The sequence below is a fragment of the Gambusia affinis genome, linkage group LG11 (genome assembly GCF_019740435.1).
Source record: "Gambusia affinis linkage group LG11, SWU_Gaff_1.0, whole genome shotgun sequence".
Taxonomy (NCBI): Eukaryota; Metazoa; Chordata; class Actinopteri; order Cyprinodontiformes; family Poeciliidae; genus Gambusia; species Gambusia affinis.
Genome location: NC_057878.1, coordinates 10,303,426 through 10,404,390, shown reverse-complemented (window position 1 = coordinate 10,404,390; position 100,965 = coordinate 10,303,426). Strand labels below are relative to the sequence as shown.

The window sequence follows — 100,965 nt, the reverse complement described above, 5'->3', positions numbered from 1 at the left end:
TGGCCCAGTCAAAGTCCAGACAGAGCTTTTAACTTTTTGGTGTTCGTAGATGTTCTCCATCTCCAAATCTGCCAAAACCTCAGGGACATTTTCCAATTAATCGACTGAGTGATGCTAAATACCTATCCACAACAAACCTTTCAGATTTTTGTTTGTAAAAATTTCTCTTAAGCATTTAGTGTCTTCATTATACTTCACAGATTTTCTCCACTTTGTGTTGGATGTCCGTCTCTAACATCTCTCTGAAATACCCTGATATTTGTAATTGTAGTGTGAAAAAGTTCAAGAGGTATGAATATCTTTGCAAAGCACTTTAGTCTTGACTGATTGCCTATTTCTTGGAAAATATAAAGCAGCAAAAAGCTGCACTGTTCTGAAGAGTAAAAGCAACAGTCTGTTGTCTCAAATTTTCACCCCTCCAGTTGATTTATTTGCCTTTTTTATATATATTTTTATAGGTAATAATAAACTTTACCTGAGTGAAGTTGGTCCCAAACATTTGTGCTAGTTTGTGGTGCTCTCATTTTAAAGATGCTAATAAATGTTTCCAGAGGTCAATGAAGGTCAACCAGGCTGACCACAGTTAAAAAAAATCAAATGAAATCTGGTGTCAATCAGCAGTACTAAAGTTGTGCCGTTTTGAGCAGGAAAAAATGTTTTGTTTCTTGACGTCCTCGGAGATCAACCTACCCACCTCCCTGCATTAACAAAATCAAACGAAACTGGTATAAATTAGTTGTGTTATGTTTGTGCTGGTTTGTGTTGTTAACATCTTCTTAGCGCAGTTGTTGGACACCAAACCTGCTTGACTTTGTAAATGTGGTTGACGTTTGATCGTCTCTGGAAACATTTATTAGAATCTATAAAATGATAGCAGCACAAACCACCATTTTTACTGCACAAACCTTTGACACCAATTTAGTTTGACTTGAAGAAGGTGTGGGGGGAGCAGCTTCACTCAGGTATAAACATTTGGGTCTCCAAATGCCTAACACGGCAGGTAAAATGTATTTAGATGGAAGTCATGAAGGCATTCAGCCCCGGGATTTGAATCCTGCTTTCAGTTTCACATTGAGTTGATTGAGAGTCCTGGCATGAACAAACAACAGATACTCTCAGTAAAGATATACATAGAAACTTCTGTACTGCTTTCTTTTCAATCTGAAACTTTCTAGATGACCAATCCCAGTGTTTCCTATGGTATTCATGCACATCCTCTGGATTTGTTATCCTTGACCCCACTCCTTCATGGTGTGGCCCTTCACATCTGCACCTGGTTATGTTCTGCTTGTGTACGCTGTCAGAAAGCATGAGCGTCGGTTTTCTCTGGAGGTCACGGCTACACACACAGATCGTGCTTCAGATTTTTGTTAGGAATAAATTGTTCTGTTAGTTATCTACCCGAGTGAAAAAAAATAAAATAAAAAAAAATACATTTTTGGAGCAGACCCCTGTGTCACTGTCATGCCTTTTGCAATCTGTCAGTTCAGTTTTATTGTCTTGTTTTTGTGCATGTATCGAGTTATTATCACTATCCTTCAGTATCTGCCACTTGGTTAAATGGCCAGAAGTCAAACACAGTGCTCATTCATGTAAATAACTCTGTCACTGCAACATAGGGTGTTAATCTTGTAAGTCTCCTGTGTCTCTTTGTTTTATATTGATGACTGTAACCAGTGCTATCATCTTGTGCAGCTGTAATGGGTAAAAAAAAAAAAAAAAAAAAAAAATTAAACGCTTTATATAAACTCCTGAATCTGGTACTGTGATTGGGATATTTTTTTACCACAACATAACGCAGCTAAAGAAAAAAAAAAAACACACAAGTTTAATGTTGTGGCACTTTGAGTAAGGACAGTTTGGCTTAAATAATCACTTTTTAAAAAAAGAAGTAAAGCTAAAATAATCACCTTCTTGCATTGCTCAATGCCACAGTTTTCCTTTTCCACTGGAATCGTGAGAGCACACTTTGTCCTTTCACTGTGAGCCATAATGTTGGAGACGATTATCCCCTCTCCGGATAATCCGAAGATGAGATTAGCCTCAGAAAGTATGGATTACAGGTTCATCTGCAGCCACAACGGTTTCCAAAAGAGTGCACACCAGTAATCAGCCTGCACATGCAGTATGATCTCATGCGCCAGGGTTTGTCTCACCGTGCATACGAGCAAGACCTTGTGTAAACAAAGCATTGACCTTTGGAAACAGTGTTTCTTTGTACTGTATGAGGGAAATATTGGATCCAGGTGCTGCTTGTCGTGCCTCGACGTTGACGATAGGTGCAGCTGGAAACGTGATTTTTGGGTTATTCAGCCAGGAAATTTTTGAGGTGCAATTTCTCAAAAACATCATAACACTAATTATTTTGATATTTAGTACAAGGCATTACCCTGAATAAATAAAATCTTGGGGAATAGTAGCTCACGATACCAAACTACCATTCAGCTCAGACCGCAGCTGAAAGCTCTGAGTGGTGATGTTGTGTATGGATCACCAAACTCAGGCCATTAAATCAAAACGAAGCGTCCGCTACAAGCAGAAAGTTGGAATAACCTAATTTCCTACTCAAATTTAAATCACGGGAAGGTTCATGTGCTTGTTTATCCATTGATGAGAACAAAGTTGAGGCAAATTCTGCCTAGGAGCGGTATCTTGGAGATCTAATAAACTGGCACCCAATCCAGAGATTTAAAGGTTCTTGACTTAGTCCACAATGAACCTATTGTTATGAAAACTGTAATTCAAAAAGCAATAAATTTAACATCAGTCAGATAGATGCAAGTTTTGTTCTCAACAAATTTTTTACCCTGATGCTCAACAATTGAATGATCAAAATTAATCACCTTATATTAGATTATAACTGCATCTCAAAACATAATCATCCTGTATGAAGTTTGCATGTTTCCTCTCTGAATGCAGGCACCTGAAAAACTAGTTATTACATCTTCTGATACTCAAATCAAACCACTAAATTTATTAACTAGGTCATCAAACTTTCAGTATGTTTGTCTGCACACTTTTAGAGGGAGCTGCAAATATTTGACATAAACCACATTATCAACAGGGACTATCACAATTTAGAGGATACGTCCTAAATTTTACTTACCAGTTCAGTAAATTGCTTCACATGAAAATAAACCAGAGTTTTGTTGAAGCTTCTGGAAGTATGCCTCAAGTAAAGTACACCTTTAGAAACACAAACTGTTCTGCAAAACCTACTGTTACTGTGTCACTGTAAAAACAAAAATAAAACTGACATTGAAGAAATAGTGAGCTAAGTGGGACACCATCACAATACTAATTTAGATTATAACACAGACAAAAGGCAATACGTTCTGTGCTTGTAGGACAAAAACAAATGAGTTTTCAACCAAACATGGGATTGATTTTTTGTGAAGTATTAGACTGAGACTCAGTATTACCAAATGCCTATTCCTGCATGATCCCAGTTGAACAAACATTTCTTTGTATGTCTATATTCAGATATATGTGTCAGATTTGTTGACAACTGTTTGACCTGGAACCGTTATCTAGAGGAGCTCCAACCGTCAACTTGGTTCAAAAGACCTCTCATGTCTCGTATAGCACGACATCCGACCCTGACAACTTCAAGCTATGCAGACCTCTGGAGATGCATTCAACATAACGTGGTGTTGATTTCAACCTGCTGCAGGATTCTTCATTTTTATAGCCAACTTCTGCTTCTCATCCACAAATCCATCTCTGAGCATAATTTCAGTGATTCTGGCAATCAAAAGTAATGTGTTGCCGTTTGTCACTGTTAAGTTCGATGTTCTTGCTCAGGCGTCTCATTTTTCACTCATCCTGAGACCTGCTGACTTTGAGTTCTCTTCTTCGAGTGTGATTTATTTCACACAGATGTTTTACAATGAATAATTATGTCTGTGGTGTCAGTACTGTATATATATATATATATATATTTTTTTATGTGGAGATTTTTTATTTTTTTTTCCCTGAGTCTGTTGTTTAAAAATAACTCCCATTTTCATAGTTTGGGCATTAGATGAAGTGTATGGTGATGATACTATCACTGGATGCCTTTTTAGTTTTTCAGTGAGAGCTCATGCATGTGTCATGCTTTTTTTTTTTTTTATCAGTTCAGTGTTTGCAAAATTTTGCAGCTCCTGTCACTTTACAGGTGTCAACAGTTCCTTATTGAACTTATGAAAGCAAGAGGTTTTATGTTACTATAAATGCCATCTTCCTTTTATTGGGGCAGCGTCTGATTATGTTCCTTAGCAACGAGTCAATACCATTTGTGAATTTTCACTCTTTTGTTTTGACCCTATTGCTTTGGTGACTGTCGTTGTGCTGTACTAACAAGCAATGAAAAGACGCTGTGAAATCCTGTCTCAAAATACCCATTTTGATTTGATGAGGCATTTGTTCCCAATTAAAAAAAAGAGAGATTTTCCTACACTCAGTGACTTTATTTATGGCTGCACTGGAAACAATAAATCAGGAGTGTGAAAAAAATGATTTTGCCTGTCTTTTTGCAGACTTTCTGTCAGCAGTGGCTACAGTTTGGACGGATGAAGGCAAACAGTCTTCTAATGCAAAGGTGCATTTATGATTTCTCTGGTTCCAGTAAGAATTGGCCAAACAAACTGTGTCCACGAGTTATATTTTATAAGACCAGTGTAAAAACACACAGGGCATTAGTACTGATATGTTGCTGGTGGTCCATTTTCATCATCTTTCTTGCTTTGCGTTCAGTCCGGTAATTTTTTCTTTGCTGGTTCTGTTGCACAATAAATATAATATCAACTTCACGTGAGCAGAGGCTCGTGTGATCACGTGCATCAAGGATGCACCGAAGGCATCAAGGATGCACCGAAGGCATCAAGGATGCACCGAAGGCATCAAGGATGCACCGAAGGCATCAAGGATGCACCGAAGGCATCAAGGATGCACCGAAGGCATCAAGGATGCACCGAAGGCATCAAGGCTCTTCGCACTTTGATTCATCATCTACTGAACAAACGAAATCTTCACAAAACAAAAACCTTTAATGGCTTAAGTGTAAATCTTTGTATCCTAGTCTTTTTTTTTTTTTTTTAAAAAGTCTAAAATCAGTTCTGATAAATAAAAACAGCTCATGCTTTCGCCATGTGTTCCGTATTTCTAGCATGTGGTAGGTTTTTCTTTAAGCCGAAGCCTAAGTTAAATTAACTGAATGTGGGAAAACAAATAATGATAAAAAAGGAGTAAAACCAAATAAAAGCCACAATGATTCTGTCTGAGATCAAAAACTTCTTCCTTCAGATGAAAGAGAAGTGCTTTCTTTGCCTTTGTTTCCTGATTGCTTACCACGTTTTATTAATTTTTTTGGTTGCTTCCTCCTGAAAAAATGAACAAACACTTCCAAATGTATTTATTCTTAGTCCTAATGTGACCCTAAAAGAAGTGTAAGCAACATTTTATACATCTCTTGAACTAATGTTTGGCTTTGAGGTACATTCTTATGTGCAAATTTTCTAAAGATTTGGTTGATATTTATGCTCATTATTATTTCTGACGCTCTTAACCATCACCACGTTTTGGGGATTTGACAATTTAACAACTTTCCAAAACACAGACATTTGTTTTAAATATTTAGAATTTTGTTTATCCATCATTTTAAACAGAAACCCCTGTGTTGTACTCAAGCTGCAAAAAAAGGAGAAAAGAATCCATATTGAGTGTACTGTTATGCTAAATGTAAGCCTCTGACCTTTCACCTCATTCCCTTGTGCTCTCTATCTTCCTACGTTGCACACCTGATTCACAAAGTAAATATAACAGTAGCTCTTAAGTCGACCATTTGCAAGTATTTCCCCCCCTGCTTTTATTTAGTTCGATCACGGTTGCGCTTCGCTTTGCAATATAAACCTGACTTTTCCTGTGGCATTTTCCAGAATAAAAAAGGGAAACTATGTACTTTACCGTAATTCCGTTATGTTCTTCTAACATAATGAGGTAAAAGAATTGACCTCGGTTGCTGCATCCTCTCCCTGCAGCATCATGTCTTTCCTTTCTGTCACTGCAACACCCAGTTAAATGTTCATCGTGTCCGGCCACCGTTTATCGCTGAGAACAATTCCTGTTAATGGATTAAACTTATTTGAGTGAAGCAATCCCCAATCGTACGCTATATATGAGACTGTTACTGCTTCTGTACCAGCTTCTAGGGGGTGGTAAATATTTCTCTCTGACTTGTTATGATCGGCACTCGGAATTCAGAATCACACACTTTTTATGATTTTGCATAAACCTAATATTCTTATGAACACAAGCATAATGGCTCATCTGAGACGTGGCAACGGATAAATATTTTGCTGGGCAGCAAAATTTGAGGGGAAAAACAATTCTTGCAAAGATTTGTTGAGGTTGACGGATTTCCAAAAATATGTATTGCACAAGGTGTTTTTTTTTTTTATTTGAAAAATATTATTGCCTCAGTAATTGCCATCACTGTAAAAGCTAGTACAAAACTAATATTAATTTCAGAACATCAGGTAAAACTACAAATGAAAATATTTTCTGTAATTTTGAGAAAAGGTAAAACAAATGCACACACAAACATTGTAGTAGCTCTGAAAGAATTGGTACTCTAAACTCCCTGCATTCAGGATTCGTATTGTTTTAGCAAGAGTAGATTAGGAAAGCTCAACCAAGTTAACTGAAGTAAGAGCAAATAGTGTGGTAGCTGTGAGATGTACATTTTTTTCATGTACATTTTTATAGAATTTTATATAGTTCATGATTTATTTTTAAGTGCCATGCACCTCTGAGTTTATATATATATAAAATCAAACAAAACAAGATGGCCACGTCCAGGTTACATGCTCCACATAAATATTACATTCTTACTCAACCAGAATCCAGCACTCATTTTCTTTTTCATGTTTTACAAACAAAAGCAACAAATGTAAAAAAAAAAAAAAAAAAAAAAATTCTACCATCCATCCAATTTAAAATGTTATCCTCAGATTAGTAAAATAAACGTTTATTTGTAAATAAAATCAGAATACAGAGGACAATAAAGAACAAAGTGGTCCTCATCTTCCACCATATGAAAGTCACAACAAACACAGACTGGTTCAGGTTGAGTTCGTGTGAATCCAACCCAGTCATGTAGGCAGATTCAAGTCAAGTTACACACAGTCCAGTTCATCTTCAACGCTATGAGAGCCGATCATCCAGCCTCGCTTTATCTCTGCATATTTGACCAGGATGTAATGCCTGAAAACTAAAGCCCACTTTTGTACAATCTTATTGTAAATTACAAGCGTAGAGCAATTACCTATGAGTCTTGAAAGAACAGACACTGAGCTGTCCTCTATGTTCAATTTGGTTTAACAAGGGCAATAAAACCATCCAATAAAACCCTGCCTTAAACAGATGAAAACAACTTCCAGCAAAATATACTGCAGACCTGAGTCATTACAGACTTTTGTCAACCTTTGACTTCTGTCAGCAAGCGAAGAACATGTTTTAACCAAATGAGTGCATCAAATTGTTGAGCATGAAGTGTTTACTGTGGATATATAGGAAACAGTTTCAGCTGCGATGCCATTAAATAATAAATATAATAGAAGATACATAACTTAAAATTACAGAGCTTTTTTGTCATGACTGCAGTGGTTCACATAATATTTATTAAGCTTTTTTGTTGTTGTTACGACTGGCTCAAGGTCATAACAAAAACGGGAGACCATGCAGTGGTTAAAGTGCTTAACAAAGAATATTTATTAACAAAAACAACAATGGATTGTGAATGTCGGTATCAGTGGTGTAATGCAAATGCTTGGATGTGGTGTATGAGTGCATATGGAAGTGTTGAAGTGCAAAAACAAAGACAAACTCAAATGTGCAGAAGGAGGGGAGCTGAGGCCTGGCACCAAAACACAACAAGCGTCAAGTGGCAGAGTGGACGCCGAAGGCGACCCAGAAGGTGGAGACTGCCAGGTTTAAATGATCTGTGCTCCAAATGAACAAATCAGCAGCACCTGTAAAGGGGAGGAGCACAAAGACAGACAACAAGGCACCTGCAACTCAGCCCATAAGGCCCAGGGCCGTAACAGTTGTTCTGTTTTTAGTTTTTTTGTGTTTTTTTTTTATGTACCTACTTAATCATTTCATAATTCAGTTTTTTATTCTGTCCTCCATCTTTGATGAAAAGTATTTCAACCTCTAAGCTCGCTTTGTCAGAGTAACAACTGACTGACTGACGGAAACTGTTGCGTACATAAACACATGAAGCGGCATGTATAAATGAAACATTGTCTCACTAAGACAATGTTTCACTTGTCTTAGTGAGGGTGTGTGAATTATTTGGGCTTTTAAATATAACCACAGGGAAACAAACAAAAAATGCCTCCTCCGTTACTCTCTGCTCTGTGACTTAATTGCAATGTGACAGCGCTGCTGTTGTTACAGGTTTGGAATGCAGCATTTAATGAAATGCATGTCTGAAACTACGCTTTGTGTTCAATGAAAAGTCTGTTTCTGTTTGGTTTATGAGAGAGTCTCCATGTTCTGTTTAGACATGTAGAGGCCTTTTGACCGATTGTTGATGTTAATATTGCCAAACTAGATGAAGTTGTCATGCTAATTTCACACTATAACCGGAGAGTTTAATCAAAAGATTAAAATTAGTGCAGCTGATTTGCATTGCATTGAGGCATTGAGGAGGGAGAGAGAAAAACACGTGTCGGCGTCGCCGTGCCAGCACACTACTGGTGGATGAAGCATTAAGAAAAACTAATTTCATGTGGACGATAGTTGAATAACATGTTCAACATCCAGCCGTTGGCTTAACGCCAAACAGTATTGGGACAATCAATCTTCTTATTTAAAACAACAGCAGAATGGACTTCCAACAAAATTAAAAATAAGTCAGGAAAATACTTTGTATGCAAAACGTTTTAAACAAACTGATATGTCAGCATTAATTTGAATATTTGGGATGAATAAATCAGGAAACAAAAGGTCACATTTTTGCGACAATTGTTGAGTTATAGAAATAGGAGGGTATGACAATGTTTTTGGTACTTCTGTCGGTTTTACATTTTCTCTTTTCAGTTGAAATCTTAGGCAATATTCTCCTCCATCACTGTACCTGCATATCTACTCAGTATCTTTTTTTTAAAACATTTTCTTGTGTAATATCTGTTTTGGATGTCAGTGGCTGCATGTGGAAATGAGCTTTTGGAGCTTTAATCTGGTATAAGGCAAGTTTCCCTTTTAGATTAATGCACCATATGTATGGTCCCCATGTAATAAACTAAAAAAAAACCCAAACAAATAAAACAACAGTCCAGTTCTCAATAATGTAATAGAAATTGTATGTTTTTATTTATTCTGTCACTAATGTACTATGCCTGTTGTGTAAAATATTCCTCAGGAATAATAACTTACAAAGTCTCTAATGAATTATAATCGTCTTTCTAATCGCATGCCACCATTATGTTTGACGTAATCTTAAATTTTACCCAAATAATTTTCTTACAGGAAACATTATTGCTTTAGAAAGAGTGTGGAGCGGACTAAGGATTTGGGTGATTGCAAAATCAAACTTCTTCACTGAATTGAAAATGTTTTAAATATAAATCTAACAAGAGTGTGACTAATTTTGGTCCAAACGGTGGAAGAGAACATGTTAGATGCTGAGAGATTGAGGTTGGGGTTCACTAATGATTAAAACAATAACCTCCAACGCAGTAAATGGTTTAGAAAAGCAGATTCATGTGTACGACTGGCCCAGTCAGAGTCCACATAGAGAGTGAACACATTTTCATAACTACAGATTTGTCTTCAAGAAAGACTAGAGCAGCTATTTCAGATAATACACTTGTTCAGTTATCCATCTGAAATAAACGTGTACAGTCACTCAGTTAATGATTGTAAAGCTTACAAATAAACAATAAAGATTACAAAGGCAACTTTGTCAAATAGACAAGTTCTGTTAAAGAAAAAAAACCTATTCACAAAGCTCTACCTCTTTATAAATCGAAAGAAATGAGATAAATAAGAAAATATTTGAAAAAAAACCCCCCAACAATCATACGTTTTATGGCTAAGACAATATACACACAGCACATTCCCATCAGTGTAAAAATTATGGATCAGATCAGATCAGATGGAAATGTTTTTTTTTTGTGGTTTTTTTCCCCTTTTTAAATACTTCCCCAGACACACACAACTTAGATTCCAGATGGCTTTTTGAAGAACTATTCGTCCTAGTTACTAAAGGAGATCAGTGGAAGAATGAAGGTTAAACATCACTTCAGTTTGACTTGGGTTAGGATTCAGTGTAACCCGGCACATTGCATTTGTCTGAACTAGGACGCAAGGCAAAAAGCACGCTCTCCAACGACGAGAGTAGCCGCGACTAATTGCACTAAACACAGAGCTTTTGCAGTCGTGTGTTTGCTTTTAGATTAATAAAATGGGTACAATGAAACTTAATGTGGCTGAAAAGTACAAAATTGTTTGGAAAACTAAACATTAGAAGCACAGCCCCTGCAGCTCCAAAAGCCATTACCTGAGGCTGGCCGAGTGTTTTCAGCAGCTGGAAACTATTTTAATGGGAAACACAGGGATGAGCAATAATAATAATATTAAAAAAAAAAGTTAAGAGCTACAACTTCCCTCCTCTCCAAGTCCAATTAGGTGGTGGCCTGTTTCTGTCTTTCAGCAAGTTCCCACTGATTCATGGTTTATCAGCAATACCAACTCTCCACTAAGCAGAGGAACCTCATCAAGTCAGTCATCAGGAGCTGACACTTGTGTTTGATGCGACATGCCAGCTCGTGGTGAGCCGAGGCATTATGGTTTAACTGCTTCTGGTAAATTGCAGAATAATGTGCTCGTTTGTAGCTAATGAAACGCGGCGAAGCATTAAGTTGGAGACGTGGCTCTAACTTGACTGCAGCTGCGCGTGCAATGTGTCCACCGTTGTTTTGAGGACGCTTCTGGGCTCGTGCAGGTGGAAGATTCTCGGATGTGTATCACTTGTGTTTATTTCCTCCTGACAATAATTCCCGGGAGACGAGGATGTCTGATTGCATCCATAGGAACAAGGCCTGACAGAGGAACGCTGGCGATAAACACTGGTAACTGCGAAACAGATGTGCGAACGAACTTGTCTGTCTTTTAATTTACTGCGTGTGTGTGAGTCATGCAGCTACTGCATTAAAGGATCAATCCCTTTTCTGGGGCTTAGTTTGACTACCTTCGCACCAGGAGCACCTGTTTCTCCAGCTGTGGTTTTCCCCTATTTTTTTTTTTTTTTTTTTTAAGTCGGATGTCAGGATCTGGGTTGAAATAGATTTAAGGGCTGGCCTATTTATGGAACTTCTCCAGGTAAAAGGTTGTTTTTGATTGAAAGCGTCACACAGAAATGTGTTCTGTTTTATAATCTCACTGGAATCCAAGGTGGCTTAGAAATTAGAATAGTTTCCGTAAATATGCTTTAAAAAAAAAAATCTCAGCTGTGGGACCTCCTCTGTCAAATGGCTTGTGGTAAATTACCAAGAGGATTTCTCATGGCTTTCTTCAAATAATGACTTTTCTTTCACAGGTTTGTGGAGTGCTCAAAAAAAAAAAAAAATAGTTGTACTGTCAACAGATTCTCCCACCCAAGCTGCTCTGCTCTCCCAGACTTTAAGTTTAGGTACATCCTCATGTCTTTATAGATTGATATTGTGCCATGTTCTTTCCTTTTTTCCCATGATGGGTTGAACAGCGAGATGTTTCAAAGCTTGCCATATGACATGCAAACCTTGTTTCAAACAAGGTAATTAAATGGCGACATGTACACTGTTAAAACTGCACAAACGTGGAGCTTTCGTCATTAGAGCTTCTTGGAAGTCTTGAGCATGACTAACTATTTCCACAGACATTCATTTGCATTTTTGAAGTATTCCTGCAAGTACTTGATGGTTCTCATTAATCATAATTTTGAACATTTTTCAGTTTCAGTTGTTTTGCAGAACAGTTTTTTTTTGTGTGTGTGTGTGTAAGTCTCTCCAGCTGAGCAGAGTTTCCTTCTCACTGTGAATGACTCAGTGATGCTCAGCTCAGAATGGATGGGAAACATGGTAAACAACTGCTGGCTGATCCATCCTGAGTCATCCCGGCTCAGCTTGGGGACGTCCTTGATCCAAAAGTACTCCGACGTGTCCTGGACTCTGGCTGAGCGTCGTTTGAGGACGAGAGTTTGACGGTAAAAACAAGACACCTCTTTGAAGACGTGCGTTTCATGACGACTGTGAACAAACACTGTTGTTAGAACTAGAGATGTTTACAGCAGAAATAGCTGAGATATGCACATTACCAGATCTGGGATCACTGAGCCACTTAAATACAAATCTGAGTCACTAAACAAGCATCAGATTTTCACCAACTTGGACCTCATAAATTTCAGTTTCAAGTGAACATTAAATTGCTTCAATGTAGTCAGCATCATATTTGCGTCAGACAGACATTAATAATGTCACTGCATGTGGTTAAACAAAGAACACAGCGTTCTTCGCACAGCTCTGTGTTCAAACACCTAAACAAATATCTTTTGAATCGGTCTGAATATCTGAATGATTTATTCTTTTATTGTACGAGTTGTGAGTAGTTTCTACGTCAGACGATTCCTCATATCTCTCTTTATTTCTCCGCAGGACCCACATGTAATTTGAAATCTTGCAATCATAAAGTTCCCTAAATGCCCGCCAAAACACTATTACAAGCTTGTATTGCAGTTTTATGGCGTTTAACAGTTATGGACTTGAAGTAAATGATGCTCCGGCAGCATCACTTTTCTGCACGTCTGTAGCACCAGTGGGTTTATTTCCAGCTAAGCGTGTTGGACGTGTTGAAAATCCTGTGGCGTGTTGGAGCATTGAGACACTGAAAGTAAGCATTGTTTGCTTAAATAATGGCAGATGTTGAAGAAATGACTTGACAACAACAAGACTTTGTCTCATGTTATGACATACAGATGTTCTGTCTGCGCTAATGAAGATGTACTTACCTTCAAACCACTGAATCATGAAAAAATAACTTTTTTAAAATTCTGATTAAACAGAATAAAGTTTATTTGGAGCCCATAAACCTTAGAAGAAGAAATCCTTGTAAAAAAAAATAAAAATTGATTGACTTATATTACATAGAATCATTTTTTATTATGAAATTAGAGAAACCGTAATAGATTGTAAAACTCTATCTTCTTATCTGCATACATAAAATAGTCATAACATCTGATTAATTCTGTTGTGAAAATAAAATAATATACATGTTAAAAAGTAAAACAAAATACTGTTGTCTTTGTCTACGTATTTCCACTAACATTTTAGTTGATAACATATTATGTAAAAATCAACATTTTTAGAGTTTTTATAATATTACATTATTATCACATCAAACGTATATCTGGAGTGCTTCTCTGTTTTCTTCATTCATGTCTGAGAAATCCTTCAGGGTCATTTACAAAGCACAACCTAAAGCTTCTCCTAGTAGAGCATGTTTGTTTTTATTATGTTTCGTAAAGAGACGCTGGCAAATTTGAAGGTGTCTAATTGCAAAGTGAAATTTCTCAAGTCATCTTTGATATGCACAGCATTTTCATAACCACTGAAGGTAACATAGTTACTTGATTGTGCTATAAAATGGCACTGAGTACCTGGAAAACACATAATACCGCCCCTTTAAGAGCCTCTGTGGACAGAGTAAATAGCCACAGGTGGCTCTCTCAAAAGCAACACTCATATGTAAAAATGTATTTTTGAGCTTCATTTCTTTATGTTCAGACTCAGATTATTTGGTGGGCTGTGTTCATTATAATAAATGTTATTCCACAATAACCTACAAATTTCATTCGGATTGTGCAAGGCTGTATTTATGCTTGTAGTCCCTTTAAAAGTCATATTTTTTATAGTTTTGTTATACTTTCCCATGATTAATGTATAAATAGTCCCTGCTCCTGCAGCGGCCTTCCATCTACAGATGAAAAGACAGACAGATGAACCTCTTCAGACACCTGGTTAGAGTTAGATTCATAAATATATCTCTTACGAGGTGAAACAAGGACTGCTCACAAAGCTGAAACAGCTTACAGTCTTTTTGTCATCTATCACATACTGATTTACTCTGGATGCTGTCCATGGAAATTCTCCATTGTTCCAGTTTGACTTCACCTTCAAGCTTGCAAAGGACCGAAACGAAAAGCAGAGTCGATACAGTATATTATAATTAAACTTTACGATCAGGGATGAACTGCATTAAAAGTGTCAAAATCTTTGCATTTTCTTTGCATTTTTATCTAAAACCGTTCATTTTTTTCTGTTCAATCCAAGTTGTATTTTCAGTCATACAATAAATAGCATACGTTTCTGTAACAACACAGGGTGAGATGGTAATTTTTGCATCATCTCCAAACATTAAAGTATATCCAACTCACACAAATGACCATAATTAATAAAATACTGACATACTCTGTGCACAAAGACATCAAAACAATTTGTGTTTCTACTGTGTTCCTCCTGATCTACTCTACAGGACCTGATGCTCCATTATAAGCCTTTATTTCCGTGTGCATCCACAAAATCTGTTTTTCTCAAGTTGAATAGTTTCCAACATGCCGGAGTACAAAAAATGATTCTAGTGCAATGATTTGTGATTCTAGGAGTACATGTGTTATGTAAAACATTCCTGTTTTAACCACTGGTAAAGCTGTAGCTTCCTCTGCACCTTGTACTCGAATATGCTGTGTTTTAAATTCAGATAGTTAATAGGCTTTTGGAACCGTGGAGAATCCAGCAAATAATGTAAAATGTGGATGGTTAATAAAACACCTCGCTGGCTCTCAGTCTATGTTTGCTTTAGCTTACTGTTCCTTGCAAAAGTACTCATACCACTTGAACCTTTCACATTTTGTCACACATTCAGTGTAATTTATTGGGTTCTATGTGGCAGAACAACACAGTCGTTCACAATTGTAAAACAGAAGGAAAATGATACATGGTAGTCACTTTTCACTGTAATTACAGCTGCAACTATAGACTGATTTTCACATTCTTCATTGCATTTATAAACATCTTTTTTAAGCCTTATCAAAAACTTTCTGTTTGATTTTCTGTTTGGACTTTAACTGGACCATTGTAGCACCTAATTATGCTCTGTTCTAACCTATTTCAGACTACAGCCACATTGCCAATACTTAAAGAAAAAAAGTTTATGATGTGTATCTTTTGAATGTTTATCCTATAGAAAACCCAGAATACTAATGGAGGCTGTTTTTAGAGTTATTTATATTTACCTAAAGAAAGTGGTGATTCACTGTTTGATCAGTGAGTCCTTTAGGTAATACAATATATAAACTAGCAATTTCTTGATCACTAATCTTCAGCTTTTGCTCTTTTTTTGTCAGTTGTTGAAAATATAGTTTAGGTGAAATGCAAAGCAAATTGTGTAAAAAGTGACAATTATGCGAAGCTGAAATATGTGTTATGTATTCCTGTGAAATTTCCAGATCATTACTTTAATTCTGGGGATTTGTTTGGGATCCTTTAAGCTGTCAGCTTTAGGCTGCTGGCTTCATCCTCCCTTTTAATGTGGTAATTTATCTCTCTGAACACTCCGATGTCAAAAATATGTGAACTCTTGCACAGAAAGCATGCGCACTTCTACCGTCAGGCACAAAAATGAGAACCACATTGGAGATTCGGCATCTCTGTCATGCCCTCTGAGACAGATTTAAAATGGGTGATGTACGATTCCTGCTCTTTTCCTGTCCTGTTGTCTTTCTAAATGTCCTTGCTTTATCACTTCATCCCCCACTGCCTTCCAGAAAATGACTGCTCATTACCACATGGAGGCTGGCAAAAACGCTCTTTTTTGCGGGGTGCGTTGGGGATCTTGACGGTAGGGTTGAGGGTTTTGTGTTTTTAAAGGATTTGTGGTTAACACTTTGACCTCATGACAAGACAGCTTTTGATTTTGGCTGTGTGGACTTTTTGGTGTGCAGTCTGAATACATTCTGTCATTTGTCGAGGGAATATTAGGTCAACTTGTGATTCCAAACGTGATTTTTTTCCGCTGCGTTATCTCATGTCTCTTATGTTATGATGGACACTGATGCTTTCTCCCTGCAGCAGCTAGTACCCCGTGCAAGTTAATTTTGCTTGAAAAATAGAATATGTGGTGGAAAACTAACAGTGTGCTTGTCCTTAAAGACGCCATCTTGACAACAATATGTGACGGTGGCATCGTCGTTGTGTGGGAATGTTTTTCTTTAGCAAGCAAAGTGATGCTAGTCAGAGTTAATGGGAAGTTGGATAGAGCTAAACTTGAGGCAACATTGGAGCAAAACCTCAAAGAAGCCAAAAGGGACTTAACACTGAGGATGGAGGTACACCTTTCAGCTGGACAATGTCCAGAAACATGCAGCCAGAGCTGCAACTGAACTACTAAGAGCCATGTGATATGTGATACTAGTTATTCCTTTTGGCACTGAGCCTCAAAACTCCACCTAGATATTTTTGCTTATTTATTTATAAAAATTTCTTTAAATATCCTGTGAGTAAATAATTTTTTCCATTTCTCCATAACAAGAGGAACTTTCAATATCTAGCAGCTATTTACAATTTACAGTCTATTGCAGCCTGAAACCAATTGTAGACAAATTGTACGAATGATTTCCAATTGAGAATTTGCAACAAGTCTTGAACAAATCTGTTCAGTGATACTACTTATTCCACCTGAGCTAATTCACTAAGGAAATTATCAAAAACGTGTGGTTCTGTAAACCTAGTTGGGACTAATGACAAACAGGCATGATGCTGTGGTTGCAGAGAAAGATAAACCTACAAAGTAGTGATTCAAGGAAAATGAACAGAAATTCATTCCAAACATCTAAATTATTTTCTTTAAATCAGAAAATCTTTCCCCCCAATTATTAATTTTTTTCCCCTCATGCATCCTCTATTTCGCCACTGCTGCTGAAGAGCACTGGTACCAGGCAATGATTTCACAATTTTAATTTAAAACAAAAAGCACCCTCTTCTGAGTCATCATTACCAGCAGTTTTTACATTGCTTTGGTGCGGAGAGCCTCAAATAGTTCCTTCAGCTGCTCACGTTTTGCCCTGGGACTTAACAAAAAGCAATGAAACAAAACACCTGGGTCGTCTGAATAAGACCGTTAAACATCTGTGAACAATTGTGTGATTTCATCTGATTGGAAAATCTGTCCAGCTTGATATAAACATGAACCGTTACGCCAATCGAGTATCCTTGAATTAGAACGTATTTGGAGCATTCGTCCATGTAGAATGTGCAGAACTGAGAACCTAGATACTGTACTTTAATGAGATCTCATAGGGTCTAACCTGAAAACAAACAAAAAACAAACACAGTTAAAAGGTCAATCATTTGCATCAAAAGTTGCTAATAACCAAACACAGTGTGACAACAGGAAAGTGGTTGCCATGGTGTGGCATGATATTGGAAAAAAAAAAAAAAAAAAAAAAAAATGAACATCCATATTTTAAAGTCTAAAGCAGTTTTCTCTTCAGCTGGTATGGAAACCTGAATCTTACCAAGACATTCAGTTAATGATCTCATTGTTTTGAAAAGTAAAAAAATACTCTCCGTATTCAAAGTTACTGTCTGTCTAAATGAAGAATCAAAACTGAGCAGGGAGTAACCTGCTGCTCTTGGCTTCAACCAGACACGTTTTTCCGTCTTCCTGCACAGAATGAATGCAAACGTTAAAGAGAAAAAGTTATGATCCTACAGTTTTACTATGTCTGCTATATAATGGGAGTTGATCGGAGAGGTCCCCTTTGACAGATTTTTTCCATTTTAAGATTGTAGATTGGGATTTTTGGATAAGCCAAAGTCATCCCCTTCATTATTCTCAAACCAAATGCAAAAACATTTGAGTTTGTGGGACTACTGCTTTTTTCCTCATTTCTGATACAGTGTTTTGGCTGACTGGTCTACATGTTGGCAGGTTCTCATGAGTGTGTGTCAAAAATGTATCCCATGGAGAAAAGAGAGAGCAGATCAGTGATGAGAAAAGCAGAAAGAGAATAACTTCCCTGGTCCATTCCCCTAAAGCCTAAGTCACACCTGACTGTCCATGGATGGAAGTAGAAGAACAAATAAATTCATTATCAGGCCCTTATTTTAATTGCACATCACTTATTACATACACAGTTTAATGAAATGCCAGAGAAAACATCAACCAAATTGAAACCAGACATCAGGATTTCGATTTTCTCTATGGTGGGAAAGCTCATGAGAAAATTCCCACAAAGTGGGAGAACTAGTGACTTTCTATCTTTTCTTCTTCACGTGTACTCAGACGTATCGCTCATGATGATATTTATTTCCATGACTGAACTTGAGGAATGCATAAAAGAAAAGATCAATGAAATCTGACATAAGTGCATAACACTATTAGTACTTTTACTCAAGGTAAAAGTACTAATAGGAAAATCACACACTCACACTACACTTCATAAGGTGAAGAGCTACATGCTGATTTGTCCAGTGAGGATGAGGAAGAGAAGTGTTACCATAGAGCTCTAAGTTGACTAATCTAGATTATCTGTAGTTCACCGAAGTGCTGAAGAACCACTTGTGACAAAAATTAAAATGGTGAAAACTAAAATTGTGGTAATTTCCCTAGATGTTGTAAATATTCTTTGCACCACTACTCTAACGTGTCAGCATTCTCATTTTTCCCACATAAACGTTTCAGTAGGGAGCCAAGCAGAGATTGTGTGAAATATGACAACAATAAATGGAAGCAGCTGAAAGTCTCATTTTCCAACACATGAGGAGATATTTTATACGAGGCAATATTTTACGTTATGTTTTTATGAAGTCACAGTCCATCTGTCAGCTTTCATACAACAGGTTGTTTGTTCCAAAATAAAGCTACACAGTAGGCAGTAGGGAGGAGTAGAAATATGGATGTGACTGCAGTCAAAGACTCATTCATTTGGCTCATACACTGAGCAAAAACAAATTGTAGTTACTGCTAAATATACTGAGAGAAATCCATCCATCCTCTTTCTAACACCAATTCATCCCTGGGTGTCATTGGATGCCTCCACACATTCCCATCGTGACAGAAAAGTTTGTTTTAAAGCAACCTGCATCGAAAACAGTGAAGTAGCTGATTGTGTTTTGTTTAAAAGCTGACAACATTTTGAGGTTTTCTAACACCAAAATGAGACGAAATAAGCCTCTTAGGGTGACTCGGTTCATAATTATGAATTATGCATGTGTTTGTGAATGCTGATGTTTTTTGAGTCATGTTATCCTAGACACCAACTATTCATAAATCACCATTTCCACGCCTGTCAAAGCGATTTTTTCATAACGTGTGTTTTGGGGCAAGAAAGCTGAGCAGTGGTCTGGGCATGATTCCAACAGGACATCATCTAAAGATTAAATGTTTACCAAAATGTCATGAAATCTTTTCGCTAATGAGAGATGAAATGATGACTACAATAAACAAAAAAGGATGTAAAAAAAAGAGAAGAGGAATTACATCAGTGGAAACACAACAGTGATTTAGAAGGAGACCTGAAAGAAAAATACTATGAAATATGGAAGAAACAAGTTATAGATTGGAAAATAAGTTAATAAAATTACAATGTCAAGAGGTTTCTGGTAATAAAATAAATGTTTTAAAGTACATGCTTTAGTTTGATTATTTTTCAAATAGCCTTTGATTGATTTGTACAAAAAGCATTCTTTTAATATTTTTTTTAGAGTAAAACAAAAAGTCAAATGAGTTTGAGACTCGAAGTGAGACTGTCAAAAAGTTTCAATATTTGAACAAAGCTTATACATGGAAAGGCAGTACAAAACAAAACAAAACAAAACAAAACAAAACAAAACAGAACAGCCCAAAAATTAATGAAAAGAAAAATAAAACTGAACAAGAGACTTTCTAAAATGTCCAAGTTCTCCGAAACTTTAAAAAAACCTAAATAAATGTCAGAAAAAATAGACATAACCTATATCCATCTAAAAGATTATTTTTAAATCTGGCACAGCAATAAATATGTGCTTGTAAACTCAGTAAGCTTAAGTCACATATGCCCTTCACTATTATGTCTCGCTATGAAACATTTAAAAAACTGCGGTGCATTCATAAGATTTGCTCTCAAAATACAAAACTGTACACTCAACTTCCAAAACGTTTGAGCTCACCGACTATTTTCTTCTCCAAAGTCTCTGGGATCATCATGATGCTTTTTTGGGAAATGTGAGACGAGTCGTGGTGGTCCATTTCCCCCAGCCTCTGTCATATTGTTGAATCATGACACGAAACACTAATTTTAACAGAGGCAAGTGAGTTCTGCAGAGCTTCAGATGTTATCCTTGGCACTTTGTAAATCTACTGGGTTGTCATTGATGCACTTTGGTAGTAATTTTGACAGGCTGGCTTCTCCTGGGAAGGTTCACCACCTTTGTGGATAATGGCTCTCACTGTGGTTGAAAGGAATCCCAAAGCATTAGAAATGTTAAATATTTTTTTACTCTTTCCGGACTCATTGGTTTAAATACCTTTATACATTATATTTTTTTTTTATATTACAGGTTTTGTAGCAAACAAAGAAAGTGAATAAAAATGAGAAGAGGTTTAGTGAGGTCACTTGTTATACAAGCTTCCATAGAATATAAAGCAATTGCTTTTTGTATTTATGCAGGTGAACTTTGGCTCATTTGTTTAATAATCGAAAGCATTTTTAGGTTGAAAATTCAAAAACTCTTGAAATCAACAAGGGGCAAATACTTTTGTAGTGCACTATATTTCATTGAAGTTCAGCTTCAGAAAATACATAGAACTGTTTTGCTGCTTCATAAACTCAGCACTTTCCTGTGAACATTAGAAACTGTGATATATATATATATATATATATATATATATATATATATATATATATATATATATATATATATATATATATATATGTTTTTCCTTGTCATATAAACTGGTATAAAATGCAGCCTTGCACAGCTTCCTGGTTAACACTCTGGGTGTTAAACTATATACAAAACAACAACAGGGATCAGTGTAGTGGGTTTAGTCAGGCACTTTCATCCCAGATATCTAAAATTCTTTGTCCCAAAAATTGGATAAGGAGATCTAAAATTAAACTTTGTTGTCTTGGTTTTAGAATTGTGCTTCATATAAACTGAACAGATATTTTTACCTATTTGTGCCTGCTACTTAGTGTCACAGTTGGAGCAACAAGCAAACTTCTCAGGGTTTTCAAGACTTCTGGTCAGCTGTAGTACCTGTATTAAACTGCTGCCAGTAAAACAAAAGAAAAAAAGAAAACAGTATTTGCACAAGTGACAAACCAGGTTTGGAAAATAACATTTAGCTAAATTAATAAATGTTCTCAACCAATGTGACACGTTTACTCCAATAGCATGCTTTGCAAATATAAATAAAGTTATGGCACAAAAGACAAGGAGGTAATTCTGCAGAAATAACACTGCTTGTGGGTTAGTTTTGGAGGAATTTCCAAACTGAAACTTTATTTTATCAGGAACTAATTTGTCTGCATGAAGTAATGCAGTCTTTCATCGGTGGAGAAAACATCTGCCATGTTTCCCCTCATCTCAAACAAAACCCAATCAGCAGAGCAGTCATTGCTTGTCACAAGTGAAACTCTTCATTGTTCTGCTTGTGTACAGTCTATGATTCATCTGTAACAATAGACTCTGGCATGATGGAGGTTGGAATACAAACACTCCGTTCAGGGACTTCCCTGGGAAACACACCTCCTTTAACATCATTTCTTGTCTCGTGTGATAACATGTGAAACACGGCATGGAAGGGTGGAGATTTGAAGCCTCCGATGAAACACATATGCAAGCGGACGTGTGTGTCCTTCAGACCTCGCTCAGGGAGACATTTTTGGCAGACAATAATTAAGAAAACAATAACACGTCGTATACACACAAACGTGAGCGGCTGTTAAAGGGGATGCATATTAACACCTGGATGCAGGGCTGTCATGAGACTGCAAGGCACCTAGTGATGTTTGGTGCAAAAAGTACTTATTTTTAAGTAATGCAATGCATGTGATGTTAATGTGATTATCATTACCTTTTACTTACTGAATGGACGATGAAAAGTAGGCTTCACAGTGTTGCACAGAAAGAAGGTGTTGGGTCTAAATCTCATCAGTGTCTTTCCAGTGTGACGTTTGTATGAATTTCTCCGTGCAAATACTGTTCTTGTTTGGGTCCTCCAGCTTCGTCCGATGTCAGTCCTTTCTGGAAGAATGACTAGCCAGTGTTCAAAGAATGCCATGAGAGTTTCGTTCAACTCTTATGGAACTTGCTTTACCACGAGCCAAAACAGAAAACAGCAAATAGAAGTTGCTCTGTTCAGATGAATAATAATAAAAAAAAGGTCTTGATTTTCGTCTTATGAAATTAATCTTTGTCTGATGAAAAACTAACAAAAACCTTTAAAACATCATTTGGTGAAACATGAAGGTGTTAACATCATGCTGAGGTAATCCTCTCAGGCTAAATACATCCACACACAACAATTTCTAGATTTTCATCCATAGACGTTTTGAAAACCATCTACAGTTTTCTTCCATATCAAGATCATGTTGGCCTTTCAGAATGAAGTTTGAGTTTGTAGTGTGACAAAATGAGAAAAAACGTATTCAGGGGTGAAAACTTTTGCCAGGCTCTGTGGACATTGTTGGAAGCAGGTTGTGAGAAGTTGCTCAGTTTATAGAAACGGAGCTGGCAAACTCGTACTGGGACAACTTTGTCAGGATTATGCTTTATTAATGCACAAATGTGACATGGCTATTGATGTACTGAGCAACACGTAGAATGATAAACCAGCTTTCTCAACTTCCAATTGTCATACTCAGGAATTAACAAACTGTAACCATAGATGGCACATGATGTGTGACAAGGAATGAAATTAAAAAGAGAAGAGGGAGAAAATAGGAGCTAGGAGTGTGAGGGCAGTGGGTGTGTCTTGTTTTGCACGTTCCCTCCCTCCATCACAGAGTTATAGATGTAGCAGAAGCAGCCTGCAGCATCCACACCTCCTGGTCCTGAGAGCACCACTCGTACTGAGAGCATCCAAAGAAGTCCGGCTGCTCAGAAAAGCCACCTGGATTCCTGTGGCTGAAGCGTAAACTTCTCACAGCGTCTGTCTTTTGGAGTCAACCCCTGATCTCATTCACATCACCGCAGGCCGCTTCCACCAGAGACTGATAAAGATGCCGCAGCAGCACTCACACTGCTTTCTGCTCCTTTTCCTCACGGCTTTCCTCATCGGGATGGCTCTGTCTCTTCCATCAACTTCTCACAGGCGCAGGGGTGAGTGAGAGCCGCACTGGTTTCATCATGTGACTCATCTGCATCGGGGGACACACGTGATGTGATTAAGTTGATGTATTTATCTTGGCTCTCCTGAACTTCTTGAGCAATAAATGTCCATCTGCTGCCTCAGATGAATGCATAAGAAATCTGCTTTTCTCATAAGCGGGTTGGCAACATATCTGTACCACTTAAGAGGATTTGATTCAGTTTTTTGATTCTCTTAAATGTTGCCAAACTCAATTTCCGAAGGAGAAACTTTGTTCAAAGTATGTAATTAAACCACTTTGATGAAAGTCTTATTACAGGATATTTGGGACAGTTGAAACTAATTTATCCACTTTTTTATGTATTGAAATCAGAGTGAAATAGTTTCCATATTAGTGGTGAATTGACATGTGAAACGAACTAGTTTGATTGCTTTTATTGGAACAAATATTCCCCGTGTTTGTGTTTTAGGTTTGTTTTGTTTCGTAATCATTTTGAAAACTGTAATCTTTATTGTGGGCGGATATTTCCTACAATGAGAAAAACCTGACAGGAAGAAACAAATAGTTTTAACAAAGTAAAACTAACCACAATGGAGGCATTTTTAACATACACATTTGAAGTTGATCAAAGTGTGCATGGACTTCTACTAAATTTCCAAGGATTACAAATGAAAGGCATCATGGCTGCTTTTTCAAAATGAGAAAGACAACAGAACATGCAATACACATAAAGTTTGCTGATCTTCATAAAATCAAGACATTTTTATAAAAATGTACCTGCTTGACTGAACTCCCGGACTCACAGCGCCAATTAAAAAGCTTAGAACAACCAAATGATTTCGAGCAGTTGAATGAGTAAGATTAAATTTTATGCCAACAAATACTGCAGTCGGGTCTGGCAAGTAACAAAGGATAAAAATGGCTACTGCTTCACATGGTGGATGGTCTGTAGTGCTGCAGGTTTGTTTCTTTGCTAAAGGTTATGCAATGCTACACAGAGTGGTTTGAAACTTTGAAATATCATGAGATTTTTAAACAGAAATCTTGTGTCCTCTTCTAGAAAACAGGTTAACGACCCTAAATGTAAAAATAGTCAGATCAAAACAGAAGATCACCAGACACACACCCTGTCTCACTGCCATCAGTCCCAGAGCTAAATGTTGGAGAGTCGAGGCGAGTGGAAGAGAGGAGAGCATAAAACAGGATGAGGAGTCTGGATGATTTAGCAAGATTGTGCAAAGAGGAATAATCAAACATCCTCCTCTCTGTGCACTCCCACCTCGACAAACATTACAGAGGACGGCTGAGTGCTAGCTGTCCTGTTGGGAAGAAAGAACCATAGAAGATATGGGTCCTAATAATTCACACTTGTAAATAAATGTGCCCAAACTACTGGCTGATCTCAGAGGTCTTAGTATTTTTGGAAGACAACAACATAGCTGTGGGTAAATATGATTAAACTTTCAGTCTGTGTTTGACAACTAAAGGGTTTCTCAGCTTTTATAGTCTATTTTTTTGTACTCTATTTTACACGCTAGTAATTTAAGTAAGTTAAAAGGGTTGTTTGTTTTTTTGTGCAGTAGTTGGAAAAGGAACCCAAGCATGAAACATAAGAACATCAAAAGTGCCTTACAGCGTATTAAACCCTCTCACCCTGATTAGGATTCTTGCTACATTCTTGGAAAAGAGATGAAGTTTCCACAAATGTTTTCCATATTGTCTCATTGTCCTCTTACTGTAGTTTTTCAGTTCTCACATGTGAATTCTTGCGATAATGATTTCCATTTCCAACACTGTTCTCTGCAGCCCTTTAAAGGCATTATTGGCAGTAAGAGTTGTTCTAGCTGAGGTGGTCCAAAGCAGTCAGAACAGCTGACTAAGGTTTGCTGGTGTTATTTTTTATGGCTGCTGCACTCAAGAAGCTTTTTTGTGTTGCTGCTCTCTGACCAGAGTCAAATGTCTTTGCTTTTGACAGTAAGAAAAGAACATTATTGTTAAAGTATTCTGAATTTTGGGTTGAACTTGCAGCAAGGCGGTCCTGGGTTTGAATGTCAGCCTGCTGTCTTTCTACATGGAGATTGAAAGTCCTCTCTGTGCATGCATCGGTTCTCTCTGGGTACTCCGGCTTCCTCCCACAGTCCAAAAACATGTTAGGTTGACTGGCTTCTCTAGCTTTTCCCTCTAATCTACATTTACATGCCAGTTCCAGTACTCAGAATAATAAATACATTTTTTAAAATAGTAAAACAAAGTTTGAAGGAGAAACATAGACTTTAAATCTCACTTTCCCGCAACACAAACCCTTCAAAACCAGCACTTAGCTGCAGCTGGATGCAAAAGGTTTGTCTGAAAGTTGTGGGTTCAGTTCCAGATTCCTGCTGCCACATGTCGATGTGCCATTGAGCTAAGTATTTGTCAGTGCATATCAGTGTACAAATGTATTTGTGAGTGCAAATGGGTGAATACATGATGCACTGAGTGGCCACCTGGAGAAGCACTATAAATCTGGTCCCTTTATATGTTAGGACAGAGCAAAGTAACAATATCTACTGTTCACAATTAAACTTGTTTACGAAACAGTCTCTGCGGACATTGAACATTATTGGTGAAAATGTCTTTGTTCTTCAGTAATCTTAGAAATTGTATTAAAATATGAGTAGGATAAATCAAAAGCAATATTTCTCAAGTAGAATTAAAAAGAACAGAGCTATGAAACTGCTCCGTGCCGTAATTATTTTTCAAAAAGTTACTCAAGAAAATGCAAACAGTTACTACACACCTCCGACTATCACTATTGCAAGCTTCACTGTGATTTCCAGGGCTTGATTTAATTAGTTTAAACACATATCTGTATCTTAATGAGTTTCTTCACCTGGAAAAAATGAAATGGAAACCTCAACATTCTTGCACCTTGAACTTTTTTACATTTTGTCAAGACGCGACAAAACATCAGTCTAGTTTATCAAAATTGTGGATAATTGTGCAGGTGGGAATTTGTGTCCGTGCCCCTTTACTTTAAGACCCCGAAGTCAAATCAAATTGGCACCACCTACTTAGTAACAGCAGTGCACTTTTTAAGTAATTTAGTCCAAGCATAAATAGATCTGCTATAACACTGCACATCACTTTAAACACACCATGCCTCCAGTGAAACATGGTGGTGGCTGCATCATGCTGTGGGGTGTTTTTCATAGTGGACTCTCCCTGTCCATTATGATTGAGCTGTTACATAAGGAAATATGGCTAAATTGTATCTAAATTTCCTTAAGCTTGCCCTCCACGTCTATGTAAATGAAATCTCAACAAAATATATTTAAGGTTGTGGTTTTATGCGGAAAGAATGCCAAAAAAATGTTCGGCAGGTTTTTGCAGAGTATGACTGACACAGTTTAGCTCAAAATACAGTCCACAAACTATAGAGTCATGCCAGACAAAGCAGAATCTCTTGTCATCACTAGACTAATAAAGTGGTGAGTCTGGCATGAGAGACGAAAGCCTGAGATTCATTATTTGGAAAGTTGAGGCGAGATCGGGTTAAAGGTACGATGCGGATGACACATGTAGGGCAGCAGAGATGAAGTGAAGAAGGCGAAGGATAAAGCAGCCATATGAGAAAAAGAAGAAACAGCTGCTGCTCATAGCTGAGTCTGACACTGAGGTGGTGATGTAGTGTGAGAGAGGAGAGACCCACATGGGAGCAGCATGACTGTTTGCGGTAAAATATGAAAATCACAGGCACAACTTTCTGCAGCCAGGCAGGATTTAAGGTGATGCCCCGGATTCAGGCCCAGATATGTGACTATTGACGGATGTGGCCAGAGAGACGTGTGCCGAGTTACAGGAGATATTCTTAGTACTGAATTTTCCTGGTCTCCAGTTATTCCCATTAGAGCTTATGTAGGTCAGGTCCCGTGTCGTTAAATCACCAGCTAAATTATTTCAAAACCTCCTCCGTCTGACTGACGTGAGGTTCTGAGGGATCTTTCCTCTTCATTTCCTTAACTGGAAGGAACTGCTACACCAAACAACACAGTCAAACATCTGTCTTTATCTTCACAGTGAAGCGATCCAAGTTTTCCTTCACCTCCTCACTTCCAACACAGAGACCCGAGACGCTGCAGTGCTGAGGCGCATCTCTCCCTGACTAAACCCTGCAGTTAAATAAAGGCTGGGTGCAAATTTGTATCTACAAAATGTATCAGCTTTTTCAGATTTTTTTCCACATGTCAACCGCAAACATTAGCATATTAAATTGGATTTTTTTTGTAAAGTAGAAAAAATGCTGCCGCCATCATGATTCAGCATAAAGATAGTTTTTTTGTTTTTTTTTTCAGAGTGCAAAGTGTTTTTTTCATCACAAATGACATTTAGCATTTTCATTATTTAGCACAGCTGAGTCAACACAACCCTTTTCTGCAGTTCACAGCTGTAGGTTTTGTTGAATGTGCCAACGACACATCAGACTAAAACTTTTAGGGTTTCATCCCCTGACCATAACCAATAAAGGTCCAGTTTGTAGCTTAGGCTCTATTTATTGGTAAGCCTAGAAATATATTAGGCTCAGTCAGATTGGGTAGATAACATCCTTTAATGTTAACTTTCAAATCTTGCCATAGACTCATGTTTGGACTTTGACTGGGCCATTGAAACACATGAATTTTCTTTGCCAGATCTAACCTTGCTAGAAAATGAACCTCAGCTCCATTTTCCTTAATTTATCACCTCCGATCAGGTCTGATGAATTTCCTTATCTAATCTCAAAATAAGCATTTCTACATCATGACCCTGCCAACACCATTTATTATGGTGAGATAATTGTTAGTGAACTAATGTTCTCCAGTAAACCTCTGAGATTTTCAATACATCATTTTTCCTGCTACCTCTCAGTCACGCCCCATTTTGTGTAGCTCTATTCTTTGAAATATGAGCAAAATTAGAAAAATAGGCACACGTGGTAATCCTCCTTCAACAATTGCTACAACAGCTGCAGATTGAGCGACACAACACATTTTAAGTGATCTTGATAATTACTTGCATTTGTTCTTATTTCTATGTATGTTTGTTGCATTTTTAACTTGACACGATTGTTTTATTCCCTGTTCAATTGGATTTTGTGTCAGTTTGTGGAAAGATCGACTTTCTAAAGAAAACAGTTCAGCTTTTGTCCAACCAGTGAAAACCAAAGAAACGTCAATCAGTTTCATGGCAACAAACCGGTTACATGAGGTTACATCTCTTATACCCATCGGCAAATCTTTGAATTCTCTTCTTAATTTTTAACACACACTATAATCTTGTTGTCCATCCATCCATCCATTCACCCTTGTCCCTAATGGGGTCGGGAGGGTTGCTGGTGCCTATCCCCAGCTAACGTTCCGGGCGAGAGGCGGGTTCACTCTGGACAGGTTGATAATCTTGTTGTTTCTTTGTTTATTGTTATTTACAACACAACGGTCATCTTCATATTTTATTTCTTTCCAGGACTCGGCATTCATTTAAAAAAAATTATTAAATGTAGTTTTGAAGGCGTGCTGTGGTGGCGTAGGGGATAGCGTGACCCACATTTGGAGGCCTTTAGTCCTCGACGTGGCCGTCGCGGGTTCGATTCCCGGACCCGACCGACATTTGCCGCATGTCTTCCCCCCTCTATTTCCCCCTTTCCTGTCAGCCTATTGTCATATAAGGGACACTAGAGCCCACAAAAAGACCCCATGGAGGGAAAAAAAAAAAGTAGTTTTGAAGCCCCCATATGACAAAATAGACCCTAAATGCTATGTTGTTCCAAAAGACGAAGCGTTCGACAGGTTGTCTTTGGACAGATCCAGTGTGTGTTTCTTCTGGATGTCAGAATTAGTTTAGAATTAGCTGGCAGTCATTTCTCAGTGTGTCAAATGTTTTGAGTCTCTCAACCTAAGAGACAGTCCCTTTTGGGTTTCAATGGGAAAAAAAAAAAAAAAAAAAAGAAAAGATGGGTGGGGGATCGAAATTGATGCAGTGTCGATAGGAAACAAACCATGATGGTACTTTTCAAATTCAGGGCTTCCCCCTCTCTCGCTGTCAGTGCCTGAGCTGGCGCCCTGCAGCGTCTGGCACCGCCGCTAACCCAAAGTTCCACTATTTCATTCAGAGCTGCAGCCTGAGCCAAGGACACGAGCTGAGGAGAGCACAGTGCAGGTCCTCACCCAGGCAAACACCCCATTGTTTAAAGAGTGGACGTTTTAAGCAGGCACTTGGGATTTCCACCGCAAAATAATAATAAAACAAGATCAAAATAAATAGAAACAGAAGTGATGGAAATACAATCAACACAATACCTTTAAATATAAAACTCACCATTTCACATCCAAGCCTTCCTGCGTGGTCATTGTTTTCCATGTGCTGCAGCCAGCTCTGGGTTATAACTCTCACCCCTTGTCAAATCCAGTTTGTCTCAGTGCTTGGGCTTTCAGCAGCACATCTGGTATGAAATGACAGTTTTTCTATCGCATTCTATGGCAAAGGAGGCTTACTTTTTCTCATTTTGTGCCAGTAACGATGGGGGATTCAGGTCAATTTAATGTCCATACTGATTGAAGGTGCACAGTAAAAAAAAAAATACAATAAAAATAGTTTGCTAAGTTGTTGTTGTTGTTAGAAATAACAGTCTGCTACTTGATATTTCTGAATCAGAGTTTGTATATTAACAAACATGAACCTGTACATGATGTTTTCAGTAAGGGCTCATTTCACGCTCAGTCAAAACTTTATCAGCTGGAAACATTCAACCTATTAGTGTTCCTGTGTCTCCAGAATGTTACCAAAAGCAACGTTTTGTCCCTTGGAGGACGGTAGAGACATTATTGTCCTGCTGCAGTGGGAGTTGGGAGAGGCTGTTCTAGTATAGATTATCAATTGGGAGTTCCCAGACTTCATGTTCAAAGGTTCAAATCTGATTTGTAGATGGGATTGAAGGAAAAAAATAACAACATCCAATTATGAGCAAATCTTTCTGTCTTGATTCAAAACTTTCCTGCAAATAGCCACTAGCTTGCATTCTCTGCTTGATAATCTAGCTCATAATTGTTTTGGCATTGGTCCCTGGTCTCTCCTGAGCCACTGGGCCCAAGCTGACTGGCCATTCAGTCAAGATTTGTCTTCCAGACTTTGGGAATCTCCGATGCGCTGTGTAGTGTCTCCTGACTCTGCTTCTTCTGGCACATCTCACCTTCACGTGATAGGAAAACATGTGTGGAACATCAGACAGATTCAGTGGCTTCGCCTGGTTTTGTTGCTTCCTCTTGCAGTCCAAAAACATTCATGTTAAAGTAATTGTTCTCCCTAAATTCATGTGTTCATGGTTATCTGTCATGTTTACTGTATGTCTCTGTTGTTGTACATCATTACATAAGTTTACAGATTTCTTCTGTTATTTTACTTATTTGCCACACGCAAAATCAATCTAATTTCAATAACGGACAAAGATTATCCAAGTGAACATAAAAAGCAGTGGAAAATTGCTGATTCGATTTAGCCAACAGGGCACTTTGTGAAAATGTAATACGCCCCCCTGTCATTATTTTTCAACGTTTATTCTCACTAGTCAAACCCAGTCTTGATTTCTGCCAGACATTTAATACCAAGAAATTACTTATAAAGAACTTGTCTGGCAAGTGTGAGGGGGAAGCTCATACATACCAAAGAGGTCTGTCTCATTTTTCCCAAATAACATCTTGGTGATCCCTGAGATATTTGCGAAAATGTTTTATGTACTGATGAGGAACCATAAATAGAACTTTTTGAAAGGTGTGTATCCTGTTTCATCTGGACTAAAGCTATTATTTTTCAAAGATAACATCATACAGAGGCAGATTCTGCTTTCCTGGACAGCTGTTTTTAACTTATGTAACCATCCATTCTGCTCCCTAAGGTACTTATTTTTTAATTGTCTTGACAAAGTGAACAAAAAGTAAAACTGTAAGACTTTTAGGTTTCCGTCCAGCTTCAATCCATTCTCTAGTTCTTGTCATCATCTGACATCTGTTAGCATATTCTTCTTATTTGTACTTTTTTTCTGAATAAGTAATTTTCAGCAGAAATGTGGTGTAATTCTGTTTCTGTCACCTCATGATATTTTCATCCAGCTGTACATGAGAGTATTGCTTCCACTCTCACCTCATATTTTAATAGCAAGTATTTATTTGACTTTATTTCACCTTAAAGAAGATTTCATCACACCTGTTTTACTCCCAAACTCATCATCTGTATGTCTCGGGTTGTGAGGGTGAAATCGGGATGATTTGATTTTGAAGTGAATATTCTTCTTCATCTCTACACTCAGTATGAATGATTGTCTTACCCTCTGAGGAATCTGACAAAATGAGCTCTTATTTCTCATATACTTGCAGCTGCTTTGACTGCATGCACTCTAATACTGCATAGGAACTTGATAAAATGCAGAACTTAAGTTTTAAGAATATAGCTTTAAAACAGTTTCCTTCTCCTACATTATCACAGTTATAGTTTATTGTTCTTGATATTTATGTGCTCAGATTAGTTGTGTGTTTTGTGATTTTGGAAAGTACCCTGCCAGTTTGTGGAACAATATACGCCATTAAAGTTAGCTTGTGATACAGTTTCTTGAAAGTTAATGGAAAATTCCAGAAAAGGTCCAGGGAAGTGATGAAAAGTGCCTGGTAAGTTCTTACAAATACATATTACTGAAAAGCAATTGGCAAGTTCTGAAAGTTATTTGTGACTTCAGGGAAGTACCTGGTAAGAAAAAATTGGGAGGGTACTTGACAAATTCTGTAAAGTTTTTGACTCAGTCAGAGAAAGTATCTGTTAACCTCTGAAAAGTATCTGGTAAATTTCTGAAATCTGTAAATTCAAGAAATGCACAGGGAGTGTCCTTCTGCCATGATACGTTGTTTTTATTGCTCATTCAATAGTTTTCAGTATATAAAAAAAGTTTGTTTTAAATTGTTTATTGCTGATCTGATCAATGGTTCCCCTCCTGCTGTCAACAGTGAGACGTCAGAATATGAAAGTCCGCATCAGCGCCTCAGGAGACACCATCGTGATGAAGTTCCTGCATCCTAACACCGACACCAAGCTTGAGGGCTACATCCTGGGATACGGCAGCAGCATGTTCTCCAAACAGTTCATCCAGCTGCCTGAGAACGGACAGCCGTACGAGACTGAGTTTGGTAAGATTGGAGGGGTGTTTGTCCACAATCAAGTAATCTGCCTGGATTGATTGAGTCTAAGCTAAAAGAGTGAATTATATCTGCGGAGCCTAAGAGCACATTCACACCCAACCTCACATTTCCCTTGTGGTTAGATGCCGAACCAAAGTACCTTGTAGCTGTCCAGCCAATCCCAGCCAATGAGGTGAAAAAGCAGTGCAAAGGTTTGTTTTTAAAAAAAGAAACTACACAGCAAGATTTATTTCCCAGCTATATCTGAGTGATTCAAGTATAAAAGTAAAATCCTACTTTGTTTTTTCAGGTAAAGTGGAACTGCAAAAGCCTCTACATTTGGTCATCGGGTCTGTGACGCCCACCTCTGTCCTTCTCTCCTGGGGGATGCTGCTGAAAACACCCTTTGAAGGGAATGTCATGAATGACTGCTTAGAAGATGGGTGAGTGTAGATAAAGTTTATTTTCTAAAACGCACCATGACACGCAGACGCCCGTTCATAAACAGACGCAGCACACAACACATAAATCCAACCTGGATGCTTTTGTCATGATTAACAAAATTGGTCTTTTATTTAATTTTTTTTTTTATATAAACATAATGTGTCAGTCACAAATAAAAAAATGATTTCTACAAAACAGTGACAAATAAATAAAAATATTTAACATAAAATAAGTGGCTGCTCATGTATTCACCTCCTTTTTCTTTTGTAAAATTTTGTCAAGGAGTGAATACTTTTTATGAGCACAGTAAACGGTTTGAGATGGACACTGTGTGGCTTTTAGAAAACCGGGCAGATAACTCTTAAATTGCTTTCCTCATGTGAGACTTGTCCATTTTTCCCAGGAAGAGGGAAAATAAACATCTGCATATCTTTTACATCTTGACTTTCTCTTGGAATACGTTACCTGAACTTTATAAGTAATTCGGATTTGTTTGAGTGAAAACAATCCATGGTAAGTGTGATGCAGATGTCCTGGCCAGTTACAGTAAGAGACTCCCTGAAGCCTCTTGGGTTACCTAGCATTGGATCCAGTGCAGCTGGGTGTTTGAGAGAGGAGTCCTCCCACACGACATGCAGCATGTGTAAAATATTTAGTCTATAATTGGAAAAAGAAAACTGTACTTGTGTCATTGTTCTAGTAATATTTTCACATTCAACAGAGAAAAGAATTAAAGAAAAGTCTCTGCTGCACAGTCAAAGAGTAGCATGTCATTGCTAAGCAGCACAGAAAAGAATCTGTTCAAAAATGTTAGCTTTTGTTTGTTCTTCAGCAATTCAAACTTCTTATTCCATACATTTACGGGTTCTGCTCTGTTCTTTACTCAGACACTATACGGTTCGTTACCGTGAGAAGAACAGGAAGTGGAACTACCAGACCTGCCCGACGAGTGACACGGTCATTGACAATCTGAAGCCCCATGCCGTCTACGAGTTTGGAGTCCAGCCTAATTCTAAAGATGGCGCCGGAGCCTGGAGCAAACCCGTGCTTCACAACATCAGCACTGCAGGCCTCCAGGGTCTGTAGGATTTCTTTGTGTTGTTGAAATACTTCAAAGTTAATCAGTGTTCAATAATCATTCAATTCTTTTTTTTCAGTCCAGAAATAAAGACTCACCTGTGAGTCTTATAGGCATATAGAGGATCCTGAATTTAATGGATGAATCAATGTTGTGTTGACTAGTTTTACATTTACCTTAGGTATTTAGTTAGTCTGTTACAATAACCATTGTTGATCCTTGTGATTTGTTTGCATTTCTTAAAGTTAATGACTCTAGTGTTTGACTATGTAGGATGGTGTCTTCTAGCAACATGCAGATTAGCAGTAAAAAATGACATAATGTGGACTGAGTGACTGTCATCTGGGAAGCACAAAGCACTGCTCTGACTCATTACTTTGAGTTTTTGTAAAGTAGCATGAGAACTGTTCTGATTCAAATCTTTTTGTCAAAGTTAGCATTTTTATCTCTACTTGTCAGTCTCACATCCCAAAATGTATAAAGTGCTTCAAGTGTCGTGAGTTCACCAGGAGCACGTATAAGAAAAAAATATCAGGATCATCGTGATCACCAAACATAAACAAGCATGACCAAAAAGCTGTCTTTGGATTGACGGACAGATGGATGGATGGGTTGATGTAATGACTGACTGAGTCAGGGACTCCGCTACAAATAGTTTTTTTTAAATATCTTAAGATGGGACACTGGTCCCATAACATAGAGAGGATCCCAACATTTCTATCTGTCACAGTTTTAAAATTTTTTTTTTTTAGGTTCTTCTTTTTTTTTTTTTATTAGCTGGTGGGTTGATGAGGAGATCGCAAAAATACTTGGTGTAGCCTTGGTAGTTATAGGTGCAAATGGGTTACGTGCAAACTCATTTTATAAGTTCAAATATTACTGAAAAGGCCATTTATTTCAGGAACTTTTTCAATAAGTGAAACACATTATATAGATTAATTACACACAGGTGGTTGTTTGAAAGCCTTTAATTCTGTTAATTATGATGATTTTTCACTTACAGGCAATGAAAATATGACATTTAAATTAGAATATTACATCAGCATCAGACCAGTGAAGAACATATTTAATACAGACATGTGGGATTAATTAAAAGTATGTTTAATACCTTGCCTACTAAAGGTTATTTTCAAAAAGTGCTTTTAATCTGACAAATGGATATTCAAATGCACTGGAGATGACTGCTAATTATTAGATTAAACAAAGTAATTTTGCTTCATGAAGTTGCAGCGTTATTACTGAATTGACTTCTTTTCTTTTTTGTGATTTTAGATAAGGTCATCAGAAGAATCGTAAAGTATCCCATCAGCCCTGTGGTATGTAATGAAAATGTTTTATACTCCCCCAAAAAAGAAATATTTTAGTATTTTATTTTTAATATAGCCTTTACTGGTCCAGTGTGTGGCTATTCTGAACTGAATCCAAATGTAGAAAAAAAAAAAAAAAGGAAACAAATGGAGTTTGAAATCAGGTTCACCTTTTCTTCTGCAAATATTAAACAAATAAATGACATTTAAAAACTGGGGTGTGTATGTTGAGCAGATGTTCTCGCTGTGGAGTCCGTGTTATAAACTTTAGTGAGCCCATGCTATTCTTGGGCTTGTTGGCTTGTTGATTTTCCATGGAACTGCTAAATGGAAATGACATCAGTGCAGCCAGGACTAGCCAAGCCACAGAGCATGGTCTGTATCTCACTCTGCAGTACAAAGAGAGGAAATCAGTAGATAGGTCTAAGAGGAAATTTAAAAGGAGAGACCACATATTGGGACCAAGCTCAGTGAGAAACCTTTGAACACCCTGCTTCTCTCCAGGGACTCAGAGTCTTGATAAGCTATGCACTGCAGACAAACAGACAGTTGACCATAAATACTCACACACTGGAGTCCTTAAAAACAAATAGCCTCTTCTATCTGTTCTTTTTTTTTTTTTTTTTTCAGAAAACCTTCACTCCTGCTCCTCCGTCCTTCCAGTTTCCTCTTCAGCACGGTAAGCCAAGAGAAAAGTGGTGTTCTTACACTCTAAAGCACTGAATGTTTAATCCATTGACGGTGTATCTTCTTTTATACATTTCTGTTCCGGGCCTTCTCCACTTCCCTTCGTTTTTAGGCTGAGCTCTAATATGTGATTTGTTGTGCTGCAGAACAGATCATTTCCTCCTGAATTACTTTTTCATGTGTGGTCTTTGCAGCAGATGGCTGCTGGATATTCCAAAGCCTCATTAGGATGTTGACACATCTCTGTGGATTTTGGATGCTTTTAAGGTTTAGTGTCTCATCAGGCAATCTCAAACCAATTAAATGACTCAAGTTCAATGACTTGGGAGAGCCGGACCATCTGTTGCAAGTTGCAGAATAACGTTGGCGAGTGATCATTTATCTGTAAAATATAAATATACAATTAAAGAATAAACTCAACTCTTTTGACATGGCTTGTTTGCTTCAGTTAATCAGTCACGTTTAACATTGTTTTAGAGCAGCCTTAATTAGCACTTCTTCATCTAGAAACGTTTTAAGACAGAGTGGGCTTGAGCTGCTCTGAGGTTCTCATTGCAACATTTTGTTATAGTAAAATAAAATAAAAGTCTGGCATGATGTAATTGCTTTCCTTTGAAAATGGAAAAGCAGCATTTATTCCTTCTGCTGCAAGAAATGACATAACATATTGAAGGATTACTTATGAGAAAACTATATGGATGTTTTGATTTTGATGCACAGGTTTATGCACAAATGCACAATGAACACCCACTACACTGAGCAGTAGTCTTCAAGTGCTTATTGCAGAAAATATGACGATGATGTACAGTACAGACCAAAAGTTTGGATACACCTTCATATTTAATACAGACATGTGGGCTTGAATTCAATTAGAGTCCAAACTTATGGTCTGTACTGTACAAAATAGTGTATATCTTTTTCTAATTTTTGAACATTTTCATCTTGACTAATTGCTTTCATAAAAGTTATAATGGCTCTCCTTTAGTTTCTGCAAAAAGGCGTTGTTTTTTTGTTTTTTTGCAAGTGTAAACCCATCTGATCTGGTCTTTCTTGACTGTTAACGAGTCAGCTGACTGGCAGTGTGCAGCACTGGGGAGGAGAAGAGTCCTGTGCTGCTTTTTTCTTCAAAAAGCTAGAGAAAAGTCTCCATGCGGCAAGAGAAAAGGACTTTTTAGCATCTCATCAAAAGGATTTTAAATCTGAGAAATGCTATGACGATAAAACATTGGGGTTTTTGAAATCCTAACTTTTTAAAACCTTCACATACCTTGAGGCTGACAACCAGGCCTTTCTTCATGGACATAACTGATTGTTGGCACTTGTATATGTGTTTGCATGGAAAGGTACAAACATTTGGGCCAAAATTTGTAAAATTTGGCACAATTGAAGCAAAAGGTGAGGCATATCATCCAGATACCTGCATACCAGCTACACTGTAGCTGGATAAAGGTTGCTGATTTTGTTTGAGGACCTAAAACATCCTACTTCAAACCTAAGCAGCTGATCGCCAGTGTCTTGATAGGAAAAGCTGAACATGATTTAGTGACTTAAAATATTTTCCAGGTACTTTAGCATATGATGATTCAAGCAGAAGTTTGAGGTCACCAAGCCTGGCAGCATTTTGGTTGCAGTGTTTGAATTTTGTAGCATTAAACATTTTTGAAAATATATTTGTCAGAATGTGCGTTACTATTCTATAGTTTATGCAAAGTAACTATGATGCAGTATTTTGCTGTTTTGGACTAGTTGAATGTCGCATGGCTCCTTAACATACTACATTATTTTCTCCTCCTGATTCTGTGCTGTTTCTTTTGTCCCTGTCAGCCTCTAAAAACAGGAGCCGGACCAGAGTGTTCACCTCCAGAATCAAAACCCCACAAACAACTCCCGGTAAAGACTTTTCTGGACCAATTCAGTGGTCAGGAACAACCTTGAACATTTGAACCGACAATTTTACTTGAATTCTGCATATTTTCTTGCAGGAAATCCTAACTCATTGTTTGCTCTTTGTGCAGGGCATAATAAGTATGTTTTTTACACAGGTCTACTAATGTTCACTGTATTTCTCAGTTCCTACAACAGCTGCTAAACAGAAAATTCCTGGACCAAAACTACCTGTGATCAACAAGCAGCCTATCGGTAAAAAGCTCCTGTTGTTTTTTAAAAAAAAGTATTTAATTCTCACTGTTGTTATGGGCAGTCACAAGAATGATGACAGGCAAGATATTGGAGGCTTGTAGATGCTTTTGTTTTTGAAACAGTTGCTTGAACAAGTACAACTTTCTCTGAATGGCTAAAGAACGTCAACTGTCCTGTGGATCCGATCTGATTCTAGTGTGACTGTGTGACAAAACAAAAAGTACAGTATGAGCAAACTTTTGGTGTTGCTCTCAAAGTTTTACTTTTTATGCTGATTTATATAACTTAAATAAATAAAAGCCACAATCTAAGCCTGCAAACCAGGTTTTTAACAAAAACTGACAAAGAATGGCAGCTGCTTTCCTTCTGCATTTCCTGTATTCTTTTTGTTCTATCCTAACTCATATTTTAATGTTTCCTGTCCATTTTTTAGGATCTACAGTTTAATGTGTGCAAGTGATTTGTTTTCCTTTAGTAATTTGCAAGCAGTGGCTGTTTAATTTATGCACAGTCAAAAAAAAAACATTTGCCGCTGTACTTCCAGTGGAATAATCCTCCATTTCTTCTGCCTCTGACCAAACAAACAGATGTTTTTCTTATCTCATCAAAGGGATATTTTTGGACATCAGAGACTGATTTTTGAATAGCCACTATTACTTGGTGAAATAAGCATGCACTAAAAGCAACAACAATTGTGCAGATTTTGCCCTGGGCTGAGACAATTGATAACTGTGGGCACATGGTGAAAAAGTAAAATAAAACTTGAACATTTATTCAGCTGAGCTATTCTTCATCTATAAACCAACCAAAGTGGGTCTCTATGTCATTGTTTTTAAAAGTTTCTCAATATTTATTCTGCCTAAATAGGCCGCAAACAATTTTTAAAACAAAACTTTGGAAAAGTCAGAAAAATTTCTTTTTACAGTCTTTCTTTAAGATCTACTTTGTGTTTCTCTATACCCTCCATTCTTTCTATAAGGCCTACATCTCACCACATGGAGGAACCAAGAAGTGATCAGTTAGAAATTATTACTACCTCATATGTCACAGCATTTCAGGGGCATAGCTAATGGATTTCAATGGCGATCACTCATCAGCAACCAGGCCTCTTACTGAATATATGTGTAATAGCATGGCTCTTAAACTTCAGATACCTTCAAATGGTTTGTGTACTCTTGAAACCGGACCAGTCAAGTTTTTGTGTTTCTGTCCTCTGTGTGACATGTCAGGCCAAAAGGTTGACACTCGAGCTTAATTAATTGCAACTACCTTTATTGTTATTTTTTATTTTTCTTACTAGGCCGTCTCTGCCAGTGATCTTGTCTTACATGTTTCAGCATTTTAGCTTCATGGCTACATTTTCTCTCTCAGTTACACACAAACCAGGAAGAGAAGAACTATCCAGACCTGTCTTTACTCCTTTCCCAGAGGTTCCTATGGCTCCAAAGGGCCACCCTGAAGGATTAGGTGAAGTAGCCATAGCATCTGTGCCAGGATACCATGAAGACTATCCAAAAGAAATCCCCCATCTTGAACTTAAAACACAGACTGAACCAAATTCAAAGCACCTGCAGCACCCACCCCAGCCAACAAACGAACTTCTCCAGATTACACTGAAACCACTTGATGAAAGTATATCACAGCCACACACAACATCCCCAAGTGACTTCCAAACCAAACTAGAACCTCAAGTTACAATTCAGCCGGTGCAACAGACTGACTTAATTTCACAATCTAATAAAGAACAAAATTTCCAATCAGTTCCTTGGACAACACCAACGATTCACTCTGAACCAAAGCTACAACCATCACTCAAGTCCAAACCACAGGATGAGTTGCTAATCCAACTGCAACCAAAGACCCAGACCAAACTGCAAGCGCGTCTTCAAACAACCACTCTTCCCCTCCCGGTGACGCATCAGCACCTGCTAACGCAGTCAGCACCTCTGTACGTACAGTATGAAGAACCGGCACCAACAGAGGTCCGTCCTGAACGTCCACTTCACACAGATACTAATTTGTTTAAAAATCCACAAACCCCATCACCACATTCACCAACAACACCTCAAACACAACTTCAGTTAATCCAACCAACACAGAAACCAGAGACAATACTTCACCAATCCAAGTCCACCCCACAACTTCAGCCCAAGAATCTGGGAAAAAAACATCAAAAACCTACAAAAACGCCCAGAATTAAGAACCAACGTGGTGTGGCAAACCTTCAATCACACCCTCAGACAGAGTTTCCAAAAAAGGATCCATTTCGACCCAAAGGTCTACCTAAGGAGCACCAGCCAGGATTTCAGACTCAGCCTCAGACCAGGACCAAGACTGATCTTTCCAAGGGTTCGTCAAGGAAGACAATTCATAGGGGTAAAGACCCATTGACAGCACTCCTCTATTAAACACAAATACTTTGTTAAAAAAATAACACATCAAAGGGGGCATGCCAATCTGTATTTGTTTTTGGTTTCTGATTACTATTAATAATTAGAATTGTATTAACATCTCCAACTCATATGGAGAAGACGAGATGAGATTTAAACTATTCTAGATTAATACTTTTTTAACAACTCGAAGATGTAGCTTTTAGGTTAGGAAGAGCTGCTGCAAACCAAGTCAGCAGCTAACTATTAGCTAGTCAGAGCATTCTTGATGTGCTAACAAATTCTTTGTAGATCATTCATCACTCTGTGTACCAAGTGTCAAAAAATGCTGCAACATTTGCTAAATGCAGCAACATAAACACGTGCTGTTAGCCAGCCTGACAAGCAGTCTTTGCAGGGTGTTTGCAATAGCATATCAGATAACTTCTTTTCTGGAGGACATACAGACAAGAGCAGTAACCAGACACTCCTACTTGTGAGGTTTTAGAACATCTTCAACAGTGCTTAGGCTAGATCCATCAGACCAGAATCTGAGTCTGTAGAACTGGGCTTCTACTTTCCAAAAATATTTTCTTAGTCAATTTACATAAATTTGCAAAGGAAAACTCTAAGCCAGGGGTTTTTAAATTTGGGCTCTGAATAGCTTGGACCAGGGATACATCTAAACATTGAAGACCGCAGGTTCGGTGTTTCCCTAACCTGGTCCTCAAGGAACACTGACCTGCATGTTTTAGATGTTTTCCCTGCTTCAACACACATCATTCAAATGACTGCAGTTCAGCGAAAGCCTGTTAAGCAGCCGTCAATTGAAATAATTTGTGCTGAAGCAGGGAAATCCCTGAAGCAGGCAGGGCATTGTGCTTTGAGGACTGGGGATTAAAAACATTGGTCTAGACTGTCAGTTTTTGTACATTAGTTAGCCTAGGTAGATTTTGAAATCAGGTTTATTGCACTTGAAGATTGAAGATTTAATACAGAATTGAAGATTTTTTAAATTAAAAGCTGGTGGATATTAGTATTTGTCAATAAAAAAAAGAAAACTTATTTCGCCGGTAACAACAGCTTTGTTTTCCTTCATGTAGTCTACAGACACATTTCTTGCCAAACGGTAAACCGGTCACATGCTTCATTGACAACAGCAAGTAGTTGCCCATACCAAACATTTCATGTACCATAATTACTCCTATTTCAGACTGTATTTACTGGTTGGCGTCTAGTATGGATCCAGTCCATGTAAAAGTTGAAAATGTCTCCTAAAAACCACCTATTCTTCTTTTGAGATGTGTTTAACTATATTACTTTATTACTGTGATGTGTGTTCCCATGTTTAGGCTTGCTCTTTGTCTTCTAAATCTTCTCATTATAAACACCCAGTTTGGTCACTATGTCACTAGAACAAGCCAAATCAAGTATCCACATCTCGTTACACACTATGAAACTAACCGTTTGTTTAGGGCATGCCCCCTTTAGAATGTGTTGCGATACATAACAATGTCATCCAAGATAAATTAGTACGTTTTCTTTCATACAGCTCCTAGTCATCCAGAAGAGGGCAAACCTCTATCGAGACCCGGCCTGGCCACAGAGAAGGCTGGTAGTTACAATCTTGGTAAAGTGCCATGCCAAGTTCATGTCTCATCACCATTTCAGCTTTTTGTGTCACGTCATGGAGCACTGTTTCCCTGCCTCCATCTCCATCCTGCCAGCCCACACACCCCACCCCATTATTGTGAATGTTTTCATGTTTGTGTCCATTTGCAGCTAGGTTGTTTCACACTTGACCTCTCTTAACCGCACCAGTCTGGCAAGCTTTGGATCTTATTTTATTTTTTTGCCTTCCTGTCATTTCCTCCACTGTCCACGGGGCCATAACTGATTTTCACTTTAGCGATTTGAATATTTGTTGAAGTTTTCATGCTTTAAGGTAGATCCCCTGTAATTTTCTCTCTGATCCTCTAGGTTCTGGCTCCACCGGATCATCCACTGCTGAAGTTCCCCATTCTCCCATTAGCTCATCGGTTCCCACAGGAAGGAGAAACGCCACGGTGACTCGCAACCGTGCTCCTTCTCATTCCAGTAATCCTGGTGTCAGATCATTGTCTCCATCCAAGACAGCCACCTCCTCTCACACTTCCAACAAACCTGGCGGTAATGCTTGTTCCCCTTTTCCCCCCAAGCAGCTTCTTCATCTACAGCTGAGCATACAGAGGAAAAACAATCTCTTTTCTATTTATTTAGCCACACAAACTGCTTTGAACAACTCTCTTCTTGTCTCAATCTCTTCTGCTTCACCTTTTCTCAAAAATACAAATGCTCTCTACACTCAACATGTGATTGCTATGCCTTTCTGAGCTTCTCTAGAACTGTCAAAGAGCTTGTGGTCATTAACATGATTTATGGTTTCTTTTTGTTCAAGTTGGAAGTCTGGCCACCACAACTGGCCTGGCCGCACCACATCTTACAGTCACTATGCCAAGTCCAACACTGTGCAGACATTACAGTTGCCACAGCTCTTACACCCATCTATTCTTGTGCTCTTTCTCTTTGCAAGTTGTGGGCAATTGAGCAAAGAATGTAAAATTACAAAAACTTCAAGCTTTGACACTTTGGCTTTTCCATTTGTACATCCAGTAAAAAGAGACTGAAAGCACAAATCTATCAAGTTTTTTTCAATTTGCCTTTTAACACCAGTAGAACACAAAGTATTTTCTCCTTTTTTTTTTGATTTTCTTTTTATGTGTTTTGTCATAACCAATATTTCTCTCCCTTCAACAGCCAATGGGGCACATCATAGGGGCAATGCTCTTCCTAAACCTGTCGCATGGTCAAGAGAAAAACCTGGTAAAGATACACCTTAAAAATTACCAAAAGAGACAACTATATTTTGTCAGAGGGCAACGCTGATCTGTGCTTTTGCACCAGCTGTCTCGTGCTTTGCTCTTTCTGTGTTTGAATCACCATCTATGTTTGTGTAATTGCTGCAATTTAGACTTGACTGGGACTGAAGCCATTTATAATTTTGACCGGAACCCACTATTTACATACAAAATGTGAAAAGACTCAAACTTTCTTTTGTTATTATGTCAGAGTACGCTTTTTCGTTTTAGTTTAATAACAATTGTGTAAGATTTCTTTTCACCTATTTGAAATTCAGAAGTTTACATACATTGATTACTATATCTCTAAACAGTTTGTGAAAGAACAGGCCGGGCTCTCTGTAAGCTTCTTATAGGTTAATTCACAACATCTGAGTTAAGTGGAGGGACATCTGGAGTAACTATTTTAATACAACACTACAAATGCACTGCTGTCTTGTGCCACAGAAAAACAAATAACAAAAAGAAATTAACCAAGATATTAGGAAAAGAATTGTGGACCTCCACAAGTCTGCCGACAATGTCCAGATGCCCAAAGATTAATCAAGTATAATCAAGTATATACAGTATGCAATCATACGAGAGTATGCTGGGGAATCAAGCAGATTGGTTCTGTGTCTGTGTTTTAGTCCTAATATAAAGATAAATAATGTTGTGAAATTGCTTAAGCTGGTAATAAAGTGTTATTATCTAACAGTGGAATGAGTTCCTCACCAGCATGTAGGTAGCAAGAAGCCATTGCAGTTGAAAAGGCTCTCAGAAACAAATATCTTAATATTTGCAGAGATGTCCTGTGCTTCGTACTTTAATTCCCATATTTGATCATAGTGATCCTTATTACATTTAGAGGAAAAAGAAAGAAGCCTTTTACCTTAAATTAAATCTTGGACACAAATCACTCACCCTAAGCCTAAAAGCAGAACTGGTTTTGGAGTGGCCGTCACAGATACCTGAACTTAATCCCCTAATTTGTGAGCACATCTGAGAGGGATGTGTGGGATTCAAACCTGACTCAGCAGCACCGTTCTGTCGGGGGGAATTGGACAAAACTGAATAAATATTTTGAGAAACTCAGAAGCTTAGAAAAAGAAGAAAAAACTTCAACATTCAACCCAAGTTACACTGAAATGTATGTAAAATTCTGACTGTGAAGAAAATTTAAACACATTTGCTAAAGAAAATCTACTTAGCAAATGAAAATTATCTAATTTCTAACTAGCCTGAAAGAGAAAATGAATGCTTGCTTTTAACTCTGCTGTGGCCATTTTAGTGTCTCGTCCACCTTTTATGATTATCCTGAAAATATTTGAAGATGTTTTAAAAAATAACCCTTTATTTGGTCAATCACATAGTTTCCATTCTGCCAGACAGGCTCTGATAATCAGTCTTACTGAATTTAGCACGTCAATACAAATTGTGTTAATGGTTACGCCTTACCATGAACACAATTTGGATCTGCAGAGAGAGATTGTGCTTCAGTCCTGGATCGACTCACAGCTGGTGTGTGTTATTGCTGGAAACTTGGACAGTTTCAGAGGTCTTCAAGGAGTCGAAAGGCTCACTGGAAGCAGTTCTACAGAAAGAAAGGGTTTTTTTTTTTCTTCTTTTTTTTCTTGCAAGTCCTGCACATGCAAGTGACTGTTTACGCACTAAAAGTCTGGGCATCCAAACTTCTCTAATACTGAAAGCAAACGTGTTCATCTTTTCAACTGAAGAGTTAAGGATTTCTAATCCTCACTAAGACTTGCTTTTAAAAACTCATGCTTTGGGAAGTTAGTAGCTTGCTTTAGATTCTTTAGGTTTGGCTTTGGTTTATTTATTTCAGTTTTGTTTGTTTTGTTTTTTTTTTACATTTTTGAGTCCTTTTGGATCTACTGTGCCTCAGTACTCTGTTCATTTTCAGTCCTGGCAGCATCCTGTTGGGGAAATTCATTTTGGTGTTGAAGCTATTATCATTTAATCCAGAACTTAATTTTTTCTGATAGTTGCTACACAATGATACTTAATCTGTCCAAATAAAATAACATGTTAATATTTTTTTTATGGCAAAGACAATTGATAATATGTACAACTACCCCAAAAATATTATTGTCCATATGAAACAATTTTAAAGGGGACATCACTTGAAATTTATTCAAAACTCTCTCCTTATTTTTGTGTATTGGTGTGTTTCACAGCCAGAAGAATACACCAAAAATCTCTGTGTTTGGACCGAATATGTATTTTAGAGCATAAATTGAGTAGATCTTCTGAGAGAAACCAGTGCTCCCATCATCATTATTGCTGTTTTCACTCTGAACCTAAAGTCTTTGATGCTTCACATGTCCAGTCCACTCATTCTGAGGTACTGCAAACCAAATACCATTTGCTGCAGAGACTATATACCAGTTGCTGCCACGTACTATGGAGCTGTGTCACATTTTCTGCACCACCGAGGCTACATTTTATCAGATTGATCATGACATCACACACCGAGAGGCTTTTGACCAGGCTGGTTTTGTTTATTTCTGGGCTGGAATTTAAATCGCTGCATGACTATACGACTGGACTTCATATGCAAGCAGATGGTTGCCATCAGCTGAGAGCTGGCAGCTGTTGCTCAGTTTTCATCGACGTTATCAAACCTTTTGTCCTGGCAGTCGGCTGCAGAGAAGATAAAACAGATCCAAGAAAAATATGCAGAGGCCTCACTACATATTTTTGTATCACATTCGTGTGACATTTAGTGAATCTCTAAGATATGAAATGATAAAGTATGAAAAGGGAGCATGCTCTCGAAGCAAATGTAAACTCTGCTCTCTTTGACTAATTTAGAACATGTAACATGTCAAGCACCCTTGTGGCTTTATGCCTCTTATGGGGTTCTGCACTTATTTGGTATAATTTTGCTCTTTTAAAAAAGCAAAACAACGACTCACTGCCTTTAATGAGGCCAACATTTTTATTGTACGTTTTTTGTGAAACTGGGGCTATTCTTAATTTCTTGTTTATTCTTCTGAGTCATGTTGAAAATGTGTTTACATTCTGTTTTATGGTTTTATAGCTTAAGGTAATTTTAATGAGTCAAAGGTTACAGAGGTGCTTTGTCATTATTTCATGCAAAGTAGCTTTTAACATATGTTGTGCCTGGTTGCTTCCTGTGTGTGTTATGCACTTGTTTTTTCAGCTCAGAGTATTTCTGAAGACTTCTGCCTGTCTACATGCCCTCCTCTTTCCCTTCCTTCATCATTATTACACTCTTTAGACTTTAACAACACTTCTTTTCAGATTCTCTGTATTGACCATCTGTTACTCTGCTTCCTTTGTGAGTTTAGCCTCAAACAAGTTCTTGTTTCCCACAATTTCCTGCAGTTCAGAGACCCCCTGTTCCTGGCAACAAGAGACCAAATCTGGTGGGGAAAACAAGTGATCATGGTGAGGACTTTTTAAAAAAAAAAAAAAGTTTTTTTCATTTAGTTTTGTTCAAGCTCAAACCCCAATGCATCGGGTTCCGAAAGGGTTCCCTTACTGACTCTGTCCACAGTTCCTGTGATTTAACAACATGCAAAAATGACAAAGAGTTCTTAACAATTCACTCAGTTGTGTTTGATAATGTGTTGGACTTATGTTGCAGTAATATAAAAATTCCCTGCCTACTGGAAGGAAAGTTGCAGACGTGTAAGGGGTAGTTGCATAAGCACCATGGCTTTAAAGAGTGTCTTTTAAAATCATGTATATTACTTGAATGTTTCCACATTTTTTACTTTTCAGCTACTGACTTTGAAGTTAGTAGCTGAATTTGGTGTATCAGGATTTCACCAACATACAGTATCCTATAGCTGTAAAGTGGAAGTTATTTATTTATTTTTTACCACTAAAAAATGTAAAAGTTTACGTTTGCCAACCTGAAGCCGTAGTTTGTAGAACTTTTTCTTGCAATGAAAACAGTTACAGGTTTGCACATCTAGAGACTCAAATGGTTGCACTTTACATACCTTCTTGGCTTAACATCTAGAGATCAATAAGAATAGATTAGGAGTGTCTGACAACACTAATTGCTGGTCATTCTCTGTAGGGTAGGGTCATTCAAACCCTACCCTAACCCAGACTTTGATTGAGCCGTTTAAACATGCTTTGATCTAAACCATTCCCTTGTAGCTCAGGCTATATGATTAGGGACACTGTCCTGCAGAAAGGTCAACAACTGCCTCTAACAAGTTTTATTTAAATTTGCCCTGTATTTTCCTCCATTTATCTTCCCTTCAACTGTGATCAACTTCTTTTCCCCAGGTAAAAGAAAGAAAATCATCTTCACAGCATGATGTTGTCACCTCCATAACACAGACACTGAAAGTCTTTAATTTACATTGAAGTCAACTTCAGTATGCTGTGAGAAATACATGTCTGGTTCCTCTTCGGTCTTTGAGATGTTGACCTTTAAGGAATGCTGAGCAAACATTGGGATCAGATTATTAACAGGCTGCTGGTAAGGGGTCAGAACATCACGACCTTTAAGGTGTGCAACCAGAGCGATGTAGTGTGTGTTGTTGAAAAGTGCCATACTTGAGCAGGTTTGAAAATGTATTAGTGTCAGCAGAAAAGAGAAAGAAGTTACTGTAAAACAAAACCCTGGAAGAGAACTGTATTTAAAACAAGAGGTGGGTAGAATAGTCCAAATTTGAACTCAAGTAAGAGTAGCATTACTTCCCCATATTTTTATTCTAGTAAAGGTAAAAAGTAGTCATGCAAGACGTCATTTCAGTAAAAAAAAAAAAAAAAAAGAAATTGTAAAAAGGCTACTTAGATACTAAGTGATCAAAACACCAATCATTTAATATTTAAAAGTTACATCATCAGTATTGGTATTTTAAAGATCAAAATGAAGCACATTCATATAAATAATCAACCTCAGATAGTAATGCTAGTTATTCCCACTGACATTCACTCTTTAATTGACCCAAAGTTCAGATTTTTACCAGAGTCTAAACCACAGTATCTCTCCACAAGCTGCACAGTTTGAAGCTACCCTCTCTTGAAGTAGTTTTCAAATTACTACTAAGTGTTAGCTGATGGAAACAAGGCATTTATCTTCACATCCCAGTTCCTGTTGGCCATTTTGCTATGCCTATGGGCAACAAAGCAAGTGCAACTGGGTTTGCATTAATTGATCTACGCATGCTTTGTTTCAGAAGGAAATTTCAACCAGGTATCTTCCTCAAGGCATCCAAGGGGCCATGACTCAACTCTTTATCTTTTCATCCCAGGAATGGGCCACTGATTGGCTCACTGAGGACGGCCAGAGCAGATGGATCACAACTGTGCTTGGCTGCGAGTCACATGACGTGGGAGAAAAACTGATCTGTTTTCCTCTTCCTGGACTTTGTCCTCAGATAAACCTATAGATCTGAAGCAAGGAGGCAAGGAGTCCACCTTAAAGTCATTCCTGCCAGTCACACCGAAGCCAAAGCACCAACACCAGCAGCAGACAACCACAGTGCTCCCCATAGTTAACAGTAGGTGCTACGTAGCTTTTAAATGATTCGCATGAACCGTAGCATGTACAAAACACAACACAGAGAGTTTCATGTTTGCCCAATTAAACATAGCCATGAGCGACAGAAAAAAAGAAACACATTTGAATTTTGAAGATCTGGGTGTAGACCATAGCAGGTGTTGTGCTGGGTGGTTGTAGACAAAGGCCAAGGTTGTAAAATAGGAGGACACAAAGAGCTGCCAGAGACTGCTGGCTGACCCCAACTAACCCCACCTCCCATCTGTTGTTGCCTTTCTAGGCAGTCGTTTTGATCTAAATGAAAACTCCTCCATATTCAGCTCCTTGCCTGCGTCAGACGTAGACATCATGGGGAAGAAGCGCTTTATAGGTAAAGCTTTATCAGGACTGTTTTACAGCTTTATCGGCCTGGAAAAGGAAACCCAATACTCTTCCTGTTCCTATTCACAGCTCCTCATGTCATCTACAAGACGGACAAGAAGCCAGATGAGCCGTGCTCCATCACCTCCTCCATGGCTTATTTCCCTGATGAGGAAGGAAACGATCTGAACGTCACTGGTCCTCCTCGCACACCGCCGTCCAACCTCACTGTGGTTACTGTGGAGGGCTGCCCATCCTTTGTCATTCTGGACTGGGAGAAATCTGATAACGAAACCAGAGGTACGCGGAAGGAACTGTCTTGGATATTGAGCAATTGACATATGGAAGGTAACAGCGCAAAAGGACAGGCAAAGTATTCAGCCCTGCTGAGCGAATACATTTCTAGAACCATCAGTCAAAGCTCCAAGTTGTGATACGTCTATACCAGCCTTGCAAAAATAGAGACTGAAAAAGGTCCTAATTATTCTTTCGAAAATAGCCCAGGAACAGTAGAGGGGGACTCTGTGAACATTAATCTTTGTTGTGAAAGATAATTAATTGGATTTACTTCTGGACTTTGACTTGGCCATTCTAATACATGCTTCAATTCCGTTGTAACTCTGGCTCTACTTTTAGAGTTGTTGACCCATCAACTTTAGGTAGCCTTACTTCCCTTGCTGAAGAAATGTAACCTATAGAATGATGCTGCCATTACCTTGTTATACTCTACAGATGGGGTGAGATGTTCAGTGTCACTTTATGTCCATGCAGTATTTCATATTGTCACAATTCAACAACATGGTTCTGTTCTGGAGACGACTATGGAGCCACTCGGGACAATATAGGAAAGAAAAATTTCACATAAAATCAAAAAAATTATGGCCAACCTTGACTATCCTCTTCACCAGACTGAAAAACTTCACCTTCAGTCAGAGTCTTCTTCATATTTGCCTCCAATCTCCCAAAATCATCACACTATCTACAATAATTCTTCGAAAAATTTTGAGTTACAACATTTCATTTCCCTTTGGGATCAATGAAGTATTTTTGAATGGAATTGAATTTGAATGTAGGCCAGGATGTTCTGTTCCTCTCGTCTGGCTAAAGTGTGTATTTCCACGTGTTTACTTCATCCTCAGCGTGGGTGGTAGGCAGGCTGTAAATTTGACTTATTTCTTTCTCATAATTAGTCTTTGTTATATTTAGACAAAACAGGAACCTAGAATTTTGTATTCGAGAAAGGATGAGGAAATCAACTTGTTGAGAAAAACGTTGAATCAGTGAACACAGTAGTTTGAGTTTGAGTCATTCAAGGTTACCAAAACATCCCACTACAAGTCACTTGCAACTATTTCTAACTGGTTAAAAGTGATTTCTGTCTTACTTGAATACACATTTTGACATGTAAGGAAAATGTAATAATAAAAACATATGAACCACTTCATCAAGTGAAGGAAATGTTTGTACGCTTGTGAGAAATTCATTTATTTGATTCGGACCCTCACACCATTTTCTATCCTCCTTCAAATACTTTGTTGAAAATGACAACATCTGACATGTTAAAACTGTTTCTTTGACTTGTTTTTCAGAGTATGAAGTGGTATCAACAACCACCGGGCCGAATGGACAGGAAGTGTCCATCCTGACGACCAATCAGACTCACACAGCCGTTGAGAATCTCACGCCTGACAGCAGGTATGCCGCAGACACTTCATGCATCATCCATCCTACGTCTGGTCAGTTTTAGATACAGTCGAGAATTACACTGACGATTGTAACTCAAAGAGAAATCCAAATGCTTTGTTTGCATTGAACCATGTTAGGGCTGGACACAGACCAAATATTTTCTGAGTCACACCAAACACGTGGCGATAAAGTGGGTCGCTGAGTTTTAAACTAAATCCTAGCATCTCTGGATGCTCACCAGAACCCGTCTGGGTTGGGTTAGTTTGGCAGGTCGTTGCCAAAACATCTGAATGCAGCAAGTGGAATAACCACCACGAGTGTGTGTGTGTGTGGGCGTGTGTGTGTGTGTGCGTGTGCGGGTGTGTGCTGGTTAAAGAGTAAGCCCATACTCATCTGTCGAAGACATTAAAACATGCTACCTCCCAGCTTAGGAGACGGTTGGTTTCAGATGAGAGAAGACTCACAGTTTAGATTAGGCTGTTTCATTATTTTTATCTGTGTAAATGTCTGATTTATTTCATTTTTCACATTTATTTTTGCTCCATTTCAGCTACGAATTTAAAGTTACACCAAAAAATGAGCTTGGAGTTGGACCATCTAGTGATCCTGTCACTTTTAACACAGAATCAGGTAGGTTCTAATAAAACATCTGATTTTATTGTCACTTAAAAGGAAGAACAATTTCTTATAAATTTGAGCTGTTGTATTGTAGTTTTGTGATGCTGAATGCTTTTTTTTTTTTGTAGTCAACAAGGTTTACTAACCAGTTGCTACGCTGTTAATTTTACCCCTCCTTTGGGTTTCAGTCATTAACACTCAAGTCTTTGTAAACTCAGTGGCTATTAAGAGACTGCTTTCCAAATGTCTGGAGTTCAGCAGCACATTTTATTACCGTACTTTGATTTGCACTCCGTTTTGTTTGCAGCCGATCCACGCGTAAGCGAGCAGGCATCAGGTGAATGTTTTGTTCCTTTTTTCAGAGTATTTCGGTTCTCTTCGTACGGTGTGTTAAAGTCTTGCATCTTGTCACAGGAAAAGATGCCATCTGGACTCAGTTCCCGTTTAAATCCGATGCCTACTCTGAATGTAATGGAAAGCAGTACATAAAAAGGACCTGGTACAGGAAGTTTGTGGGAATCCAGCTCTGCAACTCCTTGAGATACAAGATCTACTTGAGTGACTCCCTCAATGGTATTTATACACAATATGAACAACTGCTTAAAAAAATAGAAAAACAAGCTCCGAATATAAATTAGAACTGATCTGAGAAAGCGAAACAGCCTTGCTGCTGTAAACAAATGGTAACTCTTCCAATTCCAGGGAAGTTTTACAACATCGGGGATCAGACGGGGTACGGTGAAGACCACTGTCAGTTTGTGGATTCCTTCCTGGACGGTCGAACTGGAACCCAAATGTTGGCTGACCAGCTACCAAGCAGGCAAGGTACGGTTCATAAGCATGAATGTTTTATTCCTTTTCTGCTTCTAACGATGTATTTCAGCTGTTGCTCTTGTGCACAAATTTGCAACTATTTTAAACGATGAGTTCAAACTTGCACACCAAGTGCTCTTTTCACTCATCATTCAAGCTGTCTGTTTTACCATAATTTCACACAAGAATAAAGAAGGGCTGACATAAATCAATAAAAAATTCGTGGAGCACATAAAATAGATGAATTAACACAAACTGATGTTTCAAAGCCTTTATTTTTGTTATATATGTTGATTTTCTGCTCGCAGTAAATTGAAACACTAAATTTAAGGTTAGAATGTCACACCAGACCAACAGAAAACCCCTGAACATTTTCAATACAGAAATGTGGTCTTAATGAAAAGACTGCTTACTTTCAGCTGAAAGGTTGCTATTTTCAAATGGCACTTTAATCTGACAAACAAGCCTCATTAGAAAGCATGCTCTAATTCATTGAATGTGATTCAGAACATCTGACAGGAGCTGTATTTTGCTCATTCATTACCAGTTTGTCTGTTATCTCTTGTGATGAGGATGCTCATCTCCTTTGACAGGGTTCTTCAGAGCGTTGAGACAGGAACCGGTCAGCTTTGGACAGATCGGAGGAAAGTCTCATGTGACATACGTTGGCTGGTATGAGTGTGGCACACCCATACCTGGAAAGTGGTAAAATTCCCCATTAGGTGCTTTGGATGATGACTTTATCAGCGGTGAGAAGGAAGACCTCACCGGACTTAAACCCATCTTCTTGGACAGCAATATCTGTTAGATTTTTTTCCCTCCAACCTTTCAGGTGTGAACTTTTAAAGGATTATTGGAGTCACATACATAAAACCTAACTAGATTTCTATATTTATGGGGAAAAAAACAAAACAAAAAAAACAAATCTCACAATGGATGACAGAACCAAAATAACATACAGCATTCATAAAGATACTGTTGGGAAGCTGGCTCCCAAATAGTATTAACTTTTGTAATAATATTTATCGAAGGGTTATTAATGAACAGTCTGTCTGCAGTCAAACGTTTGAGATGTTGAAGGAGAAAGAAATAGTCAACACGTCTCTGTCAGAGAGCACGTACTGTAGTTATAGGTGTACAGAAAATACTGCTTTCACGGTACATGTACAGTGCAAATACATAGACATGCATAACTGAGCTTCTGCAGCCACTAAGGGACTAAAATCCGCTGCAGATTGCACAATGTTAAACTTCTGTTCATATATGTATATGGTGTCAAAAATGATATGCTTCTCTGCTTTAATACACTTCTGTGGCTCTCACAAATCTTGACCTTAAATGTAGGGCAGCCAAAAGTTTAGAAGCAGCATTTGAGATTTTTTTTGGTTTTGTTTTAAAGGCAAGTACATGTCAAATTTATGTATATCTAAAACATATTTGTTTATTTTAAATCATTACGCAAAATGTAAATATCTTGATATTGCTCACAATTTTCTTTCCTGATTTTACTTTATTGTGCAATTTATAATTCCAGCAATAAATCTTGTTTTTATACTTGGTTTGCTGTTTTCCTTATTGTGAAAGCATTGGGACAATTTAGATACAGATTTCCAAACTTCTAACACTTTTTATATCAATAGAAACGACTTGTTCCCCCCTCAAACAGCTGAGTTTACACATGTTAGTACTGGGCTACAAATCTGATTAACAGTTAGATTTATAGCATAAACAAGCTTCAACACGTATTAGTTTTATTTTGATTTCTGAAGAAGATGTCAAGACTCTGTACTCTGATTTGCGACACTCAGCAGGGCCTCGATCTCTGCTTTGATAAAATGAAGTTGTATCATTGACTTTCTGAGCTGTAATACTGGGAACTTATGGCCCCAGTATTTCTGGAGTAGCTCTGTTACTTTAGTTATAACTTGCTCTAATAATATTTTTTTGGTTTAAGAATTGCGTTTTCAGACAACCACTCCCCCCGGTTTTCGATGATGTGCAGCTAGAAGGATTTCTACTCTCACTCCTACTCAGCCTTTGGAGACATACTAATTTTACCCGAGTTATTTACCCCGACTACTCACTTTTTAAATAAAACTGCTACATTTATTTCAGCTCCAAACTAGCAGACATGAACAGAGACCTATGAATTATTGTTTCTTGTGTTTATCAGAGGATCTGTAATTGCATTTAAAGGGAACAGACAGTGGTGTGAAAAAGTGCTTCCAAATTTTCTTTATTTTATTTTTCGTTAGCAGGTTTCTCACACTTAAGTGTTTCAGAGCATCAAGACTTTGGGATGGCCTAGTCAAAGTCCTAACCTGAATCCAATTGAGATGCTGTGGCATGATCTTAAATGGTTGTTCATCTCCAATCATTATATTTTAGACTGTTTTTAATTTTTAAATGCAACATTTATTGGATTTATTAGAAAATGCTTCAGGTGTTTATTTTATTTTTGCTAATGTCTCCAAGGTAAAAGACTACAGCGATGTCAGCCGAGATCAGGAAAATGTGTATTTTAATATTTTCAATGCTTGCCCTTTACACTTCAGAGTTCATCAGAACTTCTCCAGGTTATGATAAAGATTTAAATGTGTAGGTCTGTAACAAAATAGAGAAAGCACGTCAAGTTGAAGATCTTTAAATTTTGTTAAGTGCATGATGGGGCACATGAATACAAACATAACAAACATTAGCTAGCAGCTGCTAAGAGATTTCAACGCTTACGCTTTACTAAATTATTAATAACTTTGTGTATTCAGACGGTTTCACATGGTAGACCAAACCACATATTCCCATGTCACAAGTCCCAGCCAAGCACAACCCACAGGCAGGAAAAACAAAGCAGAAATAAGCAGCATTACTGCAGTTTTTCCAAAGCAGGGTGAGAAGAGGGAACGGTCCAAACCATACTTAACAGACGTGAACTCCGAAACCACAGAGAAAAAAAAAAAAGATTAAGAAAAACCCTGAATAAAAAGCTGCAAAACATTAAGAAAAGACAAATGACTCAAACTGGGTCTCAATTCTTTATTAGATTCAAGAAAAAGAAAAAAAAAAGAAATGTTAACATTTATACATAAACAACTAATATAATTTGAGAGAGGAATTTGATTTGATATACATTAGTAAAAACCAGTGAGAAGAAAGAAAGGAACACAAGCTGTGCTGGAGGTGACCGATGGTAAGAAACTAAACAATAGAAGCCTTCATTTCCTAAACCGGTAGCTATAGTGTTCCCAACATGGGGCAGACACATTATTAATACCAACATGGTGGTGAAGTTAATCAAAGAAAAACAAACAGGGCTAACTTTTGTCATGGTAGTGTCCTACACAGAGTAAACTCAAAGCTGTTGAAGAATTTTATCACAAATTCTGATCCCACTCGCAAAACAACATCTTATCATGAAAAGGACGAAGAACAGTTTGTGCAACAGCATGTTTTGGTCTCCCAGGTGTGCGCATACAGACCGGGTCTGTTGTTACGACGACAGACACAGGAGGGCAGAACACCCGGCGGAGGTGGCAGGAGAACAGAGCGAGGGGTAAATAATGTGGGGAGCAAACATCAGGACCAGAACAGAGAGGTGTGTACAAACACTAACCATCAGACAGGGAGGGAGGGGTTGCCTGTTTTTCTTAGATTTGGACTTGATATTTGTAGAGCAGTAGACCTTTTTTTCCTGCACACACCTTAAACAGTTGGAGCCACATAACGGAGGGGATGGGGCGAGGGATTATTATCTCCTGCTACTGCCCTCTTTTACCGGTACCCAGGTCCCGGCTGAGTGTAGCCCTGGCCATAATGGGGGCGGTTGCGGGCGTAGGGATTAGCGGCGCCGGGTGGAGGAGTGACGGCAGTGCCTGGCGGCGGGGTGAAGCCCGGGCGGGGTTGAAACCCTGAGCCAGGCTGGGAGCTCGGCGGCATGCTGTAGTTGGCAGGCTGGGAACCCTGGGAGGTATAGTTTTGGGCAGGGAAGGCTCCGGGTGGATACTGCTGAGCTCCCTGAGGCTGATGAGGCGGCGGCTGCTGCTGCTGCTGCTGCTGCTGCTGCTGCCCAGTCTGGAAGCCAGGAGTTGGGGCTGGACCGGGGCCAGCAGCCTGAGAGGAGGGCGGAGGGTAGTTCTGAAACTGCTGCTGAGGCTGTGGAGGGCCAGGCTGAGGGGCTCCAGGCTGAGAACTGTATCCAGCTGAAAAGTAGGAGGACATCTTATGAATTTTCTTTAAGGATTAAAATTTTAATTTGTTATTTGTCAACATTAAAACAACCATGGAAATATGCCAGACTTAGCCTGTCAGTCCTCTGGCAGGTTGATGGTAAGAGAAAAAAAAACATTTGACACACGCATGGATGAACACATGATTAATCATGGTGCAAGTTAGCAATTATAAAAAGGAAGTCAAATCCCAAAAAAAAAAAAAAAAATGGAACTCCCCTCCATCTGTTTCAAATGTAACAATTGCCAGAGCTTTTAGTCATCCATCCATCCATCTTCTCACACCCTTGTCCCTAGTGGGTTCAGGAGGGTTGCTGGTTCCTATCCCCAGCTAACGTTCCGGGCGGGAGGTGGGGTTCACCCTGGACAGGTCTGCCGCAGGGCAACACAGAGACATACAGGACACACAACCATTCACACACACACTCACACCTAGGGAGAATTTAGAGAGACCAATCAACCTGACAGTCATGTTTTTGGACTGTGGGAGGAAGCCGGAGAACCCGGAGAGAACCCACCATGCACAGGGAGAACATGCAAACTCCATGCAGAAAGACCCCGGGCCGGGAATCGAACCCAAGACCTTCTTGCTGCAAGGCAACATCTCTACCAACTGCACCACTTTGTGGCCACTTTCAAGTGTTAAAATTGTACATTTATGAATCAATATGCTATGCCACTAATGTTATATTAAGTGTGAATAACTGTTTGTTTTTTTATGTTGTGGGCCCCAGGAAGAGTCGTCATTGTCATGGCAACGAGTAGTGAGGATCCAAATAAACAACAACAACAAAAAACATTTGCTAATGCAAATACAAAGATTTTAATTTAAAAACATGAATGAATTTTTGATTTTTTAGAAGCTGATATTTGAATGATTTTGTAAAAGAATTCTTCCATAATGATATTTTGCAATCCCTTCCTACTAGCTGCTCTTATTTGTCATATTTGATTGTAATTGTAATTGAACAGCCTCTTAAAGGTGGTTCCTGCTCCCCTGGAACCAGCTCCTCACACAATAGATTATATAAGGAAGAATTGTAGCATCCGAGTAGAAATTTGAGGCCTCTACTGCCAGATTATTTCTAAATTACATGAATACAGAAGCATTTCTCCTATAATCCTGCCCAGTTTTCATCTTACCAGGATACTGCATGGCGTACTGCTGCTGCTGCTGCGGTGGCGCACCTGGCTGCTGAGGAGGGTATCCACCTGGAGCCTGGTACTGCTGATACACCTGACCTGAGGAGGCAAACAGTATCGTTACAAACACTCCAAATATAAAACAACTACTTCTCCAAAACAGCATTATTACCTAATCTATACACCAGATCGGCTAAACATGGTATAAATCTATACATCATGCCCTACATTTTTGTAGCGAAAACCAGAAATCTAGCTTCATTTTCAGGTTTCTTCTTGCAAAGCCTCCTCAGTTCCTTTTCAGAGCTCGTTATTCCAGATGGAAACGCAGCACTTCAGTCAACAATTAAAATCTATTTAGCACAATTAGTGGGCTAACAACCCTCCATAAAACAACTGGAGTATGGCGCATAAATTACATTTATGGACGACAGGGCGAGAAAGGTTTTATAGGCCCTGCTTGTTCCAGCTCATCCCCACAGATCAGTCAGCTTGTATAATGACCAATTTCTTACGGTGTCATGGCTTCCGGTGAAATTACAGTTAACCGAGCTTCTCCAATTAAGGAGCTCATTGCCAAATATATCAGAGACAGATTTACACCTTCTTGACATCATGATTTTTTTTTGGCTCCCTTACATATTTTTTTAAGAGATCAGGTGGTATTAGGTTTGTCTGTATAACATCTGTAGATGTGTGCTCAAATCGTCATGGAAACAGACAAATTCTCAGTAAGGGAGCAGAATGCAGGTGCAGGTGAGTAGCTAAAAATGTGGAAAGAAAGCACCTTTTTTTCTGTCTCACAGCAAATAAACAGCTTCGGTTTGCAAATATATGAGCAAAGCGACTTCTTCTTCAAACTGAAACTTCATTGTTTGGCATCATCACATCTTGAAGTGACCTGAATATTTCTCAAGAGGCATCTGACTTTCTGATACATTTACTTTTTTTGCAAAAAGAACAGAAATATATAATTTATTGCTTAACCACAACACAGCTGCATGATTTTATCCTAAGATATGGAAAAAAACAAAAAAAACATACACACAATACATTCTTCTTCTCCCATCAGGTTTTCCATCAAAGGTTCAAGTGTGGAACACACATGCAGAGACTTGGCAAGTCAGTCTTTTCCCTAAAAGGCAATTTTACTTCCAGATCTCACATTGGGTATAGAAGTATGGTGATGACACAAGCAGCTAGAGAACAGAGCAGATGAAATAAAAAAAAATAATAAAAAAAGCTAGACAACGATCTGAGATTTTATGGCTCGCTTCTTACCAATAGAGCAGAAAAGGAGCGAATTTCAGCTTTCACTCCATTTCTCTTTAGGTTCTGTGAATAAAATATATTTTCTACGATCAAATGTTAATAGTTTCAAAACCTGCCCAAAATTACAGAGCTATACAGTACGCTCCTCTTGGTCATGACGCATAAGTAAACTCCAATAAAACCCATCAAAAACAACACTAGCATAGCTCATTTACTGCTGTACTGCAAAAACTATTTTGTAAACAACAGACACCATTGAAGCATCACATATTATTCATCTTTATCCAATTAAATCCATTCAAAAACAAAAGCTGCCAAGAAAATTCAGAGAAAAAAGCTCAACTATAAAAAAGGAGCCTGTCCGTTATGATCATGTCTATTTGTGGATTTGTTTTGTGTGTGGGTTGTTACTGCAAACTATTTGCAATAAATTTGGTTATTTGTGTTATTCTAAAGTATTTGGAAGGAAATTCTGCTTGGGAAAGTACTTGACTCGCTATTGGTTGTGCAAAGCAACCAATCCTGGAGCGCCATTCCTTTTCCTTGGCACTGACTGGCTGTACACTCAAGAGCGAAAATAAGGAAGTTAGGTTTTCCGGTAGCGCCAAGACGGTTGCCACTGTGAGTAATAATGCATATTAAGATACATATGGTGTTTCAAATATTAAATTATCACTTTACCCTCAGCAATAACTTCCAATAAAACCAAGTAAGTATGCAGCGTTCACTGACTGAAAATAGAGTGGCCATTTAGTTCCTGATTGGCCAATAACTGGACAAAAAGCGCTCAATTCAAGGCAACAGATTTTTCTTTGTGATGCGTCTCCAACATGTTAAAGATTATCCATAATTCAATAGATCCAGTGTTTTTTCATGCATGTCATTTAAGTCAAGTATCCACTTATATCTTCTCACAACGTTCTGCATTAGAAACACCTCAACTAAATACTTGGTTTAACTATCATGTCGCCACATGAACATCCACACAGTGGTCTTTACTGTAAGAGGAGCCATATGTGTGAAATAGTTTGGTTTTTTTCTTGTGTTGTCATCATCTGTTGTCCATTATGAGCACTGTTATGTAAGATTGATGGGCAGATCTGAATGTTGATTTCACTGGAACTTAAGAACGTTTTCTCTTTAATCATAGAAACTTGTTAAAATTGATACTGTGGGAGTCATCAAAACAAAATCCTGTTTTGCAACGAGTATTTCACACAAACAGGACATCTGTGTATTTGATCAATACATGTCTAGTTTTTTTTTCTTTTGCGGGTGCGGCGGGGGGGTTGCACAGATTGAAATTATTACCACAGTTCAATCAGCATCAGAAAGAAAAAAAGAAAAAATAAAAGGGGCAAATTTTTTACCATTTGTTCACAAATTGTTTTAGCAGCATTCTTAAGTTAACAAGCAGTCCAAGGCTCCATTCAAAATGACTTCTGGCTAACACAAGTGCTCTGTTGGCATTCAAACTCTAATATTTCAGTATATAAAATATTGTGCGCAGACTGGCTGGTCTGATTTGCCTCAAGGCTGTCAGACTGCAACCACAGAAAGTAGTAAGAGAGTGAAGAGTGAAGAAACCACAATGTAAAAGAGCAGTCTGTACAGGGGCGGGTTTATGGTCTTTGTGTGCCAACCATCTGCAGCCTTGGAAGTGAGGAGAATAAAACCACGGGACAGATATGAAGACAAAATACTTAATATTAATAAAATATTGGACATAAGAGATTTATTTATTTGTACAAAATTGAAAAAAACGATATATCCAATCACAGCTGAAAATGCATCATAGGAAAACAATCGTTTTGCACTGACTTAAAGGGGAAAATGTTTGCCTACACACAAAGAGGTTGGTTCTGCTCCATGGATGACAATCAAAACTTATTGAAATGCAAACTGATTAATGATCTACGTGACGAGCTGTTCAAAAACCTGTAGGCTAAAACTACTCTGGCAGCAAGCAAAGCAAGATTACCACCAGGTTTAAGAAACAGAGCTAACCTCAACCACAATGCTTTTCTCCCCAGCACTTAATTCACCAGAACCTTTAATTTTACCCTACATTTTCTTACGTGGCACGCAGAACGGGACGTCGTCACAAATTACATCCACCGATGCTGACGGAACCGTGGCGTTCAGGGAACAACGATCCACACAACAGCATTGACGATAAACGAGATTAACAATGGTGAAATCAGATTAATATGACATTATTTTCAGACTTTTTTTTTTTTTTTTTTACAGCCATGCAGAAATGTTGAAATATATAGAATTTTAAAAAAAGCACAGCTTTTTTAAAAACGTTGTGGTTTTAAGGTATGGAACTATAGCACCATACAGCCTTTGTAGCATCACTTCCAACCGCTTGGAAACGTGTAACCACAACAAACTTTAAATAACTTTCTCCATCTTGTTTACTTGCCTATAAACATGAGAGAGAGCTTCTTGGTCACAAGTAGTTTGTACTACTCCACAGATTTCTAATAAATAAAACCTGTGCACCAAGAGAACGTTGACCACATAAAGCAGCAGCTGCAGCCTATCTGCTTCTTTCAAGCTCGGTGAACAAAAACCTGCACCTTATGGTTGCAACATGCATCTTAGAACATAAACACCTGAAGACTTTCTAACAATAACAGTTGAAATCCCTAAATATGGCTTTGAAGAGAGCATCTACACAGTCATTAAAACAAAACATGATTTGATTGATACTCCCACAACATTTAGCTGTTTCTATTCACATAATTGAAAGTAATAAAGACTGTTCCTGTTTTATGACTTAAAGTAAAAAAAATTTGGAACTGCAGAGATGACCGAAACCACACACAAAGTTAAAAACTAATGGGTCATTTTTAATTTTCTCTAGCAAAGATGTACAATCCTTCATTGGTCTATATGAATCAGGCTTTTGGCTTGGGCCAAACATGTAGGAGTCTCAGATTACACACCGAGAAGAGTAATGGTAAAACCTCTGACTAGTGAGATAACTTCCTTGGATACTTTTGTTTATTTTTTGTTTAGGATTGCGGTGGTGATTTTCATTCAAAAACACTTACGACATCACAAATGTGAGTCCCAAAGAAAAAAACCCCCCAAAAAAACAAAAAAAAACAAGTCTATAAAGTATGAAGTTATGAGTAAGTGAGAAACCAAATCATGTCGATGAGAACTAGAATGAATAAAGCGCATCTTAAATTTGCTATAAATTTCAGTTACTTTTTCCCTGATAAGGTTCATTCAATTTCCCAAATCTAAACTATTTTGATCAGAGACGATCTATTTCTGAAATTAAAAGCAAATATAAATACACTCCTGAAAATGGATAAGCTGAGGACAGGCTATAAGCACTCATCCATGGAAGTCCTATATTACTCAGCTATTTTATCTGCGTCACATTAGCTAGGCATTTGGCTTCTAGTTTTAGCTCTAATGCAGTCTTTCTCAAACTGTGGTCTCCAGACCACTTGTGGTCCACACGCACCCCCTAGTGGTCAGCAAGGTACTGCATTTAAAAGACTGTTTATATGCAGCTCAGCTCAGAGTGATGTGTACAGTTAGCTTGTCAAAGGCTTGTGGTTAAAAATACTGAGTATTTTTGAGTAAGTGGCCTAAAATCAGATCACAACAGCTGTTGTAATTTTTATTTAAATTAAAAAGGATTTATCAGTGAATAATTACAACAGATAAAAACAGCTCGTAGAATAATTTCTGGTGCAGAAGAGCATTTTTGTTACTGCCAAACCAACTCAAATCTATTTTTCTTTTATTGTGCTTCTAAATTACAAACAGCCCCAAAATGATGTTAATGCACACAACACCTGTAGTGAAGAACAACTTCTTTTTTTATTCCCACGTGTTTGATATCATTGGAAAACCTACAATCTACACTTTCAGAATCTGAAATAATTCAAAACGCCATCGACATGTTTATGGTTTTCACATTTCTAAAACAGCACCAGTTCTCAATAGTTAAGAGACTAATACTAGACATATTTAGATGATATATTTAGATGTTGTGTTATTGCGGGGGCACGTTTAAGTTAGGTGGTCTTTGAGAGTTTGTTAAATGGGTTAAGTGATCCTCCGCCTGAAAAAGTTTGAGAAACATTGCTCTAGAGTAGCTAGCAAAAATTCCAATTAGGAGTACAAAAAAAAAAAAAAGACAGATTAACCTGAAGATAGTGTTTATAAGTTGGTGATAACTTTGAAATAATGTGCCATCACAGCTGTAAAACAAAGGACCACTCCTCTTTCTCTATTGGGATGTTTCTTACTATTGAGAAATTATGTCTTTTTTTTTCCACTCCATTAATCAAGGGGATCTTTGTGGGACAGTTTCTTACCATCAACTCCAGTGGGGGGTCCCTGTTGTACCCCGACATAAGGAGCCTGTGGCTGAGGGGGCACTCCTGGCTGAGGCGCTGCAGAAGAGGAGGAAGCAATGCTGTCAGGAGTCCCTGAGCGCTCCTCTGTTGCAACAGCAGGGGGAGCAACTAAATTATTTGTTTTGTTTAAAAAAAAATAAAAATAAAAAAAAAATAAAAAAACGAAAAAAAGACAGAAGCATGTTAAGACACAAAACTGAATGCTTTCCTGGGAAAACGTCCCAGTTGCGTAGTGTGCCGTACCTGGGGCCTGGTCCTCGCTCAGGCCAAAAGCAGAAATGACATTCTTGTTGACCTCGTCCTGGTTTTTTAAAGGGTCAAAGGCCGACATGCTGGCTGCGCTGACTGGAGGAGCATGTTTCGCTAGTGAGTCTGCCGTCAGAACTTTGCCTTCACGCCCATCCACTGATTCAAGAAGAAAGCAATTTTAAGACGGAACATTTCAAAGACCTTAAATGCAAGTAACAAACAGTACTTAGAAGTGTCAAGAGAGCATTACAAAAACAGTAACAGTAATAGATTCATACAAAATCTTTGCTCACTGCTCTGATGTGGTAAGAACCCATTTCTGCTCTTATACTGCTTTGGTGGAAATTAATTGTGCATAAGACGTTCAGAGAGCTGCTGCTGACAAATATCCTGCTAAAATAATCAAATGTATGTTTTAATAGAGACTTGTAAAAAGTGCCTCAGTCTGGTGTCAGACTCTATGTCAGACATATTTCCTTCAGTTCTGCTTCCAAAATAAATGAAATACAAGCAGCTGCTACTTTTGGGGAGTTCCTCCAAACTATTCTGGTCAGACCTAACAGGAAGAGAGAAACAAAGAGAAGTCTCTCTTCTGTTAGTTGAAGATATCTCAAGTTAAGGTGAGTTGCTCACCATTTTCAGGCGCTGTGGAAGGCATTCCAGACTCTGAGGGCGGCTCCAGGCTGTCAAGGAGGTTGTTGACTTTATTCCTGAGCTCAATGAGCTCCCTGCGCAGATACTTCACTTGACTGGATTCCAAAGGCCGCGGCTGACCATTCACTGCAAATAAAAACAATTACAACATTAAAAATGATTAAAGAATCAGTCATATACTGGCAGGATTGTGTGCAGAATCCTGCACATAACCCAATGTTTCTTTGCACAACAATTATCTTCAACCCTCGTCTTCCCACTCTGAACTGACAGAGAAAAATATGAAAGAATGAATAAAGTAGACATTTTTCCAAATCAGTTCTTCATATCAGCTTCCTGGTGTTTGTGGAAGCGGCTCAGGGCACAACGCCCCGGTTCAAGATGTTGGCTATTCTGAGATCACAGGCATGATTTACGCCTTCCAAACTTGGCACAAGTTCAAGGCAGTAATCTCCAGATGAGGTCATAGCATTTGATCCAAAGCTCGGGCTTGTGCCGATTCCCCCTCGTTTCAAAGAAGAAAAACATCTTTCAGTTTTTACACTAACGCATGGTTCGTATGTTTTTCCCCACAGTAAAAGTCAAGCCCTTTCCAAAAGTTTGAAAACTTTTTTAACTTTTCCAGCACCACACTTTGGAATTAAAAGCAATACAAATGAACTAAAGAACACATTTTTAATTCATTATTTCATTATATAATTTATAAATAATATCTTGTGATGGCATTGTGTATAGCATGGACAAACTAAAACGCAACAAAAGTTTCTGTTTTGATAATTCTCTCACATACCCTACTCATCTGACTGGTCTGAGAACAAACCACTAAATGAATTCAATTATTTTAACATATGAAATATAAGATCTCCTTTATTTCAATTACACAGATCATTAAGTCATTAAGCATAATAAATATTATATTGAACAAAAGGATTTGTGTTAAGGTAAATGAACCTCCTGCTCACATAATGCTTAAACACTATAAATAATCACCTGACCTTCTGTGTAGAGTCTTTTCTCATCAAACTGTGCAGATGGAATATCAAGCTCTTTAATGGACTTTACATAGAAATCAAACACTTTCCAAAAAATACATTTCCTTACTAGACATATATACACTGGAAAATCCGTAGTAAAACAGAAAACTCATTGTTAATAAATTATGAATATTAAAATGTACAGTTACTAAAAACTACTGACAGAAGCCTTGACTGATATGACAGGGCAGGCATTACAGGTATTGTGAAATAGTAACACATCTAACAGCTACGGCTAAAATGAACAGGGCTAGCGCAGAATTTAATTAGGCTTTATAACCCGGTCTAACTGCCACAACTGGGTTTTGTGATAAATCTGAACACGATTTGTTATTATTTGTTTGCTCATCCAATGCTAGGAGACACAGTGAAATTCCACAGAAACTGAGTCACAGGGCAGAGCATTGAGGAAAAAAAAAAAGCTCGACTGCCCTCCAGTGGCAGGCTGATGGAACAGCATAAAGTATGAAAATTTTATATCTTTTTGTGAACATGTGAAAAAAAAAGGAAAAAAAAAAAAAAGCTTACCAAATAATGTCAATTTGAGTATTCTACTGCATTGGATTGCAAAGGAGAGGTCAGAGCTGTCAAAAATGGTGATGAGGTCATCATCTGGAAGTAGAAAAATGACAAACAAAATGAAAAAAAAAAAAAAAGTGTTGAAGTTATATGATACAACTGAGGTAAACACGGTTTGCATTCAATTCAGAAGAGAGGGACACACCTTCATCTTTGTATTTAATGGTCACTTCATCATTACTCTGCAGCTTGCCTCTGAAGACACGCTGCATCATCAGCACCAGCTCATCGTATGTGATGTCTTCATTATGGATAGGGATGCGTCGAATGTCGTCACCCAGCTGGGCTTTGATGATCAGCTTGCCACTCAGGTCCAGCTGGCCGTTCATGGTGTCGTCTGATCTCTGCTGTTCCCACTGCCTTACCAAGGAACAGGAGGGGAACGTTTAAAAACACTTCGTCTTTCCTTATTATACAGCTCAAAATTCAACTCTTAAAACACCGGAAATAAGAATTCTAAAAAAAAGCTTTATATAACTATGTTAACTTTTTTTAATCAATTTCTTTGTTATGATTATTTACTATGTTAAACCACTGAGGCAAAGTAAGGTAAGATCATTTTATTTATATAGCACATTTTCAGCAGCAAGGAACTACAAACAAAACAAACAAAAACAAAGACAAACAGATAAAAGTACATAGCTACATATTGGCTCCCCATGGTTCATAAGAATAAGTAGTTAATAATTTATAAACTAGTAGGGGTTTCTCTGGATTATTCTTCTGATAAAACTAATTGTTGGTTCTCCATGTTTGGTTCTAGTAAGTATAAAACTACATGTTGGTTCCAGTTGTTCTGGGTTGAGTTCATAGATTTGTACAATATAAAGCAAAATGTTAGCACTGAGGTTAGCGAATACATTTATTAGACAAGCTCAAATAAATAAACTGGGTAAGACAGTGGGTCTGTGAATTGTAAATGGGTCGTTATGTTTAGGCCACGAGCATGAACAGACTTGCTGTGTATTCTGCCACTCCAGAGTGACAAAGAAAATATGCGCGTCTCTGCATCAACTAGTAGCAAAAGTAGAGTGCTAGTGAAGTATGTCACCTTATGTAAAGCCCCAACTACACTGCTTCACAATATAACTGTTACTATTGTCAGATATTTTAAATTGATTGTGACATTTTGCAATAAATATCCCTTCTGTATCGAGCGGATAATAAGCCTGAAAAGAGGGGGGAGAAAAGATGAGCTATCAGGCGACTGTCCTGGTTGATGAACACCACTTTCTCTCTGTGAGGCAGCTTTACAAAAATCTGAGAGATGCCGGCCATGAGGCCAACAAAATCAAGCAGGAATTCCTCAAAACGTATGTCAGCAGATCAGGTGATTGGCTGCAGTTATAAGCATGCAGGACCACAATATGTTACAGTGAAAAAGGTCAATGCTATTGTATTTAGCAGTTCTTTATTACGCTTACTTAAGCTGGTTATTTTTGCTTTGAGGAGTTCCAGGTGGACTCTGATTATTTGAAAAGTCTACCAAAATAATAACATCAGAGATTTAATGAACAGAAGAGTCTAAGGGTCAGACATCAGCCTGTGAAGTGGCAAAGACAGCCTTCATGTTGACTTTGACCAGAATGCTCAATCTTATTGATAAGAATGGTCTTTCACCTTAATTTAACATAAACCATGACAATTTATTGCAATCATCAGGATTCATTTTATTCTTTATCTACATTCCCATTCCTACTCCATCAGCTTTTAGTTTATCTAATTTTCTTATAACAGCCTCCCCATTGCTGGTTGTGTTTTATATGATTGGATTTTGATTACCTATATAGATATCAAAGAAATAACTTAGGTTTAGATTTAAACAGAAAAGAATTAATCTCAGAGTAGACTCAAAAACAACAGAGTGGAGAAAACAACTACATTTTTTGTCACTAATCAATTTTAATTATAATTTGATTATTTTGGGAAAACAATCCAGTAACATACACAATTTATTTGACAAGGCAGAAAAGCAAAGCAAAAGTAGAAATCTATTTTTTAATTTTATTTTTTTACACATTAACATTACAGGAGGGGTACGATTATTATTAATACTATGGAAAAATAGAAATTTAAAGAGAGGTAATGATAAACTACAACTGATGATGTTTGCAAACCCCAAATAATGGAGATATATATCATTTGGGAATAACGAATCATCAATAAGTGTTGCTGTTGCAGTGAAGTTCCCTTTTGTGATGAGGTTAAGGTTCCATTTTCAGAGGAGCATTTATATTTGTAAGGCTTCATACAGCCTCAAAACTCTGTATGCAAATTTACTTTAAAACAAAAAAAAAAGAGGAGGATTTATCAAACATGTTCCAGTGTGACGTCTGACATGAAATACTACAAAATACTGTGATTATGTTAATCTTGCCCATGCCCAGTTAACATCAGCCGTGATCTAACATGTCAGTTCTCATCTTCCTATAAATTCAGTTTCTGAGAGGTTTATTCAAAACAAAGCCCCACTGTGGGATTTATTTGCAGAAATCCGACCGCTTTGGCAGTCCTGACCAGATGAGTAATTGGCTAGATGCTAAGGATTGTGTTGTTGCTAACCTTTAGCACACAAGCAGATCAAATGGCGACAACGAGAAACTGATTTCTTCTGTGATTTCATGGAGCAAAAAATCTCTGGAATTTTATGAATAAAATATTGGTGCATGCCAACTTTGCGTTTATTGGTGGCAAAAAAGAGCCGCCCAACTTTGTTTATCACATTAACAACAACGCACTGTGACTGGTTAAGTTTGACAATCCAGGCCTTTTCAGTACTAGACAAGCTAGGCAAGCCGAAAATAATACACAATCACTTAAGAAAATATATCTATAACAGTATGCAAATGAAATAAATTATTTAATTCAATTTCAGTTTACACCAAAGGTCAGTAAGAATCGACTTAGATGTGTTTCTACAACTAACAAGCATATACAGCTAGGTAAAAGTCTATTTTAAAATCCAACAGTGTATTGACGCAACACACTGTTGGATTTCAAATAATAGCAAATATGGGTAACTGAAAACAGAAATTTTGCTGAATCAGTCTATGGGTGAACCAACGCACCGTTAGCTACATAGTTAGCAAACGAAACATTAGCCAGATACCGCTAAGTACTAGCAGCTAACATACAGTGATGACATAGAAACTGCTGAGTGATTACAGCTAAACATTCAAACCAATGGTATTTTACCTGAATCAGACGACTTCACCACGCTGTGTTTTCACAGGTTTCCCCGAACCGTGAAGTTCTAGTTTGTTAGCTGGCCTAGCTAAGTCCAGGAACCAGCATCAGGAAGTGTCATCCAGTCTGTCAACGTCAACCAGTACGTGGCATTCTCTCCGCGCAGCCGCAGACCGCCTGGAACAAAGTGTGTCAGGACTACTCCCCTCTTAATTGAAGAGATGAACAGGATTACATATCTTTTATAGTCAATATCTGGAATAGCTTGAAACCCAACCCACTGCACTGCACAAAGAGGCATATAAAATTCATATTCTTATTTACTGATCAACAATAATTAGAATATCACTGTTTGGGATTCACCCCTGTTTAAAAGAGATTGACTCACCAATATCTACATATCTAAACACAATACTTAAGTAACTAAAAAGCCTGTGACCAACTAAAGTACTCCCTGGACAAAATGTAACATTTTTTAAGCATCTGTGAAAGTGTATAAAACACAGCACATTAACTGCTGCTGTTTCTGTAAATGAGAGAATTATAGTAACTGATTTCAGAATTTGTCAAAATCTTGCAACACAGATGACCACAATTTGGTGGTAAAGACACATCACACTGCTTGTTTGCATGTCCTTTTTAGTTAGTTTTTCAAATTAAGTTACCATACTTTGTATTAAATTAAGCCAACTATATTGATGCACTGTGCTACATTTATTTTGATTAGTTTTAATACAATATTTTTAGAGACATAAACTAAATGTAATCAAGAAAACATACAATAAAAATTTTTTGTTTCTACAAGTCAAAATGAAGTAGCGTCATTAGGGTGCTTAGAATAACCGAGCAGACAGAGGTTGTGATGATTTTATTTCTTCTTCAATAGATTTTTCTCACTAAAAATAGAGACATAATCATAATTTACATAACATAATCAAATAAGAACAAACACTGGGAGTTTAGAAGCAAAATGTATACACTGACAGCTTGTGTCTTTGTTGTTGTGTAAGCATGAGCAAAATGAAATCACTGTAACCTGAGTTCTTAATTGGGAGAAAAGCAGAAGCCATTTCATTCATTACTGCAGACACAAGATGCAAGCTAACCTGCTACTTATTACTGTTCTAGGATCTTAAATATGTTATGCTGTGACCAAATAAATGCAACGGAATGAAACTTACAACATAAACATAACATTTCCAGAAGCAATTCTTTTTATACATTCATTTCTTCTTCTTTTCCTGAGTGGCATCAAACCATGAATCTAAAAGTTTCTTCATGTAGTATATTTGCCATGCATGCACTTGAACAGCAACCACCATGATGAGGTACATAACAGTCACAGCAGAGAAGCCAAAAATGAAGCGGTAAGCTTTTCCATGGCGATAGAGCTGCTGAGCTACGGGAAACATCTCCATGCCACCATAAATGAGAGGCGCCACAGAGAAAAGCCCTGCACTGATCATGGATATAACCAGATAGCTGATGTTATTGTTTGGGAGTGACAGGCTGCTGCAGAGCAGGGGGATGAGGCTGAGCAGGTAGGGGTACTCCCACTGGTATGGTATGGACACAGTGTCATGTGACACCAAGTCAAAGTGGCTCACAATCACTTGTGCAGCCACTAGCAACCAGATCAGAAGGTGGACCCAGTTCAGCTTCCGAACCTCTGACTTCAGGGAAGCACTGCAATATAGAAAGTCAGCATTCAGATTGTTGTTTGGATATTGAAAAAAAGTAAATATTATCAATAGGAACTGTATACTTGCCTCATCTGGTAATGTGGGGCCACCTTTTCTCTGGGTTTGAAGTCAGTTCCATTTGTATTGGCTGTTCTGGGGCCAACACGGGATGTCATGTTCGGACGATCCTGTTCCACACGAAATACACAACTTTACACAACATAAGCTGCAAATATTTCTATTTATTGTTTAGACAGAAAATATAAAAAGGTCAAACACAGATAATTACCTCCTACAATAATAATAATTTTAGGTGTTAAATAGATTTTTAAAAAGTGAGTGTGTTGTGAAATGCCTTGCAAAAGTGTTGCGTTGTATAATTGTAAAGTGGAAGTAAAAAGAAAATACAGTATACATAACATTTGTTGACCTGCTTAAAAGCAAATTTTTACAGATTTTCTTCTAGGAAGGTCTTATATTTCACTGTTTGCAGCGGGCCACAAACTCTGACAAGCTTCTCTCCCCACAGCATGATGCTGCCAATGCTGCCATCATCACATAATACTGGGAACAGTGTGATCAGAGTGTGTTAGATTTTCTCCAAATGTAGTGACTTTCATGTTGAGCTAAAAGTTTATGAAAGTCATGTTGAGAACTTGACTTTCATGATCTCAAAGAACATGAAAGCCTTTATGTTCTTTAAGATCCAGTTTAGATCCAAGGAGATTCTTCTTGAATCTAGATGACTGATAGAACAGAGCACTGCAAGAGCAGATAGATAGATAGATAGATAGATAGATAGATAGATAGATAGATAGATAGATAGATAGATAGATAGATAGATAGATAGATAGATAGATAGATAGATAGATAGACAGACAGACAGACAGACAGACAGACAGACAGACAGACAGACAGACAGACAGACAGACAGACAGACAGACAGACAGACAGACCGACAGACAGACAGACAGACAGACAGACAGACAGACAGACAGACAGACAGACAGACAGACAGACAGACAGACAGACAGACAGACAGACAGATAGACAGACAGATAGACAGATAGATAGATAGATAGATAGATAGATAGATAGATAGATAGATAGATAGATAGATAGATAGATAGATAGATAGATAGATAGATAGATAATGAATCTTTCCATAATCTGTTCAAGTGTGCTCGTGAATGAAAACAAGCCATATGCCTTCGCAGAACAGCTGTATTTAGATTAAGATTATAATAGATAAACATGCTAACTTTAATGACAAATAATTTACCATATCAAGTTGAAGCTGTCGAGTACGAGAAATTAACAAAGTCCAAACCTTGTTAAAAAGAGAGAACAAAACACAGCTTTATTACATCTGGCCAGATGGAGAACCCAGAGAGATCTGAGATCTGACTAGACAAAGGAATCACTTCTCTATATATACTGTTTAATGCCCTTCGTACACAGACAGGGTGTCATCGCTGATATTCTAAAAAAGCTTATCAGATTAATACACATAGTGAGAAAAATGCAACCTTTAGTTAAAAACCAATTTCAGGCAGAATATTCTGTGCCTAATAAAAATCACTCAGCCGTTGGGTCTGGTCTGTCACTCCGGAGGTATGATAGTTATTTACTTATCACACTGGAGCAAACTTGTGAAGGCTAGAAGAGAAACAATGACTCTGTAAGTCTGAGCAAAATATAGTAAACTGATTAAACATTGTAATATTAACATTAAATAAACTTCTTATAAAAGTAAGCATACTGTGAATAATTATTTTATTCCACAAAGCGTTGCCTTCTTAAGACCTCAGTGAATTTATATTGTTGTTTAGTAACTAAATATTTAGTGAAGGAAATTGAATGCCAAACTTTTCAAACCTTCACAAAAAATGAAAGTAGTTTTATTTCAGAGCTGCAGTGATGTAAAGCTTTTTGCTGGTTTATAACATTCCAATAAAATACGATGAGGCTTTTGCATCATGACAAAATGGGAAAAGGCTTACTAAATACTCTGCTGCATTTATGCAATGGTGTAAACAGTTGTTTAGATATAAACCGAAAATGTAAGACCGAGAATAACGACGATGGCGGAAAGCAGGGAGCGCGTTAGCTGCTGAGCCCGACTATTTCCTGTATTTGCTTAATTTGAGCAGGTGCGCATTAAATACTAGACTGGCTTCGAGTTAGCGTCCTCAACAATGCTTAAATATCAAGTCATGTTATGATTCATTACACCGGTGGGTATTTACCTACCTCTGGACAAGCTCGGTGGTTGAATGCGTTGTACAGTAACAAAAGATGTGACGAAAAACAGGACATGGCAACGCGCATGCGCACGGTCGGATCGCAGCATCAGCATCCCCACTCCGACCCAAGATTTGACATATGTTCTGATGAGCAGCTATGATAAAGCGAGGCGCAGTTACAAGGATTTCAGTCATTTCAAAAATACGTATGACATTAACTGGGTTGGAGATTGCATTTTACATTTTATCTCCAATTCATATGAATTCAATTCGGTTCTATTAAATTATTTTACCAACAGAATCTCCAATGGAAATTAGAGAAGCAAATAAATAAATATATAAAAACAGTGTTATTTCAAACTTTTGTCTTACATTTTGTTTTGATGTCAAATTATTAAATTCAACAGAAGGTTCAAAAAAATATTTACTGATAATTCAGCCATTTAACTAAGAAGACAAACTTCTTCACCAGTGCAAAGATTTTTATTAAAAAGTTACTGTTATCTTCCAAACCCTTTTTGAAGGCCATCTTTTCCATTGCTTTTTTTATGGCAATCTCCTTTTCCCGATTTTCTTCTGTTTCCCTTTCAACTGAACATATTGACGTTCCTGGTGGAAAATAGTGTCTAATCTTTTTGGAGGAAACACCGGTAACCTTTATAGTCTGTTGTAAAGCAACTATGTCCCCTGTGCTGCTGCTGCACACAGGGGACATAGTTGCCCAGGACATGTTGGGAAAAAGTATTTAATTTAATTTAAAGATTTCTTTCTAAATAATTCACCAGTCTTAATTGAGTATGTTATTCCTGCTAATATTTAAGCAGGATATGGACGTTGGTTGTATTTTCTGTAATATACTGTCACAAGAAGAGCTGCTTCTTTTACAAATGCCGCCCTGAGCAAATAGACTTAAACAACAAGCTGCAAGTATGCATAACATTATGCATGCAGCTTACTGTAAAAGGAAAGAATCACTCAGATACAATTTTAATAAACATTTATTTTTTTTAAAAAATGGTCACAACAAAGTTTAAACACCAACACAATTTGATTACAGGGACTATTTTAAACTTATCATACTTTGTTTTTTCATCATAATCCATTACATGTGAAATGGATTGTGAATGATGCGCTTCTAATATGAAATTGTGTCCTACATTCTAGTTTTGAAACAGTGAATTTTGAACTAAACCTGTTAAATAAAAAGAATCACAGAGAAACATTCACTTCAGTCAAACAAAATTAAGTAGCCCAAATAAAATTATTATTCCCAAAAGAGATGAGCCTTCCCATGGAGGGACAATTAAAAACATAAAATTTTTCTTAAGAATTAATGTTCTTTGAAAAACTGAATGAATGCCATTCCTCGCTAAAAGTTGCTTGCAAACAAGAATAGTATACTTGTAACAATATTTTATGTCATTGTTATTCATTGTGGTGAAATGGTCTCTTGTAGTCTGTTGAGTGGCTTTATAGATCAGAGCAATAATGTGTCTACAGTTTATGGGTTTTTCACAGCAGCAGATTCACAAAAGTATCAGCAAACAATTCAAAATGAAAATAACATTACACTGTTTTCTAATCTTCTCCATAAAAGCTCAATATTCCTTGTAAAGCTGTCATGTTGGTCTTTACCATCTAAGGTTTGTGTTCTTCTACACAAGATTAGAATAATCAACATACACCTGTATAAATATAGTCAGTTCCTTCAGACATATTGTTTTACAGTCATGTAGTTAGTTAGCCCTTGTGTTCTTCTCATTGAATTTTTCTATTCAAATTTTTTGCCCAGAACTGAGACATTTTCAACCTGCACAATAATACATGCTAACTTTAATGACAGACAAAAATTAAATAAAAAATTATCTGTATTTAGATTTTTGCATTAATACCCCAAGAGGCAGGAAGGATAAATGTAGAAATAAATAACAATTTACTGTCAAACTTGGTGCACATTGTTATAGTGTTTTTTTTTTTGTCACATTACCTGCTAGATGCCAATTTCAGTGTTGTACAGGGACTGACTTTGACTAGCTGTAACAGTGTAATGAACAGAGAGAAGTTAATCTTACTATCTTGTTAATACACTCCATAAACTCCTTTATGTTTTTTTTGTTGTTGTTTTTTTTTAAACAAGTCTTAGGTCTCCCACTTGAATTGATTTTCAGGTTATACAGTACAAATTCTGTGCTTTCATCTCCATTGACGAGAGCAATGTTTGTTTGTTTTTACTTTATATTAAGGAATGCTCAGTCTGCGATAATTTATAATACCATCATTTATTATTCAACAAAAAGCTTCCTCCTTTCCTTGCTCATAAAGTATGTGAATTTACATTGGATAGAGCAAATACCCAGTAAAGGATGACTGCACATACTGTCCAGCATAAAGTCCTGAGGCTTGATCTGATGGCATTTGAATATACACAGTGTCCCCAGGTTGGAGAGGTAGGACTGCACTTCCAGAGGCTTGGTCTAAGGAACCTTTCTTGTATTCGTCGTATGTATACATTACAGGCTCATTGTTTCTCATCAAAGCCACCCACACGTTCTCTCCCTTGCAATGAATGTGGTAGGCAAAGTAGTAAATGCCAGGGATGTCACAGGTGAAGATTCCTGTCTGAGGGTTGTAGTTTTGGCGGCCATTGTACAACAGCTTATCAAAAACAACTGGACTCCCCACAGGTGGGAAGGGAGTGGATGCTACAGCCGTAAATGCTGGCATTTCAAGCCCACTGGAACCCATTACTTCAGCCCCATATTTGCTCTTTTTGCCATAACTTCCAGCTTTAACACCATCTAGTCCTGGTCCCATCTCAGAAAGAACCCCAGCCATTTCTGGAGAAAAAACAGGTTCACCAGGTGGTCCTGGTGGTCCAGGTGGACCAGGTTGACCTGGCTGTCCTGGGAGTCCAGATGGTCCCTCTCTTCCTTGGGGTCCTGCAGGACCAGGCAGGCCTGGACTCCCAATGACTGCAGTGCCTGGTGGACCAGGAAGTCCATTTTCTCCTTTAGGTCCTGTGGGACCTGGAGATCCCATTGGTCCAGCTGTACCATCTACTCCAGGGATTCCTTGAGGTCCTTGAATACCCTTTTCCCCAGGTAATCCAGCCATTCCTCTTAAACCAGGAGTTCCGGGGGGACCAGCTATACCAGGTAGACCTTTATACCCATCAGCACCTTTAGGACCACTTGGTCCAGGTGGACCTCTAGGACCTGGTTCCCCAATTTCCCCAATTAGACCAGTCTTACCAGGTAGCCCTGGAGGACCAATGTCACCTTTGGCCCCATCCAGCCCTTTAGGTCCTCCGTCTCCACAATCTCCTTTAGCACCAGGTGCACCTACGCTTCCAGGTTGTCCAATCGGTCCTGGAGGACCTGGTGGACCACTTGGTCCAGGAGGTCCAAGCATTCCAGGTAATCCACCATGGCCCTTATCTCCTTTAAGTCCTGGAGGTCCAGGTGGTCCATTCATTCCTTTATCACCTTTTGGTCCTGAAAGTCCTTGTTTGCCGAATCCTGGAAGTCCTGGTTTTCCTGGCAATCCTGGTGGTCCTGGAGGGCCTTTTTCACCTGTCCTTCCTGGTTCTCCAGACAGACCATTCTGACCTGGCTTTCCTTGACCAGGTAGACCTGGTGGGCCAGGTGGTCCTCCTTTCCCAGCTGGCCCAGGAATCCCAGATTCTCCAGGATGTCCTTTATGTCCTGGTGGCCCTTGTGGACCTGGCAAGCCATTCAACCCTGGTTTTCCAAAACCTGGCAGCCCTCTTGGGCCAGCCGGTCCAGGAGGCCCAGGAAGTCCTTTGTGACCAGGCTGTCCTGGCAGGCCCAGTCCTTTGTCTCCTTTTGGTCCCGGTAATCCAGGCAGTCCTGGCAGGCCCTTGTGACCTGGTTCTCCTTTGCCACCTGGCTGTCCTGGTAATCCCTGCATCCCTGGTTTACCTATTCCAGGAAGTCCAGGTGGGCCCGAGGGTCCCCGAGGACCTGGTTGACCAGTGGGGCCTTCTTCACCTCTCGGTCCCATTTTTCCCTGAGGCCCAGGCTCACCAATTACACCTGGTTTTCCTGGCATTCCAGGCAAGCCTAGTTTCCCTATTCCAGGCATTCCTGGTGGACCTGGAGGTCCCAGTTGGCCTTCAGGACCAGGCAGACCATCTCCTGGAGACCCAGGAGGTCCTGGAGGTCCTGGAGGTCCCTCTGGTCCAGGTGGTCCAGCTGGGCCTTGTTCTCCCAGGGCAGCTCCTTCTACTGCGCTAGGAATTGTTACACCTGTGAGCAATTACGTAGATGTTAAATACAGAAAGTGACAATTTACAAAAATACAGAAAAGCATTTAGTCCCAAAATTATCACCTGCAACAGCACATTCCTCTACAAACAGTGATTCAATCTGACCTCCAATAACATTATGATCAAGCTGTTAAGCTTTCTAGTCTGACCAAAAATATTTATGACCAATCAGGGAATAAACAGTGAACCTATGAAGCTGTCCAGAGATGTTTAGTTCTGAGACATCAGCAAAAACAATCTCTGTACTCAGTGGACTTTGCTAAATACTCTCTAGATTGGGATCCATATAGAGTAACGACCTGTATGTACTTCACAACAACAGAGAAATTTGTATCTGAGGTTGGAAGAATGAGACCAAAGTTATTTCAATCAAGGCATTTGAAACTTAAAGAAGAAATCAAGTTCAAAACTACTGGAAATTCTCATATGTGCTACATTGCGTTGGTCAGTGCATAAACCATGGCCATTGCAAATTTCTGATATATTTTGGACAACACACAAGCAAGATTTCTGCCTCCAAGGCATGACACATTTGTTCATGTGTCATAAACAAACAACAGGAACTCCCAAACCAAAAATGAAAGAACAGAAATTTCATCAATCTGTAGTTTCACCCAGAGAGAGCAAATTTCTTTGTTTCTAAAGCTCTTATCAGAGTAAGGGTGTCAGGGTGTGAAAACACTTCTAAACTATACTCTGTACAATAATGCAACTTGAACTTTACCATTCTGCGATGAACAAATAGTATTTATATTTTTCACATTTTTGCTGATTTTTCCATGTGTCAAAGTATATGCACATGGTCAATGTGTTGCTGTGTTCAGAAGGATTTCTAACCTTTGTCTTTGCCAGCATTGTAGTTTCCCCCTTTCCGAGGATTTTCTTTGGCTTTGAGTAGGGGCATCTGAGGAAGTTCCTTCCTGTAGTGTGGAAACTGCATGTAGGGCACTTCTTTGCCAAGATACTGTTGCTGAGGAAAACCTCCCTTGCCCATGTTAATGTGCTGAAGGTGGTGCATTGGCTGGTATGGCTGAGGGTGTTGCGTGTGTCCGTAGTACGCACCACCAGTCACAGATATGAAGACGACAAACTGGAGCAAAACAGTGGCGAGGGGCCCAATAAGGGGAGGCATGACCAAAGCCTGTGGAGAGAGTGAATAATTAATAATATTATATGGGACACAACTGATTTATCTCTTGCAGCTGAACATCGCATTTCTAATGTTTTATATTCAGACAGGAAGCAACAACCACACTCTGTCTCCCTCTCCTGGACATTTCTAACAATTACACTTGCCATTTGCTACTGAGATAGTCGGAATTTGGGAATTAGTTATGTTATTTTATATAAACAGATAATATCAACGAATAAATAGCTTTGTTGGTATTTTTGTTTAGCATAAATCCAGATTAGTTGGTCTTGGAGATCAGCTCCAAATAGGAGAGAGGCAAGCAAAGTAAACTTCTTTTGTCTTCAAATGCCTCTAACCTCAGAAACGTCAAGCTGATTTATGCAAATGTTATTTAATGCATCTGTTGCCACAGTTATTTACTCTGGGACTGATGATCATAAACACATGAAATAATCAGGGCTCCATAAGCACAAAGATTGCTACATATGCACTATTTCTAGTCAGAGTAACAATCTGATGCAAAAGAAAGGTTGTCTATAAACACCCAAAATGGCACTTGGGATTTAGTTTTGTACACAGCTTTACTTCACACAGGAAAGCTGTATGTGGCCTTCATTTTCTATGCCAAAAAAGTTGATTCGTCTATCCAAAAAAACTGAAGCAGCAAGTGCAACAGAGGCCAAGACCAAGGCCCCTCTTTGTCAAGCCATTATCTTTACCCTCCAGGAAATCCTAATCTGGAAGAGACTCAGCCACTGAATAACTATTTAGAACCTTTTCACAGAACTGTGAAACATTCTGAACTGGCTCACTCAATGGTTGTGTTTGGTTCTTGCAAAAAAATCTCAGAGCTTTTTGAGACAAAAATAATTTCTACAGACGTTGCAGAAAATAAAGGCTACTCATTATAAACTAAACAAACTATTATGCGCATGCATATGATATACAGTAAACATAAACACGAAATCACAGAAAAAAAAAGCATTTTTAATCAGAGAAAGTGGGATTCCTGGGGACAAATTCCTGGTATGTGTGAACATACTTGGCAAAGAAAGCTTGATTCTGATTCCTTTTCTTTTTCCCAAGCTTATTATTTTTGCCAGACACTGAGATACCCCAGTGTCTGCGTTAAGGCGACTTTCATTTGAAACCCACACAATTAATCAATTTCTATGTTTATACAGGGCTGCACAGTGGCGCAGTTGGTAGAGCTGTTGCCTTGCAGCAAGAAGGTCCTGGGTTCGATTCCCAGCCGGGGTCTTTCTGCATGGAGTTTGCATGTTCTCCCTGTGCATGCGTGGGTTCTCTCCAGGTTCTCCGGCTTCCTCCCACAGTCCAAAAACATGTCAGGTTAATTGGTCTCTCTAAATTCTCCCTAGGTGTGAGTGTGTGTGTGCATGGTCGTTTGTCTTGTCTGTCTTTGTGTTGCCCTGCGACAGACTGGCGACCTGTCCAGGGTGAACCCCGCCTCTCGCCCGAAACGCAGCTGGAGATAGGCACCAGCAACCCTCCCGACCCCATTAGGGAAGAAGGGTGTAAGAAAATGGATGGATGGATGTTTATACAGTTTAAGACTGGAGTGCTGATAGGTGTAGGCTGGTTGGGTGTTACAGAATATTCCACTTCACAATGTTTGGTTGAGTTTATATTGTAACACTTCACAGCCAGAGTCTATCCACAGCACTTTGAATTAAAACAAATTCAAATCCTGTTTCATACAATGAGGATCAGTCTATTCAATACAAGTAATTACAATCCAGCTGTCATGATAATGGAAACCACCACTTTTCTATATGAAAGAGATGTTGTTGACTAAGTTTATTATTGCTGTACTCAGTATGCCTAAGGCACCAAAAGCAGCATCACTCCTTCAAAGGCTACTTCTCATCGAAACAGACAGTGACACGGCCATGTCAAAATTACCAGAAACATGAGAAAAGCTCAAAGTAGGAGAATAGCTCAACATCTCCTAAAGTTTGGAATTTAAATCAGGCAATTCTACATTTGCTGTGAATACTGGAGAAAGACATCCTGAAATTTAGTTTTATCCGAATTTTAGGATTGTTGAGCCTTTAATGTCTTTCAAAGTCAATAGATCCACCCTTTAACTAAGAGTAGAGTTGATTGGTTGAACAACAGATGAGTTTAAGACCTATGAGAACACTGTAGTTGGAGCATAATCAATGTATTTATGCTGAGTTAGTCTTCTAATTGTAGGCCATGAAGATTGCATAGAGGTCTGTTTCTCTGTGTGTAAATGTTGCATACTTAGACAAATTTTGCAGCTCCAAAATTGGTGGGTCCATAAAACAAAAACATATATATATATATATATATATATATATATATATATATATATATATATATATATATATATATATATATATATATATATATATATATATATATATATATATCCACAGATTAAGATAGTTGCAAAAATGTGGAACAACATGAGGAATAATGTGGTTTACAAGAGGGAGCAGTTAATTAACAAAGCAAAAGCAAAACTGAAATACCACCACAAATAAAGTCACAAATCCCACAGGAGTTGAAAAGGACTTGTTGTGAATGCAAAGCAGGAGCAAAGATGATCAAACCATCTCCTCCATCAATTATAAAGGGCAATGTGAGATTGTTGGCTAACAAGTTGGATGAACTCCATGCCCTGACAAGGACTCATTTTTAAAAAAAAAACCCTCTGGAATAACTCTGCTGCATAAGTCTCCACAACCTTAGCATTAATTTGGATTTTGTCTGAATCTTTAGTCTGTTAAACCCCCAAACCAAAAAATAAAATGACAGCCAATCAACATTTCATTCAGGTGTGTTGGCAGCTCTTGTAAACTGAACCTGGCACCTCTGATGTAGGTCTTACATGCTTACAGTTTCTTTAAGCATTGTGCAGCCAATCTTGGGAAATTTTAGATACCCACTTCTGAGAAAACTGAAAACTGCACTCAACGGTACCGTTGAGTGCTGGGGGTGCGGACGGGCGGACGGACAGTGTATTGCAAGAAGGGGGAGGAGGTCTGACTGTATGCTAACCTCTCTCCCTCCAGACATGCTATTTTATTCATATGATTATAAGTAATTTCCACTATCAGTAATAATGTGTCTACCAGAGGATTCCTCTGGTCACTATCTTTCATTAGAGCCCTCATTGATGACTGTCCGTTGAAGCACTGAGGAGTTACAGTTATTTGAAGTTAGCATATCAGGTGTTGTCAAAGTATGCCATTTGGAGACTCCGAATGGCACACTTTGACAACGTCTGTACATCCTCAAAAATAAACATGTCCAAAGTGACATTTCTTTTTTGTGCTATTTTGATCAGTTTTGAAATCCAGGAGCAGAATACTTTATTCTACAGATCTATTGTATTTTTCTGTCCATACATTCAACACTCAATGTGCATTTACAAGAAATAAAAATGAAAAATCTGGGTAAAGCAAAGTTTTTATTTTTTTTATTTTTGTGTTGCAAACATAATAACTACAAACTACTTACAGTTAAAGTTTTTTTGACTGCAGAAATAGAAAATTTAGCTTGTCATCTTCATAAAGGGACCAAGCTTTTGCATGTACTCCAAATTGTTCAAGAACAGCAGCTGATTTAATTTGGGTAAACCTTTTCAGCCGTTTTTGGCGATTTAGCGGGTGAGGGTTAAGGAGTTAAGGGGCTAGACATTTTTCACTAGAGAATAATCTTTCTCACAGCAGAATGATGGACTTCAAAATCTCTGAGTATGGCCTTTTCCACCCTTCATATTTTAATTGACAGCAACAATTGCTTCCCTTGGCTAATACTGCAAATTAGCCAAATCAACAAATGTATCCTTCTGTTACTAGTTAACCAAGCTCATTTTCAGGGCAGCATGTGAGGAAGCTAATTATATTCTGTTTTTCCTGTTTATAAATCAGTTCATGTAGATTTCAGTTGGATTCTCTGAACAACATTCAGCCAACAATGAAGGTTATAGTTCAGATACTGTGTTCCAAATATTGATACTGCAAGAATATAGTCTCTTAAGTCACTAAAAGTTAAAAATGTAGCGCAGAGGTTGAAGCTTCAGCAAAATATCACCTATTTTCTGACTATGTCACATGAATGTGCTGTGAGTGAACAAAAAGGAGTTAGAGAGTTTTGTTATAAAACAAAAGGGAGGGGGAAAGTAAGAAATAATGCTTATTAAAGCACTGAAAACATTAGCAGCTCAGCAGAACCATAATGATTCATGACTTTGTGACTATAATGGTCAATATAGAAAAGCAAAGCAACCTAACAGTTACAACGGTATCTCACCATGATCAAAAACACAGATGTTTCCTTCAAAAACAGTAATGCCTGAAAAAAAAAGTCCTATCTAAAATGTTAATCTGATACCATCACATAACTTTGCACAGAGAAGGTTTATTTTTTTCAGGTTTGATACATTTTCTGAAATGAGTATTTGTAGCTAAAATAATTGATAGGCTTCATTCCCCATCACTTAGCTCTTAGCATGACACAGTGAAAATATTAATTTAAATTGAATTAAGGTGTTTCACATCAGATCTCAGCGGATGAATGTGACAGTCATGAACACTCGAGACAGTGGAGTTCAACAATGGAAATATATATTAAGCACAGCTTCCATTTGTCTCCAGAAACCGTGTCCCATTGTGAGACAGACTGTGTTCTCCCTGTCTCTGTGTTCGCAGCTCAGAGTTGCGAATGTCCGGTTCTTGCCCTCCATGGCCTTTTTTGCTCTTGCGTTTGACTAACTCGCTGAAGGCACCGGAGGTCACAGGACGGCTCGGTTTGCTAACAGTCTCAAAAATCCTGAGGCGATGAGATGTGAGCACAGAAATGCTTTCTTATGCTAGTCCTGAGTCTACACTCTTTGTGTAAAAAAAAAAAGGCATTTATTATTTAACTTCAGTTGAATATACCGGTAGTTAAGAGATTAAAATCTATTTGAAGGTACAGTTCAGGGTCTTCGTGGCTCTTTGTAGCTTAATAAATATCCCTTGGTATCTTCCTTTAGCATGAATTCAGGAGGAATCTATGCTAAAGCTTCATGTTAGCTTCATCTTCATAGATGAAGCTAACATGTTGACAAACAGAGAGGCAACAGGACATAAAAAGTGTTTCTGGTCAGATTAATTTAGGGTGACCAGACGTCCTCTTTTTCCCGGACATGTCCTACTTTTCAGACCTAAAAAAATGTCCGGGGGGAATTTAAAAATCGTCCGGGATTTTGGTCAACTGCCTCAAAACACATTACATAGCTTACAGTGCATTGTGATTAGATTGCCACTCCGTTCCACTACTCCATTCCAGGTTTCTTTGTATGGCAAAGAAATCGGTAGCACATGTGTGTCCGCCGATTCTACCCCCCCCAAACCAACAACAACATATCAGTTTCAGTAATTGCTTTTGTATAAATTTTTACTTTGTCCTGTTTTTCTGACAGTTGATCTGAAAGAAAACATTCGACATGTATTTATCATCGTATCATCCAAACCACCCCGATGTCCCCTGTACACCATCAACTATTTGTCATGTTTTTTTTTTTTCTTTTGTTAAAACTCTTAATCTCAAGTGGCCTTTGGTTGTGGTTACTTGGTGAAAGGAAAAAAAAACATTTGTAGCTCCTTCTCTCCCTGAAAGCAGCTTTTAGCACAGAGTACCTCATAAAATTAACACATGCCCAAGTCACGTCAGAAACTTTCTCACTCAAACAAATACTGTGCACATACTATTGGACCGCAGCTCCTCCAAACACACTGTCACAGCTGTACACTAAATGAGCTAAGTGTTTGCCTCCCTTTCTCCCCCCATCCTATCCCTGCCATCAGTCTTGGTCTTTATGGCATTCTTTAGGCCCTTTGTGCGTTTCTGGTTGTTATTGAATAATGCAAACATGGGGGTTGCAATGTTGTTCAAGCAAATAATCAGTTTCAAAAGTTACGTGTTCTTGAAAAGAAGCAGCAAAACAATTTAAGGTCCTACTCCCTGCGGGATGCTTTATATATTCAGATTAATTCACACATCAGTCCATAATACACTGATGTGAAATTACCAGAATGGATTAATTTAGTCATTTTAGAGGATAGCTTAAGACTATTTTTCTATATAACCCTCCCATGCATCAGCAAGTATACAGGAGCATCTAAATAACTTAAAATGTTATTGATATGTTTACTCATTCCAGTAATTAATCTTAAAAAATGAAACTTATATACTGGAGAGATTCATTGCACACAGAAACATCTTCAAATATAATGGGGAAAAAGTTGATGCTTTCAAAATAGAATAACATAGAAAGGGTCAATTTCAATACAGAAAATTACATAGCAGTTATGCCAGGCAATTTCCTCCCAATATCAAATCAATACAGTTATAAAGGTCCTTAGATATTAACTGAAGCCACCAATATCAATTAAGTTTATTTATTTATTTTTTACATTCAAGGTTGTCATACTGTAGCAGGACAGGCATTGCATTTCTGGCTGATGGCCAGCCATGTGGGTTTGAAGAATTTTTTTGTAAATGTGGTCTGCCAGTAGGTGGCCTGTTAGGACAGGTTTCCAATCAAAGTATGTGTTTTTTTAATTATCCCAGAAACTGGGTAAGAGCACCATCAGCCCTCAGGTCTCAGTTGGTGCGTTCTATCTTAAATCAGAAACCTTCAATAGGGAATCTCACCCTGTCATGAAGGATTTGGGAAGCTGTGACTGACAAAAAAAAAGTAAGACATACCAGAGAAGGAGAACATTATACAGCATATCAGTTGGAAGAGACAGAGATCCTGCAGGCTAGCGGCGCTGTTTACTCTGCAGTTTTTCTCACCAAACTGCTGCTCTCGCCCCCGTCGCATTCATCTGTCAGTTTGGCTTCAACTTTCTGCACATATGCACGCATGCAGCGGGACTGAATGAATATTTGCCTTCAAGCACAGCTTCTCTTTCTCTCTCTGACACACAGACATGGATGCATATAGTTGTTTGTGTCATGCAGCAGCCTGGGTTAGTAAATGTTCTGCCTTGGTCTCCGCATGATGATGTGGAGACTTAGTGCTGCACAGATCAAATTTCTAGAGTCTTTCAGAGCTTTTTGTTTTGAAAATAGATCAAATAGTGGGAGTAAATTCTTAAAAGTTGTTCATTTTGATGTAGCTATATTGTATGGATTATTAAAGTGAATGTAGCAGTAGTAAAGTTTTTCCTTTACTGGTTAATGCAAGGTGATTCCAAAGAATATATATTTAAATGAGAAAAATAAAGTTATTTAAACTGTAACTAGATATGAAAGAGACATGCGGTTATAATCAATCTGAAAGTTACATTTATTAAAGCCAACATTCATGCAGCCCAATTAAATATACCACAAAAAAAAAAATCTGAACAAAGAGATGAACTGAATAAGGTGAGGAGCCTACCTTCTGAGGAACCTGTTTATGGGGAAATAACCACTCCAATCACACTAACAGAGAAAACAGCAGCCTGAGAGAGCCTCTCCTGGCGGATGTGCCAATAAGAAACACTCACCTTGTGGACAGAGCTTTTATCTGCTGCAGGGTGGAGCCTCTGGGGTGGGTGGGAGAGAAGAGCAGAGACACATCGGACAAGAGTAAATACAATATCCCCAAAAATACGCTGGACCATAATTTATGGTGACAAAACATGTTCACGTCTGCTTGGTAAGCAAACACAGATGATGACAATGATGAATCATGAGTATTTTCTTGTTAACTATGTATTAAGTTGAACATTGAATGCAGTGGAAGAAAAGTCTAGAAAAACTGGATATAAAAGTAAAGAAAAAAAACACAAATAGTGGAAGAATTGCACAGCATCTGAATAATTTTTTGTCAAATTCAAAAATACTTTATTGAACCCTAAGGAAGATTAAATCTTGATGTAACTCATTTAATTAAAGAGCTATTGTAGATGGTGATGGCTGTGGGCAGAAAACATTTCCTGAAGCAGACTGTATTACAACAAATGAAATGGTGAATATATCTGTATATGCATGAAATGCATCCATTAAGTTACAAATAATATAACAATAGTCTGCACTTCTCCACCTTGTGATCAAAGCTGTAATTAATCATTTGTAACAGTAAAGGATAATTCCTACAAACTATTAGCATGCTATTTTTATTAAATATAGCATGACCTTAAAGAAAAACACGGAATGCAGTCGTATAATAATTTTCTTTTGTTGTTGTTTGGCATATTTTACTTTTCACTCCATTATTGCAAGACTATGACTCTACATTAGGATTAATGTAGAGTTTTTGATTGAATAAGATTTGTAAGACATTTCAATCACGTCGATATAAAAACAAGAATAAGTCAATGTGAAACTTGTGTCCTTGTGTGAAAAAAAGTCAATCAGCATCATCTTGGTGGAACATTCAGCCTCAGCCTCAGACTGAAAATATACTTCTCCTCTGAGGGTCTTTGTCATCCTCTGACGACAGTCTTTCCAGGGCAGGCTTTAACACCTGGGTACAACAACTTCCTTTTGACATCTCTCTAACTCTGACGTGTCAGACAGACTAAATATATACAGTCTCAATGTGCATGAGGTGTGGCTTATGTACTGCTTTTCTGTTTTCACGTATATACACTCTTATTTTAAAGCTGTTTAAGAGATAGCGTCTTTGTCTTAATTTTGATGACTAATTTAATGTCCTGGTTGTGTCTCAGTGTGTGTGTGTGTGAAATGGACAGGGAATACAAGAGACTCCAAACTCACACCAGGGTGTAAAAGGGCGACTGTCTAGCGGCATCACCAAAAACCAGCCACCAGCTTAGTCAGTTCTGCTGACTAATCTGGTGATTTGGACGTTGATGGATGCTAAATGTAACGGACCGTTTAATTGGTAAACATTTTTCTTCTTCTGGATGGAATAAGCAAAAACAATTGTGTGGAAATGATTGGTTTGGCTATATAAGTGCTCTTTTATGAGACACTTGCAGACGTACAGTTTGAGGTGCTGTGTGAAACGTACACGGCAGACAGGGGGTGATGAGCTGTGTGTGTGTGTTTGTCCTCGCGCTTCAGTCCTCTTTATGTTCTCCTAATGAAGCCTCAATGGGCCTAAAAACAGCCTAAAATCCTGGACCAGTTCAGAGCTGCTGGATCATGTGACTTCCACAGGTCTGAGTTTTCATCCGTCTGTGTTTCAACAGTGGTGATTAACAGGCTTCGTCCACTACTCAACAATTTCAGCAGAACAAAAGAAAAAGGTTCTTAAATAAGTAATAAATATCTTGCATCCTCCCCAACACTGAACAGTTTATTTTCAATAGGAAGAATGAAATTTATTTCATACTCTTGCTTCGTTAACCTTGCTTTACCAAATCAAGCATGTCTTCTTGTTTCTACCTGTACTATCTATTTTTATCACACAATCTAAAATGAAACAATAAGTTGGAAAAACATCAATTTATTTAGAGGTGAACAAAAACTAACTGTGGTTTCTGAAATGTAAATTATCTAGAATAGCCTGTTAGTGTTTTCAGATCAGTCATCACCATTTAAACAAAAGAATGAAAAGTCTAAAAATTTAGACTTTCTTGTACACATATGGATAAATCTGTCAACTTGTTTTATTTTTTTTTTTTTGCAAAACAAATTGTAAGGCTTATTGTTAAAACTGGCATTTAAGCGATTAATTGTTTTTGAAAATTCCTAAATATTTGTAAGGACTGGAGTTAATTGGTATTGTTTAAGAAAATTGTGAAAAGATAAGTCAGGCCATCTTCACAAGTTACATTTTGCACTAGCTGGGAGCCACAATAGTGCAAAATGTGTGCAATAGCAAGAATAAATGGAATTTCTTCTGAAATACTGACATGGATCTATAGAGTTCAGTCCTCAGTAACATTCACAGTTACTCATGTGGCCCCACCCAGACAGCTGCCCTATCCTAAACGGGCAAAAAGTGTTTTAAAGGTTTCCTTTCTGACACCTCAGGAAACATTGAAATATGCTCTCATGTTGTTTGGGGTTTGGCTTATTGATTCTAGTTTCATTATTATTCTGTGTTCCTTAGTTTCTCTCTTTAAGCAGACCAGCTGTGTTTCCTTGCTGGTTCTTCATGTTTAATCCCATTACTTCCCTGCTGACGTTTTGCTCCTAGATTCATGTTTTTGTTCATTGTCTTTCATTAAACATTCTTCATCTACTTGCTCTCTCTGCTTCTCTGCATTTGTGTCACCACACCTTATCATGGTGCATATACATGATCACCTTGTTATACAGGTAAATACAAAACCTCAATGGTACAAAACCTGAAACTGTCATTAAGATGAAAGGAGCTATGGATATTAGGCATTATAATGCAGTGTGCCATGATATTTTTTCTTGGTTTTTTTTGCATGCAAAAGTGTTCATTCGACCCATTGCTTTACTGTTTAACCCATAGTAAAGCTACGCTGAGTTTTTTCGGAGCAGTTTATGAGTTGTCGGACTGTAGCTTGGTCACATTTTCAGATGAGTTGATGTAAGGCTCCAGCATTCCTTGCTCCATTCTTCTTTACCGTGAGGCAATGCAGGAATTTGCCTGGTAAACAGAAGCAAACATCTAAAAGTGTCTGTGTCACCTCATCTTCAGGCACAGAGGGCTGTGGAATTTAGACGTCCTATAATACTTGTGAATGATAATCCTTATCAGCCAGGATCATTAGCCTTTAATTAGCCATTTATGTATATGTTCTGTGATGAAACACAAGTTAATCTTTTCAAAGAGTGAGCTATTATTTACGGCTGTATGATGTCACTCAGCCAGTAGAGAACATTTTCAAGAACAAGGACCTTGTCGGGGTCATACTATGCTTTTCAACTCCAGCATAATCAGCTCCTTTCTTATTATTCTTATTATACTTTTGGTATTTTAAGTTTTTGCGCCTTTGCAAAGCTACAATGAAAATTTTAAGGCATTCAATTTATATAATGTAACATTCACATTAATATCCTCTTTTTCAAGAGAGACATGACCAGGAAGGCAACAAGACATACTTCTATTTTTTCTAATTCAGCTGTTGCCATATATTAAAGCATTAATACTTTGACCTCATGATTAGCATAGTAACATTTTCGACGAAGTGCAAAACGATGGAGGAAATAGTAAGGTTGGACAATCAGATACAAATGTTATAAGAAATCAGTGACAGATGTTTTGAGCTTCTTCAAGGCAATGAACACATACATGTCCAAGGGCAGTGGGCTATAATAATACAGAACATATTTTACAGTCCCACTGCTGTAAGCTGTGGAACTGAGAATCCCATCCATGCAATGGGAGAACATAAAAACTCCATGCAGAAAGAATGGACCATGTTGCTTCATGGCATCAGGGCTACCAACTGTGACTCAAGGAATGTGCACGGTGAAAGCGTGTGACCCATATAAAGAGGCCGTCGCACGTTCAAGTCCCAGCTTGTTGACCTTTGCCACATGTTTTATGACCGATTCTACTCAAAACCTCTAAAACGTCCGTAATTCTCAGGGTGTGAAAAACTTTATTAAGGGCAAGTTTTGACAGAGTCAAAAGTATGTTCTAATCAGTGATGTCAGTAACGCGTTAATTTGTAACGCGTTACTGACGTCGGACCACTTTTTCCAGTAACGAGTAATATAACGCGTTGCTATTTCAAATCCAGTAGTCAGACTACAGTTACTTATCAAAATCATTTTTGCGTTACTATCTTCTTTTGTTATTTAATCGTATTTCCTCTACGTGTCTTGTCGAATGACCGACGTCTCTATGAGACAGAAATGTAAACAATGGAGGGAGATGCGCATTTTGTTGGTGGAAAAACTGGAACTATTTTGAGTTTCTGTCGACAAGTCCCATTATTGTAAGCGGCTTTGGGCTTCATTTTTTAAAGTCGCTTACAAATTTAATGAGCGGCGGGTTGCGCCTTTTTGGGCTCGTTTTTGAACGTGAAGTTGCTCATTTGGGTTTGGAAATAAGCAGAGACTCATAATAAATCCCAGAATTTGTCCGTCATTAAGGTAGTTTTAATCAGTCTCTCCCTGTTCATCATTTCTCAGATGATCCGTCCCGCTGTGTCTTTGTTAATGTCAAGTTAATATATTACCTCTGAATGACGTCGAGCTTCGCGTTGCGCTCCAGAAAACTGCAAACATCGAGACCAATATGAACAGCGCAATAAACGTGAAAACAGCCACGAATAAACGTGTCCGTAGTTGCCAATAACTATAATGGCAAGTTAACGCCATTATGATTATTAATATTAAGATTAGTGTCACAAATCTGTGCAGCCATCTGAGCTGTGGAGCTGCAGGAGGAGCTCTGTGCTGTGACACCAAACGCAGGGCCGTAACACAGAACCTGGAGGCTGGGGGGAGGGGGGGCTTTAAAATCCTTCTTGGAGTTTTCCAGACAACAGTAGACCACACAAATCAGTCACATTTTTGATTTTTTTGTTTTTTCTACAATCTCCTCTTCAGTTCACCCTTATCAGTGGAGACACATTGTTGATGTTACCATTATAAAATAACTTACAAAAAAGTATTGGCAAAGCTCAATGTGATTTTCACAGTAGGTGGAGTGTTGTTGTTAGCAGCTGCTGAAAGTAACTAAAAAGTTACTTTTAGTGTAACTTAGTTACTTTCCAAATCAAGTAGTCAGTAATATAACTAAGTTACTTTTTCAAGGAGTAATCAGTAGTCTGATTAAAGTTACTTTTTCAAAGTAACTATGCCATCACTGGTTCTAATACTCTTCTTCTATTTTGAAGTACATAGTATCCAACCATACATTTGTATTTCCGAGTTGCTTTAATTAACCAAAAAATGTAACCTTTAATCTAGCTATTTTTACATGATTCTTAAGTAATTTACCACAATTTCCATTTCTTCACTGACTGGGATGACTTCACCTCCAACCTGTTATGTGCTGTAAGGATATTTCTTATTCTTTGGTCTTCAGTATGTTTAAAAGACATAAATAATTTGCTTAAAGAGTCTCCTGTGTCATGTAAAAATGTCCATCTCAACGTCAAAGAGGTCAGAGGTTTGTTGCTCCATTTTTTAAGAAAACAGTGTTGCCACTCACACTATTGGGCTCCCAGGACTTGTACCACAGTATCCCTCTCTCTTGCAGACCTCCACACCATCTGTGGGAGGCATTCCATTGAGGTCAGCATCCCAAGACCCTCAATTTTCCCCTCTAAGACCAAACATGTAGCAAATATTGCCCAGTTTTCACTTTGAATGAGCATCATGCATCACAGCAGCCTTTCAATTACATTTAATATACGTAGCAAAATCTGCTTCAACTTCAAGCAACAGTTCAGACATGAAAACTCCCTTTCCTTAGAGACAAACACATTGAGCAGGGAAGTCTCCTCTTAGTCTGCTGGACCTGACTACAAATAATGTTCTTACGAGGGTCATAGTGTACACGCATGCGTGTCTCTGTGTGTAAAAGCCGTGCTTAGCTCTGAACGTTTGCTCTTAATGGACGGGGGTACACTTTCCCACTCAGGTAGTCTGAACGGAGACGAGTCTTCACACAGTAGTGGCACACAAAACCTTACACACATTCAGTGCAGTACACCACCTTGTGTTCAAACATGTTCAGTGTGCTTCCCCCCATGAACTCTCTACTTTCCATACCATATGCAGCACCTGGCTAACAATCCTTCAGTCAGTCAACAGCCTGTAACGTTACTGTCCGACCCTGGGCTGCCCGGTGATGACGTCAGCAATGTGAGAGAGATGGGTTTGCATCGTGACTCATTGAAAAGACTCATTATCTGGAGGACCATATTAAAAAGTGGTCTACCTCAGTTTAAGGTTTCCTCAAACCTTACAGAATTAATTATGCTTTTGTAACGAGGGAGGAAATAAATAAATAAATAAATCAATGCCGGTGGGATGTCTGTGAACAGTGGTGGCTCTTGCAATCTGCACCTTCTGCGACCTCCAAACCAAATAAAATGCAAAAAATATTGTAATTGCACAAAACACATAACCTCGTCTTCCTATTCTCAGCAGCAAGCAGTGGTCGTTTGTTCAGTGCCAACTCCCACTGACTGCACATACATGAAGAAATAGAAAATTTGTCTCGTAAATAACTAACATGTTAGATTTAATTGTCTGGTATTTATTGCTGGGCAAAAGAGGAATCAGACACCAATCACAGCAAAAGTCAAACGGCACAACTTTCTGAGAAAATAGTGGATACTCCTTGAAATTTGACATTGGATGTCTTTGGTTGTGGGAGCTAAATCAGCAGGTGCTGCTGCTCTCAACCTGGAAGACCAGAAACCTCTGAATCAAGCTCGCAGCCAGAGATTTCCTTTCACTACAAAAGATTTTTCCCATGATGGCAGATAATCACACAGTGTAAAATGAGTACTTTGAATATTTAAAAAAAAAAAATGTCATCTGACCATCAGAGAGTGATTTTTCTGAGTTCTCCAGTCCTTAAAATTAGATTTTTATTTTTTTCTCATCTCTATATTACCATGTTTATCAAATACCCCGCCTCTCACCCAAAACGTTCGCTGGTGATAGGCACCAGCACCCCTCCCAACCCCGCTCAGGACAAGGGTGTACAGAAAAGGGATGGATGGATGGATGGATGGATGGATGCTCATCTAATTAGCAACCCAGCACTTTAGCACAAAATAATTCAACTTCTAAGTTATCCATGAACATTTTTTAAGCTGCATGCCTGGATGGATATCTTATTAAAGTTTTTTTTGTTTTTTTTTTCCCTCCAGGGGGTCTTTTTGTGGGCCTACTTATATGACAGTAGGCTGACAGGAAAGGGGGAAGGACAGGGGGGAAGACATGCAGCAAACATTGGCTGGGTCCGGGAATCGAACCCACGACGGACACGTCGAGGACTCAAGGCCTCCAAATGTGGGTCGCACTATCCCCCACGCCACCACAGCACACCCATTAAAGTTTTTAAAGAGAGTTCTTGCTGCTGACTATTTTACACATTGTTCCTTTATAGAGACATGGCATTGCTAACATACTAATGTTTCTTTCTATGTTCTTTTTACAAATTTCCTGTTAGTGCAAGTGATCAGTTAAATTAAAAAAGTTACAAAACTGTTTCTAAAATCCAAAAGATACTTCAGTGACAATAATGTGCATCCATCTTACTACCTCTTCCTTCTATGCATGACAGCCTTGTCTTGCTTTTCTCAGCATTTGTAGCTCAGGAAAAAGCATTCTGTGAGGGATATGCCAAACAGATGCAGACAGTCTGTCGATTCCTGTCACCTGTGATTCATGTACTTATTTCTGTGGGATTTTTGGTAAGCGGAAGAAAGAAGTGACTGGCAGTCGAACATATTTGAGGTTGTTGCAGAGGGAGGAGCAGGAGTGACAAGGTTGCACGGAATAATAAATAGAACCAAGTACATTTTCTTTAAATGTGGTGGCTTTTAATTCTCTTTTGCGCCTTCCTCTGATCCAAATCAAAGTTGCTGTATCATATGTGTGACTGTAAACAACTGCTTTCCTTTTGAAATACTGAAGTGATCATAAATACTTACGTTCTCGTCTGCTTCTATGTTGCAAACGAAAAGTTTATTATCTGGCACTACAGCTTCAAATTAACCAGGGTCACGACATTGGCGAACCAGACATGAGCACAAACAAAAACACAAATGGACTTCACACTGACGTTTTTTCTGCTGGCATTGTGTGATTAATAGTTCTCATAGCTTTGTGTCAATTCTTGCACATTGTTTTCAGCTCTAACAACCCACATGTTGACATTGAGTTTGCTTGAGTTTAAGTCTACTGTCTATGATGAATCTAAAGACAAGATGATGTCTGAGTCACAAAAGAACAATATTTATCTGCATATCATGCTGGTCATAAAACGTGATGGACAACTTAACATGTTTATTATGTATTGCACGATAATAAAAAATACAGAATAAATAGTTTTTTGCTGTGTGGGTGGTATTTAAACCATACATTCATGTTACAACACAAACTTTAGTGCATGTTGCTGAGATTATTAATGACTGAAGAAAACAAAGTGGCATGTAAAGATGAAATGGAAGGACATGACACCCTTTTTGCTGATTCTCATTTATGAAATATTGCAAGATGAATCCCACTGAATAAAGAGTGAATTTGTTCATTAATTTGACACACCTTCTCGACTCAAATTAGGTCTTAACTTTAAACATGGGGGAGGCCCTATCTACAGCGGTCATTTGGCGAGAGGCATGGCATATCCTGGACAGGTCACCATTTCCATCAAATGTGTGCAAAACTTTTTTGATATTCTGTGGATGTAAAAAAGGAAAAAAAACACAACACAATTTAGTAATTGTTGCATCTCCATTAAGTAAGAAATGCAATAAAAGCTGCAAGCAGCCTCGAACGGTGAGGAGATAAGAGTTTTGTGTTTCAAGGAGAGTAGGATAACTTTGACCCCTGGCAACCCCACTTCACCATGCACAAAAACTCACCCTTTTGATAACTTTGAATCGGCCATGCCTTATGAACAAACTGACCAAATTTGAAGCTGATGAATGGAAATCCCTATGAGGAGTTTGATCGGATGCGAAGGCTGAAAACGGCCAAAACGGGGTCAAAATTGGAAATTCAATTCAATATGGCTGACTTTCTGTTTGACTTGCACTCTGACATTAATTGGATTTTCTGTGCGTCTTGGGGAGCTCTTCAAGTGTACTAAATTTCATGTCTCTATGATGAAGTAAGGTCACAGCAGAAGTTGCTAGGTGTTGCTGTTGTGCAATTTTTGCGACAACCTTAAAATACGTAAATATTTTTCTGCCAAGTTTGGTGGGATTTTGAATATGATAAAGCCTCCAAAAAGCCACCTCTTTAGGGGGGCAGAATCGTAAAAATAAACAGCACGATTACAATAGGCCTTCGCAGCGCTTAGCTGCTAGAGCCTAATTGAGATCACTTGTCCACGTGATGCCATAAAAAAAATCATGGCGGAGACAGATGTAAACACTTACATGAGATATATTCATAATTCAGCGACACAAATGCTGACCATCAGTCATCAGAGGAGGCATTGGCATCTTATTGAGGAATTTCAGGGACAAACTCTTATATTTGGAAGTGGCTATGAATGCGTCGTTTTGGGGAAATTGCAGTTGGCGATTTTTACAGGAGAGCTAAGGAAAAAAAAAAGGCTTTTCATTTCAGTTTTGCAAATTGTACAAATTTTGGTACAGCTGAAAAACCACTTCATTTTAGCGCAAAAACCTTTTATGGAAAAAAAAAAAAAAGTTTTGGTTTTGTAATTCCATCCATCCATTTTCTAACACCCTTGTCCCTCATGGGGTCAGGAGGGTTCCTGGTGTCTATTTCCAGCTAACGTTTCGGGCGAGAGGCAGGGTTCACCCTGGACAGGACGCCAGTCTGTTTCAGGGCAACACAGAGACAGGCAGGACAAACAACCATGCACACACACACTCACGCCTATGGAGAATTTGGAGAGACCAATTTAAGTAAATGATGTTTTTGGACTGTGGGAGGAAGCCGGAGTAGCTGGAGAAAACCCATTCATGCAAGGGTCAGGGAGAACTTGCAAATTTTGTGCAAAAAGACCCCAAGCTGGTATTTAAGCCCAGGGTCTTCTTAGCACAAGGCAACAGAGCTATCAACTGTACCACCATGCAGCCATGCACACAGAACTCCTAGATCTAAATCATATGGACCAGTGGTTTCTAGTAATTTGTCTAATTGGAGGAGTTTGCTCTGGATAACTCTCTTGGGTTAGCAACTACAGTTTTGAAAAGTGTTGGGGTCTCTACATTTTCAGCTTAAGAATAGTGGATTTTGTTCTCCAAAATTATTTAAAGATAAATGTGTAATTGGGATGCTACGGTGGCACAGGGGTTATGTCTTCCTCCCTTTCTCATGACCCACTTTCCTGTCAATTCACTATCAAATAAAGGCCACTAGAGCCAATAAAACTTCAACAACAAAAAAAGTAGAATGTGTTTGAGAATCAAAATAGCTTATTTTCCAGAAGATCTTAGCAATAAAGCTACAAAACTCCATCTTGGATAAAGGGTTCCTTACGCCAAAGTTTTTATTGCTGTTTTTTGTCATGATATTAGCAAAGTTGCAGAAATATCTGAGTTGGAGGGTATTGTATGAATCATTGTAACACAGTTGCTTTTTGTTGTGCATTATGGGTAGGGTATTCTGCAGGAACGTGATAGTATGTGTGGAATGCTGAGGGGATTCTTTGTTGACCTGAGACAAACAGAGAGCATTCTGGTGATTTACACATCCAAAGAAAACAGTCCTTCCCTTCCCCGTTTCTGGAATTACAAACAATTTATAACTTGCCTCACTTTACAAATGCACCTGTAATTAGACTATGTCTTCCAGTCAACAACTTAATATGTACTGGAAATGGTAACAAAAAGTTATTTTAATGTCTTGGTGACACCATGTGTTTGTACTCTTAACTGCTGGGAGGATAGTAAATATACAGTCCACAGCTCAAAATGAACCAAATACAGTAATAGACATTCAATATCTTGTTTTGTACTGCACAAAAAAATAAAATGTCCCAAATTCTATGGAAATAGCCCACTTTAAACATGTGATTTTACAAAAATGTCAGAATTTAAACAACCTCAGAAAATATTCAGTCGATAATTATCATGACAAATGATGCCTTCCACAATCTGAAGCCACAACCAGATCCCCAGGTTTAAATAATACAGTCTGCAAGTGGTACAGCTGCAGCTCCTAGTTGTCTCTCCTCTCAGAAAGTCCCTCAGTCTGTATGCTTACTTAGTCTGAAGCCTTGCTGAATAAATTTAATGAAGCAAATGTTTTTTTCTCCCGCTTTTCACTACAGCTCTGTAGTACAAGAGGAATTTATTAAAAAGCTTTCCACAGATTGTTACTGAGAAGTAAATAATTGGGATGCCTGTGATTTTGTTAAAGCTATATTTTTTAATAGTACGCTTTCTTCACCATTGAATAAATGTGCTTAATTGTTTTCAAAGTTTTTTCAGTGAAACATTTTTGTGCTGCAATAAATTGTACTTAATTTATTCATCGAAAGATACTGCCTGTATCTCACAGATTATACAACACCTAACTCAGAGTGTCTTTAAGCCTAAATTTACTCTGGAATCATGTAGATTTATTTATACATTAACAAGTATGTATCTTTAAATTACCTATTATATTACAATTATATTACATTTATGTAATATAATATATTTTTTTAATATTTTTCAATGCTTTTTTAGGGGTGCCAAACAGTTAATCTGATTAATGTTGTAAAATAAAAAGTGCAATGAATTAATAAATTCATTCTAAATGTTTTTGTTGGAGCTGCTGGTTGATTAAAACAGGATGTAACAGCCATAGGGTGGGAAATAATTTCTCATGTCTTTGACGCTTAAATCATTGTTCATGTTTTTTAGCAGTTCAGTTCAGTGTTGCTTAAGAAATGCTGCAAGACTTGAGTTCACTAAATTATTAGAGACTTCCAGGATGACCTATCTGCTGGTCTATAGGAAAAGGTGCTTAAGGGGAACATCAAGATTACTTAACAACTTTTTCTGTTCTTGGTCAACTCTTCTCCACCAATTTACACATTCTTAAAATACACAGTAGGCTACCTGACACACTTATAAGTTACAACAATGTAATATTACTTTCTAATACACCCATGGTGTAATATTTGGCTTTTCTGTTGTTTTTCTGATCTATCACGTCTCTCTGAATACCTGCATGTAATTTGAAAATCAACCAGTTGGTGGTGCTGTTGTCCCACCAACAACCACAATTAAAATCAGGGTAAAAAAAAATATCTTTGCTTTTATGTTTTAATATAATATGCTATTTTTATTGCGAAGGTTGAATTTAACAACCGTCTTTAAAGGGTCAAACTACAAACTTTAAATTGATTTGTGACAACCTTTAACTTCTTGAAACAGACGTTCAGATTACGTAACTTCAAGAATAAAACCAAAGCAATTGGAAACACAATGGCTGAAAATGTTCTCACTAGCTGTCCAGTAGCTGCTGGAGCTAACAGACAGCACTCAGCTGAAATGTTTGATACTGTGTCTAGATTTCTCTTTCTGTTTTGTTGCTGTTTATCAGACAAAATTCATGACCCATGTGTCTGGCTGTGTCTCCTAGGGGCTATTGACTGAGTTACAGGTGCTAATTTTGTAATGTTATCTCAAATTTTTGTCATATAGGATAGAAATTAATCAATAATTGTGACTTTGACCTTGTTGCTTTCCCACAGAGACCGATTGAAGGAGCTACTGCTGTGTGTAGTCTCAGTTCTTTCTCTTATAGATGAATTGTACAGATTCTGCAACTCAGGCTTTCAAATAGAAAATATTAGATTAGATTCTTCTTTTCCCCAATCTAAATCAGACTTAACAGGCAAAATAGTCAGACTCTTGTACAAAAGAAATCTGTAGATCATTGTACACCAGAAATATTGAAAGGGTGTGGCATTTTGCCTCAATAAAAGAAAGATGAGGAATAATTGTTTTCCAGGAAAAAATTTTTTTAGCTTGTTACTTTCTTAGAAAAGTCTTGCTGAATTTAGCGAATGGGTGTTTCCAAGTTTGCCCGAGGAGAATCTCCTTGCCGTTTGTGGTACTACAGCGTGTCAGAGTCCTTTGAGTGGGTAATGTGGGAATTTATTCTAACTAGAGAAATCATGTACGTAAGTTGTAGAGACGCTTTCGGTCAATAAAGGCCCATTCACAGAGCGGGAATGGTTGTCTGCATTGCGCCTGTAACGCACGGCTCCTTAAGTTTTGCTCAGTTTCCAAGAAGATTAGCGTGGGCAGTTTAAACAATAATAAATCAACATTTCCTAGCAGATATGGTCTCTGAACTCCCGCTCCCTCTGAATCCCTAGATTGGCAATGTTCTCCATCAGAGAAAAAGCGCTCCGCAATTACGCGGCACACCTTTGCGCAACTACTTGTATACGTGTGATTGTATACACACCTTGATCACCTTAAACATAATCAAACTTGTTTAGAGTTAATCTCCAACCCCGCCTTTTCTTTTTCAGACAGAATGAAATTACCCCGCAGATGCTTTTCACGCGCTTCGGCGCACAGACCAATGCCTTACATCTTTATGAGACAAAACCTGAAAATTATTACATTCGAGTGAGGTTTTCACATCCTTTTATTTTTATCTTTATTTTGTGTGCGTGTTAGGTTATTGTCTGAGGCTAAATGCAGTTCAGTTTCATTGTTTACGTTTAAATAATAAAATATTAAAATCCATGGGGAAAAAAAACCATCGGGTTTGACGCTTCTTTGTCTAAATTTAAAAACAAAACAAAACAAAAACAAAACACTGAATGAGTTTTAACGCTTTGTAGTTTGTTGTTGTCAACAGAAAAAGTTTACGTGGCTGCCGCACGTTTTCACAGCACGTCAAATGTTTCTGTATAATTACGCAGATTTTCACGCCACATTCATTTTTATACATGCCGACTTCAATGTAAAGTAGCCTATAGCTATTAATACTTTAGTTCACATCATTTATTTGGCATTCAGTGTTGTAGAACCAGTCTATATGACTACATTTTTAGGCAGTTTGTAACATCTACTGATATCTGAAAAGAAGTTTGAAATGGGTTTGGATAAGGGAGTAAATCTCATCTCATTTCTGGGGAGTGGGGGACAATAAACGGACATTTTTTAAGAGTAATTTTGGGGAGTCGGCAAAGTTGCAGTCAAATACGTAAAATGTGGTTTAATTGTTGTATTTTTTTATTATTGTGTTCAAACTGCAGGAGCAAAAGTTACTAGTATGTAACAATGCATATCAAATGTATTTTCTCAGTAAACAACCGGAGACCCATAGAAGTCAAACTAAGATTAAATGTCGCTCGGACATGAGTTTGGTTCTGTGTCACCAGTCTCGTCTCTGCTATCATCACAAAAATTTAAGGCTCTGACTAAAGACAAGTTTTAATGAGTGACTCCACTTAATAAAATTAATCAAATATTGATTTATTGCAGTGGTTCTCAATACATGTTATGTGTTATTGAAATTATAACTTGAGTTGTAAAACTTTTTTTTGGTTTGTTTCGCTCCCAAAGTTATGAAATGACGAACTACAGTCTGATTTTTATTGTTAATCTGCTTCTTCCTATTGAGCAGTGAAAATAAATAAAAGGTGTTTACATGTCTTTTGCTTTAAATATTTGCTTACTGAAGGGTTGTTAGTTGTGCTGCATAGACACAACTAACAGCTAACTCCTCACTTAAGCGGAGCGCTGCTGTTACACTTTGGACTGAACCATTGTTCTAACAATGGTGGGGGGGACCTAAAAATTAATTCTTTCTTTCTTAGAGAAATGGCAGATTTACTTTCTTTGTTTCTATTGCATTTTTATTTTGTTTTAAAAGCAAAGGTTTGTTTTATGAC

The 100,965-nt window shown here is 38.1% G+C and overlaps 4 protein-coding genes across 16 annotated transcripts; 1 reads left to right on the top strand and 3 right to left on the bottom strand.

Moving 5' to 3' along the window:
* The first annotated feature begins 23,096 nt into the window (after positions 1 to 23,096).
* Positions 23,097 to 53,999, top strand: LOC122839263 (target of Nesh-SH3). 7 transcript variants are annotated; one of them, XM_044130664.1, is made up of 23 exons: positions 23,097 to 23,390; positions 32,386 to 32,565; positions 32,700 to 32,768; positions 32,867 to 32,999; positions 33,888 to 34,078; positions 35,351 to 35,394; positions 36,016 to 36,064; positions 37,897 to 37,962; positions 38,143 to 38,211; positions 39,640 to 40,587; positions 42,133 to 42,210; positions 42,561 to 42,749; positions 43,377 to 43,442; positions 46,829 to 46,891; positions 48,847 to 48,969; positions 49,249 to 49,338; positions 49,419 to 49,628; positions 50,918 to 51,023; positions 51,565 to 51,644; positions 51,940 to 51,969; positions 52,047 to 52,205; positions 52,335 to 52,457; positions 53,039 to 53,999. In XM_044130664.1, the coding sequence occupies exons 1-23, from the start codon at positions 23,291 to 23,293 to the stop codon at positions 53,152 to 53,154; spliced, it is 3,282 nt and encodes a 1,093-aa protein (XP_043986599.1). In that variant the 5' UTR covers positions 23,097 to 23,290; the 3' UTR covers positions 53,155 to 53,999. The 7 variants fall into 7 exon arrangements, with proteins under 7 accessions (XP_043986599.1, XP_043986598.1, XP_043986597.1 ...); XM_044130663.1 differs by having other exon boundaries at positions 39,583 to 40,587; positions 42,133 to 42,195; XM_044130662.1 differs by having other exon boundaries at positions 39,583 to 40,587.
* Positions 54,000 to 55,464: 1,465 nt separating this feature from the next.
* tfg (trafficking from ER to golgi regulator) lies at positions 55,465 to 69,394 on the bottom strand. 6 transcript variants are annotated; one of them, XM_044130656.1, is made up of 8 exons: positions 69,186 to 69,394; positions 66,136 to 66,346; positions 65,940 to 66,023; positions 64,357 to 64,503; positions 63,718 to 63,879; positions 63,433 to 63,582; positions 57,812 to 57,910; positions 55,465 to 56,641 (listed from the first exon to the last, which is right to left on the bottom strand). In XM_044130656.1, the coding sequence occupies exons 2-8, from the start codon at positions 66,317 to 66,319 to the stop codon at positions 56,214 to 56,216; spliced, it is 1,254 nt and encodes a 417-aa protein (XP_043986591.1). In that variant the 5' UTR covers positions 66,320 to 66,346; positions 69,186 to 69,394; the 3' UTR covers positions 55,465 to 56,213. The 6 variants fall into 6 exon arrangements, with proteins under 6 accessions (XP_043986591.1, XP_043986595.1, XP_043986592.1 ...); XM_044130660.1 differs by having other exon boundaries at positions 63,433 to 63,510; XM_044130657.1 differs by having other exon boundaries at positions 66,136 to 66,350; positions 69,186 to 69,393.
* Positions 69,395 to 70,033: 639 nt separating this feature from the next.
* Positions 70,034 to 73,180, bottom strand: jagn1a (jagunal homolog 1a). Of its 2 annotated transcripts, XM_044130654.1 has the most exons (4): positions 73,112 to 73,180; positions 72,141 to 72,188; positions 70,946 to 71,046; positions 70,034 to 70,862 (listed from the first exon to the last, which is right to left on the bottom strand). In XM_044130654.1, the coding sequence occupies exons 1-4, from the start codon at positions 73,175 to 73,177 to the stop codon at positions 70,400 to 70,402; spliced, it is 678 nt and encodes a 225-aa protein (XP_043986589.1). In that variant the 5' UTR covers positions 73,178 to 73,180; the 3' UTR covers positions 70,034 to 70,399. The 2 variants fall into 2 exon arrangements, with proteins under 2 accessions (XP_043986589.1, XP_043986590.1); XM_044130655.1 differs by lacking the exon at positions 72,141 to 72,188.
* A 2,255-nt stretch (positions 73,181 to 75,435) lies between these two features.
* col8a1a (collagen, type VIII, alpha 1a) lies at positions 75,436 to 86,030 on the bottom strand. The gene is made up of 3 exons (XM_044130653.1): positions 85,951 to 86,030; positions 78,230 to 78,533; positions 75,436 to 77,372 (listed from the first exon to the last, which is right to left on the bottom strand). Exons 2-3 carry the CDS (start codon positions 78,522 to 78,524, stop codon positions 75,436 to 75,438), a joined length of 2,232 nt encoding a protein of 743 aa, XP_043986588.1. The 5' UTR covers positions 78,525 to 78,533; positions 85,951 to 86,030.
* Between the last annotated feature and the right edge of the window lie 14,935 nt (positions 86,031 to 100,965).

Excerpts from the sequence above, each read along its gene's own strand:
- LOC122839263 (XM_044130662.1), top strand. The coding sequence starts at position 23,291 with ATGCCGCAGCAGCACTCACACTGCTTTCTGCTCCTTTTCCTCACGGCT. Across the intron at positions 37,963-38,142 it reads AACCCCACAAACAACTCCCG|TTCCTACAACAGCTGCTAAA; the intron begins GTAAAGACTTTT and ends TGTATTTCTCAG. Across the intron at positions 40,588-42,132 it reads AAGGAAGACAATTCATAGGG|CTCCTAGTCATCCAGAAGAG; the intron begins GTAAAGACCCAT and ends TCTTTCATACAG.
- col8a1a (XM_044130653.1), bottom strand. The coding sequence starts at position 78,524 with ATGCCTCCCCTTATTGGGCCCCTCGCCACTGTTTTGCTCCAGTTTGTC. Across the intron at positions 77,373-78,229 it reads CAATGCTGGCAAAGACAAAG|GTGTAACAATTCCTAGCGCA; the intron begins GTTAGAAATCCT and ends AATTGCTCACAG.
- jagn1a (XM_044130654.1), bottom strand. The coding sequence starts at position 73,177 with ATGTCCTGTTTTTCGTCACATCTTTTGTTACTGTACAACGCATTCAAC. Across the intron at positions 71,047-72,140 it reads GACAGCTTCAACTTGATATG|GATCGTCCGAACATGACATC; the intron begins GTAAATTATTTG and ends CGTGTGGAACAG. Across the intron at positions 70,863-70,945 it reads GCCCCACATTACCAGATGAG|TGCTTCCCTGAAGTCAGAGG; the intron begins GCAAGTATACAG and ends TCTATATTGCAG.
- tfg (XM_044130656.1), bottom strand. The coding sequence starts at position 66,319 with ATGAACGGCCAGCTGGACCTGAGTGGCAAGCTGATCATCAAAGCCCAG. Across the intron at positions 57,911-63,432 it reads ACCCCCCACTGGAGTTGATG|GTCAGGTGTATCAGCAGTAC; the intron begins GTAAGAAACTGT and ends TTGCCTCCTCAG. Across the intron at positions 56,642-57,811 it reads GTACGCCATGCAGTATCCTG|CTGGATACAGTTCTCAGCCT; the intron begins GTAAGATGAAAA and ends CCTACTTTTCAG.